Below are 144,179 nucleotides of genomic sequence, written 5' to 3' on the forward strand. Positions count from 1 at the left end.
GGACCTGGAGGGTATTATGCTGAGTGAAATAAGTCAATCAGAAAAGAATAAACATTATATGGTCTCATTCATTTGGGGAATATAAAAAGTAGTGAAAGGGAATAAAGGGAAAGGAGAGAAAATGAGTGAAAATATCAGTGATGGTGACAAAACGTGAGAGACACCTAACGCTGAGAAATGAACAAGGGGTAGTGGAAGGGGAGGTGGACGGGGGGTTGGGGTGACTGGGTCATGGGCACTGAGGGGGGCACTTGGCGGGAAGAGCACTGGGTGTATGCTATATGTTGGCAAATTGAACTCCAATAAGAAAAATAAACAAAAAACCCAAGTCTAGCAGAAGGAAGGAAATAATAAAAATTAGAGCAGAAAAAAAATGATACAGAAACTAAAGACACACACACAACAACAACAACAACAACAACAACAGAACAGATCAATGAAATCAGAAGCTGGTTTTTTAAAAAAAAATCAATACAATTGATAAACCTCTAACCAGACTCTTAAAAAAAAAATAGGCAGGTCTAAAACAAAATCACAAATGAAAGAAGAAAAAAATAACACCACCACAGAAATACAAACTATTCTAAGAGAATATTATGAAAAATTATATGGCAACAAATTTGGACAACCTAAAAGGAATAAATTCCTAGAAACATATAACATACCAAAAGTGAAACAGGAAGAAATAAAAAATTTGTGCAGACAGATAACCAGCAGTGAAATTGATCAGTTCAAAACTCCCAATAAACAAAAGTCCAGGACCTTCAAAGATAAATTTTATCAAACATTTAAAGAAGAGTTAATATCTGTTCTTCTAAAACTATTTGAAAAAATAGAAAAGGAAAGAAAACTTCAAATTCATTCTAGGAGGTCATCATTAACCTGATACCAAAACCAGATCAAACCACCACAAAAAAGAGTACTACAGGCTAATATTTTTGTTGAACACAGATGCAAAAATCCTCAACAAATACTAGCAAACCAAATCCAGGAATACATTAAAAAAATCATTCACCAATCAAGTGGGATTTATTCCTGAGCTGCAAGGGAGGATCAATATTTGCAAATCAATCAATGTGATACACTACAGTAATATAAGAAAGGATAAGAACCACACAACCATTTCAATGGATGCATAAAAGAATTGGACAAAGTACAGCATCCATTCATGATAAAAACCCTCAACAAAGTAGATTTAGAGGGGACATACAACATAATAAAGGCCATATATGAAAAACCCACAGCTAATATCATCCTCAATGGGAAAAACTGAAAGTTTTTCCTGTAGGGTCAGGAACAAGACGGGGCTATCTACTCTCACCACTTTTATTCAACATAGTACTGGAAGTCCTTTCCAGGAATTCCTAGCAATCAGACAACAAAAAAGAAATAAAGGGCATCCAAATGGTAAGGAAGAAGTAAAATTTTCATGATTTGCAGATGACATGATATTATATGTACAACACCTAAAGACTCCAGCTAAAAAACTACTAGAACCGATAAAAGATTTCAATAAAGTTGTAGGATACAAAATCAATGTACTGAAATCTTTAGATTCCTACACACTAATAATGAAGCAGCAGAAATAGAAACTAAGAAATATGATTGATTGTTAATCATATTTACAATGCACCAAATGCACCAAAACCAATTAAGATACCTAGAAATAAACTTAACCAAAGAGATGACAGACCTATACTGTGAAAACTAGAAAACTACGAAGAAAGAAATGGAAACATATTCCATGCTCATGGACTGGAAGAACAAATATTGTTAAAATGTCTATACTATCTAAAGCAAGCTACAGATTTAATTTAACCCTTACCAAAATACCAAGGGCATTTTTCATAGAACTAGAACAATCCTAAAATTTGTATGCAACCACAAAAGACCCCAAATAGCAAAAACAATCTTGAAAAAGAAAAATAAAACTCGAGGTATCACAATTCCAGACATTAAGTTACAAAGCTGTAGCAATCAAGCATTATGGTCCCAGCACAAAAATAGACACATAAATCAACAGAACATAATAGAAAACACAGAAATTAACCCACAACTATATGATGAATTAATCTTCAACAATGGAGGCAAGAATATGCAATGGGAAAAAGTCTCTTCAACAAATGGTGTTGGGAAAACTGGACAGCTACATGCAAAAGAATGAAACGGGACCACTTCCTTGTACTATACATAAGAATAGGCTCAAAATGGATTAAAGACCTAAATGTGAAACCTGAAACCAAAAAACTATAGAATAGATCACAGGCAGTAAGTTCTCTGACACTGGCTGTGTGTAGCAACCTTTTCCTAGATAGGTCTTCTAAGGCAAGGGAAACAAAAGCAAAAATAAACTATTGGAACTACATCAAATAAAAAGCTTCTGCATAGCAAAGAACACATAGAATGACTAAAAGACAACCTACTGAATGGGAGAAAATATTTACAAACGACATATTCAATAAAAGGTTAGTATCTAAAATATATAAAAAACTTCTAAAACTTAACACCCAAAAAAACAATCCAGTTTAAAAAGGGGCACAAGACATGAAGAGACATTTCTCCAAAGATATACAGGTGGCCAACAGACACATGAAAGGATGTTATTCATCATCACTTACCATCAGGGAAATGCTAATCAAAACTACAATATCACCTCACACCTATCAGGATGGCTAAAATCAACAACACAAGAAACAACAGGTGTTGGCAAGGATGTGGAGAAAAAGGAAACCTCATGCACTGTTGGTGGGAATGCAAACTGGTGCAGCCACTGTGCAAAACAGTACTATTAAAAGTTTAAAAATAAAAATGTTTATTTTTATTAAAAATAGAACCACCCTTTGATCCAGCAATTGCACTACTATGTATTTACCCAAAGAAAATTTAAAAAAAAAAAACACTAAATCAAAGGGATACATGCACCCCTATATTTACAGCAGCATTATTTACAATAGCCAGATTATGGAAGCACCCCAAGTGTCCATCAATAGACAAGTGGATAAAGAGGTGGTGTATATATATGTGTGTACATATACATATACATATATACATACATATATACACACACACATACACACAGTGGAATATCATTCAGCCATAAAAGAGTGAAATCTTGCCATTTGCAATGACATGGATGGAGCCAGAAAGGATAATGTTAAGTGATATAAAAATTGGAGAAAGACAAAAACCATATGGTTTCATTCATATGTGGAATTTAAGAAACAAAAACAAGGAAAGAAGAGAGACAAACCAAGAAACCGACTCAATTATAGAGAACTAATGGTTGCCAGAAGGGAAGTGGGGCAGGGATGGGTGAAATAGTTGATGAGGATTTAAAGTACACTTATCATGATGAGCACTGAGTAATGTTTAGAATTGCTGAATCACTATATTCTACACATGAAACTAACACTATGTTAACTACACTGGAATTAAAATTTAAAAATTAATTAAAAATCCTGTAACAAGAGACAAGAAAGAGTATTACATAATGATCAAGGGATCAATGAAATAAGAGGATATAACACTGGTACATATCCATACATCTAACATAGGAGTACCTAAATATAGAAAGCAAATATTAGCAGACATAAAGCTAGACACTGCCAGTAATGCAATCAAAATAGTACACTTCAACAGCCCATTTAAATCAATTCATAGGTCATCTGGACACCAAATCAATAAGGAAAGAGTGGTTTTCAATGACATATTAGATCAGGTTTACTTAACAGATATATACAGAACATTCTATCCTAAAACAGCAAAATACACATCCTTTTCTAATGCGCATTTAACATTCTCCAGCAAAAATCACACATTAGGACACAAAACTCAGTAAATTTAAGAAGACTGAAATCATATCAAGCATGTTTTCTGACCACAACAATATAAAACTAGAAATTGATTATAACAAAAAACTGTAAAAAAAACACAAACACAGGGAGGCTAACATGCTAATGCTACTAAATAACCAATGGGTCACTGAAGAAATCAGAGCAAGTCAAAAAATACATGGAGGAAATTAAAATAAAACACAACGGTCCAAAAATACTTGAGACACAATAAAAGCAATTCTAATAGGGAAGTTAATAGCAATAAAGGTCAACAAAAAAAAGGAAAACCTCAAATAAAAAACCTAACCTTATACCTTAAGGTGTAGAACAATACCTTTAGAAAAAGACCTGCAAAGGCCAAATTTAGAAGTAACGAAATAATAAAGTTCACAGGAAAAAGAAATGAAATAAGAGACTAAACAACAATAGAAAAGATCAGTGGAACCAAGAGCCGGTTCTTTGAACAAAACTGATAAACCTTTAGCCAGGCTCATCAAGACAGAGCTTTCAAGTCAGTAAAATAAAAAATAACAGAGAAGTACCAACTGACACCACAGAAAAACACACAATTATAAGAGAGTACTACAAAAAATTATATGCCAACGAATTAGACAACCTAAAAGAAATGGATAAATTCCTGGAAACACAATCTTCAAAGACTTAACCAGGAAGAAACAGAAAATATGAACAGGTCAATTACTAATTTGAAAACTGAATCAGTAATCAAATCTTCCCAAAGAACAAAAGTCAGGACCAGGTGGTTTCATAGGTGAATTCTACCAAACATTTAAGAAGAGTTAAAACTCTTTCTCCCCAAAATTACTTCAAAAAATAGGAGGGGAAGGAAAGTTTCCAAATTTATCCTATAAGACCAGCATCACTCTGATACCAAAGCCAGAGAGATAGTACAAAAAAATAAAATTACAAGCCAAGGGATCCCTGGGTGGCGCAGCGGTTTAGCGCCTGCCTTTGGCCCAGGGCGCGATCCTGGAGACCCAGGATCGAATCCCACATCAGGCTCCCGGTGCATGGAGCCTGCTTCTCCCTCTGCCTATGTCTCTGCCTCTCTCTCTCTGACTATCATAAATAAATAAAAAATTTAAAAAAAAAAAAATTACAAGCCAATATGCCTAATGAACACAGATGCAAAAATCCTCAACAAAATATCAGCAAACTGAATTCAACAATACATTAAAAGGATTAGTCAACACAATCGAGTGGAATTTATTCCAGGAATGCAAGTATAGTACAATTTTCTCAAATCAATTAACATGTTACATCACAGTAACCAAATAAAGGGTAAAAACCATATGATCATCTCAGCATTTGACAAAATTCTACATCTATTAATGATAAACACTGAACAAAATGAGTAAAGAGGACATCTACCTCAACATAATAAACACCATATATGACACACAACTAACATCATACTCAACATTGAAAACTGAAAACTTTCCATCTAATATCAGAAGCAAGGGGTACCTGGGTGGCTCAGTTGATTAAGTGTCTGCCTTCAGCTCAGGTCATGATCCCAGAGTCCTAGGACTTGAGTTCCCGCATCATCGGGCTCCCTTCTCAGTGGGAAGCCTGCTTCTTCCTCTCCTCCCTGCTCATGCTCTCTCTTGCTACCTCTGTCACTATCTCTCTCTCTCTCAAATAAATAAAATCTTTAAAAAATAAAATCAGAAACAAGACAATAATGTCCATTCTCACCAGTTTTACTAACATAGTAGTGGAAATCCTAGCAATAGCAATCAGAAAAAAAATGAAAAGCATCCAAATTGGTAAGGAAGAAGTTAAACAGTCACTATTTGCAGATGACATGATACTACATACAGAAAACCCTAAAGACTCCACTAAAAGGCTATTAGAACAAATGAATTCAGTAAAGTTGATCAACACAAAATATACAGAAATCTGCTCCATTTCTACATACTAATAATGAAATAGCAGAAAGAGAATTAAGAAAACAAGCCCATTTACAATAGTACCAAGAAGAATAAAATACCTAGGAATAAATTTAACCAAGGAGGTGAAAGACCAGTACTCTGAGAACTATAAAACACTGATTTAAAAAAATTGAAAATAAAACAAATGGAAAGATTTACATGTTCATGGATGAGAAGAATATTGTTAAAATGTCCATACTACTCAACATAATCCTCAGATTCAATACACTTCCTATCAAAACATCATTAGTATTTTTCACAGAACTAGAAAAATTAATGGTGAAATTTGTATGGAACCACAAAAGATGCCTAGCCAAAGCAATCTTGAGAAAGAACAACAAAGTTGGAGGTATACAATGCCAGATTTCAAGACTACAAATCTAAAATTATTACAACATTATGGTACTGTTACAAACTACACATATAGATCAATGGAACAGGACAGAGAGCCCAGAAATAAACCCACACTTATAGGGCCAATTAATCTACAACAAACGATAATATGTAATGGTGGAAAAGACAGTATATCCAATAAATGGCACTGGAAAAACTGGACAGCTACGTGTAAAAGAGTAAAATTAGACTTCTTACAGCATACACAAAAATAAAGCCAAAATGGATTAAAGATCTGAATGTGAAACCTGAAACCATAAAACTCCCAAAAGAAAACAAAGGCAATAATCACCTGAACATCACCTCTAGCAACATTTTTCTAGACAGTTCTCAAGCAAGGGAAACAAAAGCAAAACTAAACTATTAGGATTACACCAAAAAGAAAGATTTTGCACAACAACAAAAAAAAAAATCAACAAAACAAAAAAGGATACCTACTGAAGATATTTGTAAATGATACATCTGAAAAGGGATTAATATCCAAAATACATAATTTTATTCAAGTCATCACGAAAAATCCCCAAACAATCCAATTTAAAAATGGGCAGAGGACCTGAATAGACATTTTCCCAAAGAAGACATATAGACAGGCCAACAGACATACAAAGATGCTCTGTATCAGGGAAATGCAATCAAAACCACAACGAAATATCATTTACACCTGTTAGAATGGCTAGTATAAAGACAAGAAATAACAAATGTTTGTAAAGATATAGAAAAAAGGAAACACTCTTACACCACTGGTGGGAAATAAATTGGTGCAACTACTGTGGAAAACGGTATGAAGGTTCCTCAAAACAATAAAAATAGAAATGTCAGGGTGCCTGAGTGGCTCAGTCGATTAAGTGTCTGCCTTCAGCTTGGGTCATGATCCCAGAGTCCTGGGATCCCAGCAGTCCTGGAGAGCCTGCTTCTCCCTCTGCCTCTCCCTCTGCTCATGCTTTCTCTCTCAAATAAAATCTTTTTAAAAAAATAAAATAAAAATAGAAATATCATATGATCCAATAATTCCATTACTGAGTATTTATCCATAGAAAATGAGAACACTAATTCCAAAAGACATATGCCTCTATGTTTACACAGCACTATTACAATATTCAAGGTATGAAAGCAACCTATGTGTCCATCAATAAATGAATGGATAAAAAAAGATGTAATACACACACACACACACACACACACAAACAGAATATTACTAAGCCGTAAGAATGAGATCTTGCCATCTGCAACAACATTGATGGACCTAAAGGATATTTTGTGAGAGACATCAAACAGAGAAGACAAAAACCATGTGATTTCACCTGTATGTGGAATGTAAAAAACAAATGAACAAAGAAAACCGAGACAGAATCCTAAGTACAAAGAACAAACTCATGTTTGCCAGAGGGGAGGGGTTTGGGGAGATGTGTGAAATAGGTGAAGAGAATTAAGAATTACAAACTTCCAGTCATAAAATTGGTAAGTCACAGGAATGAAAAGTATAATATGGGGAATATAGTCAATAATACTGTAAAAACATTGTATGGTGACAGATGGAGATGGTAACTACAGTTTATCATGGTGAATATCGTGTAATGCACAGAACTGTCGAATCACTGTTGTACACCTGAAACTAACACATTGTACATCAAATATAATTCAAAAACACAGAAAGAAAATATGGTATGCATGTACAATGGAATGTAATTCAGCCATAAAAAAAGATGAAATCTTGCCATTTGGAATTCCATGGATGGACCGTGAGGGCATTATGCTAAGTGAAGTATGTCAGAAGAAGACAAAAACCCAAAAACCATATAATCTCATTAATATGTAGAATCCGGGGAGGGACAGGGAAACAAACTCAGAGAATAGATTGGTAGGTGTCAGAGGTAGAGGTAGGCAGTGGGCAAAATGGGTGAAGGGGGTCAAAAGGTACAAACTTTCAGTTTTAAAATAAATAAGCTATTGGATATAATGTACAACATGGTGACCACAGTTAATAAAATTATATTGCATATTTGAGCGTTGCTAAGATAGATCTTAAAAAATTCTCACAAGAAAAAAATTATAACTATGTGGTGATGTTAACTAGATCATTTTGGAATTTATACAATTCAAGTGATTATACTGTACACTTGAAACTATTAACATTATGACAATTATACCTCAATAAAGAAAAAAGAAATGGGTAGAAGTAGCCAAAGACCACTAAAAATATTTGCAAAAGACACATTCAATAAGGATTTTAATCCTCACCAAAAAATAGGTGAAATATCTGACACCTCACCAAAGATACACATTTAGCACATGAACATAAGAAGCTCCACATCACATGCCACTAAGAAATGGCAAATGAGGACAACAAAGGTGTACCACTACATAACTATTAAAATGGCCAAACTCTAGAACAGTAAGTGACACCACCAAATGCTGGTGAGAATGTGAAACAGCGAAAACTCTTTCATTCCTAGTAGGAATGTATATAGCCTCTTTGAAAGACAGTTTAATGGTTTCTTACTGTTGGTGGGAATGCAAGCTGGTGCAGCTGGAAAATGGTATGTAGGCTCCTCAAGAAACTAAAAATAGAGCTACCCTATGACCCAGCAATTGCACTACTGGGTATTTTCCCCAAAGATACAAATGAAGTGATCCAAAGGGGTACCTCCACCACAATGTTCATAGCAGCAATGTCCACAATAGCAAAACTGTGGAAAGAACCAAGATGTCCTCTGACAGATGAATGAATAAAGATGTGCTATGATGTGTGTGTGTGTATCCACATATATACAGTGGAATATTACTCAGCCATCAAAATGAGTGAATATTTACCATTTACATCAACATGGATGGAACTGGAGGGTATTACACTGAGTGAAATAAGTCAATCAGAGAAGATGATTATCATATGGTTTCACTCATATGTGGAATATAAGAACACAGAGGATCATAGGAGAAGGGAGGGAAAACTGAATGGGAGTCATTAGAAAGGGAGAAAAACCATGAGAGACTTTTTTTTTTGAGAGACTCTTTTTTTAAGATTATATTTATTTGGGGATCCCTGGGTGGCTCACGGTTTAGCACCTGCCTTCGGTCCAGGGCGTGATCCTGGAGACCTGGGATCGAGTCCCACATCAGGCTCCCTGCATGGAGCCCCCTTCTCCATCTGCCTGTGTCTCTGCTTCTCCCTCTCTCTGTTTCTCATGAATAAATAAAATCTTAAAAAAAAGATTATATTTATTTATTTGAGAGACAGAGAGAGTGAGAGAGCTCACACAAGCAGGAAAAGGCAGAGGGAAGAGAAGCAGACTCCACACTGAGCAGGGAGCCTAATGTGGGGCTTGATCTCAGGACCCCGGGATCATGACCTGAGGCAAAGGCAGATGCTTAACCAACTGAGCCACCAAGGCACCAAAGAGACTCTTAACTCTACGAAACAAACTGAGGGTTGCTGGAGGGGAGATGGGTGAAGGGATGGGATAATTTAGTGATGGGCATAAAGGAGGGCACATGATTTGATGAGCACTGAGTATTATATACAACTGATAAATTATTGAAAACTATATCTGAAACTATGTACTATATGTTGGCTAACTGAATTTAAATTTTAAAAAGATCATATCATTAACAAAAAAAAACCCCATATATGTTTCTACCATACAATCTAGCAATCACATTCCTTGATATGTACCTAAAGATGAAAACTTATGTTCATGCAAAAACCTGCACACAGATATTCATAGGAACTTTATTCATAATTGCCAAAACTTTGGAAGCAACCAAGATGTCCTTCAGTAAGTGAATGGGCTAATAAACTGTGGTACATCTAGATACACAATATTATTCACTGCTAAAAGGAAATGGGCTATCAAGCCATGAAAAAGACATGGAGGAATCTTAAATGCTTATTACTAAGCAAAAGAGAATCTGAAAAGACTACATGCTGTGTGATTCCAAATATATGACTTTCTCGAAAAGGCAAAACTATGGAAACAATAAAAAAGATCACTTAGGGGTTGCAGGCAGGGGGTACTGAGCATAAAGGATATTTAGGGTAGCAGAAATACTTTATAGGATACTATAATGATGGACCTATATATAGTTATAAATTTTTCAAACCCATGGAATTTATATCAATAATGAACTCTAAGGTAAACTATGAGGTTTGGGTGACTATGATCTATCAATGTAGATTCATCAATTGCAACCAAAGTACCACTGTGGTGGGAGATGTTGAAAATGTGAGAGGCTATTTAAGTGTGGAAGCAGTGAGTATATAAGAAATCTCTGTATCTTTCAAGTTTGCTGTGAACCTACAACTGCTCTAAAAAAAATTAAGTCTTTAAAAAAAAAACACATGATAGAAGAAAATATTAGCAAATCATATAATTGGATAAGGGTCTAATATGTAGACTATATAAAGAGCTCTTAAAATTCAACAACAAAATGACAACCCAGGAGCACCTGGGTGGTTCAATCAGTTAAGCATCTGACTCTTGATTTTGGCTCAGGTGATCTCAGGGTTGTGAAATCAAGCTCCACATCAAGCTCCACATACAGAGTCTGCTTAAGATTTTCTCTCTCCCTCTTCCTCTGCCCCTCCCACTCTGCTCACATTCTCTCAAAAAGAAAAGACAATCCAATTAACAAATGGACAAAGGACTTAAATAAGCATTTTCCAATGAAGATTTAAATACCTCCAACAAGCACATGAAAAGGTGTTCAACAGAATTATTAGAGAAATGCAAAACAAAACCACAAAGAGGTACCACTTTACACCCACTAGGCTGGCCACAATTTAAAAAAAAAAAAACAGAAACAAGTATTGGCAAAGATGTAGGGAAAATGGAACCATGTATATTGTTTCTGGGACTGTAAAATGGTACGCCACTGTGGAAAGTTTGACCCTTTGTTAAAAAGTTAGACACAGAATTACCATATCACCCAGCAATTCCACTCCTAGGTAAATGACTTAAGAAACTAAAAACAGGAGTTCTAAAATGATCTAAAATGACTAATAATGCACTCATCTATAATTACAGTAAATACTATTGAATTTTAATTTTTAAAGATGTATTTATTTTAGAGACAGAGAGCCACCCAGGCACCCCTGAATTGTTTAATTGTATGATTTATATAATATCTGATTATAATATATATTATTATATATTATCTGAAAATAGCTGCTATACACACACACATTCACACACAGATATGGAATGAAGTACTGACATATGCTACAACATGAATGAACCTCGAAATCATTTTGTTCATTCAGTTAAAGAAGCCAGTCACAAAAGACCACATGTTATATGATTCAATTTATAAAACTGTCCTTAACAGTCCAATATACAGAGACAAAATATACACTATTGGTTATCCAGGGCATGATGGAATGGGGAATTGGGGTGGTTAGAGCTAAAAATTACAGGGTTTCTTTGTGATGTGATGAAAATATTTTAAAATTGATGATGGTGATAGTTCCATAATTCTGTGAATATACTAAAAACAATGAATTATATACTTTAAATATGAATTATAGGACATCTGGGTGGTTCAAGTGGCTTAAGCATCTGCCTTCAGCTCAGGTCATGATCCCAGTGTCCTGAGATGGAGTCCTGCATTGTGCTCCCTGCTCAGCAGGGAGTCTGCTTCCCCCTCTGCCCTTCCCGCCTGGCTCATATTCTCTCTCTCTCTCAAAAATAAAAAAATAAAATATTTTTTAAAAATGTGAATTATATCACAATTGTTTTTTGTAAAAGAAAAAAAAGAACTGAAACAGAGTACTAGGAGACAAGGGGATTAGAACTTGGGTTGAGATAACAAGTTAAAGGTACCAACTATGGAAGCTCTTTCACACATGGAACCCTTGTGCAACAGGATTTACCTCATCTAGGTAACTAAACGACAGGGGTAGATACCCAGCTCACACAGTTCAGATCCAGGACTATGTGATATACATAGACAGCATAGGATTTTACCAGTTGAATATGCAGGATCTGTGTTTTCCATAGTTTAGTGTGTACTTAGATGAAGAATGGCAACGATCTATAGTTCAAACCCACCTTTGCCACACTAGCTTGGCTACTGCCAGGTTTCCTCATAGAAACTCTGGTAGCCTTTTTTTTTTTTTTTTGTTCCCTGGTAGCCTTTTATTTCCACTGGTCATTGACAATTTGCTAAGGATAATGACAGTGCTTCTTTGCTTCTATTTCTCTGCTTCTGTGAAGATGGAGATTCTTCCCCAGGAAAGAATTGGTATTTTGGTGGACATGCAAAACACCCTCAGTCTTGATATAACATTTAACAGGCAATGAACCAGCCTTCTTCAGAGCTAAAGACTAGCCCCAGAATTACCCTATCAGTGATGTGCAATAGTTTTAGCTACAAGAGGCATAAAGAAATGAGGAACAACAGCAGTACTATCAAATGGGACACAGCTATAGCAAAGCAAAAGAGAAAATGACTACCTAGATTTTCCCAATTCTTTTCCAGTTGTGTATTCTGAAAAGAAAATAAATTATTTTGTACTTTATTCTGTAGGAAATGAGGATGACTCATCTTTCACAAGTTTTCACTTCAACTTAACATTTCTCACATCATTTTCCTCTCTAATTTAAGGCAGGCAATACACATCTTTGAACAGTACCATACTTGTATTCCCAAGTACTATACTTTTATTTCTAACACTTCATTAATCTTTCTGCATTGGTTCCAGACCTTGGCTTCCTATCTAATCCCCTCCCTTCACCCAAGTACATGCAAATAAGTTCCTATATTGTATCACTCAAATTTTGAGTAAAATCATTCAATATCAGAGCACTTCTTTCTATAGAGAGATGATGAAGGCAAGCAATAGAGTTAGTCTTGTTTTACTTTTGAATAGAGGATATTTTCTGACTTTACTGTAGAAAGTCATTCTGAGTTGTCAAGATATATTTACTCTGTACTCACCTGTTATTCTCAAAGTATATTTGGCACCAATCTGCTATTCCCTCTATCTCTAGATTTTTTTTTCTTGGAGCAGCTATGAGGATTCCAATCATAGCCATGGAAGGTAGCACAGAATGAACTGGGAATGGCAATGTGAAATAGTCAATCTCTATTGAAAGATTATAGATACTGCTTTGAATTATGGGCCCCAAGTGGCCAATCATAAACAAAGGTTCTAAACTCTAAGACTCAGATACAGCAATCTCCTTGAGGGAATACCCAGCTTTGGACTGAATTGGAAGTTAATTTCTTATAATAACAGCCAAGAGACTAAAGAAGGCACAGTGAAACCAACTACCTCAAATTTAAGAAGTCCCCTTATTCAAATTCATAGATGACTATAGAGCTATTAGTTTTTATCTCTCTCCTGAATACCAATAAGCTGATACTTAGTACTATCTTGACTGGGATGCTTACACACATGTTCTTTAAGAAGATGACATTAATACAAATATTTAGGAGATATGTAGGAACATAACCAAATGTTGAACATTTTGAGTATTTACACCATACATATCAAGGGTGATGGCATTCTAGGGAATAAATAGCAGTGTTCAAAAGACAGCAGATTAGGGAGGTATTATAGCACTCCTTGTATTACTCTAGGTGGAGTTTGAAGTTATTTGAATGACAGTCTAGTGAAGAAAATTATAAGTATGTAAAAAATAAAAAAAGAAAAGGGGTAAAAATCATGGGAGGAGGTTCATAGGTATAAAAAATGTGGCAATCTTATAGGGGGTGCTGACACTCACGGGCAAGATTTTAGATATCCACAGTGAAACAGGAGGACTGTTTAGGAGAAGAATCACATGATCAAAAGGAAGACAATTTCTTCTCAAAGGAATCACTTTAAAGAGCTCCCCGAACAAGGGGACAAAATTTGCTAGGCAGATAATAAAAAATTTTAATTCTATTAACAAAAAGAGATTTGGGAGGCACATGGGTGGCTCAGTCATTTAAGAATCTGCCTTCAGCTCAGGTCATGATCCCAGGGTCCTGGGATCAAGCCCCACATCAGTCTCCCTCCTCTGTGGGGAGTCTGCTTCTCCCTCTCTCACTGCCCCTCCCCCTGCTCATGCTCTCTGTCAAATAAATAAAATCTCTAAAAAAGAGATTTGGTGTTCAGTTCACTTTAATATTTCATATTTGAACACATTTTTTGTGGTCTTGAGGAAAATATTGATAAAGACTCAAGAGTGGACTGAACCTAAATATGAATCTGGGGAAGAGACAGCTACTTAAAGCCAAAGGTCCCTAGAACTGTCACCTGCTTATAAACCCCACGTGCTTCTCCAGTATGAGGCAGTGATACCACTTACAGCTTCTCTCTTGATCATCTGAAAGGAGAACGTGTACTGGATCACATCAAAAGTATACCTAGGGAAGGAAATACAAGAGGGAAGCTGAACAACATAGGCATCAAACAAAAAAGGTGAGGGTTCACAGTTGTTCATGACATTTAGTAGCTAGTTCAGATGAGTAAAGAAATGAGACTAGTAATAAAAGTTAACATATGAAGGCTTACTGTGTCCCAGGCATGGCAAAGCATATCCTCTGTATTATTTAATCATCATCCCAACAACCACATGAGGTTATTATATCTGTACTACATATGAGGAAACTGAGATTCACAGACACACAACTATAAAGTGTCAGAGTTGGCATTTAAACCGAACGTTTCCGACTCTTCATTTATGCTCTTGAATTGCCTCCGAATGTATAGTAAACTATCATTCAGGAGAAAATTGGATTATGATCCTTCCAGTTTTTTCATTATCTTTGGTATTGTTAACTACCTCCTATACACACATACCTTCCAAATGAGTTTCTACTGGCTACTACAACCTATTAGACCTTTAATATTCTGGAAGACATTTTGATTTACTAAAAGGAACCACAGTTCTTTGGAGAAATGACTGATTCTCCAATGGCTGAGGCAGGGAATATACAAAATAGGCATCCCATAGCATAAGAAAGTAAGAAAGTGCTCAAAAAAACACAACAATGAGGGCATGCCAAAGGGACATGGGGACCAACGTGGAAAAGCTGAAATAAGATGAGAAACAAAATAATTCTTTCTACAGAAGAATGTGAAGCAATTTTTTTTAATTTTATTTATTTATTCATGACAGATACACAGAGAGAGAGGCAGAGACCCAGGCAGAGGGAGAAGCTGACTCCATGGAGGAAGCCCGACATGGGACTCGATCCAGGGTCTCCAGGATCACACCCCAGGCTGAAGGTGGCGCTAAACCACTGGGCCACTGGAGCTGCTCGAATGTGAAGTAATTTATGTAGTTTCTCATCCTCCAGGAAGTAAAACTTAATCTTCCCCCAAGCCTTCTTAACTGTGGTATATAAGTGGAAAAAGTTTACAGAACAGAAACCTGGCAAACACTACTTTGGCCAGCTGATCAAGGCCTTGACATGACATAAGAATGATCTTTCTCCCAAATACCCATAACCCAGCCTAATCAAGAGAAAAGCCATCAGACAAATTCTGAGGCACAGTCTACAAAATACCTGAGTGGGGGAGTTGAGGCAAGATAGCAGAAGAATAGGGGTCCTCAATTCATCTGGTCCCACAAACTTACCTAGATAACTTTCAAAACATCCTGAAAACTTATGAATTTGAACTGAGATATAAAGAGAGAACAGCTGGAATGCTACAGAGAGAAAAGTTTTTGCTTATAACAAGGTAGGAAGGCAAAGAAAGAAAGAAAGTAAGTAAGTAAGTAAGTTAGGGGGGGAACCAAGACAAGTCAGGAGAAGCAGAGCCACAAAAGCCTCCAAGGCACAAAAGCCCAGCCCTAGGCAAATGGGAACTTTAAAAATCTTCCCCTGAGTTTTCCCTGACAGAAAAGTGCTTAGCAGAGTAATGGGGCAGAAACGCAGGAGGGGCAGTGAAGCATCAAGATTTCCAGAGTCACTAAAAGAGGAGGGGCGCCCGGGAGAAAGCTCACCACAAACCACGGTCCAATCTTGGTAAAGGGCTGAAGCGCTGCAACCCTGCACAGCATTTGGAAGAAGCCAGGTGGTTACACAGGCTAGCTTCAGAGCTCCCTTTACCCTAGAGCCTGGCAATGGATGGAGGAAGCTGTCCTCCATTCCCTTCAGGAGAGGTGTTCCCGGGGAGTGCGGGTCAGCAGCACAGGGCCCTGGATCCGAGTACACCAAAGCAGAGAAAGCTGGCTATCCTCCGTTCTCCCTGGGACAGGCGGAAGCGGGGAGGGCAGAGGAAAGCAAGAACTCTCTGCCACTGGGCACCCCTCAAGCTGTTCAAATCACTGCACCCATGACTCCCCCAGGAGCATCTAGGCCAATGTGGACTGGGACACTGCGGTTAGTGACACAGGGAGCTCGACTCCAGAGCAGGAAACCTGGCCACTGCCATTTTTTTTCTCTTCTTTTTACCTTGCACCTGGGAGAGGTGAGGCCTCTAGGGAACAAAGGATTCACAGGATAAACAGCTCATATTAAGCCCAGCACCTGGCAAGGGACAAAGCATTTCCACCCAGGCACAGACACCTGAGAATCAGAGCAGCAGACCCTACTCTCAGGAGAACTACTGGAAGAACAAGAGAAAAGCAAGTTTACTGAACAAGCAGCATTGGAAAGCTCCAGGACAGAGGGAAAATAGAATATAGAACTAGAGGGTCTGTTTTTTTCATTTCTTCATTTTTAAAATTACAACTCAATTTTATATCAGGTTAAAAATTTCTAATATGTTTCCTCTTTTCCCACCTTAACTATAATATTTTACCAACCTGTTTTTAAGATTTTTCGTTTTTGACTTTCATATTTCTACAATTACAAGTCTTATATGTTTTTTCACTTCTGGATTCCCTTCAACGTATTCAATTTAATTTTGGTAGATATATGAAATATGGGCTTTTGTTTTTTGTTTTCTGTCTCGTTTTGCTTTACAGTGGTGGAAGTACCTTCTAACACAAGAAAAAAATACACCCAGAATGAAGTGGAATGTTGTGTTGGTTCATTCTGTGAGATTATATTCTCTATTCCTTCCCATTCTGCACCCATCTTTTACTTTAAGTTTTTCTGGTTGATGTTGGGTCTATATATAAGTATTACTGGTTTATATAAATTCCGGATTGAGCATCTTCTGGCATACAAAACAAAATACACTCAGAACCAAGAGAATCACCCTCTAGGTCCCCTCAGAGAGACTATATTCTCTCTCCACCACCTCTTACTCACCAACACCATCACCCCTTTGTCTTTCTTTTTCTTCTTCTTGGTTTATGGCTTTTCATTTTTACTATTTTGTTTTTCACTTTAGCGGTCCTTTTGTTTTATTTTGTTCTGTTCTGCTTTTCCATTTGTTTTCTGGTTTCTGACTTCTTTGGAATCATCTAGGGTGTATTTTACTTAGATCATGGTTGATATTTTTAACACAGCTCGCTGATACAGCCACTCTGCACTGGAAAAAAATGACTAGAAGAAAGAATTCACCACAAAAGAAAGAACCAGAAGCAATACTCTGCCACAGAATTACTGAAAGTGGATTTAAATACAATATCAGAAATTCAACTCAAAAGTACAATGAGGGGCAGCCCCAGTGGCTCAGCAGTTTAATACCGCCTTCGGCCCAGGGCATGATCCTGGTAGACCCGGGATTGAGTCCCACATCAGGCTCCCTGCATGGAGCCTGCTTCTCTCTCTGCCTGTGTCCCTGCCTCTCTCGCTCTGTCTCATGAATAAATAAATACTTAAAAAAAAGTACAATGATAAATTTACTAGTGGCTCTAGAAAAAAAAAAAGGTAAAGGACTCTAGAGACTTCATTACTGCAAAAATGAAATCTAATCAGGCTGAAATTAAAAATACTTTAACTGAGATGCAGTCCAAACTGGATGCTCTAACTGCTAGGATTAATGACATAGAAGACTGAGTGACAAGGAAGACAAGTTAATGGAAAGGAAGGAAGCTGAGGAACAAAGAGAAAAACAATTAAGAGCCCATGAAAAAGGATTAGAGAAATAAATGATAGCTTGAGAAGGAAGAGTATACATCTAATTGGGATTCCAGAAGAGGCTGAGAGACAGAGAGCGCCACGGAGTATATTTCAACAAATCATAGCTGAGAACTTCCTTAATTTGGGGAAGGAAATGGGCATTCAGATCCAAGAGATAGAGAGGACACCACCCAAAAATCAATATAAACCGTTCAACACCTCGACATTTAATAGTGAAACTTGCAAATTTCAAAGATAAAGGGAAAACTCTTAAAGCAGCGCAATACAAGAGATTCTTAACTTATGGGGGGAGAAATATCAGATTAACAGTAGACCTCTCCACAGAGACCTGGCAGGACAGAAAGGGCCGGCATGATATATACAGGATACTAAATGAGAAGAACATGCAGCCAATAATACTTTATCTAGCTAAGCTGTCATTCAGAAAGAAGGAGAGATAAGGAACTTCCAGGATAGTCAAAAACTGAAAGAATACGTGACCACCAAACAAGCCCTGCAAGAAATATTAAGGGGGACCCTGTAAAAGAGAGAGGGAACCCAAAGAAACAATCTACAAAAACAGGGATTGAATAGGTAATATGATGACACTAAATTCATATCTTCCAATAGTTACTCTGAACATGAATGGCCTAAACGATCCCATCAAAAGACACAGGGTATTGGACTGCATAAGCAAGACCCATCTATACGCTGTCTACAAGAGACTCATTTTAGACCTAAGGACACCACCCAGTCTGAAAATGAAGGGGTGGAGAACCACTGGCCATTCAAGTGATCCTGAAAACAAAGCTGGGGTAGCAATCCTCATATCAGATAAATTACAGTTTATACCAAAGTCTGTAGTAAGAGATGAAGAGGGACACTACATCATACTTAAAGGGTCTATCCAACAAGAGGACCTGACAATTATAAATATTTATGTCCCTTATGTGGGAGCCTCCAAGTATATCAATCAATTAATTACCAAACAGATACTTAGATAATAATACACTAATAGTAGGAGACTTCAACGCAGCACTCTCAGTAAGTGACAGGTATTCTAAACAGAACATCACCAAAGAAACAAGGGCCTTAAATGATACACAGGACCAAATAGATTTCACAGAAATAAACAGAACTTTCTACCTGAATGCAACTGAATACACATTCTTCTGATGTGCACGTGGATCTTTCTCCAGTCACAAATCAGGTAACAACCGATACCAAAAGATTGGGATGGCGCCCTGCATATTTTCATACCACAATGCTTTGAAACTAAAACTCAATCACAAGAAGATATTTGGAAGAAACTCAAAAACGTGGAGGTTAAAGAGCATCCCACTAAAGATGAATGGGTCAACCAGAAAACCGGAGAAGATTTTAAAAAGATTCATGGAACCTAATGAAAATGAAAAATTCCATTCAAAAAATGAATGAAAAAAAAACATTCAAAATCTTTGGGATATCATATCAGCAAGAGAAAAAACAAAAACCATAGGATCCTCTCAATAGATGCAGAGAAAGCATTTGACAAAATACAGCATCCATTCCTGATCAAAACTCTTCAGAGTGTAGGGATAGAGGGAACATTCCTCAACATCCTAAAAGCCATCTATGAAAAGCCCACAGCAAATATCATTCTCAATGGGGAAACACTGGGAGCCTTTCCCCTAAGATCAGGAACAAGACAGGCATGTCCATTCTCACCACTGGTATTCAACATAGTACTAGAAGTCCTAGCCTCAGAAATCAGGCAACAAAAAGAAATAAAAGGCATTCAAATTGGCAAAGAAGTAGTCAAACTCTCCCTCTTCGCCGATGACATGATACTCTACATAGAAAACCCAAAAGAATCCACCCCAAGATTGCTAGAACTCATACAGCAATTTGGCAGTGTGGCAGGATACAAAGTCAATGCCCAGAAATCAGTGGCATTTCTATACACTAACAATGAGACTAAAGAAAGAGAAATTCAGGAGTCAATCCCATTTACAATTGTACCCAAAAGCATAAGATACCTAGGAATAAACATAACCAAAGAGGTCAAGGATCTATACCCTAAAAAAATACAGAACACTTCTGAAAGAAATTGAGGAAGACACAAAGAGATGGAAAAATACTCAATGCTCATGGATTGGCAGAATTAATATTGTGAAAATGTCAATGTTACCCAGGGCAATTTACACGTTTAATGCAATCCCTATCAAAATACCATGGACTTTCTTCAGAGAGTTGGAACAAATTATTTTAAAATTTGTGTGGAATCAGAAAAGACCCCGAATAGCCAGGGGAATTTTAAAAAAGAAAACCATAGCCGGGGGCATCACAATGCCAGATTTCAGGTTGTACTACAAAGCTGTGGTCATCAAGACATTGTGGTACTGGCACAAAAACAGACACATAGATCAATGGAACAGAAGAGAGAATCCAGAAGTGGACCCTCAACTTTATGGGCAACTAATATTCGACAAAGGAGGAAAGACTATCCACTGGAAAAAAAAAGACAGTCTCTTCAATAAATGGTGCTGGGAAAATTGGACATCCACATGCAGAAGAATGAAACTAGACCACTCTCTTGCACCATACACAAAGATAAACTCAAAATGGATGAAAGATCTAAATGTGAGACAAGATCCCATCAAAATCCTAGAGGAGAACACAGGCAACACCCTTTTTGAACTCAGCCACAGTAACTTCTTCAAATATACATCCATGAAGGCAAGAGAAACAAAAGCAAAAGTGAATTATTGGGACTTCATCAAGATAAGAACCTTTTGCACAGCAAAAGATACAGTCAACAAAACTAAAAGACAACCTACAGAATGGGAGAAGATATTTGCAAATGACCTATCAGATAAAGGGCTAGTATCCAAGATCTATAAAGAACTTATTAAACTCAACAGCCAAGAAACAAACAATCCAATCATGAAATGGGCAAAAGACATGAAGAGAAATCTCACAGAGGAAGACATAGACATGGCCAACAAGCACATGAGAAAATGCTCTGCACCACTTGCCGTCAGGGAAATACAAATCAAAACCACAATGAGATACCACCTCACACCAGTGAGAATGGGGAAAATTAACAAGGCAGGAAACAACAAATTTTGGAGAGGATGTGGAGAAAGGGGAACCCTCCTGCACTATTGGTGGGAATGCGAACTGGTGCAGCCACTCTGGAAAACTGTGTGGAGGTTCCTCAAAGAGTTAAAAATAGATCTGCCCTATGACCCAGCAATTGCACTGCTGGGGATTTACCCCAAAGATTCAGATGCAATGAAATGCCGGGACACCTGCACCCCGATGTTTATAGCAGCCATGTCCACAATAGCTAAACTGTGGAAGGAGCCTCAGTGTCCATCAAAAGATGAATAGATATAGAAGATGTGGTTTATGTATACAATGGAATATTACTCAGCCATTAGAAACTACAAATACAAAAAAAAGAAAAGAAAAAAGAAAAGAAACGAAATGAAACTACAAATACCCACCATTTGCTTTGATGTGGATGGACCTGGAGGGTATTATGCTGAGTGAAATAAGTCAATCAGAGAAGGACAAACATTATATGGTCTCATTCACTTGGAGAATATAAACAATAGTGACAGGGAGTAAAGGGGAAAGGATAAAAAAAATGAGTGGGAAATATCAGAAAGGGAGACAGAACATGAGAGACTCCTAACACTGGGAAACAAACTAGGGGTAGGGGAAGGGGAGGTGGGCTGGGGGTGGGGCTGACTGGGTGATGGGCACTGAGGGGGGCACTTGATGGGATGAGCACTGGGTGTTATTCTATATGTTGGCAAATTGAGCACAAATAAAAAAATAAATCTACAAAAAATAAAAATAATAATAAAACGTAAAAAAAAAAAAAAATCTTTGGGATGTAGCAAAAGTGGTCCTAAGAGGGAAATACATCACCTCCCTCAAAAAACAGGAAAAACCTCAAACACGCAAGCTAACCTCGCACATAAGGAATTGGAGAAAGAACAGTAAATAAAGCCTAAACCAAGAAGGAGAGAGATAATAATGATTACAGCAGAATTCAATGAAATAGAGTCCAGAAGAACTATAGAACAGATCAACAAAACCAGGAGCTGGTTCTGTGAAAGAATTAATAAGATAGATAAACCCCCAGCCACCCTTATTAAAAAGAAAAAAGATTCAAATTAATAAAATCACGAATAAAAAAGCAGAGATCACAACCAATACCAAGGAAATACAAACGATTTCAAAACTGTATTATAAACAACTATATGGTGATCCCTGGGTGGCGCAGCGGTTTGGCGCCTGCCTTTGGCCCAGGGCGCGATCCTGGAGACCCGGGATCGAATCCCACATCGGGCTCCCGGTGCATGGAGCCTGCTTCTCCCTCTGCCTGTGTCTCTGCCTCTCTCTCTCTCTCTCACTGTGTGCCTATCATAAATAAATAAAATTTAAAAAAAAAAACTATATGCTAACTATTTAGACAATCTAGAAGAAATGGATGCCTTTCTGGAAAACCACAAATTACCAAAACTGGAACAGGAAGAAATAGAAAGGCCGAAGAGGCCAATAACCAGAAGGAAATTGAAGCTGTCATCAAAAACCTCCCAAGACACAAAAGTCCAGGGCCAGATGGCTTAGCAGGGGAATTCTATCAAACGTTTAAAGAAGAAATAATACCTATTCTACTAAAAGCTAGCTTGAAGGATAGAAAGGGATGGAATACTTCCAAACTTGTTCTATGAGGCCAGCATCACCTTAATTCCAAAATCAGATAAAGACCCCATCAAAAAGAAGAACTATAAACCAATATCCCTGATGAACACAGATACAAACATTTTCAACAAGATACTAGCCAATAGGATCCAAGAGTACATTAAGATTATTCACCAGGACCAAGTGGGATTTATCTCCAGGATGCAAGGCTGGTTCAACACTCATAAAACAATCAACCTGATAGATCACATCAACAAGAGAAAAAACAAGAACCATATGATCCTCTCAATAGATGCAGAGAAAGTATTTGACAAAATACAGCATCCATTCCTGATCAAAACTCTTCAGAGTGTAGGGACTGAGGGAATATTCCTCAATATCTTAAAAGCCATATCTGAGGAGCCCACAGCGAATATCATTCTCAATAGGAAAACACTGGGAGCCTTTCCCCTAAGATCAGGAACAAGACAGGGATGTCCACTCTCACCACTGCTATTCAACATAGTACTAGAAGTCCTAGCCTCAGCAATCAGACAACAAAAAGAACTAAAAGGCATTCGAACTGGCAAAGAAGAACTCAAACACTCCCTCTTCACAGACTACATGATACTGTATAGAGAAAACCCAAAACACTCAACCCCAAGATTGCTAGAACTCATACAGCAATTCTGCAATGTGGTAAGATACAAAATCAATGCCCAGAAATCAGTGGCATTCCTATACACTAACAATGAGACTGAAGAAAGAGAAATTAAGGAGCCAGTCCCTTTTACAATTGCACCCAAAAGCAGAAGATACCTAGGAATAAACCTAACCAAAGTAGTAAAGGATATATACTCTAAAAACTACAGAACACTTCTGAAAGAAATTGAGGAAGACACAAAGAGATGGAAAAAAACATTCTGTGCTCATGGATTGGAAGAATAAACATTGTGAAAATGTCTATGCTAACCAAGGCTATTTACACGGTTCAATGCAATCCCTATCAAAATACCATGGACTTTCTTCACAGAGTTGGAGCAAGTAATCTTAAGATTTGTATGGAATCAGAAAAGACCCCTAATACCCAGGAGAATATTAAAAAAGAAAACCAATGCCGGGGGCATCACAATGCCGGATTTCAAGCTATATTACAAAGCTGTGATCATCAAGGCAGTATGGTACTGGCACAAAAACAGACACATAGATCAATGGAACAGAACAGAGAACCCAGAAATGGGCCCTCAACTCTATGTTCAACTAATATTCGGCAAAGCAGGAAGGAGTATCCACTGGAAAAAGGGCACTCTCTTCAATAAAGGGCATTGGAAAAATTGGACAGCCACGTGTAGAAGAATGCACCTAGACCATTCTCTTACACCATACACAAAGATAAACTCACAGTGGTTGAAAGATCTAAATGTGAGATAAGCATCCATCAAAATCCTAAAGGTGAACACAGGCAACACGCTTTTTGAACTTGGCCACAGTAACTTCTTGCAAGATACATCTATGAAGGCAAAGGAAATAAAAGCAGAAATAAGCTATTGGGACTTAGGATAAAAAGCTGATTTAAAAAAAAAGCTTCAAATGACATATCAGATAAAGGGCTTGTATCCAATATCTATAAAGTACTTATTAAACTCAATACCCAAGAAACAAAAAAATCCAGTCAATAAATGAGCAGAAGACATGAACAGAAATTTCACCAAAGAAGACATACACATGGCAAACAAGCTCATGAGAAAATGCTCCGCATAACTTGCCATCAGGGAAATACAAATCAAAACCACAATGAGATACCACCTCACACCAGTGAGAATGGGGAAAATTAACAAGACAGGAAACAACAAATGTTGGAGTGGATGTGCAGAAGGGGGAAAACTCTTGCACTGTTGGTGGGAATGCAAACTGGTGCAGCCACTCTGGAAAACAGTGTGGAGGTTCCTCAAAGAGTTAAAAATAAAGCTACCGTACGACCCAGCAATTGCACTGCTGGGATTTACCCCAAAGGTACAGATGTAGTGAAACACCAGAACAACTGCACTCCAATGTTCATAGCAGCAATGTCCACAATAGCCAAACTGTGGAAGGAGACACAGTGCCCTTCGACAGATGAATAGAGAAAGATGATGTGATATATATATATACACAATGGTATATTACTCAGCCATCAGAAACCACGAATACCCATCATTTGCTTCAATGTGGATGGAACTGGAGGGTATTATGCTTAGTGAAATATGTGAATCGGAGAAAGACAATCATCATATGGTTTCATCCATATGTGGAATATAAGAAACAGTGAAAGGGATTATAAGGGAAAACGACGGGAACTGAGTGGGAAAAATTAGAGGAGACAAACCATGAGTCTCCTAACTCTGGGAAACAAAGGGTTGTAGAAGGGGAAGTGAGTCGGTTTGGGGTAACTGGGTGATGGGCACTGAGGAGGGCACTTGATGGGATGAGTACAGAGTGTTATACTATATGTTGGCAAATTGAATTTAAATTAAAAAAATAAAGATCTACCAAAAAAATACCTGAGGGGTATTCCTCAACACTGTCATGGTCATCAAAACAAAGAAATTCTGTGAAACTGCCACATTCAACAGAAGCTAAAGAAGTCATGCCAACAATGTAATGTGGTATCCTAGATTGGGTCCTAGAATAGAAAAAAAAATAGGTTAAAAGTAAGGAAATCTGAATAAAGTATGGACTTCAGTTAACAATAATGTATCCACCATACTGGTTCATTAATTGTAACAAATATACCATACTAATCTAACACGTTGATAAAAGGGACAACTGTGTAGGGCACTGGGTAGGTAGATATGGAAACTCTCTGTACTATGCAACTTTCTCATAAACCTAAAATTATTCCAAAATATAAGTTTATTTTTTAAAAAAATCACAAAACCTGGAGAAAGAAAATCACAAATCCCAGCCTTTATCCTTATTAACTGCACAACCTTGTACAAGTCACTATCCGAGCTTTGGTATCCCTGTTTATAAAAAAAAAAAAAGATAATCTTTTTTAGGGACTTCTGCAAATTAGCAGCCTAGGAAGCTCTGTCTAGGCCCTCCATCTCCCACCCACACTGACTTTTTTTAAAGACTAGAGAAGACAGGGAAGATGACAGAGTAGGATGACAGAGTGAGCTCACCTCCTCCCACAGACACACAAGGGCAATGACTTCATGTAGTGTTCAACAGACTCTGAAAACTACCTGACCACTGGCAGAACAGATCCTCCCATACCCAATGACAAAGAAAAAAGGCCATACTGAGAAGAGTAGAAGGGGCAGAAGCACAGCCAGGAACCAACTGCCTGGCATGGTGACCCATAAGCAGAAGGTATATCACAGGCATGGAGGTCCTCTTCTTTGAGGAGGGGATCAAGACCCACACTGGGCACCCCCAGCCCTGGGGAACTACACCAAAAGGAAGTGCCTCCATTATGTCTTGTCTTTGAAAATCAGCAGGACTCAAAACTGGAATATTTGAAAATCAGCAGGGTTTGACTCCAGGAGAGCCACAGGGCTACAGGAAACTGAGACTTCGCTCTGAAAGGGCCAGTACACTATATCACTCAGTCTAAGACTCAGCACAGAAGCAGCAGTTTGAAAAACACCTATGTTATACATGGAGATTCACTTATTTTAGGTATGTGCTAGAGACACAGGGGTCTACTGGATCTTTCTCCAGGATTAGAAGTGCTGGTAGGCACTATTTTTCTTGCCCTCTTTCAGTCATCCTGGCTCAACACTGGTGGATACCAGTTCTGATACTCTCCATCTACCCTGCTAGCACTACTTGCCCTGTCTCACAGAGTGCCCCTGCCAACCCACCCGAGCAGGAGCCCCTCCAAAGCAGCTACTGTTTCACCATGCTTGGCAGGCAGCCCCGCCTGGGATAGGTACCCCTACAAAGTGACTCCTGCCCTGGGAAAGGAGGTAGCCAGCCCCATCGACCACCATTCTCACAGCCATTGTGGCCATCCCATTCAGCCAGATATACCAAGATATGGCTACATCAATAGCATGCCACCAGCCTCTCAGCCAGCTACAGTAGGAACTAATTCTACTTATCAGCGGACCAGCAGCAGGTGTAGATGGCACTCTCAACCAGCTGTGTTAGAAGCTACCCCACCCACCAGAAAGCCAGCAACAGCTATAGTTAAACCACTCAGCAAGTTGCAACAGGGTCCACCCCTGCCCTCCAGTATGTTCACAGCAATAACACTGGTTATTGCTGACAAAAGGGCTGATGGCCAGCCATACCCACAAGTGTACCAGCAGCAGTCATGGCCAAATCACAACAGGAGGACATAGGAACTCACAAAGGGAACACTCCCATAGTGGCTGGTTCTGTTGACCAGGGGAACTACACTACTGGGCACCACAAGATGCCTTCTTCATAAGGCCACTACTTTCAAGAGCAGAAAACATAGGTGACCTACCTAATTCAAAGAAACAAACATGGAGACTCAGACAAAATGAGGAGACAGAAGAATAAGTTCTAAACAAAATAACAAAAAACTTGAGAAAAAGAACTAAATAAAATGGAGGTCAGCAATCTATTTGATAAGGACTTCAAAGTAATGGTCATAAAGAAATTCACCAGACTTGAGAAAATGAACTAAGTGAAAGCATCAATAAAGATATGGAAAAGTATGAAAAAGAACTAATTAGACCTGAAGAATAAAATAAATGAAGCAAAAATATGCTAGAGAGAATCAAGAGCAGATTAAGAATGCAGAAAACAAGCAATCTGGAAGACAGGGTAGTGGAAAGCACTCAAGCTGAAGAGCAAAAAGGAAAAAAGATTTTTTAAAACTAAGGATAGGTTAAGCCACCTCTGACAAAATATCAAGCATAATAACATTAACATTAGAGAGGTCCCAGAAGGAGATTACAGAGAGAAGGGGGCAGAAAACTTATTTGAAAAAAAAAATACCTGAAACTTCCCTAACCTGAGGAAGGAAAAGGACATCCAGGTCCAGCAAGCTCAGAGATTCCCAAACAAGATGAACCCAAGGAGGTCCACACAAAGATACATCATAATTGAAATGTCAAAAAATTAAAAATAAAAGGAGAATCTTTAGGGGCGCCTGGGTGGCTCATTTGGTTGGGCATCCGACTCTTGATTTCAGCTCAGATCTTGATCTCAGGATTGTGAAACTGAGCCCTGTGTCAGGCTCTACACTCAGTGTGGAGTCTGCTCAGGATTCTCCCTCTCCTCTCTCTCTCAAAAAAATAAATAAAGAGAATCTTTTAAAAACATGAAAAAAAATACTTACGTACAAATGAAACCCCATAACACTATCAGCTGATTTATTAGCAGAAAATCTGTAGGCCGGAAAGGAGTGGCATGTTATATTCACAGCAATGAAAGGAAAATACCTGCCACCAAGAATACTCTACCCAGCAAGTTATCGTTCAGAAGTGAAGGAGAGAGTGTTTCCCAGAAACAAAAGATAGAAATGCATTACTACTAAAACTGCCTTACAAGAAATGTCAAAGGGAATTTTTGAAGGGGAAAAGAGAAAGCCATAACTAGAAGAAAATCATCAAAGGAAAAAAATTTCACTGGTAAAAGGAAAAAAATTTCACTGATAAAAGCAAACCAAGTAAAGGTAGTAAATCAACCACTTAAAATCTAATATGAAGGTTAAAAGACAAAAGTAGTAAAAACAATTTCATGTACAAAAGTTAGCTAAGGGATGTACAAAAGTTAGCTAAGGGATGCACAAAATAAAAATATGACAATGAATACATACAATGTGGAGTGGAGGGCATAAAACTGTAGTGTCTTAAGAGTGTGTTTGAACTTAAGGGACCATCAACTCAAGACAAATTATTGCCATATACATAGGATGTCACCTATGAACCTCATGATAACCACAAACAAAAACCTAAATAGATACAAAAAAAATAAAGAGAATGGAATCAAAGGATAACACTAAAGAAAGTCACCAAATTACAAGTGAACAAAACACAAGAAGATGAAAGGAAAAGTATAAACACAACCAGAAAACAATTAACAAAAATAGCAATATGTACACCTGTCAATAATTACTTTGAATGTTAATCACCTAAATGCTCCAATCAAAAGACACAAGGTGAACAAATAGATAAAAAAATAAAACCCATCTATATGCTGCTCACTTCAAACCTAAAGATACATATAGACTGAAAGTGAAGGAATAGAAAAAGATATTCCACATAAAGGAAGGCCAAAAAAAAAGCTAGGGTAGCAATACTGGTATCAGACAAAAGAGACTTCAAAGACCATAACAAGAGACAAAAAAGAGTATCACATGATAAAGGGACCGATACAACAAGAAGATATAACAATTATAAATAGAGATGTACCCAACAGAGGAACACCTAAGCGTATAAAGCAAATATTAACAGATCTAAAGGGAAGCATTAATAGTAATTCAATAAGAGTAGGGAACAGCCCACACACAGCAATGGATCACCCAGAGAGAAAATCAATAAGAAAATCATGGCTTTGAACACACTAGAGCAACTGGATTTAATATATATATATTTCATCCAAAAATAGCAAAATACACATTCAAGTGCACATGAACATTCCCAAGCATAAATCACGTCATAGGCAACAAAACAAGTCTCAATAAATTTATGACAACTGAAATCATATCAAGTATCTTTTCACACTACAATAGTATGAAATCAGAAAAAAATTACCAAGAAAAAAATGGGAAAAACACAAACACATGGAGGCTAAACAACATGCTACTAAACAACCAGTGGTCAACTACAAAATCAAAGAAGAAATTAAACATTCATGGAGACAAATGAAAACGGAAACACAACTGTTCAAAATCTTTGGTACACAGCCCAGTTTCAAGAGGGAAGTTTACAGAAATATAGGACTACCTCAATATGAAAAATCTCCAACAATCTAACCTTACACCTAATAGAACTAGAAAAGGAACAAAAAAAGCCCAAAGTTAGAAGAAAGAAAAAATAAAGATCAGAGCAAAAATAGAGTTGATCTGTCAACAACATGGGTTTAGAACTGTGCAGGGCTACCGACATATTTTATTTTTATAAAGTACAGGGCTGTAAACATATTTTCTCTTCCTTATAACTTTTTTTTTCTTATAACTTTCTTAATAACATTTTCCCTTCTTTAGCTTACCTTTAAGACTAGAACACATACATACAAAACGTGTTATTCAGTTTGGGAAGGGGCGGGGCAAGAGGGTGGAGAAGTACGGTCCCCAAGTCACCTGTCCCCAACAACTTACCTAGATAACTTTCAAATCATCTTGAAAACCTACAAATTCGGTCTGAGATTTAAAGAGAGAACAGCTGGAATGCTACAGTGAGAAGAGTTCACGCTTCTATTAAGGTAGGAAGACGGGAAAAAAATAATAAATAAAAAAGCATCCAAAGGGGAGCCCCCCCCCCCCGCCCCCGCCAGGAGCCGGGCTAAGGCCGGGAGGCCAGTGCGACCAGGACAGGAAAGCCCACCCCGGAGAAGCAGGAGCTTTACCTATCTTCCCCAAGGGAAAAATGCTCAGAGGGAGTCTGAGCAGGATCCCAGGAGGGACAGGGATGCCCTCAGACTCCCAGGGGCACTAACAGAGGACCTGCGCCCTGGGAGAGAGCACGCAATACACCACGCTGCCGAGCTCCCTAAAGGGCTAGAGCGCACGCTCCGCGCCCCGGGAGCAACTCCACCAGCGGCTCGGCCAGCTCCGTGCGGAGGGGGCTGCAGGGCTGGAGAGCGTGATTCCCATGGCGCAGGCCCCAGAGCCCAGGGCGCCAGGGGACACAGCCGAAGATCCTGCATTCTCCCCAGAACAGGCAGAGGCGGGGAGTGCCCAGAACAGCAAGGACGCTCCTGCTGCCGGGTGCCCTGAGCTGTGCAGATCGGTGCCCCACCCCTGGAGCATCCAGGCCCCTGCGAACTGAGAGCTGCAGTAGTTACTGTGGAAGCTAACTCCAGAGCTGGACAGCTGGCCGCCGCCACTATTGTTGTTCCTCCTGGTGTCACCTTGTACCTGGGACTGAGCAGGGGACTCACAGGATAAACAGCTCCCACTGAACCGTGCACCTGGCAGGGGGCTGGGCAGCTCCCCCAGGTGCACACACCTGAGAATCAGCACAGTAGGCCCCTCCCCCAGGGAAGGAGGAGGCCCTCTTCCAGACCAGCTGGAAGGACAGGGGGAAAGCAAGTTATTGACCAAGCAGCACTGGAAAGTTCCAGGGAAAGTCGAGGGATTTACAGTATATAGAATCAGAGGATACTCCCCCTTGTTTTTTGATTTCTGTTTGTTTCCCCCTCCCCCTTTTCTTTTTTTTCTTTTTCTCGTTTTTCCAGTACAACTTGTTTTTGGCCACTCTGCACTGAACAAAATGACTGGAAGGAAAAACTCACCTCAAAAGAAAGAATCAGAAACAGTCCTCTCTCCCACAGAGTTATAAATTTTGGATTACAATTCAATGTCAGAAAGCCAATTCAGAAGCACAGTTATAAAGCTACTGGTGGCTCTGGAAAAAAGCATAAAGGACTCAAGAGACTTCATGACTGCAGAATTTAGATCTAATCAGGCAGAAATTAAAAATCAATTAAATGAGATGCAATCCAAACTAGAGGTCCTAACGATGAGGGCTAACGAGGTAGAAGAATGAGTGACATAGAAGACGAGTTGATGGCAAGGAGGGAAACTGAGGAAAAAAGAGAAAAACAATTAAAAGAGCATGAGGATAGGTTAAGGGAAATAAATGACAGCCTCAGAAGGAAAAATCTATGTTTAATTGGGGTTCCCAAGGGCGCCTAAAGGGACAGAGGTCCAGAATATGGATTTGAACAAATCATAGCTGAGAACTTTCCTAACTTGGGAAGGGAAACAGGCATTCAGATCCAGGAGACAGAGATCCCCGCCCCCCCCCCAAAATCAATAAAAACCACTCAACACCTCAACATTTAATAGTGAAACTTGCAAATTCCAAAGATAAAGAGAAGATCCTTAAAGCAGCAAGAGACAAGAAATCCCTAACTTTTATGGGGAGAAGCATTAGGATAACAGCAGACCTCTCCACAGAGACCTGGCAGGCCAGAAAGGGCTGGCAGGATATATTCAGGGTCCTAAACGACAAGAACATGCAGCCAAGAATTTAACAAAAATACATTTGACAGGGGATCCCTGAGTGGCGCAGTGGTTTGGCGCCTGCCTTTGGCCCAGGGCACGATCCTGGAGACCTGGGATCGAATCCGACGTCAGGCTCCCGGTGCATGGAGCCTGCTTCTCCCTCTGCCTGTGTCTCTGCCTCTCTCTCTCTCTCTGTGTGACTATCATAAATAAATAAAAAAAATTAAAAAAAAATACATTTGACAAAATACAGCACCCATTCCTGATCAAAACTCTTCAGAGTGTAGGGATAGAGGGAACATTCCTCAGCATCTTAAAAGCCATCTATGAAAAGCCCACAGCAAATATCATTCTCAGTGGGGAAACACTGGGAGCCTTTCCCCTAAGATCAGGAACAAGACAGGGATGTCCACTCTCACCACTGCTATTCAACATAGTACTAGAAGGCCTAGCCTCAGCAATCAGGCAACAAAAAGAAATAAAAGTCATTCAAATTAGCAAAGAAGAAGTCAAACTCTCCCCCTTCACAGATAACATGATACTGTACGTAGAAAACCCAAAAGACTCCACCCCAAGATTGCTAGAACTCATACAGCAATTCGGCAGTGTGGCAGGATACAAAGTCAATGCCCAGAAATCAGTGGCATTTCTATACATAACAATGAAACTGAAGAAAGAGAAATTCAGGAGTCAATCCCATTTACAATTGTACCCAAAAGCATAAGATACCTAGGAATAAACATAACCAAAGAGGTCAAGGATCTATACCCTAAAAACTACAGAACACTTCTGAAAGAAATTGAGGAAGACACAAAGAGATGGAAAAATATTCCATGCTCATGGATTGGCAGAATTAATATTGTGAAAATGTCAACGTTACCCAGGGCAATTTAAACGTTTAATGCAATCCCTATCAAAATACCATGGACTTTCTTCAGAGAGTTGGAACAAATAATCTTAAGATTTGTGTGGAAGCAGAAAAGACCCCAAATAGCCAGGGGAATATTGAAAAAGAAAACCATAGCCGGGGGCATCACAATGCCAGATTTCAGGTTGTACTACAAAGCTGTGGTCATCAAGACAGTATGGTACTGGCACAAAAACAGACACATAGATCAATGGAACAGAAGAGAGAATCCAGAAGTGGACCCTCAACTTTATGGTCAACTAATATTCGACAAAGCAGGAAAGACTATCCACTGGAAAAAAAGACAGTCTCTTCAATAAATGTTGCTGGGAAAATTGGACATCCACATGCAGAAGAATGAAACTAGACCACTCTCTTGCACCCTACAGAAAGATAAACTCAAAATGGATGAAAGATCTAAATGTGAGACAGGATTCCATCAAAATCCTAGAGGAGAACACAGGCAACACCCTTTTTGAACTTGGCCACAGTAACTTCTTACAAGATACATCTATAAAGGCAAGGGAAACCAAAGGAAAAAATGAATTATTGGGACTTAAGATAAAAAGCTTCTGCCCAGCAAAAGAAACAGTTAACAAAACTAAAAGACAACCTACAGAATGGGAGAAGATATTTGCAAATGACCTATCAGATAAAGGGCTAGTATGCAAGATCTATAAAGAACTTATTAAACTCAAGCCAAGAAACAAACAATCCAATCATGAAATGGGCAAATTTCACCAAAGCAGACATAGACATGGCCAACAAGCATATGAAAAAATTCTCTGCACCACTTGCCGTCAGGGAAATACAAATCAAAACCACAATGAGATACCACCTCACACCAGTAAGAATGGTGAAAATTAACAAGACAGGAAACCACAAATATTGGAGAGGATGTGGAGAAAGGGGAACCCTCCTGCACTGTTGGTGGGAATGTGAACTGGTGCAGCCACTCTGGAATACTGTGTGGAGGTTCCTCAAAGAGTTAAAAATAGATCTGCCCTACCACCCAGCAATTGCACTGCTGGGGATTTACCCCAAAGATACAGATGCAGTGAAACGCCAGGACACCTGCACCCCAATGTTTATAGCAGCAATGTCCACAATAGACAAACTGTGGAAGGAGCCTCGGTGTTCATCGAAACATGAATGGGTAAAGAAGATGTAGTATATGTATACAATGGAATATTACTCAGCCATTAGAAACAACAAATACCCACCATTTGCCCAACCTAGATGGAACTGGATGGTATTATGCTTAGTGAAATAAGTCAATCAGAAAAGGACCAACATTATATGGTCTCATTCATTTGGGGAATATAAAAATAGTGAAAGGGAATAAAGAGGAAAGGAGAGAAAAGGAGTGGGAAATATCAGTGAGGGTGACAGAACATGAGAGACTCATAACTCTGGGAAATGAACAGGGGTAGAAGGGGAGGTGGGCGGATGTTGGGGTGACTGGGTGATGGGCACTGAGGGGGGCACTTGATAGGATGAGCACTGGATGTTATGCTATATGTTGGCAAATCAAACTCCAATAAAAAATATTTTTTGTTTATATATATAAAAATATATATTTTTTGTTTAAAAAAAGAAAACAATGTGAAAAAGAAATCAGTTGTTAGTACCTCAGTAAAGGCTTCCAGTTAACAGTAGGCTATTAGTAGTTAAGTCATGCAGAAGTCAAAGTTGTCTGCAGATTTTTGACACAGAGGTTGGGGCCCCTAGCCCCTACACTGTTGAAGGTTCAACTGTAAACCAAATATAGGTCAAAAGTCAATTGACATTATAAGGAAACTTACTGCTGGTTCCTTGAAAAGATAAATACAGTTGATAAACCTTTAACCAGACTCATCAAGAAAAAGACAAAGAAAACTCAAATGATATCAGAAATGAAAGAGAAGTTACAACCCACACCAGAGAAATACAAATGATTATGAGATTACTATAAAAATTATGTCAACAAACTGGACAACCCACAAGAAATAGATAAATTCCTAGAAATATATACTCTTCCAAAACTGAATCAGAAAGAAATAGAAAATCTGAACAAAACAATTACTTATAACAATATTGAATTAGTAATAAAAAAAAAATCCCAGCGAACAAGTCTATGACCAGAGGCTTCACAGGTGAATTCTACCAAACACTTACAGAAGAGTTAATAACTATCCTTTTCAGGAGCACCTGGGTGGCTCAGTCAGTTTAAGTGCCTGCCTTTGGCTTGGGTCATGATCCCAGGGTCCTGGGATTGAGTTCCCCCATCAGGCTCCCGGGAGAGTGCCGCCTTCTCCCTCTGCCTATGTCTCTGCCTCTTTCTGCATCTCTCATGAATAAATAAATAAAATCTTTTAAAAAATAACTATCCTTTCCAAACTATTCCAAAAAATATAAGAGGAAGGAGTATATTCAAATTCATTGTACAAGGCCAGCATTGCCCTAATACCAAAACCAGACAAAGACACTACAAAAAAAATTTACAGATCAGTATCTCTGATGGACAAAGATGCAAGAATCCTGAAAAAAGTATTAGCAAATAAAATTCAACAATATATTAAATGGTTCATGCACCATGTACAAAAGGGATTTATCCTAGGGATGCAAGAATGGTTCAATACCTGCAAACCAATCAATGTGACACTCCGTATTAACAAAATAAAGGATAAAAATCATGTGATCATCTCAATAGATGCAGAAAAAGCATCTGATAAAATTCAATATCCATTCAGAATAAAAACTCTTGGGCAGCCCACATGGCTCAGCAGTTTAGTGCTGCCTTCAGCTCAGTGTGTGACCCTGGAGAACCAGGATCGAGTCCCACATCAGGCTCCCTGCGTGCAGCCTACTTCTCCCTCTGCCTGTGTCTCTGCCTCTCTTTCTCTGTGTACTCACTCTCATGAATAAATAAATAAAATCTTAAAAAAAGATATAAACACTCTATAAAAGAGGGTTAGGGGGAATACACCTCAACATAATAATGACATTATGTGACAATCCCACAGATAGCAACGTAATCAATCATAAAAAGCTTTTCCACTAATATCAGGAACAGGAAAAGGATTTCCACTTTCACCCTTTTTACTCAACATAGTACTGAAGTCCTAGACACAGCAATCATACAAAAGAAAGGGATAAAAGGCATCCAAATTGGTAAGGAAGGGATCCCTGGGTGGCGCAGTGGTTTGGCGCCTGCCTTTGGCCCAGGGCGCGATCCTGGAGACCCGGGATCGAATCCCACGTCGGGCTCCCAGTGCATGGAGCCTGCTTCTCCCTCTGCCTGTGTCTCTGCCTCTCTCTCTCTCTATCATAAATAAATAAAAATTAAAAAAAAGACTCATGGGGATTATATTCCCAGATTTCTAAAAAAAAAAAAAAAAAAACAAATTGGTAAGGAAGAAGTAAAACCATCACTATTTGCAGATTGCCTGATACTATATATAGAAAAACCCTAAAGATTCCAGCAAAAAAACTATTATGTAATAAAGGAATTCAATAAAGTTGTAGGATACAAAAGTATAAGTAAATATGTTATTTCTATATACTACTAATTGAGTAGCAGAAAGAAAAATTGAGAAAACATTCCAATTTAAAATTGTATCAATAGGGCAGCCCGGGTGGCTCAGCAGCTTAGCGCCGCCTTCAGCCCAGGGCGTGATCCTGGGGTCCCGGGATCGAGTCCCACATCGGGCTCCCTACATGGAGACTGCTTTTCTCTCTCTCTCTCTCTCTGTGCTTCTCATTAATAAATAAATAAAATCTTTTAAAAAATAAAATGAAATTGTATCAATAAGAATAAAATATCTATGAATAAACTTAACCAAGGAAGACCTATACTCAGAAAACTATAAAATGCTGATGAAAGAAACTGAAGACTACACAAAGAAACAGAAAGACATCTGATGCTCATGGATTGGGAGAAATAATATTGTTAAAATGCTCAAATTACCCAAAGCAATCTACAGATTTAACACAATTCTTGCCGGGATGCCTGGGTGGCTCAGTAGTTGAAGAGCTGAGTGTCTGCCTTCAGCTCAGGATGTGATCCTCATTCCAGGGATCCAGTCCCACATCATGCTCCCTGAGGGGAGCCTACTTCTCCCTCTGCCTATGTCTTTGCCTCTCTCTCTATGTCTCTCATGAATGAAAAAAATAAAATCTTTATAAAATAATTATTTAATTAAAATAATGCAATTCTTGTCAAAATACCAACATTTTTCACATAACTAGAACAAATTATACTAAAATTTGTATGGGAATGTAAAAGACCCCAAAAAGCAAAAACGATCTTCAAAAAGAAGAAAAAAGCTGGAGATAAAACAATCGCAGATTTTAAGATATACTACAAAGCTGTAATAATCAAAACAGCATGATACTGGCACAAAATATATATAGATCAATGGAACAGAATAAACCCAGAAATAAACCCATGCTTATATGGTCAAATTAACCTAGGACAAAGGAGACAAGGATATACCATTTGTCTCTTCAACAAATGGTGTTGGGAAAACTAGACAGCTATGTGCAAAGGAATGAAACTGGGCCACTTTTTAATGCCATTCTCACACACACACACACACACACACACACTCAAAATGGATTAAACACCTAAATGTGAGACTTGAAACCATAAAACTCCTAGAGGAAAATATAGGTAGTAATTTCTTTGACATCAGTTGTAGCAACATTTTTCAAGATATGCTTCCTCCAGCAAGGGAATCAAAAGCAAAATTAAACTACTGGGACTACAAAAAAATAAAAAACTTTTGTACAGTGAAGGAAACCATCAAAAAGCTTCTACACAACAAAAGAAACAAACAGCAAAACGAAAAGGCCACCTACTGAATGGGAGAAAATACTTGCAAATGACATATCTAATAAGTAGTTAATATTCAAAATATATAAAGAACTTATATAATTCAACACCACAAAAAAGAATCCAATTAAAAAATGGGCAGAAGCCATGAAGAGTTTTCTAAAGAAGACATATAAATGGACAAAAGAGACATGAAAAGATGTTCAATATCCATTATCATCAGAGAAATGCAAATCAAAACCACAATGAGATACCACCTCATACCTATCAGAATGGCTAAAATAAAAATAAAAAAATAACAAGTTTTAGCAAGAATGTGGGAAAAAAGGAACTCTTATGCATTACTGGTGGTAATGGAAACTGGTGAAACCACTGTGGAAAGCAGTATGAAGGTTCCTCAAAAATTAAAAACAGAATTACCATGTATCCAGTAATTCTACTACTGGGTATTTACCCAAACAAAAGAAAAACTCTAAATTGAAAAGATATATGCACCCCTATGTTTACTGTAGCATTATTTACAATAGCTAAGATATGGATGCAATCCAAGTGTTCATTCATAGTTGAGTGAAGAACATATGGTATATATACAAACACATAAACATATACATATACATACACACACATACACACACTCTCTCTGAAATATTACTCATCCATAAAAAAGAATGAGATTTTTGCCATTTGCAACATGGATAAACCTACAGAGTATAAAGCTAAATTTAAAAAGTCCATCAGAAAGACAAATACCATACGATTTCACTCATATGTGGAATTTAAGACATAAAACAAAGGAACAAAAAAGACAATAAAAAAGATTCTTAAATACAGAAAAACTGGTCGTTGCTTGAAATAAAGGAGATCAAGAGTACACTTATCTTGATGACCAGAGTAACATACAGAATTATTGGGATCCCTGGGTGGCGCAGCGGTTTGGCGCCTGCCTTTGGCCCAGGGCGCGATCCTGGAGACCCGGGATCGAATCCCACATCGGGCTCCCAGTGCATGGAGCCTGCTTCTCCCTCTGCCTGTGTCTCTGCCTCTCTCTCTCTCTGTGTGTGACTATCATAAATAAAAAAAAAATTAAAAAAATTAACATACAGAATTATTCATTATATTCCTGAAACTCATATATATAACACTGAATGTTAATTTTACTTAAACACAGACATTTTTAAGAAGAGTAAATTTAATAAAGGAGGTGCCTTTAGTGCTAAAAACTAAAAAAGGTTGCTGAAAGAAATTAAGGAATACACAAATAAATGGAAAGATGGCATCCCATGTTCATGAGTTGGAAGATTCAATATTGGTACAATGTTAATGCCACTGAAAGCAATCTACAAATTCAAAGCAATCCCTATTAAAATCCCAAGGACAGTTTTCAGAAATACAAAAATCCAACCTAAAATCCATATGAAATCTCAAGGGATTCTGAATAGTCAGAATAATCTTGAAAAAAAAAAAGTTGGAGGTCTCACACTTCCATATTTCAAAACTTACTAAAAGCTACAATAATCAAAATGGCATGGTACTGGCATAAAGACAGACATGTAGATCAATGAAATAGCCCAGAAATAAACCCTCACATTTATGTTCAAATGATTTTTCAACAAGAGTGCCAAGACCATTCCCGGGGGGGGGGGGGGACAACAAATGGTGCTGGGACAACTGGATATCCACATGCAAAAGGATGAAGTTGGACCCTTACCTGAACCATATATAAAATTGTCACAAATTATCAAAGACCTATATGTAAGAGCTAAACCTATGAAACTCTCAGAAGAAAACATAGGAGAGAAGTTTCATTACACTAGATTTGACCAAGATTTCTTGGATATAACACCAAATACACAGGCAACAAATAAAATATACATAAGTTCGATTCTATCAAAGTTAAAACCTTTTGTGCATCAAAGGACACTGTCAACAGTGAAAAGGCTACACATAGAGTGGGAAAAAGTATTTGCAAATTATGTATCTGATGAGGGATTAGTATCCAGGATTCAAAAAAAAAAAAAAGATTTCTACAACAACAAAAAACAATCCCATTAAAAAATAGAAAAGGGGGCAGCCCAGGTGGCTCAGCGGTTTAGCACCACCTTCAGCCCAGGGTGTGATCCTGGAGACCTGGGATTGAGTCCCATGTCAGGCTTCCTGCATGGAGCCTGCTTCTCCCTCTGCCTGTGTCTCTGCCTCACTCTCTCTCTCTGTTTCTCTCATGAATAAATAAATAAAATATTTAAAAAAAATAGAAAAGGACTTAAATAGACATTACTCCAGAAAAGATATACAAGTGGCCAACGGCAGATGAAAACATGTTCAACCTCACTCATCATAGAAAATACATATATGGGTCTCTGCACCTGGCTCTCCATTTAGAACTCCTAAAACCCTTATAATTTCTAAGTGATAAGAGCATTAGTTGTGTCTCTTATTCTAATATTTGGTACTTGACCCTGTCCCTGATACAGGGCTCCTAAATCCCTTGTAAATTCGTAAGTGATAACAGCATTAGGAGTATTGTTTGCCCTAACGAGGCAACTCTGGGTGGATTCCTAGATGGGGGCTGGTCACCAAATAACTAAGCCATAGTAAGATGTTGGAATTTTCAGCCCCACCCTTCATCTGCCAGAGAGGGAAGTAAGGTTGGAAATGAAGTTAACGACTGATCTTGCCAAAGTGATGAAGCCTCCATAAAAATCCCAAAAGTAGGTAGGGAGACTCACAGAGCCTCCAGGTAGGTGAACACATCCGTGTACCAGGGTGACACATCCCAACGCCATAAGGACAGAAGCTCTTGCACTCAGGACCGTCAGAGCTCACCTTATGTATCTCTTCATTTGGCTATTCACCTGTATCCTTTATCATATCCTTTAAGAAACTGGTAAATATTAGTACCTCTTTTCCTGAGGTCTGTGAGCTACAGTAGCAAATTAACTGAACCAAAGGTTATAACCAATCAGTGAGAAGCACAGGTGAAAACCTAAACTTGCAATTGGCATCTGACGTGAGGTGGGGGCAGTCTTGTAGGATCTGTGGGATCTGACACTCTCTCCAGGTGTCAGAATTGAGTTAAATTATAGGACACCCATTTGGTATTGCAGAAAATTGCTTGTTGTGGGGGAAAAAACCCACATATTTGGTCACCAGAAATGTCAAAAGTAAAGTGTGCCATGTGAAAGCAAAGGAAACACACAGGAGAGAACAGTAGGTTTCCCAATATAGTAGTGAAACGCAAATCAAAACCACAATGGAATACCACTTCACACCTATTAGGGTGGCTATCATTCCAAAAACAAAAAAGTAAATAACAAATGTTGGTAAGGATGAAATGGGAACCCCTGTGCACTGCTGATGGAAATGTAAAATGATGTAGCCACTGTGGAAAATGGTACAGTGGTTCCTCAAAAAATTATACAAAAAAATTACCATATGATCTAACAATTACACTTCTGGATATATATGCAAAAGAATTCAAAGCAGAAAAAAAAAGAATTCAAAGCAGGAACTCAAACAGGTATTTGTACTTCCATATTCATAGCAATATTATTCACAATAGCCAAAAGGTGGAAGCAGCATAAGTGTCCATAACAGATGAGTGCATAAACAAATTTTGGTGTGTACATACAATGGAATATTCAGTCTTAAAAAGGAAGGAAATTCTAACACATACTACAACATAGATGAACCTTAGAAGACACTATGCTAAGTGAAATAAACCAGTCACAAAAGTAAACATAGAGTGAAGATTCCACTTACATGAGGTACCTAAAGTAGTCAAATTCATAGACACAGAAAGTAACACAGTGGTTGCCAGGGGCTGGTGGGAGGGGATGATGGAAGATTAAAGTTTAATGGGTATGGAGTTTCCATTTGGAAAAATAAAGAAGTTCTAGAAATAGGATAGTGATGATGGCTGCACAATATGAATATACTTAATGGCACTGAATTGTACATTAAAAATTGTTAAAATGGCAAATCTTATTATGCATACTTTGCTATAATAAAAAAATACTCAGCACACTAAAATAATCTGCCAGGTTTTGTGAGACTGAAGATCTATGTAGAAAAGCTTGGTAATTTGTACAGTCCTTCACAAATACTAGCTCTTTTTAATCATTATCACCCTGTTTACCCCAACCTGATACCATTATCCACATATTCTGTCCAGTCATGTTCACTCAGCAGTACACTGTTGCTGTTTAAATGTGGTACAGTGATATCCACCTTCGTTTTGCTAAACCCTGGATTCCACGTGTCACTCCAACAGGCTCCCAGAGTTCTGGTTCTGAAACAGAACAAGCCCCCCAAAAGACAAGTTTTAGACAAGCCTCATTAGACTCTAAGAGAAAAAACTTAGAAACTTCCTCCTCTTGCCCAGTTTTCCCCCAATGCTTGGTTTGGAAGCAGTCCTCATTCAGCAGCAAGAGGTCACCATGCCATTGCCAAGAACAGGGAAAATCTTCCTCCAATTCAGCTGACCACCTAACTCCCTGGCCTGCTACCAAGCAATATATCTTGTAATGCAGCCCTGGAGCAGGCGAACAATTGGGAATCTTCTGGATTCTAGAAAACAAATATAGGAAATGTATTCATTGAGCATGAATTGAGAATAAAAGTAATTAGATAAGAAAAAAATGAAAATACTAAAATCAAAAGACCAGAATGAAGAGCTTGGATGAACTGACAATTCTCTATATTGTAGCCTCAAAGCTGAACCCTCAAATACTCACAGAAAGAATACTGCTGCAGAACAAATGTGATAATGCAGTAGTGCAAAATTTAGGAATGATGTTTCTTTCTGAAAAGCAGGCTAATTGGGACCTACAACCAGATATTTACCAGGATCTGCGTAAGCATTCAGGTGCTACTCATTGAGAATTTCTCCTAACATGAGTAATGCCACAGTGCCACCTGCAATCATTTTCATGCAATGATATATATCCAGGAGTTGCTGCCTTTGCAGATATTCCCAGGAGGACCTATGAAAGATTTTATTACATGGCTCTTTGGGGAACTTTAAATGTAGATCAAACATGAAGTGGTACTTACCCCCAGCCTTGGAAGTTTGACTTTCTATGACCAAGTCTCTGTGCCCTCACAATGCTAAATGCCTTCGTTTCACTTACGACTTAACCAAGATTCTTATCATCAACAAGACTAAATAAGAATTCGGGATTTTCCCGCAAAACTTTCTGCCAATGCCCCACAAATCTTTGTGGCTTCCCAAATTCTTTGATTCTCCTCCAGGCATCCTTTCTCTTCTGCACAAGCTCCCAAATAACACTTATTCTAAATATAGTCCCATTTGTGTAGAAATGCACCTTTCCTAGTTTTTCCCCTTACCTCTTCATACTACACTTATACTCTTGTGTAACTGAAGTTCAGTCATAACACCTACAACAACATCAGACACCCTATCTTCTGTCTTCATTTTCTTATAATCTATAGGCTAAAGGTATGTGTCACTCCAAGAGTGTTGCAGTGAAGGAAAACGACTCTGAGGGACAACAGGCACTAAGGCAGGAGTCACTAGCACACAGCCTGTAAATGAAACCCAAATATACAAAAGCAAAAGGTTAGGAAACATCCCTTGCACACTCCTCCTTTTTTAACCAGTAAAGTAGGGTTGGTTGATGAAGTGAGAGAACCAACAGTCCATTCTCTACAAATGATTGATGGCAGCACAACAAGCCCCTGGTTATAGATGCCTCAACCTGTACTAGCAAAGTTCATTGTTATGAGCCACTGTCCCACAATCACCAAGTCATACGGTCTAAATCGTTTTCCAAAAATGGTAATATGTCGAGTCATTCATATTCCCTCGGTTATACTGGGAGGCAATAGCTACAGCAGCTAAGCATTCAGTCTCTGAGCCAAAGCAACTTGAGTTCAAATCATGCTTTAGCTGCTTGTTGAGTACCAGCAGTCAAAGACCTTTTCTAGATACCCCTTTGCCTCCGCCTTCCGCCACCTTGCTCCCTCACCACCACGGAGCACAAGGAACCCAGGGGCTACAATGAGCAGACAGGGATCTGTTCTCCCTTTACCTCCCCATCTCCTCAGCTACGGTGACGCCTTGAATCTGAGCGATCCTCATTCTCTCATTCCCTAGACCGCCACTACTGTTTCCTCACGTTGCTTGGTACACTCCAGCCTTTACAAAATAACAGGCAAGCTGCGGGGGTGGGACCAAGCACTTCTCCCTGAAAGGACGGAACTAAAACCAAAGCGCTAAGGTTATTAGCAAATGACTTCCCTGTTACCATGGTAAAGCGGCAGCCGCCATCTTTATTGTGGTCGATGATTCCTCGTGTTGGTCTCAGAAAAAAAGGAATAATAAGAAATTTTACAGATTAAAATCCTGGAAGCTAGCCTGGGGCCGCTCAAACCTAGTTCGGGAAAGAGTTATCCTCTGGCCGCAACTCAGCTCGGAGGGGTTAATGCTCTTGCGGACGGAAAACGCGCCGGCTGCAGACCGAATGACGCCAGAGGAGGGGCCATGCTGTTCGGCCCGCCCAGGTGCTTCCGGCTTACGCGCCGTACAGAAGCGTGTTTAGCGCAGAGCTCATGCGCCGTACCGAAGTGTGCTCCGGCGCACCGGAAGCTTCCGGAAGAGAGCGATGGCGGGTTTGACTGTGAGAGACCCTGCGGTGGATCGTTCTCTGCGTTCGGTGTTCGGTGAGAGGAATTCGTGAAGCCAAGCATCGGGGAGGGACAGAAAGAGACAGGGTGCGGCGAGGAATGCCCCCTGCACCTCAAGAATCGCCGGAGAAGCTGGTGATGGGTCGAGCTTGCAGCTCTACCTGCCCATCCTGTGGGGCGGCCAACCTAGTGGACTCGCGGCAAAGTGATGCCTCCCCCTGAGGTCTTACTGCCTTTCCATGATGTGGCAGAGGAAGTTAAACTAGCATTCAGCTTCTGTGCATTTCTTCTTTCATGAGCTTCACTTATTGTCTGGAATCGAGGGCACATGGCAACTGTCCCTTACTACTTTTCACCCCCTACCCTAAAATACAGATTATATGCTGAGTGTCTATACGCTCCTTGTGTCCACTTCCCGCCCTTTTATAAGGATGTTTATCCTCTGTTGTTTACTGTGACATTTTAGTTCGATATTGATTGTGGCCACCTTACGTCTTAAGGTGGATTGTAAATGAATGAATGAACGAATGATTAAGACCTTGTCGAAGAAATTTTAAAGAGGATCATAATATTTTGTTTAAGTAACTGTAGTGATTTTTAAAGCTTCTTTTGGAAAGGACATGACAAAATATTTTAGAATAGTTTTTAACTATTTAGAATAGTTTAGAATAATTTTTAAACATCCTTCACTACATTCATGGTTATTCTTTGTGTGTGTGCGTGTAGAAATATGGACATAATGAGCCAGTTTTTAAAATTCCAATTGCATTGGTATTTTTAGTAGTTATTGATAAGATTTGCAGATCTTCAGGTAAGTACCAATGCCAAACTATTTTCACTGAAGTTAAGGAAAATCATCACACTTGTCAGATGAGCCTGAGAACTGATATTTAGAAGTGCCTATACCTTTAGTCTTAGCAGTTTATATGTTTTGTAATTAAAGTCAGCAGACAAGATTGAAATCATGCCGAAATACCATGGAACTGCAATTGTAGGAACACTATTTTGAGGTATTTGTTACATTTTCAGTAGGTGGACACTGTTTACTTACAAGGGAAATAGATCACAAACTCAGAATTTTAATGTCTGTTTTCTCCATAGTGGGGAACATTCCGTATGAGGCTACTGAAGAACAATTAAAGGACATCTTTTCTGAGGTTGGACCTGTTGTTAGTTTCAGGTGAGATTCTCCTTTGACTACTTGGGGTTTTCTTTAAAATCACAAATTTAGGGACACCTGGGTAGCTCAGCAGTTAAGCGTCTGCCTTTGGCCCAGGGCGTGATCCTGGAGTCCCAGGATCGAGTCCCACATCAGGCTCCCTGCATGGAGCCTGCTTCTCTCTCTGCCTGTGTCTCTGCCTCTGTCTCTGTGTCTCTCATGAATAAATAAATAAAATCTTTAAAATGAAATAAAATCACATATTTGGCCCTTAGCAATAATGGCAAGGTTTTTACTGGTGACTTTTCACATGCATCTTTCTGTTTGTAACAGCCTTATTCAGATATAATTCACATACCATATAATTCACAATTACTTTTACTAAATGGTACTTTTTTTCATTTAAAAATGTTTTAAAAATATTTCAACAAAGCAATCAGAGTAATAAAGTTATTTGTCTTACAGTGAACCAAATTAGAACATGGCCGTGTTAGCAGGAACCCTGTATGTGTGTAGCATTTGTGCCTGATACTTGGTTCTACCCTTCCAGGTTGGTATATGATAGGGAGACAGGAAAGCCAAAGGGTTATGGCTTCTGTGAATACCAAGACCAGGAGACGGCACTTAGTGCCATGCGAAACTTGAATGGACGTGAATTCAGTGGGAGAGCCCTTCGAGTGGACAATGCTGCCAGTGAAAAGAACAAAGAAGAGTTGAAGAGTAAGTATAAACCTGATTTATATGCAACGTGAGTTAGTAAAGATGTAACAAGATTTTTCCATTTATGATGTTTTTAGCACCTGCTGAAATGGTTAGCCACATAGCTTCTTGACCCACTTGAGGCACCTGCATTAGGGAATTGTATATCTTTGAGAAATAAAGTAAAGTTGACTTTAGGAGTTGTTCAGGTGTGAAGGAGTTAATTTACAGTTGAAGATGAATTCAGGTTCATCAAACCATTAGTTTGCACTAACTATGTCATTAGTTTACCACTGCTGTAACTATTTGCCAGATATGTAATTCGTGGGATTACTAAGGCATTCTGGGTCTTTTCATGTGGTAACAGACCAGGAATTCCATTTTGAAATTAGCATCTTTTTCTATTATTTTGCTTCTAAAAATTAGCATCTTTATTGTTTTGCTTCTGGAGTGACTTGTTAGAGGAAATTAATATGCCTCATCCCTAATTTAGGTTAACATTTTCCATCTGTGTGATCCTAGTCCTAGCTTTCTTATAAGAGTGGAAAATATACTCTGTCACTTTCCGCTACAGAAATTAGAGACTTGCAACTCACTTATTTCTCAGTTCCAGAAAATGTAAAGTTACAATGAGTCCTAGAAAGGAAGTGGCCCTAGAAGGTACTTAAAATGATTTAGCTCATAATTTTGCCTCCTTAACTTTTTGTACTTTCTTCCCGATCAGGCCTTGGCACTGGTGCCCCTGTCATTGAGTCACCTTATGGAGAGACCATCAGTCCTGAGGATGCCCCTGAGTCCATTAGCAAAGCAGTTGCCAGTCTTCCACCAGAGCAGATGTTTGAGTTGATGAAACAAATGAAGGTGGGAGGAGGCATTAGGTTAAGAACAAATCAAATCACATCAAAATTTCAAGGAGTTAATTGATAAAAGTTAATGGAAATAATTCCCTGAGCTCAAATATAAGGTGTGCCTGTTGACCACCATTTCCTGCACCTTTGATATGCCATATGTGCATAGCATATTTTACATTTCATGAAAAAAGCTTTCCATTTTTGTACACTAATATAGCTATACAATCTGGCTTTTTGTGGCTCATGGATATCAGATATAGATATTCAAATGTTAACTTTTCTCCTAAATGGTGGTTTTATGGTATTTGAAATGCCTCTTCCTTCTCTTGCCTGTCATGACCAAAATTTTGTGTGCTGCACAAAAACTGATGATAGCTTAAAAAGCCTCTTGAGTATTATATTTCTCAGATGAAAATAGTTCTAAATCACTGTTACTTTCTAAGTAATTACTGAACCTGGTGATGAATCCATTTATCTTCTCAGCTCTGTGTCCAGAATAGTCCCCAGGAAGCACGGAACATGTTACTTCAGAACCCTCAGTTGGCTTATGCTTTGCTACAAGCACAGGTAGTGATGAGAATTGTGGATCCAGAGATTGCCCTGGTGAGTGCTTCTTATTCTTCTATGGAAAACCATGGTAAACCTTGAGTGGGGTAGGAACTGCCTGTTTGCATTGTTAAACAGACAGATCATAGATTTGTCTTTTCATTTTTTAGAAAATTCTGCATCGCCAGACAAATATCCCAACGCTGATTGCAGGCAACCCTCAGCCAGTCCACAGTGCTGGGCCTGGCTCAGGATCCACTGTGTCAATGAACCAGCAGAATCCTCAGGCCCCTCAGGCCCAGTCTTTGGTAGGGCTTTATCTCTTAACATTTCATTTTACCTGTTTGAGAACGCCATTTTCATTTTAGTTCTTTAGACTAAAAGAACAGTCAGGAGCTGATGATAATTTCAGTTCCTGGACATAAAAGCAATTTTCAGTTTGCAGAGTACATGACATCTGAATGAATATAGATTTGATGCCAAGTTTGTGAAACAAAGAGATCCTTCCTGTGTGTCCTTTTATATAGGCTAATTTGGTGTTTATGTGCATGTGTAATACTACGGTTGGCACTTTGTTATTCTGCATACATTATTTCTTTTTTTTTTTAATTTTTATTTATTTATGATAGGCACACAGTGAGAGAGAGAGAGGCAGAGACACAGGCAGAGGGAGAAGCAGGCTCCATGCACCGGGAGCCCGATGTGGGATTCGATCCTGGGTCTCCAGAATCGCGCCCCGGGCCAAAGGCAGGCGCCAAACCACTGCGCCACCCAGGGATCCCTGCATACATTATTTCTTTTAGTATTTACAGCAATTGTATGAGGTTGGCACTCTTATTATCTCCTTACCAATGAAAAGAAGTAGAGCTTGCTTTCCAAGCATGACACAAAACTAAAGCCATAAGAAATAAATTTGGGACGCCTGGATGGCTCCGTAGTTAGGCGTGGTACCTTTGGCTCAGGGCATGATCCTGGGGTCCCAGGATCGAGTCCCACATGGGGCTCCCTGCGTGGAGCCTGCTTCTCCCTCTGCCTGTGTCTCTGCCCCTCTCTCTCTGTCTCTCATGAATAAATAAATTAAATCTTTAAAAAAAATTCGTTTGAAAACTGAAAAATTTCTGTATGGAGAAAAAGAAGTAACACAAAGACAAATGATAAATTGGGAAAAAGTATTTGCCACACACATGATGGACAACAGGCTGATTAACAGTCCTTAATCATGGGCAGCCCGGCTGGCTCAGCAGTTTAGCACCTGCCTTCAGCCCAGGGCGTGATCCTGGAGGCCCCGGGACCAAGTCCCACGTCAGGCTCCCTGCGTGGAGCCTGCTTCTCCCTCTGCCTGTGTCTGTGTCTCTCTCTGTCTCTCTGTGTCTCTCATGAATAAATAAACAAAATCTTTTTTTAAAAAAAGAGTCCTTAGTCATGTTCAAGAATGTTTATTGCCACATTATAATAGTAAAAAGTTGAAATATCCTTAATATACATCAGTGGAAGAATGGGAAAAATATTGCATATTTATTCGGTGGAACACTTAAAATGGTTAAATAAAGGACACGTGTCACCATGAATGACTTTCAACAAACATAATTCCATATAGCAGTAAAGATAAACTAGGATATATGGTATCAACACAGATAAAAGTGAAAAAAGTGAATGTGAGAGCTTTCCCAAAATATGGGATATATGTGTTTTCATATATCCCAAAAACCTGTTGAATGAGTTGCAACTATGTTTAGTATGTAATGATTTACATACAATTTCAAAACATCTGTAAAAATTCTTAAGTGGAAAAAAATTCTTTTTTTTTAAAGATTTTATTTATTCATTTATTTATTTATAGAGACAGAGAGAGAGAGGGGCAGAGACACAGGCAGAGGAAGAAGCAGGCATCATACAGAGAGCCTGACGTGGGACTCGATCCAGGGTCTCCAGGATCACGCCCTGGGCTGCAGGCGGCGCTAAACCGCTGCGACACCGGGGCTGCCCCGGAAAAAAAAATTCTTAAGTGGTTGTCTTAAGAAAGGATGCACTTGGGGAAGACCATACGGGAGATTTCAAATAAATATATTTATTTCCTAAACTGTACGTTTATTTTCTCTACAATTTATATATCTGGAATGTTTCATAATTAAAGTGTTCAACCTCAAAATACAGTAAACATAAACAGAACAGTAATTACCATTTTTACCATTCAGAGTGGGGGAGGTAAACAACTTGAAGTCAACCATAGGTGCTCCATATGGCCTCACAACTGATCAGATTTGTCAGTCTCTTTTTAGATTATGGTCCATCTTAATTGTGTTCTATTAACCAGGCTCATCATGTGTATTGTCCAGAGGTGTGTACATACTCTATTTTTTCTTTTGGTCAGGGTGGAATGCATGTCAATGGTGCACCCCCTCTGATGCAAGCTTCTATGCAATCTGGAGTTCCAACACCAGGGCAAATACCAGCAGCTGTAACAGGACCTGGTCCTGGTTCCTTAGCTCCTGCAGGTATGTTTCATTTGCAGTCTTCACCGTTTTGGTATTTTGCTAAAGTTTTGTTGTAGCAAATGTTATAATGTAGCCAAATTATTACATGGTAATGAGATCTTGATACAAGATTAATATACAGGGGTGCCTGAGTGGCTCAGGCAGTTCAGCATCTGTCTTCAGCTCACGTCATCATTCCAGGGTCCTAGGATTGAGCCCCATGTTGGGTACCCTGCTCAGCAGGAATCCTGCCTCTCCCTCTCCTTCTGCCATTCCCCCACTTGTGCTGAGTCTCTCTGTCAAATAAATAAATAAAATATTTTTTAAAATAAAAAAAAAATTACATAAAATTAACATACAGCTAGGAAATGTATATCGTAGGTGGAGGAAATAGTTGATCTCTTATACACAGAAAGCAGGGAAAAGGACCACAAAATGAAAAAGTATGGTAAAACTTCCAAATTAACAAGGGGGAAATAGAATGAATGGAAACTAGATTAAGCCAGCAAATAGAAGGAAAAGAAAACAACATTGTGAAGTAAGTAATAATGTAGAGTAAGGAGGAAGAAATAAATTTTCATATAGTTGTTATTCTGCTGAATGTGAATGGACGGAATTTTCCCACTAAAAGCCACAGACTTATATAGGTTAAAAGGGACATTTAAAAAACAGACACAAAATAGTCACATTTGTTATTATTTAACAGATGTGAAATTGCATTTTATTAAATATAATCAGACCAAACAACAGAATTTTTAGAACTGTATTTTCATTGAAAGTAAAACTCTATATTTTCTTTGAAAGAAATTAATGGAGTATTGCTATTATGCTTGTAGCTTTTTGTCATTCAGCAATCATAACTACAGGCACTGAGTGGGGCACATGACGGGATGAGCACTGGGTGTTATGCTATATGTTGGCAAATAGAACTCCCAATAAAAAAATTTAAAAATTAATTAAATAAAAAATAAAAAGCATTGAATGAAATAGCGATTCCCTATATGAAACTCTTGTATGAACACATGACATATATCAATATTTAAAGTTTTTTATGCAACAGATTTGCCTCTTGTTAATTATCTAATCTGGGTTAGATTGACTACAACATACTCATAGAGGATAATTGAATCTAAATTGTTCTGTTCTGGGGCATCTGGATGGCTCAGTAGTTGAGCTTCTGCCTTTGGCTCAGGTCATGATCCCAGGGTCCTGAGATCGAGTCTCACATCAGGCTCCCAGCAGGGAGCCTGCTTCTCCTCTGCCTATGTCTGCCTTCTCTCTGTGTCTCATGAATAAATAAAATCTTAAAAAAAAAACTTGAAATATCTTTCAATGAGGGGCACCTGGATGGCTCAGTTGGTTAAGTGTCTGCCTTCAGCTCAGGTCATGATCCCAGGTCCTGGAATTGAGCCTCACATTGGGCTCCCTGCTTGGTGGGGAGTCTGCTTCTCCCTCTCACTCCTCTTCACCCCCTCAAATAAATAAAATCTTTAAAATATTTTTTTTTCAATGAAAGAAGTGGATTCTGTATTTTATATATTTTTAAGTTATGGGTGCCTAACTTTATAATATCTTAAGTGGTCCTACTATACATGGCAAGTATGCAACCCATGACATGTGTAGCTCATAATGTGAGTTGAAAAACACTCAAAGTGGTCTATATCTTTTTCAGTGAGACAAGTGCATTGATCATGCACTTGGATGTCACAGGAGTGTCAAACTGTTGTAAAAGTTTCTAGGTGTCTGCTCTCCATTTCTGCACTTATATTGTCATAAATTGTTAACATGCAGTGTGTGGATCAACATTGTCTGTGGACCACACTTTGAGTACTTTTGTACCGATAGACAAAAAATAAAACACTGAGGGGAAAAAGTACTGGAACCAATAAGCATGATTTATATTGGGAGATTTATATCTTCAAAGAATACACTTTCGCCCCCAAATGACCTTGGAATAGTAAAAAAAAAAAAAAAAAAGAATGAACATGTACTTGGCCATAAAATAAAAACAAATTTAAAAAGTAGAGATTTTACATTCCATGTTCTCTTGTTATAAGCCAATAAGATTAGAAATAATTAAAAGATGACTGAAAATAACCTTTACTTGGAAAATTCAGGAACATATACTAGGTAATCCTTGAATTAAAGAGAAAATAAAAGGAAATTTTTAAATCATCCAAAAGATGACAAAAAGTAGTGTACTTTTTTTTATTTTTTTTACTTTTATTTTTATTTTTTTTAATTTTTATTATGATAGTCACACAGAGAGAGAGAGAGGCAGAGACATAGGCAGAGGGAGAAGCAGGCTCCATGCACTGGGAGCCCGACGTGGGATTCGATCTGGGGTCTCCAGAATCGCGCCCTGGGCCAAAGGCAGGCGCCAAACCGCTGCGCCACCCAGGGATCCCAAAAGTAGTGTACTTTATACAAAAAAGTATGACAAATAGTGATGGCAGTACTTGAGATGAATATCTTCAAATGCCTGTGTTGTTAAAGAATAAAGGAACTCTACTAGTTTTAAAGAATTAGGAAAATAAATTTTTTAAAGAAACAAGATACCAAGAAAGAATTAGGAAATATAGAAGCTGATGGGGTGCCTGGGTGGCATTGTCGGTTAAGAGTCTGCCTTCAGCTTAGGTTGTGATCCCAGGGTCTTGGGATCAAACCCCGCGTTAGGCTTCCTGCTCAATTGAGAGTCTGCTTCTGTCTCTGCTTCTCCCTCTGCCTCTCCCCTGCTCATGCTCGCTCACTTCCTCTCAAATAAATAAATAAAATCTTAAAAAATATAAATACAAAAGTTGAAAATAAGTGTGAAAGGAACTTAAATTACTGAATTTTCAGGTGGTATTTTTTGTGAGCTTGTAGCATTTCTGTTTCTTAAGTTACTAAAACATCACTAAGATTCTTGAAATACCCTGTACAAAACTCTGTGACAGTTGATGAGGAGGAACAGCCTAGTAGAAAAAGTAGGCAAAGAAAATGAGTAGGCACTTCATGGAAGAGCAAATCGAAATGGCAACAAAATCAAGCTCATTTGTAGTCATGGATTGCAAATGAGATAACAAGATTTCACTCAAACCCATCAGACTAGCAAAAGTTTCAAAGAGAGATGATACTATTGGTGGAAAAGTGGTATCATAAATTGCTAGTGGAACTGTGAAAGTGTTCAGCCTTTTAAGAAAATAGTCTATTGAAAATAATCATGTACTCTTTGACCCACCAATTCCACTTCTGGGAAGCTAGCCCATACAAATAAAAGCGCCATCTTGTGATGGAGTATAATATGAGAAATTATGCCCATAAGTCCTGCCACTGCTTTCCTCAGACCCTAAATCTTTGTATTGTTTTAGCGAATGGTCTGAATAAATCATAGAATGGTTTGTGGTTAGAAGAGACCTTTGAAATTATTTAGACCTGTGGTTCTCAAACTTAATGTACATTAGAATCACTTGATTAGCTTATTAAAGTACAGATACTGGTCCCCATCACCAGACGTCTAAATCAGCAGGTCTGAGGTCGGGCCCTGGAATTTGCAGTTCGTGGTTTTTTTGTGTTTTTTGTTTGTTTTGTTTTTAAGATTTTATTTATTTGAGAGAGGGAGACAGCAGAGCAGGTGGGAGGGGTAGAGGGAGAAACAGACTCCCCCCAGGGAGCAGGGAGCAGAATATGGAGCTCGATCCCAAGACCCTAAGATCATGACCTGAGCTGAAGGCAGATGCTTTACTGACTGAGCAACCCAGGCACCTCTGGAATTTGCAGTTCTAACAATTCTTTAGTGATATTGATGCTTCTGGTCTGAGCACCACATCCTGAGGACAACCGGTTTAGACCAACTCATTTACTTTACAGATGAGTAAGCGTGGGCATATGTTAACTTTATTAAATCACTTGTTCAGAATCACAGTTACTTAGTAGGAGTAGGGCTAGGACAGGTTCAGGTTCTTAATCCATGCTTTTGGTGCCTGGCATGTTAAATGGAACAAGAGAATATGATGTGTACTTGATATTTTAGTTAAGCATTAATGAAGTGCAACTAGTTCAGCTTGTCTTTTCTCCCTACTCACAGCATATATATTTCCTTTGAGGAAAAGAAAATTGCTATGTAGAAAGGACAAGACAAGGGCTTGTGGCACATAATTATTCTTTGTATAGCAGTCCTTATATCCCACCTGGTTAGTGTAGGGTAGAGCAGTGGTTCTCAACTCTACTAGACCCTGTGGCGTCTTTTCACAACAGATATTTTGCAGTGACTTTTTACTATCCTGAAATGAAATGCACCAGATGTAATCTACTTAATGTGATTTCCAAAAAAATATAATACTAAACTATAATAGAAAGAAGTAAAAGGAAATTAACGTATAATAGAAAATATTTTTAATATTCAAGTGTTCAGGCACAACTACATAAGAAACCAAAAGTAGCAGTCAGGTACTTGCACTTATACCATCAATGTAAAAGCTACAGATGTAGACAAATACATTGGTATGTAGGTATCTTGTTTGGCAACGCAAATGCCAAAAGGACTGTTGACATTAGTGTTGTGATTGTCTCAAATGATGAAAACTCTTGGTAAAGTTCTTAACAAAATAAAATGCAATGCCTGTAATTGACTCAGTAATTGTATTTCTGAAAAATTCAGTATGTATGTGTACATATGTAAATAGAGAAAAGAATTTTTTTTTTACAACTACAACAAGCTTAGGTTCTAAGTTCAGATGACTGTAAACAGGTTTTCATTTGTGTTAATGTTCACCAAGACATTTGAAAATTTTGCAAGACAAGATAATTCTGGATTTGGGAGGACTGTCTCAGACATTGCAGGGCACCTAGTATCCCCATTGGTTTCTCATTAAATGCCAGCCATGCCCCATAAATCTTTTCACAACTAAAACCCACACATTTACAAAATACTCTAGGAATAGTATTGTCTTGTGTGAGAGGAATTATGTGGGTGAGTTCCATTGTTCCTCTATATAACAGAACTTCTCCCAAGGTTTTGGAAGCCAGTGAGATTAAGTATTCTCCTTTAACTCACTTTGCTGTCACTGAAGCATAGAGTTTACTAACAAACTTTACCTTCTGTACAACTGCATTGTTTAGTGGTAGCTGTGATCTTTGTAGTTTTCTGCCTATGAGGCAGAAAAAGGAAATTTGTTAACTCAGCCACTGTCCTTTTTCTCCACTGTCCTAATTTGTGTTTTTCTTTCCTTCCCTTCATCTCCTAGGAGGAATGCAAGCCCAGGTTGGAATGCCAGGAAGTGGACCAGTGTCCATTGAGCGGGGACAAGGTAAATAAATATCAATAACTGAGTAATGTGGACTGGACTCAGAAATGTTGCATATCTGCACTATCTTAATATGGCAGCCACTAGCCACACATGGCTATTTGAATATTTAATTAAATTTAAATCAAAATTAGGTGGAACTTAAAATTCATTTCCTCATTCACTCTAGCCACATTCTTTTTTTTTTTCCTAGCCACATTTTAAGTGCTCAGTGGCCAACTGAGGCTAGTGGATACCATTACTAGATATTGCAGATATGGAATATTTCCCTCATTACAGGATATTATTGAACACCTCTAGTCTAGACTTTCCATCTAGTGACTCAGAGCCAGCTCTACAAGAATTGTTAAAGCAAATGGATCCTTTGTTTCTATTTAATTTATGTCACCTTTTCCTAATCTAGTAATTCTGCTGACATGTTCTGTCCCACTCTGTGGATATCTATTGACCAAGTAAGCCATTTTAATAATGAGCATATAACATGTGGCTGGGCATGTAGAAGCTTAAATTTAAACCTCAGAGAAAACTGGGAAGGGAATCAAAGGCCTGTAAAGCCCACTCGATAAGAGTATGTTGTACTGTGGCAGTAACACTGGGTACCACAGCAACAGCCACTCCAAAATCTCCATATTATTTTCCTCAGTTGCTGGAGTTTGAAGAAGCAGAAAATGCAGTGGTTTGATTGACAACATTAAGAGGGGAGAGAATAAGAAAACAGAAAGAACTACCAATAAAACTGAGTGCATACTAGGCCAGGCACTTCAATGTTCATAAACAACTGTGAGTTAGGTGGCAGCACTTCAGTATTCAGGTAGAGATGGAAGCTCAGTTTTTTTTTTTTAATAATAAATTTATTTTTTATTGGTGTTCAATTTACCAACATACAGAATAACACCCAGTGCTCATCCCGTCAAGTGCCCCCCTCAGTGCCCGTCACCCATTCACCCCCACCCCCTACCCTCCTCCCCTTCCATCACCCCTAGTTCATTTTCCACAGTTAGGAGTCTTTATGTTCTGTTCTGGAAGCTCTGGAAGCTCAGTTTTAAGTTACTTATTCAAGGGGACGTGGTAAGTAAATCCTGCCGTCTGAGTAGGGTGGACGGGACTTGGGGCACTCACCTCCTCCAGCTAGTAAGTGGCAGAGCAAGATTCTGAGGTCTCTGATTAAAATCTTCCTCTTTCTGAAAATCCACACCGCCTCGATTAACTTCCAGAAATACTCTTCAGTGTCTTCTATTCTTCGTCATCTTGTCATTGTGATGAGAAAGAACTGCTTTGGACAGCATAGAGAAGTTTAAGTTCCTTCTTCTTAGCATATGGCCTATAAGTGAAACCCATTTTTTAAAAGCAAAATATTTAGAGGCCTGTGTACTATATTCCTTGTCTACGGTTAGTTCATTAGGGTTGATTGCTGAAGTGACAGAACTAAGAATCTCGTCAGATGTTTGACAGTGGGACAAGCTCTTAACCAAATGCCTCATTTAAGCAGCCTCTGCTTTTGTGCTGTCATGGCCCATGCCCTTGGCCTCTCTGAGTGTGTGTAACCAGAGTATTTCTGCATGAGGGAGAAGGAATTGGGGTTTCAGGCATATTTTTCTTCTTCCCAATCCATCAATCATTCAAACTCTAGGTGTTTAATACATACTTCCACAAAGACATCTTCTTTCCTGCTATAGTTTTCTTCACCTCTCTGGTCAAAAGCTAGCAGAGGGAAATGACTTGATTTTTGAAGGTATATCAGGTGTGTCTTCTTGAAGAGAGAAAATGAGATGAGTTTCCCTTTATAGTTTCTCTTCAGTACCCAGCAGAGGAAGCAAGAATCTTTCCACTTGTACCCAGTTTTCTTTCTTTTCCTGGAATCTATGCTTCTTATATGCTCCTTTTTTTTTATATGCTCCTTTGTAATAGTGAAAGGAGATAGTGAGATGCTTAAGAAGATACTTCTTGCCTTTTGCCACCTTTGTATAGTGTTGACACCCTTGTCATCTCATTAGTCTTTGTTTGCTGTTGTCATGGTGTTTGGTTATTACCAGAGACCTATAGTGGCAGAGTGTTTTTTGAGGAGTGGTAGTCTCTTTGTCTAAAGTTCATTTGCTGCATTTCTTGCAGAAATTTTTGTGCTTTAAATTATGGCAGAAATAGTACGGTCCATCTCTGTTATGGGCCTCTTCAGAATAAATCTTGCCTTCTAGATTCAGTACAATTTCTTTCACGTTTTGTTTATGAAAATATGTTCTTTGCCTAGCTAGAGATTCAGAACCATACTTTTTATATTTTGCTTCTTTTCTTACAATGGCATAAGGAGATTTAGGTGGATTCATAGTAGCAGAGGTCAAACTTGAAAGGGGCCTAATAAAATCAGTGGCCCACATATTTCACCTTAGGAGACAATCTCATTACAGCAGAACAGTTTCAGATCCCAAAGAAGCTACTATAGTTTAGGAAGATGTTGTAGTCTGAGGCGGTTCCTGAACTCTTGGCTTTTTGATTTACCTGTGTAGATCTCCAGTGCCTGTATGTGTATGATTCTCTGTCTGTGTGCGTGTAAGCTATTTTAAGTGTCTGCTCTTTTTCCTTTTGAACTTACTGCTCACCTAGGAACCCTACAGCACTCGCCCGTGGGACCCGCCGGGCCTGCATCAATTGAGCGAGTTCAAGGTACCCATTGTATCTACGGGTTTCCTTTTACTTATGGTGTTCAGGGTGGGACGTTGAGAGGACAAGGGCTGCTTGGCAGTCATCCTCACGTTCAAAACCCAAAAGGGTAGTGTTTTGGGCTTTTGTTTTTAAATTTTTTCCTGTTGGGGCCACAAGCCTAAGATTGACCTCTTCACACAGGGCAGAGAACATGGATGATATGGGCATCTGTCCGAGGCTGTACTCCCTCCCTACTGGTGTCAGGAGGCTTGGATGGAATAGCAGTCTGTAAGGAGACAGCAGGTTCTTGCAGAGCCATGGCAGTGTTCACAAATGCCAAGACCCTACCTCTCTTTTGTGACTCTGGTCCTTGAACTAAGGTTGATTATATAAGGAAAACCAGGAGCATAAGTTTCTACAGGTTGAAGTGCTAGTCCTTGGCAGGTTGCCCCCCACTTTGCTCTTTATATAATTCCATCCATACCTCTGACATGGCACAGATTCTGCCTACACCCTGCTTCTGTTCTTGAGCTGCAAGAGGAGTCTGCTGTGGTGAGGTTTCACCCACTCTCAAGTGTCTGAATTATGTTGTCAGTGGTATATAGAGTCATTTCTTGTTTCCTCATGTGTCCTTCACAACAGTAACTCCCTGTTTGTTTCCCTGTCAGTGCCGATGCAGGACCCCAGAGCAGCTATGCAGCGTGGGCCCTTGCCTGCCAACGTCCCAACCCCTCGAGGTTTACTAGGAGATGCTCCAAATGACCCACGTGGAGGCACTTTACTCTCTGTAACTGGAGAGGTAGAGCCTAGGTAAGCACTAACATAGAAAGAAAAGATTGGGGGAATCTTTCTCGGTTTGAGAACACAGTCTTTCTGTACCTATTTGCCTACTTCAAAAGGTAAGTAAATATTCACCGCCACTGTCCAAGACTAAGGGCTTCTCCTTGGACAGAACTATGTAGTTGATTATGTCATGTTGAATGAACCATGGCTACTCCATCTTTAGAAATTGGAAATTCTCAGGTGCCTGGGTGGCTTAGTCAAGTGTCTGCCTTCGGCTCAGGTCATGATCCCAGGATCCTGGGATTGAGTGCCACATCGAGCTCCCTGCTCCATGTGGAGCCTGCTTCTCCCTCTCCCTCTGCCTGCCACTCTGCCTGCTTATGCTCTCTCTTATGAGGATTATGCCTCTGACTACTGTGAGTACTTAGATCATCTCATTAAATCCACAAAACAACCCTATAAGATTGACAGTAATAGCAATCCTATTTCACAGATAAACTGAGGCATAGAGAAGTCAAATAAATGTGCTCAAGATCACACAGCTAATAAGTGATAAAGCTTAGATTTGAACCCATACAGTAACCCGTGTTCTTAAGCACTGTACTCCATATTCATTCTGTAAAATGGATATCCATTACCTCCTTCTTAATTATGAGTGCCCTGACCAAATATAAAATTACAGGATATACAGGTTTATTTATCCATAGCTGTTGTTTTGTTTTGTTTTGTTTTTTACCTATTTGGTGTTAATCCTCTTAGCATTTGTAACTAATGTTAGCATCAGTTCTTTGATTTTTTTTTTCTTACTGATCTCCTGGTTGACACTTTTTTTGTTGTTCTGTTTTAAAATATAACTTTTTTCTCCATCTCTAGAGGTTACCTGGGACCGCCTCATCAGGGTCCACCCATGCACCATGTCCCTGGCCATGACAACCGTGGCCCACCCCCACATGAGATGAGGGGAGGACCATTAACTGAGCCCAGACCTCTAATGGCCGAGCCAAGAGGACCCATGCTAGATCAGAGGGGTCCACCCTTGGATGGCAGAGGTAAGGGGAGACCACATACAAGGCTGACTGCTGGTTGTGGGCTGTTAATAAACTCAGCTATCTTGGGTTCTAATCTTGGATAAAAGAAGGCTAGGGCAATGGGGTTGACAAACATTTTTAAGATTTATCTGTAAAACTGAGACAGAGAAAGCAGCCCCTGAACAACACATTTGAACTACGCAGGTCAATTTATACATATTTTTTTTATAAATACAGTACAGTACTATAAAGGTATTTTCTCTTTTTTACAATTTTCTTAATAACATTCTCTTTCCTCTAGCTTACTTTGTTGTAAGAATGCAGAACATAATATACAAAACACGTATCAATCAACTGTTTATGTTTTTGGTAAGGCTTACCATCAGCAGTAGGTTGTTAATAGTTAAGTTTTGGGGGAGTACTCCAATCCTTGCCTTGTAAAAGGGTCATCTGTAGTTGGGGGGAGATGTGACTGGAGAAATAAATTTCTATCTTTGACTATTGGTTCTTTTTGCCATAAAGATGAGTAGTTACACAGTGGTTTTCTTACAACTTTCTTTATAGGCGGAAGAGATCCCCGAGGCATAGATGCACGAGGGATGGAGGCACGAGCCATGGAGGCTAGAGGATTAGATGCCAGAGGATTGGAGGCCCGAGCAATGGAAGCCCGTGCGATGGAGGCCCGTGCGATGGAGGCCCGTGCAATGGAGGCCCGTGCAATGGAAGTCAGAGGGATAGAGGCCAGAAGTATGGATGCAAGGGGCCCAGTCCCTGGCCCTAGAGGCCCTATGCCTAGTGGAATCCAGGGTCCCAGTCCAATTAACATGGGGGCAGTTGGCCCCCAGGGATCCAGACAGGTATGTGCAATACTTCTTGCTTCTATATGAAATCTTGATCTATTCAGGAATTAACTATTGAAGCTGACTGTTATTGCTTTCCGACTTGGACTATTTCTCAGCTTGTTAAAACAGGAAGATTAGAAACTCCCTTCCTCTAGTTTCACTGTCCCTTAAGATGGTTATTTTCTGGCCACCATTGTAGCAGCTTTGTCCTACCATTTAAGGATCCCTTCCATTCAGAGCAGAGCACCCACAGATTTAGGAGGCAGCGTGTGTATCACTAGAATCTAGGCATGGATATTTGAAAAAACCTCCCCCAGGTGATTCTAATGTACAACCGTAAGAGCTGCATTAGAGCATGTGAAGAGCTGTTAGTAGTCATTTCGGTAATCTTAGGTTTGCAGAAACCTATTTTAATTTGCTTTCATTACACAGCCTAAGTGGACAGTGGAATATGAAAGGCAGTTTTTACTAATGTTCACCTTAAAACCTGTGGAACTGAATTCTTATCTCTTCTTTCTCCTTATCTGGCTCTCTCTAGCTATGTGTATGTATATGGTGATCTCTGATTATCTGTGTGTTGTTATCTCCTCCCTCTTCACACACAATTGGTTGTGGGGAGATGGTATGTGAGTGTCTTCCCTGAATTTTTACGTGCTGGCGCCTTCAGCTCCCTCTTGCCCCCCCCCACCTTCCTTTTTCTGTATGTCTTCCTCCTTCCTCTACCATATGTTATGTGTCTTGGTCCTGTGTGTGTGTGTGTGTGTGTGTGTGTGTGTGTAAGGGAGTGTGTCACTGGAATGGAATATGTCAGTCATCCAGTTCTCTCATTTCATAGGTTTGGAAACTGAGATCCAAGAATTCAGCTGACTTATCCAAATTCACACAACTAAAAAGTGACAGAGCAAGGACTAGAACCCGCTATTTTTTTTCACTGTACCACTCTGTCCTGTTAGCTGCACATTATGTATGTGTATGTGTGTGTCTACCTCCCCCTCTTTAATAGAAGAAAATATGAATATGTTGTTTCCTGGTATGTGTAAAAGAAAACTGTTTTCTATTTTTTTTCCAAGTTGTGTTTTTAAACATGTGTTTGTGGGCCTTGATGTTTATTCTGCCCTCTATGATCAGTAGCTTTGTAATAAGAATGGGTTTTATGCATTTATTCAGTCCTTCAACACTTATTTATTGAGCATTTACTGTGTACCAGAGAGAGCTCTAGATAACTGAGGATATAGCAGTGTGAACAAAACGAAGTCCCTGCCCCTTGGAGCTTGCATTCTAGTGGGGGAGACTGACAACAAATAAGTACATGATGTCCTTATATAATTCTGTCAGTTGTTTTGTGGAGAAACACATTGAAAATAATGGTTGGAAGACCATTTCTGGATTAATGTCTTGCTGTTTTATCTCTGCTAGTGCTTGAACTCATTCTGTAATATTGGATTCATACAGTTTTCATTAGTAGATTGTATAAAGCCTATTAGATCTGAATAGAAAAAATAAAAATTTTATCTTCATTTTTATATTGTTTAAATAAATATGTTCACTCACATATAAAAGATATACAGTGAGAACCTTGCTTCCTGCCCTGTATCCATCTCCCCTGTGATCCCAGTCCTAGAGAGAATTGCTTTTATTCAATTTTTGATGTATCTTTCTAACAAAGAAGAATATATTATTAGGAAAAATGCATATATTTTTCCTTTCACTGTTCAGTGCCTTGTTTTTTCACCTAATGGTATATCCCTAATTCATAATTTCAAATCAGATTTTATTTTATTTTTTTTTTATTCATGAGAGACACAGAGAGAGGCAAAAACAGAGAGAAGCAGGCTCCCTGTGGAAAGCCCAGTGTGGGACTTGATCCCAGGACCCCAGGACTATGCCCTGAGTCGAAGGCAGACGCTCAACCACTGAGCCACTCAGGCGCCTCTTAAACCAGATTTTAAAATTAATTCCAGTTCACCTAGTTGGGAACTTGTCAGTAAAAGGCTTATTATTACTAGGGTGATTATATGACTTAGCCAAACAGGGACATGTTTGAGAGTGAGAGTATTTATTAAGTAGTTACTCTGGGGCAAAAGCATAAGCTAGGACTATCTTAGGTAAACCTGGATGTGTGGTCACCTATGTTGTGACTTGTCTGCCTAGAACAGGCACTCCTGGAAACTTTAAATGACCATTATTGAATGGTTAGATCACGATATAATACCTCAAATTAGTATTAACTGAAGCTTCAAAAATGTTATTCTCATGGATGTGTCAGGTCTGTAACATAACATTAAGATCCGGACCAGTCTCTGGATTCAGTATTGATAAAGAACAGAAAGTGATAATACAGTGTATTATGTTTCCTTCCCTTCTTAAACAAGATATGAAAAATGATTTAACCATTTCTGATTACTCAAGATTATCATTAAATGTACCTATTATTGTATATGCTATAATAGAAAATATAGTCACCTCCTGTTTGGTTTCTGGTCTCCTTCACCATCAGGCTGTCGCCTGGCTCTTCACATTGTTGTCACGGTATCTGCTCCTAACAGTTTATCCACGTTTCTTTTTGTGCTTTGCTGCTTCTAATCTGCTGGGGAAGCAGGTAACAAGTTTGTTAACAGTTTGTGTTTCTTAAGAGTACCTAAACTGAGTGAATGCCTGAGTGTGAACATAACAACATAGGGCCTTTAACAGTTATTCTAGGTGCTCTGAGAAGTCTCTTTTCTTTCCTAAGATCGAACTCACCAAAGATCTTAAATAAGATCTTAAATAAGTGTGATACAACTGCATTTTGTTCTTTTAACCTGGGTCCATCATGTTTCTTGGTCTGTATTTAGCAGAAAGCATCTGTTGCATATTCTCTCCAGAAAGTACTAAAAAGCAAATGTTGGGCTAATAGCAGTCTTTTCCACAGAGGCCTTCCAATCTCCTTCCTGCCTCTGCCATTATGATCATCTCTGCCTTACTTGTAGGATAGGGCCCTTTGGGACGAACTGCCTATGTCTGATTGAACTAGAGGTAGGCAGTATCTCTGTAAATGTAGCTTCCCCAGTGGACCAACATACAGTATCTCTAGAATCTGCTGGCTTTCATTTCTCTTTCCACTGAGCACTAGTTTCTAGGATGCTGTCAGTTTTCTCTGTGCTTATGCAGCTGGATTTTGCTTGATTTGGTGGTATCTGATTGTGCTGTGTGATATTTGTTGATGCTGGAGCTGTTGTAAGCAAATGTGTCTATAACTCGCTAGTTGATCTCTTGCTAAACCCTGCCTTCTGCCATTGCTAACAGTAGGAAATGATCTTGAGTCATTAATTTGCTTTTTTTTAATTTATATCTATAATCAGATCATATTTTTCACGTTGCTCTTACTGGATTCTGAATACCTCTGTGAGAAGTTCTGAAAAACCTCTCCTCGTCTCTCTTTGTGCCCATAGGTTCCAGTCATGCAGGGAGCAGGCATGCAAGGAGCAAGCATTCAGGGTGGAGGTCAGCCTGGGGGCTTTAGTCCTGGCCAGAACCAAGTTACCCCACAGGACCATGAGAAGGTAAGCAATACTATCTATCTCCAAAGGCACACATCTGTTGGATTCCTCTTTTCAGTTATGATGTTCCTTTGGAGTTCCTTTAGAAGTCATGTTTACTTTTACTTTTTATGAACCTGATATCTGAAAAATGTGTAGGCCTGATCTTAAATGAAATTAAAATTCTTAAATCGATGTATGTACATGGGAGCTTATCTTATATTTCAGTCATCAGCCAATAACTCTTTTTCTGCAGGCCAGAGTGACCTGAAAATCCAAGTACCCCCCCACCCCCCATTTTGCCTTATCCCTAAAAACAAGAGCAGATTCCTCATGAGGATGTCTGTTCCTATATTTGACCATTGTGGGGAGCTCGTGTCTGATGAAAAGACTTAAACTTGTGAAAAAGAGACTTTTAAAAATGGGATTAAAGGGGCACCTGAATGGCTCAGTCATTTAAGCATCTGCCTGAATTCAGCTCAGGTCATGATCTCAGGGTCCTGGGATTGAGCAGCATCAGGCTCCTTGCTCAGCGGGGAGCCTGCTTCTCCTTCTCTGCCCCTCCCCTCCCCACCACCCCACCACCACTCATGCTCATTCTCTCTGTCTCTCAAATAAATAAATAAAATTTAAAAATCTTTAAAATGAGATTAAGGGCACCTGGATGGCTCAGTGGTTGAGTGTCTGCCTTTAGTCCAGGTCATGATTCTGAGGTCCTGCAATCAAGTCCCACATCAGACTCCCCACAGGGAACCTACTTATCCCTCTGCCTCTCTCTGTGTGTCCCTCATGAATAAATAAATAAAATCTTAAAAAAAAATAAGATTAAAAACTGAAGACTTCCCAAGGTTCATAGATACCATGTTAGTCTACAGGAACTTTGGGTTCATGCAGTGTCTTTCTGATTTGAGTCACATAATCTTAGGTCTTACCGTACTTGAGCTTTTCGTTGGTCCTTTTCTCATCAGCCCATTTTGGTTTGATTTGATTTGGGGATTTTGGGGGGGGGATGTTGTTTTTGCCTGCAGTATTCCATGTGTGAAGTATCTTTCCTTTTTGGATGGGAGCTGGTGGTGTTTTTTTTTTTAGCTGCTGTCATTAAAACTCATTCCCTTTTTTTCTCTTCACAGGCTGCTTTGATCATGCAGGTTCTTCAGCTGACTGCAGACCAGATCGCCATGCTGCCTCCTGAGCAGAGGCAGAGTATCCTAATCTTAAAGGAACAAATACAGAAATCCACTGGAGCACCTTGAAAGGTGAGCAGACTTAAACCTGCATAAGTTGGACAAGCTGCTTGTGCCTTTGGGGTATTAGATACTTTCAGCCTTAACCAGCAGCACTGTCCTAATCTAAACACTGTCTGAGGACTACACTCCTGTTGGCTAGATTCTTCACCCTTCATTAAGTAAGTTCCTGTCAGGATAGGGGAAGGCAATAGATCTGTTCAGTTGTCAAGTTGGTTGTAGTCTTGTTTAATCTTCCTTCCCTAATGGCAAAAGTAACGTGATCACTTTTACAAAATTAATCATACAGAAATGTAGAAAGGGCAGGATGGGAAGCTCTGCTTCCTGAATCTCATTCCCCAGACAACCTATAAATATAGCTTGGGGTGTCTCCTTCCAGAATCAGTTGTTATTTTATTCCAACTGTCCCATCAAAATGGAGAAACTACAAAGCATTTCAATAAAATGTATAAATATTTTGGTTTCCAGTATTATTTATATTGACTATTTTGATGTTAAACTGTTAGAGTGCATATTTCAGGGTAGTAACTATACACCACCACCATCAATGTCCCTTTACATTTTAGAGGTTGCTGTCACTGCTGCCCTTTATTTTTCTTGCTTATCTGTTAGGTAAAAGGGATCACGATCATGGAATCCCCTAACATCTTATATTTCATAAATAGTTGGGTTTTTTTTCTTTAAGACTCTTCTTTTTTCTTATTAAAGATTTTTCTTATTTTTAAGTAACCTTTGTACCCAAGTTGGGGCTCAAACATAACCCTGAGATCAAGAGTCATATATGCTCTACCAACTGAGCCAGCCAGGTTCCCCAATAATTCTGTTTTCTAAAAACAGCTTAAAAAATAAAATGAAATAAAAACAGCTTAAAATTTTCATTGTCCCAGTATCAGCTGGAATATCACATTTTGAATTTCTACTTTTTACCCCTCTGTATTATAATTCCCATCCATATATTATATAATAGTGAACTCATTTACGCTAATTACCAATCTTTACTAAATATATTGTATTTTAATCCATATTTGCAATATCATTAAAACATCCAAACTGGAAACATGCATCTTATTTGTAGACTTAATTTTTTTTTAAGATTTTATTTATTTATTCATGAGAGAGGTACAGAGAGAGAGAGACGGAGACACAGGCAGAGGGAGAAGCAGGCTCCTCATAGGGAGCCCGATCACTCCCTGAGCCGAAGGCAGATGCTCAACCACTGAGCCACCCAGGCATCCCTGTATTTAGACTTTAAATAACTAAACTATAATAGGAAGCTATCATAGATGCATAGCTAGCTAGACTTTTGATATGACCAGTACTTTAACTTTTTGGTCCAGATACCTGAGGCATTTTCTTTAGTAAAATTATAGGCTATTTTATTGAGACGAATACATTAAAAACCATTTCCCTCTTTAACTTTTTCTAATTTATTTATGTCATGTCATTCTTACAATATGAGGAAATTACTGTTTTTGGATAGTGGAGATAGAAATGTTTTTGAAAGTTCTTCCATTACATATTCTAGCTTATAAAATATTTCAGAACCCTTGCACATAAACCACAGGGCAAGGGTTTTTGTTTTACATTTTATTTTGGAATAATTATAAATTCACAGAAGGTTGAAAAAATAGTACAGAGAGCCTTATGTACCCTTCCCCAGTGATAACCTCTTCAGAACCCATTGTGCAATACCTTTTTGGTTTGTAGTACAAAACCTAAAAACTGACATTGGTATATTATTGTTAAGTAGACTACAGACCTTATTCAGTTTTAACCATTTTTAAAACCTACATTAATGGGGGGAGGTGGTGCTATGTGCATGTAGTACTATACAGTTTTACATGGGGGAAGTTTGCTTGTGCATACTGCAGCCAAAATGTTGGTTCTCCATCCATCCTGCACCTTAGTAGTTGTGATCCATTTCTGCTATCACTTGACAGGCTTCTATACCATTACCATTAGATTAATAGTTCTCAACCAGAGGCAGTTTTGCTCCCTATAGGACATTTGGGAATGTCTGGAGACATTTTTCATTGTCACAACTTTAGGGGGCATGGTATACTACTGGCATGCAGTGGAGAGCAACCAGAGATGCCTTTGAAAATCCTATAGGATATCCACCCCTCACACCCCCCACCACCCTCCACATAACAAAGAGTTATCTATCTCCAAATGTCCACAGTGCTTAGGTCGAGAAACCGTGCTGTAAGAGATGATTACTGTGGGGATCCTGGAGGCAGACACCTTAGCAATCTCTCCCTGGTAATTTGCTCTTTTGGCATAGCCTCCCTCCCCCACTTTAAATTTTTTTTTCCTGATGTTTGGGGAAGAGAACTTTGTCTCCATCTCTAATGGCTTTCTCCCAACTTTTCCTTACAGGTTTTCAAAAATAACCTGGCAACAAATCGGGACACTAATTCCATAACTTTGTTGAAACGTTGCAAAAAGATGACTTCTGCATCCTAACCTTGAATGACTCAAATTGGTGCCAGGTGGAGGATTCACATCACCTTCTCTCAGAACAAAATCAGTTCATTCTATTGTCTTAGTTTGTATATTTTCTGTGACTTGAAATAAACTTTGAACACAATTTTAGTATACTGCAAATTGATATACACGACCTTTTTGCTTTTAAAAAGCTGAACACCAGGGGTGAAACCTTAGATGTGTTTTCAACCCTTACCGCAGTACTGTGCTTTAATGTTATATTGCCATAATTCTGTTTTTCCTTTAAGTTAACCACTTATTCGTCTTGGTGATATTTGAGAATTTCTTAGAAGCAATGTTTTCTAGAACTTAGTTTTTTGCTTTGTTTGCTTCCAGCAGGAATAATAAGATTTTCCCTTTGAGAACTTGCTAGAGCTTCTGAGTTTACTGGGAGAAAATAGTCCATGCTTAGAGCTATAAAATTGTCAGAAGGCCCACAAAGCAAAGAGCCTAGTAGAGCAGTGTATGTACTTAGTTTAGAAAAATCCAATGATCAGAATGCACTTTTTTCAATCAATAGCAGGTTTATTCACATGCACCATTCAGAGTTAAGACAAAAATGTATTGGCACTGGTTCAGGTGTATCGGCAACACAAGAGACTGTTGACATTTACCTGTCTTAAAACTCTTCAGTCTCAGTAGTCAACCATAAAAGTTTAAAAAGCCACCAATTTTTCACATGTTCAAAATGAAATAAAAACAAAATAGAAATCAAGTGAACAAAATACATTTAATTCTGCCTTCTAGATAATCACTAACCTACAGCCTTCCCCCTATAACCAAATTTATTCTGGGAAATTAAAACATAGAAAACCCTAAAACTTTTACATTCTTCTCACTTATTTTAAGAGGACCAGATGTAGAGCGTAAGAGGTCAGATTGCCCATTAGGCCTGCCCCTGCCTGCTGCCTCGCAGATAGATGTGACAATAATTAGTGCCACTTGCTCTAACCTATGGCTCCTCCTGCCTAGTATTCTCTCATAGTGGTGTTAAGGAGGAACATGATTTCTCTCCATCAGGCCAACCTCAAGAGGTTAAGAGATGCCTTAATAATTAGTAAAGTTCCACTGGAACTATTCTTTGAGCCTATTTGTATTCTCAGAATCCTACCCCCTTCTGGGTTAGGATTATGGTCAAGTGAATTAAAAGCCTGCCATAGGCTTAGAGAATGTAATAGCATATTGCTTACATGTCAAGCAAAAGAATGCAAAGATAATCAACTTTATGAGAGACATTGAAATTGTGAGGGATTTTTCTACTCTGATGTAAACATTTACTACCAACAAAGGTTTGCTGAATAAGCTACTTCATATTACAACCTAGGAAGAAAAACTTGCTCAAAACAACTGAGGAGATTTCTGGGTATCCTGCTCATCCCTAATTCTGGCTTGGATGTTGATTATACATAGGATTTATTATTATCATTACCTTTTCTGCCTACTTCCATGAATATTCTAGGCCTTAATATGTTGATTTTAGCAGCAGTCATATCTTGAAGTATTGATATATTTAGACATTGAAACCAAGAGCAAAGCCCTTCTCATCAGGAATTCATAAGTTTCAAGGAACCCTAAGATTCCAAATCGGAGTCAATGAAGATCAAATTTTATGGTCAGCGATTGTCTAAGGAATCATCCAGATTCAATTGTGCATTTTCCTAAAGCCTTATTCAATTTAATTTAGGTAGTTGAAATCCAGGAAATCAGCAACAGCAGGGATATTCTAATCTATTCCTATGTAAGTACCCAGTACTATTTTTTCCTGATGTCCAATTAACAAATGGAACATGATTAGCCACTGTGAGTTCATGACACCTTTGTTTTGTTCAGACTAGTTACTGAAAATGGATCTTACTAATCCTTCAAGTCATACAAGTTTCTGGATAATTCAAAACAACAATTTATTCATTTTTGGTCACTTAATTGTAGAAGAAATAGGTTACTAAGTTAGAATACTAAATACTAAGTCAGTAGAAACATTCTTACAAATTTAATGAGTGGACTTGTCTGGGCACAACAAAGTAAGGGTTTTTGGGGGGGTTTTCTCCCCTCTCTTTTAAGGGCCCCAGTCTTTGCTTCTACTGACTCACTGTGACTACTAACATCCCTGAGCCAGGTGGATGGGGAAATAAAAAGCATTTTGATAGGAGAAAAGACATGTTGCTTATGTCATTAGGTGAATGATTCTTTAATAAAGAGGGAAGAGCCCCAAAAAATGGTATCAAAATTGTAAATTACCTTTTTAAAAAACTAAACATTAATAAACCCCCCTTAAAAAAAATGGCGATAAAGAGCCCCTGTTGACCAAGTCATCTTAAGATGGAGTTCAAGTTTTTGCAATGATTTTCAACAGAACAATGTAAGCTAATGACAATATATCTTTCAGTTATAATTTCCATTATAATTAGCATAGCTCCCAAGATTTTCTTTCCCAAATGGGAGAACCTAGATTAAGTAATCAAAGATTCATTCATTAAGCAAAGGAAAAGCAAGGATAAGTAAGGCATAAATTGCTATTCACACTGGATAAGAACGTGTTTAAAATAACAGTAAGAATGTACATAGTGTTATATAGGGATGGAGTTCTTGGTGATTTTATGTTCATTGTTTTATTATTTATGCTTATTATGTTTTGTCATTAATTCTTCAATAAATATTTTATTTTAAAAAATCACCCTATTTAGAAATCTTCTTTGAAGGTGAGAGGGAGGGGAAAATATGACCAAAGGCTGGGAGATACTAACTCTTGGAATCAACGATATCCCCCAGGGCCAAGTTGTGTAACTGTCAACCACCTCTGCTATCAGGCCTTGTTAAAGTCATGGCATTCCAGAAGGATTTATAGTTCTTTTCCTAAGAAAGGATCCATGACCTTTGCAATTATCATGACTTCATGAAAATCAGTGATGTCCAAGTTGAATCCAGTCAAAAACAGGGTGCCAGGGAGTCAGAGCTTAAATGGCTGTCCTAACCCGATCAAACCAAGTAAGTTGCTAGAGATTCAGAGGAGAGACTAAATGCAGATGATCATCCTTGTTCCTGTAATTCAGAAATTTTCTTTGTTGAAGTAGAATTGAACCTTTCTGGGATCCAGGCTGGAATATTGGCGACAGCATTTGCTCAGGCTCTTTGCCAAAGTCTGAGGACCGCATAGGAAGACTCCCACCACAGACCTGCGGGAATAGAACAATTGTAAGGGCTAGAATACAGCAAAAGCTTCTATGCTAGTGTGGATGGAGAACCTGCCTCTGCTAGGCCTCTACTGTTCCCAGCGACCTTGCATATTCAGCTGTTGACTCGCTCACATTCTTCATGGTAGTTTCCTTACCTATTCTGCTCTTAGGCCTTGTCCTCAGCTGCAAGCCTTGCCTATTCCATCAAGAACAGATACTCAGAAGATACGGTGCAATGTCGAGGTTTAAGTGCTAGACCCTTGAGCCCCACTATCTGGGTTGAAATAACCATCCCTGACACTTATCCCAGCGGTGTGACTTCAGGCAAGTTTCTTTTAACCTCAGATTTATTCCATGTAAGATGAGGATAAAAATAGTACCCACCTCACAGGGTTGTTTTGAGGTTTATTTTTTTAAGGTTTTATTTATTTGTTCATGAGAGACAGAGACATAGGCAGAGGCAGAAGCAGGCTCCCTGCAGGGAGCCTAATGCAGGACTCGATCCCAGGATCGAGGGGATCATGACCTGAGCCAAAGGCATCTAGATACTCAGCCATTGAGCCGCCCAGGTGACCATGCTTTGGGGTTTAAATGAAAAGCATATGTAAAGCAATTAGAAAAACGCCTGGCACATAGCAAGTGAATATGTGCTAGCCATCCATTGTGCATCTTTCCCCACTTCAAAATTCTCACACTGAGGAGGTGATGAGCCTTCTTGCCAAGAATAAGCTTTCTAACTGCACTCTCACCCTCACCTTCCCTCTCTCATACCTTCCTCTCCCCTTTTTGACTTGAGAAAGAATTCATGTGTCACAACATTCATCTTTTTAAAGTGTGCACTTAGTGCTTTTTTTAGAGAGAGTGCAGGCAGGGAGGGATGGAGGGAGGGAAAGAGAATCTTAAGCAGGCTCCATGCTCAGTGTGGAGCCTGACTTGGGGCTCAATCTCTGGACCCTGAGATCATGACCTGAGCCGAAATCAAGAGTCAGGCCCTAAACCTGCTGAGCCACCTGGGCACTGCTACAGTTAATAGCCACAAAGTTGTGCACCCATCACCCCTACCTAATCTGAGGACATTTTCATCATCCCCAAAAGAAACCCCATACACATTAGCAATCACTCCCCATGTCCTCCCAACCACCTCCTCCCAGCCCTAAACAATCAAATCTCCTTTTTCTCTCTAGATTTGCCTATTGTGAACATTTCATATAAATGGAATCATGTAATGTGTGGCCCTTTGCATCTGGTTCTTGTACTTAACGTGCTACTTTCAAGGTTTATCCATAGCACGTGTCAGTACTTCATTCCTTTTTTTTAAAGATTTATTTATTTATTCATGAGAGAGAGAGAGAGAGAGAGAGAGAGAGAGAGAGACAGGAGGAGGGAGAAGCAGGCTCCATGCCGGGAGCCCGACGCGGGACTCGATCCCGGGACTCCAGGATCACGCAGTGAGCTAAAGGCAGGCGCTAAACCACTGAGCCACCCAGGGATCCCCCTCATTACTTTTTAATAACAGGATAATATCCCACTGTATGGATATACTATATGTTGTTTATCCCTTCATTTGCTGATGGATGCTTATTTCTACTTTTTGGCTATTCTATATGCATTCATGTTCAAGGTTTTGGGTAGATAGCAAAGGCTGTTTTCAACCCCCCTGGGTACATACTTAGGAATGAAATTGCTGGGTCACATGGTAACTCCATGTTTATCATTTTGAGGAAATGTCAGAGTTCTTCCAAAATGCTGCACCATTTCACATTCTCACAAGCAATGTGGAGGAACTCTCCTACAATTTCTCCCCTTCCTTACCAACTCTTATTGCCACTCCTTCACTATGGTCAGCTCAACACAATAATTAGCATAATCTCTTTTGTTCAAATGCTGCTTTACTGTTTTTTTAAGATTTTATTTATTTATTTATTCATGAAAGAAAGATAGAGAGAGGCAGAGACATAGGCAGAGGGAGAGGCAGGCTCCCTGATGCAGGACTCATTCCCAGGACTCTGGGATCATGACCTGAGCCAAAGGCAAATGCTCAAACACTGAGCCATCCAGGTGTCCCCTGCTTTACTGTTTCCAGAGCATTTTTCATATATGTATTGCTTAACTGTTTATAACCATTTTTCAAGTGAGGAGAGAAGGCATTTACTAATATAATTCCCATTTTATAGATAAGAACTCAGAAAATCAGAGGACTTTCTAGCTCATGGTCTCAGAAATGGAGTGTCAGAACTAGCATTAGCACCCAGAATCATCTGAATCTAAGTGACTGAGTGTTCTCACCACTGCCTTCATGAACCTGCCCTGATCACCCCATGTGGACAAAGACTTTCCTTCCCTCCATGTCTATGTATCTGTTTCATGGAGTGCATCATTCTGTTTTGAATTGATTGTATGCATCACTTACTAAAATGTGTGCTCCTTGAGGGCAAGAACCATATCCTATTTCTCTTTCAACCTCCAAACCTTCTAGAATAGTGAATGCTGAGCTTATAGAAGGTAACCAATGTTTGTGGAATTGAATTGATCTTCAGCTGCCAACTTGTCCCAGGAACTTATCTAATGATCACCTTAATCTCCTTCCCATTGGAATGGCTGGTTTCGTGGCACCAGGTTTTCCTATACGCTCAAGCATGTCTCAAAGCTCTTCTGAAAGACTGAGTTCAGGTCATCAGTTAACTAGACAATATACTCCAAACCTTTCTTACTTGCAGTAGGAATTACTGAAGCCAGAAATGATACATTTGAATTTTTCCAATTTTCCATTTTATTTGGTAATGCTAATGGGAACTGAGTCTCCTTGCCTCACTGTTTGAATGGGGACTTGTAGAGACAGGAAACAACTCATCCATTACAAGGTCACCACCCTTATTTGGCTTAAATCTCAGATGAATTTTTTTTCAGCTGTACGCAAGAATCCGAGAATGGTGCAAATAGTTTCTGCCCCAGAGATCTTTTTCCCAGGATGCTGCGATATCTTTCCTAAACCTTAACTCTGAAAACTCAACTAACTAGAAGAGAATACACTTACCTGGGGTGGGCATTAGCTATTGTAGAAAATTCATTGTCCCACATGGGTCTCCCAAAGGAAGTTTTCTGTTTCAGACCTGTCAGGATGTCAGTGGCCTTGTCAAAGTTTAATGTGGCATGACTGGCCTGAAGTCAAAGAAATAAAAGTTAGAGAAAGCAGGTCCTGACAGCTACTCTTCCTTCAGCCACTTTTAAACTTGGGATAAGGATGAGGGCACTGGAAATAACTATTTCCAATCAGCATGCATGACCTTGTCTGACATTCATCTCACATCTAACATCAGAATTAATGTGTTGTTTGAACTTACAATATTGCTGTCCCATCCGGTGAGGAAGAGACGGTAGTTTAGAAAATCCACTTTGCCTAATTCCTCCATCTCACGTTCCAGAGAAGCCAGCAGGTCATTGAACCAGGCAAAGGCACCTGTCTCCCTGCAGATCCAGTAGAAATAGATCTGGAATCAGCAAGAGAGAACATAGCCTTATTAAGTGTCTTTAAGCTGTATGTTGTGGTGACATAATTATTATATATACTTTATATTTGTTGGTCAAGTCTACAGGTGACCTGAAAAATCAGATGTACAGAGTGGCATGAATGTCCAGAGTTCTTACAACCTCCCTTAAGGAAAAAGACTTCCAACATCCTTTGGTTCAAGGTAATTTTAAACTCCAAATTGAAAATGAAGGCCCCATTCTTATGATGAATCTGTAGAAATGGATGCCTTGGCAGAGAGTAGTGATCACTCACTCTCATAGCTCCAGGGATGGTTACTCTTTTATCAGTTGTAAAGAGCTTAAAGTCACAAAAGCAATGGATCTTTCAGGCCCAGACCAGATTAAAAGTAGCATAAGGGACTTACCGTTTGTGTTTTAAGGTTGTGATCTGCATGCCTAAATTTGTACCAGATAGATTTTAAGATGGAAGCAAAGGGGGTGACCCCAATTCCTGCTCCGACCAACACAACCACTTCATACTGGAAAACATCTTCACTGACAGTGCCAAAGGGACCATCCACCTCAATCCTGGCAACAGACAGAAGACAATAGGCAAGTGAAGTCTCACCTCCACCCCCAACCTCAAACATTCTCCCAGGACATAGCTGTTCCCATGGCTCCTTTAGTGCCTGTTTATTTTAATCATATTCTATTGCACCAGACATAAGGTTCAACAATGAATCACCTCTTGCAGAAGCCTCTGGGTCTCTGCTGCTCTCAGGGACCTACCTGGGAATTGGTGAACACTGCTGCTCAAAAGCCCTTATGAGCTTTTCTGTCCAGTCCCCCACTGCCCTGATATGAATGGAGAAGAAATCTTCCTCTGGAGCCGAGGTCAGAGTAAAGGGATGCCACTCCAAGTAAGAGACTGAGGGGCAATTAACAAAAATATACTGTCCCACTTCCATGCTGAAGCCACGCTTGTTCATCTGCAATTCCAAAACTTTGGATGGGTGCATAACAACCTATGAACGAAGCACAGAGGCCAAAGGAGGCAAATTCAAGTGGCAGGGGTGGGGGGTTGCTGGCGATGGTGGTGAACTGTGAGCAGAAGTCCTTTCTAAAGGGGGCAGAAGCTGTTAGCAACCAATTCAACTCTCTGAACCATCAGTGTGGGGGCCAACCAAAGCATGTCTGTGGGCTCACCCAGGCCACCTGTTTACAGCCTCTGACAAAGAACCATGCTGATGATTTCTGCCAAACTCTCTCCCCCCAAAGTTCTTTCCAGCACTGGAGGAACTAAAGTATGTTGCCCCTGATTCTTTTTTGTTCCCTTCAGGGCGACAACATGGCAATCTAGTCCTATAAGCAGGAAGAAAAGAACTCTTATCACAGCTAGATGAAACTGTATGTTCTCTTTTTTTAAACTTTTTTAAAAAGATTTATTTATTTATTTTAGCCAGGGGTGGGGGTGGAGCAGAGAGTCCCAAGCAGACTCTGTACTGAGCATGGAGCCTGACTTAGGGCTCCATCCCAAAACCCTGAGATAAGGACCTCAGCCAAAACCAGGAGTTGGACAATTAACTGACTGTACCACTCAGGTGCCCCAAGTACATATTCTTTTTTAAAGTTTTTTTTTAAGGGATGCTTGGGTGGCTCAATCAAGTGAGTGTCATCTTCAGCTTGGGTAATGATCTTGGAGTCCTGGCACTGAGCTCCACGTTGGGCTGCCTGCTCAGCAGGGAGCTTGATTCTCCCTCTCCCTCTGCTCCCCAGCTCCTGCTCTCTCGCTTGCTCTATCTCAAATGAATAAATAAAACCTTTTTTAAAAAAATAAAGTTTTTAAAAGTAATTCCTACACCCCTTTTGAGACTTGAACTCATGACCCCAAGATCAAGAGTCACACGCTCCTCCCACTGAGCCAGCCAGGCACCCCAGAAAGAGCATATTCTTTACCTTGGTAATCACAACCTTCTGCTGCGAGCGGTAAAATCGGAGAATCCTTTCAAGAATACAAAGAACGCCTGGTGCAAGGATCCACTTCCAAGACTGCAAAGAAAGAATAAAGTATGTTCTCATTCATTTGGGGAATATGAATAATAGTGAAGGGGAATATAAGGGAAGGGAGAAGAAATGTGTGGGAAATATCAGAAAGGGAGACAGAACATAAAGACTCCTAACTCTGGGAAATGAACTAGGGGTGGTGGAAGGGGAGGAGGGCGGGGGGTGGGGGTGAATGGGTGATGGGCACGGAGGGGGACACTTGACGGGATGAGCACTGGGTGTTATTCTGTATGTTGGTAAATTGAACACCAATAAAAATTAATTTATTAAAAAAAAGAATGAGGTTACATGTTAATCTCTTATTGAGGATTCATATGTGTTGCAGTTCGTTTCTTCATTCAATAATATTTATCGAGGGCAGCCCGAGGGGCTCAGCAGTTTAGCGCTGCCTTCAGCCCAGGGTGTGATCCTGGAGACCCCAGATCAAGTCCCATGTTGGGCTCCCTGCATGGAGCTTGCTTCTCCCTCTGCCTGTGTCTCTGCCTCTGTGTGTGTGTGTGTGTGTGTGTGTGATGAATAAAAATAAAATCTTTTTTAAAATACTAATATTAATACTACTAATAATAATCAAGTTCTCTGATATGTATCATCATTAAGCCACTAATTTCACCAAATCTTGAGGATGGAAATGGAAAGGAATAAATTACAATGGTTTTGTTTGCTAATCTGTTACTCATAAAGCAGATCATTTCCTGAAGTTTTACAAGTCTTACCAGGAAGCAAAAGTACAGAAATAAAATATGTGGTAATTATACATATAATGCATATTATTCTTAATTCTTTTTTTTATTTATGATAGAGAGAGAGAGAGAGAGAGGCAGAGACAGAAGCAGGCTCCATGCACCGGGAGCCTGACGTGGGATTCGATCCCGGGTCTCCAGGATCGCGCCCTGAGCCAAAGGCAGGCGCTAAACCACTGCACCACCCAGGGATCCCATATTATTCTTAATTCTTAAATTATATATACATTTCAATTTTAAGACTCCAAGACAGTCTTCCAGGACAATTTGTCCAATCTGAAAAACCAACAGAGAAGATAGACATGACATAGAAGCAGATGATTAAAAACAAAACAAACTAACAAAGAAGGGAAAGTGTGAGTGGCTGATACTATTGGTAACAATCTATAAGACTTGGCATTTATTTATACATCACTTCTTTTCTCAGGTGCTCAAAACACCTAACATAGTAATACACTTTTTATCTTTTCTACATTTTTTAAAGCAGCATTTCTATCCTGAGATCCTCTCAAAGGTAGCAGATTGCTTCCATATGCACAGGAGCTACTAAAAATGTATTTCCTAGCAATGCTAAGTCATGTCCTTTTTTGCACAATTGCTTCAGTGTGACACATCGGAGCTGTATAGAATGAGGTCTTCAATGCCATTTCAGGCAAACAACTTCTTGGGTATCTCCAGGGAGGAAAGGGGCAGAGATGGGGCAGGTGAACTTGACAGTGAGAATTATACAATTTGATGCTACTCCTTATTTGGGAAAAATTCCCCATGTCTTCAGATAAAAACATACATATATATATATATATATGTTTTTAATGATATATGATATATATATTTAATGATATATACACACACATACACATATGAATGGCCAATAACAATGTGGTAAAAACTTTTGACCTCAGAAGTAATAAGAGAAACTAATATTAAACCAAAATAGCATTTTAACCTCTCAGATTAGAAAACAACATTAAACAATAATGCCCACCATTAACTGGGATGCAGAGAGATGGGCACACTCATATGTGCAGCCAATAGAGGGACAAATTAGTAGCATCTTCCCAGAGAGCAATTTGACAATACATCCCAACAGCCTTGAAAGCATTCCTTCTGTTTGACCCAGAAATTTCACTTCTAGTAAATAGACCATGAAGATATAATTAAGGCATGCCCAAAGTATACAATATAGGAATGGCCATATCATTTACTAAGAAAAAATGACAAAAATGATAAACTACACAGATTTTTTTTGCCAATACCCAACTGTCTTTTTTAATTTTTATTTTTATTTATTTTTCTGTATTGAGATATAATTGACATATATCATTATATTAGTTTCAGGTGCACACCATAATGATTCAACATTTGTATATGTTGCAAAATGATCACAATAAGTATAGCTAATATCTGTCACCATACATCATTGCAAAAATTTTTTTCTTGTGCTGAGAACTTTTAATATCTACTCTCAGCAAATTTCAAATATACAATATAGTATTATTAACTATAGTAACCATGCTATACACAACATACCCATGACTTATTTATCTTATAACTGGAAGTTTGTACCTTTTGACCACCTTCACCCATTTTGCCCACTCTCCCACCCCCTGCCTCTGGAAACCACCAATCGGTTTTCTGTTGCTATGAGCTACATTCATTAAAGTAAGATTCCACATATAGTGCAATCATACAGTATTTGTCTTTTTCGGTCTGACTTATTTCACTTTGCATAAAGCCATCAAGGTCATTAAAAATGATCATGTAAAAAAATTGACAAAAATGGTATACCATAGAGCTTTTTAAAAAACAAATGTCTCGGGGCAGCCTGGGTGGCTCAGCGGTTTAGCACCGCCTTTGGCTCAGGGCGTGATCCTGGAGACCTGGGAACTGAGTCCCACATCGGGCTCCTTGCATGGGGTTTGCTTCTCTTTACACCTGTCTCTCTCTCTCCCTCTCTCTCTCTCTCTCTCTCTTGAATAAATAAATAAATAAATAATCTTTTTTTGGTATTTTTATTGGAGTTTGATTTGCCAACATATAGGCATATCACCCAGTGCTCATCCCATCAAGTGCCCCCCTTAGTGCCCATCACCCAGTCACCCCGTCACCCTGCCCACCTCCCCTTCCACTACCCCTTGTTCATTTCCCAGAGTTAGGAGTCTCTCTCATGTTCTGTCTCCCTTTCTGATATTTCCCACTCATTTTCTCTCCTTTCCCCTTTATTCCCTTTCACTATTTTTTATATTCCCCTAATGAATGAGACCATATAATGTTTGTCCTTCTCCGATTGACTTACTTCACTCAGCATAATACCCTCCACTTCCATCCATGTTGAAGCAAATGGTGGGTATTTGTCATTTCTAATGGCTGAGTAATATTCCATTGTATACATAGACCACATCTTTTTTTTAAGATTTTATTTATTTATTAATGAGAGAGAGAGGCAAAGACAAAGGCAGAGGGAGAAGCAGGCTCCATGCAGGAAGCCTGACATGGGACTTGATCCCAGGTCTCCAGGATCAGGCCCTGGGCCAAAGGTGGCGCTCACCCCCTGAGCCACCCGGGCCCATCTTCTTTGTCCATTCATCTTTCGATGGACACTGGGGCTCCTTCCACAGTTTGGCTATTGTGGACATGGCTGCTATAAACATCGGGGTGCAGGTGCCCTGCCATTTCACTGCATTGGTATCTTTGGGGTAAATCCCCAGCAGGGCAATTGCTGGGTTGTAGGGCAGATCTATTTTTAACTCTTTGAGGAACCTCCACACAGTTTCCAGAGGGGCTGCACCAGTTCACATTCCCACCAACAGTGCAGGAGGGTTCCCCTTTCTCCACATCCTCTCCAACATTTGTGGTTTCCTGCCTTGTTAATTTTCCCCATTCTCACTGGTGTGAGGTGGTATCTCATGGTGGTTTTGATTTGTATTTCCCTGATGGCAAGTGATGCAAAACATTTTCAAATGTGCTTGTTGGCCATGTCTATGTCTTCCTCTGTGAAATTTCTGTTCATGTCTTCTGCCCATTTCATGATTGGATTGTTTTTCTTTGCTATTGAATTTAATAAGTTCTTTATAGATCTTGGATGCTAGCCCTTTATCTGATAGGTCATTTGCAAATATCTTCTCCCATTCTGTAGGTTGCCTTTTAGTTTTGTTGACTGTCTCTTTTGCTGTGCAGAAGCTTTTTATCTTGTTTAAGTCCCAATAGCTCATTTTTGCTTTTGTTTCCCTTGCCTTCATAGATGTATCTTGCAAGAAGTTGCTGTGGCCAAGTTCAAAAAAGGTGCTGCCTGTGTTCTCCTCTAGGATTTTGATGGATTCTTGTCTCACATTTAGATCTTTCATCCATATCAGGCTCCCTGCATGGGGCTCACTTCTTTCTCTGCCTGTGTCTCTGCCTCTCTTTTTCTCTCTCTCTGTGTCTCTCATGAATAAATAAATAAATAATCTTTTAAAATGTTTCAATGAAGCAGCAGAAAGATAATAAAGAAACATCAGGGATGCCTGTGTGGCTCAGCTGCTAAGCTTCTGCCTTTGGCTCAAGGTGTGATTCTGGAGTCCCAGGATCGAGTCCCACATCGGGCTCCTTGCATGGAGCCTGCTTCTCCCTCTGCCTGTGTCTCTGCCTCTCTCTCTCTCTCTCTCTCTCTCTCTCTCTCTCTCTCTCTCTGGGCCTCTCATGAATAAATAAAGTCTTTATAAAAAAGAAAGAAACATCACTTACTATTACACCAAAAATAATAAAATACTTAAGAATAAAGTTAACCAAAGAAGTGAATGACCTGTACTCTGAAAACCATAAAGCACTGATGAAAGAAATTGAAGACAACACAAAGAAATGGAAAGACATTCCATGCTCATGGATTGGAAGACAAATACTGTTAAAATGTGCATATTCCCCATAGAAATCTACAGATTTAATGCCCTAATCAAAATACCAACAGCATTTTTCACAGAACTTGAACAAACAATCCTAAAATTTACATGGAACCAGAGAAGATCCTGAATACCCAAAGCAATTTTGATAAAGAAAAACAAAATTGGAGGTATCACAATTCCAGACTTCAAGTTGTATTACAAAGCTGTAGTAATCAAAACAGTATGGTACTGGCAGAAAAATAGACACGTAGATCAATGGAACAGAATTTTAAAACCCAGAAATAAACCCACAACTGTATCATCAATTAATTTTCAACCAGGGAATAAAGAATATCCAATGGAAAAAGTATCTTCAACAAATGGTGTTGGGAAAAACTGGACAATAACATGGAAAAGAATGAATCTAGACCACTTTCTTATACTGTCCACAGAAATAAACTAAAAAAATGGATTAAAGACCTAAAAGGAACCATACAAATCCTAGAATAGAGCACAGGCAGTAATTTCTCTGACATCAGCTATAGCAACATTTCTCTCGGTATGTCTTCTGAGGTAAGGGAAATAAAAGTAAAAATAAACTAATGGGACTACATCAAAATAAAACACTTCTGCACAGCAAAGGAAACAATCATCAAAACTAAAAGGCAACCTTCAGAATGGGAAAAGATATTTGCAAATGACATATCTGATGAAGGGTTAGTATCCAAAGTATATTAATAACTCACCAAACTCAACACCCAAAAACCAAACAATCCAGTCAAAAAATGGGCAGAAGACATGAATAGATATTTTTCTAAAGAAGACACACAGATGTCTAACAGACACATGAAAAGATGCTCAACATCACTCCTCATCAGGGAACTGCAAATCAAAACTACAATGAGGAGAGGTCGGAAGCAGCCAGCTTCCGCCAGCTTCTGGCTGTGTCGTGTGGCCATGGTAAGGGGAACCGCATGGCCTAAGGTGGGGACCAGGACCCAGGGTGATGTCTGCAGCACCTATCTCTCACTTCTCTGGAGCTGTTAGTGAGGTTTAGAAACAGAATTCGGAGATGATGGTGGCAGCTACAGGAAGAGCTGTGGCCTCAGACTGCCAGGTATAGCCAGTATATGTGGAATGCGAGTGCATTCAGAATATCCTCACCACGCAGCACAGAAGCCAACAGCTATTCCAGTGCATGAAATATCCAGAATTCCAGACCTTTCATGAGCAAAATTATTCTACTTGTTATAAGAATGAGAAAAGATTGAGAAGAATCTAAAGGAGAGTCGAAGAAAATGTGGAAGTGGAAGCTGAATAAACAGAAATCATAGTGAATTGGCAAGAGCTGTGAAGTGTTGGACTAAATCCATCAACAAGGGTCAATGCAACATTATATGAGGGACTAGAAGGGAGAGACAGTGGACTGGAGAAAGTGGTGACAATGGACATTGATGATAACATGATCCAATAGAAATCTGAGAAAAGAAGAATAAACAGCCAAATAGAAACCATTGGGAAAGTCCGATTCAATACTGAAACTGATCCTGAAACAAGCCATGGACAGAGTTTTACTAAGGAGGGTGGAGACAGATCTACAGTGATCTGGAAATTTACTAAATACAGAAGATCCTGAATATTCCAAGTCAGGAAAAAAAACCCTACAATGAGATATCCCCTTAGACCAGTTAAAATGGCTAAAATTAACAATACAAGAAATAACAGGTGTTGGCATGGATGCAGAGGAAGGGGAGCCCGCTTACACTGTTGGTGGGGATGCAAACTGGTACAGCCACTCTGGAAAGCAGTATGGAGGGTCCTCAAAAAGTCAAAAATAGAACTACCCTATGATCCAGCAATTACACTATTAGGTATTTATTCAAAGGATACAGAAATACTAATTCAAAGGAATACATGCATCCCAATGTTTATAGCAGCATTATCCACAATAGCCAAATTAAGGAAAAAGCCCAAATGTCCATCGACTGTTGAATGGATAAAGAAGAGGTAGTATAATGGAATATTACTCAGCCATAAAAAAGAATGAAATCTTGCCTTTTGCAAGACGTGGATGGAGCAAGGGAGCATTACACTGAGGGAAATAAGTCAGTCTGAAAAACACAAATACCATATGTTTTTATTCATATGTAAAATTTAAAAAACAAAACAAATGAGCATAGGGAAAAGAGAGAGAGGCAAAAACCAAGAAACAGACTTAACTACAGAGAACAAACTGATGGTTATCAGAGGGGAGCTGGGTGAGGAGGATGAGTGACATAGGTGATAGGGATTAAGGAGTGCACTTGTGATGAGCACCGAGTGTTGTATGGAAGCATTGAATCACTAAATTGCACACCTGAAGCTAGTATTACACTGTATGTTAACTAACTGAAATGTAAATAAAAACTAAAAATTTATATATAATAAATTTTAATATATATTTATTCAAATTTATTTTACTTTCTTTTCTGGCTTTAAGGTCTTTTTAAATCTTATTAAGGAAATATTTTTGTTACTCCTCCAATATTAGAAAAAAATTTCTCATGTGGTGTTATGAGGCTTTTATGATTTTTTTCCTTTCTTTAACACTTAAATCCTTGATCCATGCAATCTAGATTCATATTTTAGTGTAAAGTGTGGAATCAAGATTCAGCTTTTCTTCCTGGGTGTATAACCTATTATCCTAAAAAAAATATTTAATGATATATATTTTTTTCCCAACTGATTTGAAATGCCAACTTTAGGGGATTTTTAAAGATATTGTTCTCATTTTAGATGAGGATCAAGCTATAGCTCTTAATTCTGCAACTGATTTAAGACTAATCACCCTCAGAGCACTTTGAGACACCACAAGTCAACCTTCCCTTTCCATTTATACCTCCAACCTAACATATTTTACGAGCACGCAAAGGTAAATCATGATATCCATAATAATCATCCCAAGGCACACCTTAAGTTCCCTGGAACCCAGTTTCTTGACTGTCCACTATTTAATAATAATTTCCAAGCATGTTCTTATAACACCAAAGAAAGCTGATTTCGAGAATGCTTTAAAAAAAAAAAAGTCGAACTGGGATCCCTGGGTGGCTCAGCAGTTTGGCGCCTGCCTTTGGCCCAGGGCGCGATCCTGGAGTCCCGGGATCGAGTCCCTGTCGGGCTCCCAGCAAGGAGCCTGCTTCTCCCTCCTCCTGTGTCTCTGCCCCTCTCTCTCTCTCTCTCTCTCTCTCTCTGTCTATCATAAATAAATAAATAAATAAATAAATAAATAAATAAATAAATAAATCTTAAAAAAAAAAAGTTGAACTCATATAGAAACAGACTAGAAAGGTGGGTAACCAGAGCCTAAGACTGGAGGTGGGGGAGTGATGGAAAAATGCTGGTCAAAATGTATGTGCCTTCAGTCATAAGATGAATAAGCTCTGAAGATCTAATGTAAAGCATGGTGACTGCAGATGATAATACTATAGCATACCTGAAATTTGCTAAAAGAGTAGATCTTAAGTATTCTCACCACACATGCAAAATGGTAACCATGTGAGGTGATGGATGTGTTAATTAATCTCATGGTGATCATTTCACAAGGCATGCATGTGTCACTCACCACATTGTACACTTAAAATATATACAATTTTGTCAATTGTACTTCAATAAAGCTGGGGGGGAGAATGCTTTTTTTTAAAAAAGATTTTATTTATTTATTCATGAGACACACACACACACACAGAGGCAGTGCACAGGCAGAGGGAGAAGCAGGCTCCATGCAGGGAACCCGACATGGGACTCGATCTCAGGTCCCCAGGATCAGGCAGGCCCTGGGCTGACAGCGGCGCCAAACCACTGAGCCACTCGGACTGCTCAAAAGAATGCTTTTCTTCCCCTCAAGAAAAGTGACTGGATTTCAGAGCTAAGCTTTGGTACAGTAGTACAGTAGTCAAGAGCACAGTCTTTGGAATCTGCAAAGCCTGAGCTTGATTTTCAGTTCCACTAGTTACTTACTGTGACAGCTTGACAATTTAATCGCTTTGAATCTTAGTCCTATTGTCTCACAATGGAGACAAAAAAAAAACCTACCTCTTAGATTATTGCTACGTATAAATGAGATAATCCATATTACACAGAAAACCTGTCCCATGGTAGACACTATAATAATGGGAGATATCATTATCACCTTTGAAGAGGGTCTCACAACATGCAATAACCATCAGTCCTTCCTCTACAGGATCTCCTGCTAATGGTAATTCCCTAGTCAGTGACACTGGAGTTCCTTGATGGTAGGAGACTTGTAGCAATATCCTCCACAGGACTCAGCACAGTAACAATAATAAGAGTAATAATAACAACAATAACAACTTCTAACAAAAGTTTATCCTTGTCTGTGGGGTTCTTACCTCAGCGGGGAGCCCTTCAAATCGGGGATGCTTGCAATGGGAGTCATGATCATCCCACTGCTTGAAAGATTCTGCACACCTGTGAGGGTGACTCTCATTCAGGCTCTCTTCGGTCTGACCCCGGACAATTCCACTGAAACAAACAAAGAAGGACAGTTTGGACAAAGAATTATGCAAGGTCAGGGCTGCAGCATGAGAATGAGTGTTTGAGGACCTTACCCAATGCCGTGAATCCCTAAGCCAATGAAGTAGATGATAAAAATATGGTGTGTATACCAGAAGACCTCAAAATAACTCCTCCGGATAAACTCCATAGCTGAAGTCACCATGAGAACCAAAGCTATCGTGATGATCACTCCAGTGAGACCAGCAATGCTGGTAAATGTCACGTACTCCACTGTCTATGAAATGAGAAATTTCAGCCTGACACAATGTGTGCCAATCATATCATGCCCTTCCTACTCATGGCCAGATCCCAGATGCTTCGCCATTGAGTCAACTCACCATGTTGGGGGACTGCATAGGATTTAGCCAAGAATCTTCCTCTTTCCCTTGATGAGACAGGGTGGAGAGAATGGAAGCAAGGGATCCATCTGTGGCCTGTCGGCTTCTGCTATACTGTTCAAAGTTAAACAGGTGTGCAATGATGTGAATAGCTAAATGGAAAGATGAAGAGGAATTGAAAGGTGTCTCAGAAGCATCATTGTAGCATGTCCCCAGTAGCAAAGGAGAATTCTATGTATAATGCCTAGCAGAATTCTGAGTCCACCGAAGGTGCCCGATAAATCTTGATTACAGTGAGAACCAAGATCTTTCCTATTCTCATTCTGTTCCCCCAAATAATCAAATGTAAGTTCTACGAAAATAGGCCTACAATAGTGCCTGACAAATAGTGCCAGGTGTTCAATACATACTGTTTGAATGTCTAAATGCAGAGATGAATGAAACTACACTCTGAATGCCCACAAGCTTGCGGTTTTGTGGTTTGCCTCAGTCACCTGTGTGTAGGCAGATCATATATGCTACCAGTTTGTGGAAGGTGAGGTTGTGATCCAGTTGCTTTCTCAGGGTGCGCCTGCAAAACTACAAATGGAAAGTGATCAAGGTCACGTGTCTCTGGGCAGATTATAAAATTCAGTAACATGTCCTAAACAAAGCATACCAATACCCACCCACGCTTGCCTACCCCCTTGGCTACCAAAGGAGACCCCTGACTTCCATTCCTAAGGGTTTGAAAGTATCGGGTTATCCTACTGTGGAGGAGTTCAGGGTCTCTTGTCTTTAATGTGAAAGTTGACCTAGGAGTAGTTGGGACTCACAGAGCAGGTACCCCTCAGGAAGGACAGTAGATTTCGACACACAGGAAGCAGTATCAGCATGCTGTTAAAATTCAGGCAGCGAGCAGAGGCTCGGGCCCAGGCCAATGTTGACTAGAAGAGATGAGAGAAGAGACCATCAGGCTGCTTCATCTCATCATCTAGTAGGTGAGCACAGCCCAGTCCACTTGTCTGAGACCTGGAGATGGGCAGGGTGGCATCTTCCTCACCCTTTTTTCAGTAGCCAGCACACTTGGTCCAGGCTCTCTGCTTTGCAAAATGACAAAAGATTTGCTGAACTTAATAGCAAATTGAGAAATTCTCATGACAAGTGGCTTGGAAATATTTGACTATACATCTAACAATACGAAAAAGAACAGGATTTAATAATTTCACGTTAACAAATACATCCCATGATGGATACTTTGCAACAAGTATCTTTGCTTAATACACTCAATTGTTGGAGCACCTGAATGGCTCAGTTGGTCAAGCATCTGCCTTCGGCTCAGGTCATGATCCCAGGATCTTGGGATCAAGCCCCGAGTCGGGCTCCCTGCTCATTGAGGAGTCAGTTTCTCCCTCTCCTTCTGCCCCTTCCCCCTGCTCATGTTCTCTCTCTTGCTGTGTCCCTCTCAAATAAATAAAATCCTTAAAAAATACACCCATTTATTATTTTATTGTTTGTCATTTGTAAAACAATCTTGAAGATTATATATGTTCTTATTTGCATTTTAAATAAAGCTTAGATATTTAGAGGTATAATTACAGATGGTGACTATTCCCTCTTCTGTATTTTCTAATGTTGCAATTATAGGCATGTCATAATCATCCAAATGAACAATAAAAAATTTAACCATTTATATTTGAGATGTCTTTAATAGGGACACCTGGGTGGCTCAGTGGTTGAGCATGTCTTTGGCTCAGGGCATGATCCTAGGATACTGGGATCGAGTCCAGCATCAGGCTCCCCACAGGGACCCTGCTTCTCTGCCTATGTCTCTGCCTGTCTCTCCATGTCTCTTGTGAATAAATAAATAAATAAAATATTTTTAAAATGTCTTTAATAAATGAATACAGCTTAGGCAAGACTAATGAACCCCTCAGAGCAAACATTTTAAACTTAGGTAAAGATCTGAGAAAAGAGAACTTCTGAGAACAGAATTTCAAACTGGTTTCCTTGGGTGGCCAGACAGCATACATCAAGATCAATCTGACCCAGCAGTAGAAGCTGCCAGAAAAGGACACAAAGAATGAGTGCTTCAAAGAAGTATCTAGTGCCAAAACAGGCTTGATTAGGTATAGGCTGGACAGAACAATGCTCAATCCCATGGTAGTCAAATCCAGCTTCTCTACTTGTGCAACTGGTCTCTGAGTCAGCTCCATGTACTTGGGACTGCAAGTTACAGAGGGCAACAATCTCACATCAGCAGCAGAAGTGGTGGCAGCAGTCAGACAATTTGTGTCTCACTTTAGCTGATTGGCCAGACTTACCTGTGTGCCAATCAGCAACTCGAAGAAAGGAAGAACATGGGTTAGAGTTCACAATCTCTCCTTCCCCCCACCCCCAACTCTCCTTTTCTTCTTCTTTTCCTCCCTGTTTCTAAAAATCTCTCCAGCACGAAAATTATTTTTCCATATGACACCTAAACCCAGGGCAATGTGACATCAAGCCAAGTCGAAATCTGCCTAACATCCCTAATGGCTCACAGTGTTAAGCAGTGTAGCGAACAGAAGCTGCCCTACTGTTTTCCATTTCTGGCTCTTCCATATGACCTGTATTTTCTCCCTCTGCTGAGTCACGCTCCGACTGTTTTTGAAAGAGACATTCTGTTCCATTTCTGAGTAAATTTTCTCTGCTCATCTCAAAAATCCTGCATTTCCACACTGGTGTGCACAGCGTGCTGACTTGAGACACAGAGGTTTCTTAAAGCTAAAATCGGCAAGTGAATGGAAGAGATAGGACTACAATTTCACAGTTCCATATTCTGTAGGGGCTATCTCTATGGGGATAAATTCTTTTTAGAAGACATCTTTTTTCCCCATTGCAGCACATTGAAATATCCCAATTTATGTGCACTTTTCAATATCAACCCTACCTGATGTTCAAATTCAACTGCTGCTGTCATTAATGTCTCGCTGACTATGAATTTAAATTGCTTCTTCTATTATTTATTTGCTCTGCTTCATGGTGAATCAAATAACTCTCTGTATTTTCCTAGAGGAAGCACAAATTTAAGAAATAACTACAAATGATTAAACAAATTATGGCCCATCAATGCCATGGACTGTTAGGTGCTTAAAAGGATGAAAGCTATATATGCAGTGGAGTAGGAGTGGTAAATGTTTAACAACCAGCTTTCAGGGAAGAGGGGAAGTCTTGATTTCCAGCATTTGTCAATTTACATGATGTAAAGACTCCCACCTCGGCAGATTTCAAGATACCAATTGGATGTCATTGAACACCATTAAATATAGGGGTGGGAAGAGATGCACATAATTGGCTATTGCAAGCTGGCAATAGTTCCAGCATATCACTAGTTACATAGTCACATGGAAAGATATCTGAAATATAAGAAGCAACTTCCAGCCAATATCTATGATGTGATTCCTTTTTCAATTAAAACAAAAAACTCTTTGCTACTGTATGTGTCTATCCAAACTCATAGAATGATACACCAAAAAAAAGAGCAAATTTTACTGCATACAGGAAATATAAAAGTGAATAAAAATAGTACCTACCTCAAAACAAAACCTGTATGTCTGATACATTTGTGAGCTTATGCCAGAGCATCTAAAGAGACACACACCCCAGAATTATTTTTTTAAGATTTATTTATTTATTTATTTATTTATTTATTTATTTATTTATGAGAGACACACAGAGAGAGGCAGAGACATAGGCAGAGGGACAAGCAGGCTCCCTGTGGGGATCCTGATATGGGACTCAATCCCAGGACCCTGGGATCACAATCTGAGCCAAAGGCAGATGCTCAACCACTGAGCCACCCAGGTGCCCCCCTGCCAAAATTATTAACAGTGGTTATCTCTGGGGAATGGGATGGGAGGGCAATTTTCACATTTTAGTTATACACTTCTGTATCATTTGATGTCACTGAAAGCATTATTTATAATTAATTTTTTAATAGAGAGGATTTTTTTTTAAAAAATGAAATGAACAAGATGTCCACAGGATATCAGCATGATTCATTTTTCTGCTGCTGACTTTTTTGGTCATAAATAAATTAAGCTCTTAATAACTAGTCACATTTATTGCATCATTCTCTTACTAAAAAGCTTTTTAAAAATAAATTAACACTTCCTTTGGAGTTATAGTTTCCAAAGAGGGATCAAGGACCAACATTTAAAATGGAAAACAGCAGGGTGAAATAAGCCATGAACAGAACATTCAAATTAGTTGTGATCTCAACATGGATCTTTTGATTTGATTTTATTTTTTTGGATCTTTTGATTTTAGAGAGAAAAGGATTTTTTTAAAAGGACAAGCTGTCTTTAAACATGTACACTGGATGGGTCTTTGTGGAAATCCAATGATCTAGTCAAGGTGAAAGTGATTTAACCAAATCCCTTACCTGTTACTGAAAAACTCACTAGAGTTAACAGTCAGTTTTGCTTTTCTAGTTGGATAGTGTCCAGATTGATGAGCCTGTGAGATGATCATTTTCACCTCCATGCTTCTTCCTGGTCATCACCAATGTCCCCTATCCACCTCCCCCCACCCTCCCTCTTCTGTTCTTTATCTATCTCTTCTACAGCCTTTTCCATCCTGTTATCTTCACCTGACCCCTGCTTTTCTTCAGCCCTTGAGTTCTGCAGTGCCACTCACCCCACAGACCCCCTAAATCTCCCTCTTGTTTGATAGAGAGGTATTATTCTGTGAGAGCAGTCTACAGCAGTGGTTTTCAAGTTGTTTACTTGCTTTAAACCAAACCCTTTCTGGAAATCATAAGCAAGAGTCCATAAGACAGGTAAAGGCTGCTTTGGTTGAAGTAGGGGCAGGGGCACTGTTAGCTTAACTGCAAAGTTAGCTTTCCCCTCACACTCTATAGGAGTACTTGGGTCATTTGAAAATGACTGCTTAGGGGTGCCTGGATGGCTCAGTCAGTTGGGTGTCTGCCTTCAGCTCAGAACGTGGACCCATGGTCCTGGGATCAAGCTCCACATAGGGCTCCCTGCTCAGCATGGGGAGCCTGCTTCTCCCTCTCCCACTCCCCCTGCTCATTCTCTCTCTGGCAAATAAAATCTTTTTTAAAAAAAGAAAAGAAAATGACTGCTTAATAATTTTCTTTATTGTGTGTTTTTATTATTGGGTCTGGGGAGTACACCCTAGATAGGGCTGTCAGATTCAGTGAACAAAAATACTGGATGTCCAGATAAATTTGAACTTCAGATTTTAAAAATCAAATAATTTTTTAGCATATCTATGTCCCGTGCAATATTGAAAATATACCAAAAAATGATTTATTTTTCTGGAAATAAAATTTAACTGGGGGGGGACGGGTGCCTGGGTGTCTCAGTCTGCCTTCAGCTCAGGTCATGATCCTAGAGTCCCGGGATTGAGCCCCACGTCAGGCTCCCTACTTTGTGGGGAGTCTACTTCTCTCTCTCCCTCTGTTCCTCTCTGCACCCCCCTCCCCACTCATGCTCTCTCTCTTTCACTCACTCACTCACTCTCTCAAATAAAGTCTTTAAAAAAATTTAACTGGGCATCCTGTATTTTCTTTTTCTGGGAACCCCAGCCCTAGAGGAAATCAGGGCATTGGGTCTCAAAGGAGCCAAGGTTGCAAATAACAAACAAAAACAAAAACAACAGAGGTTCTCCATATCACCACAACTGTGATACTCACCCCCAGGATTTCTCTGGTATAGTAGTACTTATCAGCTTTCTCATATGACAGGAAGGCATGTACAAACAGGAAAACATTCAGCCCCAACCAAGTAGCCTAGAGGAAGAAAAAAACAAGCAAAGAATCAAGAAGAATTTGGGTATGGAAATGAATAGGTAAGGGATAGGAAATAGTGTCACCATTTTGGCTATTTTGTATCTATCTGTTTTCATTTTAAATGAATACAATCCATCTAGCATCTAACTTATTTTCAGAAAGAGTTAACACTTAAGAAATGCATTAGACCCTAGCAATCACAGTCAGCAAATCAAGGCCTGTGGGCCAAATCCAGCTCACCACTTGCTTTATACAGCCTACAAATTAGGAATGGTTTTCATTTTTTTGTTTTCACATGTTTAAATGGTTGGAAAAATCAAAAGAAGAATAATATTTCATGACATGAAAATTACATAAAATCCTAATTTCAGAATCCATAAATACAGTGGTATTGGAACTTAACCATACCTTCTTATTTTTATATTGTTTATGGCTGCCTTCGTAATTCAATGGAAGCATTGAGTAGCTGTGACAGAAACTATATGGCCTCCAAAGCCTAAAATATGTACTACCTAGCCCTTTACAGAAAAGATTTGCCAACTCTGGTCTGGGAGCATTTGAACTATTGTGGCTAAAAGATAGCAATAAGTGAATAAATGGATTTCTAAAGAAACAAGGAATAAATTTAACATCTGTAACAATACCCATCTGAAAAGGACTAAACCGTTCCAGATGGGCCTGCCTCTTTAATTACGCCCTGACACACATTTTCTTGTTTTTAGATTGTGAGTCTCCTTTCAAATTAACCTATCATTGCTCTGGACTCAGTTGAGCTCTTAAGTCTGCTTTTGTCTATCCCAAGCTCTGTCTCTGCATTGGCAAAGGGGGAATTTGGAACCTACTGCCCCATTGCCTTGGAGACCAACTAATGTGGCTCTAGCTCAAGCTTTGAGGCTCCAGTTTGTTGTTGTTTTAAGAGTCTATTTGTTTATTAGAAAGAGAGAGTGTCTGTGAGCACAAGCAGGGGGAGCAGCAGGCAGAGGGAGAGGGAGAAGCAGACTCCCTGAAGAGCAGGGAGCCCCAACTCAGGCTGGATCCCAGGCCCTGAGATCATGACCTGAGCCAATGGCAGACTAAACCACCCAGGTGCCACGAGGTGCTAGTGTGTAACTGAGCAGGACTGTAGGTCACTAGGATGCCCCTAATATATATTGTTGGCCCCAGGATGGATCAGAACCATCTTAACCCCACAAGTAGAGGGCCTTTAGCCTAGGACAGGGCCCATTCAGATTCCCTAGATCTGGACCACTCACACACCTCCAGTAGCATAGCATAATGATTTAAAGTGATACTGGAGTCAAACTCCTTGGGCTAAAGTTCTAGCTTCACTGCTTTCTAGCTCTGTAATCTCAGACAGACATGTGATTTAATTTCTCTGAGCCTTAGTTTCTTCTATACAGTGAGGATAATAACGATATCTAACTCATAGCAATGCTGTGGGCTTATGTGAAATGATGCATGTGGAGTGATTAACCATGGTTGGTGCATACTGGGAGCTCAATAAATTCTAATTATAGACTTGTGTCATTACCAGGTTGGCTTTACTAACCAATTTCTTCCTGCATTCTTTGCTCAGACACTATTTCCAGAGTTGAGTGTCTTTCAGAGATCCTTTGATCCTAATAGGAGAGGTGAAAGCCACAGACACCTCAAGAGTTCAGAAGACTGAGTTTTTTTAGAGAAAGCCGAAATATTTCAGGCTCCGAGAGTTCTTTGCCCCCATGGCAGACCATCACCAACTGTAGGCAAGGTGAATACAGTGACATCTGGAAGTAAGGAATTGCATTTCCCACCCTCACTCTCATTTCCTTCCATCACGGGTGGAAAGTGAAGTGGAAGCCCAGGCAAAAGGAGGAGTTGGAATGTTTTTTGGAATAATCTCTCTTTGCTTTTAAAAAATAGTGCATAGGGGGAGCCCGGGTGGCGGTTAAGTGCCCAACTCTTGGTTTTGGCTCAGGTCATGATCTCGGAGTGGTAAGATCTGGTAAGATCAAGCCATGAGAGGGGCTTCCCGCTCAGCGGGGAGTCTGCTAGAGTTTCTCTCTCCCTCTCCCTCTGCCCTGACACCCTGCGCACTCTCCAGCACACATGCTTTCTCTCTCAAATAAATAAATAAATAAATAAATAAATAAATAAATAAATACATCCTTTAAAAAAATAGTGTGGGGTGCCTAGGTGGCTCTATCAGTTAAGCATTTGCTTTTGGCTCGGGTCGTGATCCCGGGATGCTGGGATGGAGCCCCGCATGAGGAGTCTGCTCCTCCTTCTTCCTTTGTCCCTCCTCCTGCTCATGCTCTCTCTCACTCACCCTCTCTCAAATAAATAAATAAAATCTTTTTAAAAGAGTGCATAGGGGGCAGCCTGGGTGGCTCAGTGGTTTAGCGTTGCCTTCAGCCCAGGGCGTGATCCTGGAGACCTGGATTCAAGTCCCACGTCGGGCTCCCTGCGTGGAGCCTGCTTCTCCCTCTGCCTGTGTCTCTGCCTCTCTCTCTCTCTCTCTCTCTCTCTCTGTTTCTCATGAATAAATAAAATATTTTAAAAAATAAAGCGTGCATAGGAGTATATGTCAGAGATAGTAAGAAGTCTGAGCCTGCCAGCAAGATTGGTAGGGGGTGGAAATTCAAAGCTACAGAGTTAAATGTGAGTCGCCATAATGGGTGATGAACTCTATGAGAAAAACCAAGAGAAGGGTACAAAATGCAGAGGATTTTATAACTAGACACAGGCTTATACTTGTATCTAGTCTAGTTATTTAATTTACCTCCTCCCCCCAACACACATACGCGTAGGTGATGTGAAGTGTAGAGAACATAAATAATTTGATCAAGATCACTCAATTAACAGCTGAAGTGAAACTAATCCGTTCCCTGTCTCCTAAACTAGTGCAAAAGGAATTAAATACACAACATTGAGCATTGAAAATATAAAGCATAGGGTAACATACCAAAATAAGTACTTGGCCTTTTGTTAAATGCAAAACAAACAACCCTCCAGGGGAATATGATTGCTCTTTACACTTTTCTCCCTTGAATACCTGGGCAGTCCTTGGGGACTCAAAGGAAACAACTGAAGAAAAGAGATAACCCCAGAAGGTGTGATGACATGAAGATCTAGGAAAGTGAGAAAGAACACAGGGTGTTCCAAGTTCAGGGATGGCTCAGACATGGATGAACGAGAGTGGGGATAGGTGTGTGTGTGTGTGTGTGTGTGTGTGTGTGTGTGTGTGTGTGTAGAAGGGGATTGTGCATATATGGTATGGTAAAGAACACTGGGAACCTGGATTTGAGTGATGGCTCTGCAATCAATTCACTATGTAACATATGGGTCTTATTTTCCCTTGTAAAAAATAAAGGAACTGGTTTGTATCTGCACTATGCAATGCCATAGCCACTACCCACATGTGATCACTTGAAATGTGGCTAGTCCTAATTTAGATATGCTGTAAGTATAAAATATATAGAGGGTTTCAAAAACTTAGTAAAAAAATACATTAAACGATCTCATTATTATTTCCTTTTTTAAAAATATTTTTTGACTGGAAAGTTTATTGGAAAATCTATGTGAAGCATAATTTAAAAGCATTTAAAACAAATTAAAAACCTCTATAAAGGAATGCCTGGGTGGCTCAGCGGCTAAGCATCTGCCTTCGCTCAGCACATGATCCTGGAGTCCCCGGGGTCGAGTCCCACATAGGGCTCCCTGCATGGAGCGTGCTTCTCCCTCTGCCTGTGTCTCTGCCTCTGTGTGTGTGTGTGTCTCTCATTAATAAGTGAATAAAATCTTTTAAAAATAAATAAATAAATAAATACCTCTATAAAAGGTCAGGACATTCAGCATTTTAAGATAAAACTTATTAGGAAAATTGTACTATCATGGTTAAGAAAATAATTATGGGAAGCTATATGTTTGTAAATTATAGAAAACATTAAAAATTAAATATCTAACAAAATATGTCTTGCTATTGCTTTGGGAGAGAATATGGGGACACATTTTTTATTTTATTTACATATACTTATTAAAAGATTTCCCATACGACACTGCAAATAGTTCCATTTCCCTTGTATTTTGCTATAATACATGAATTCCCACAAAGGGTATGGAATACATAAAATTACAAATATGGCAGAAAAGTAAACCATATCACACCCAAATACACAGTGAATTACTGCAAAGTGCATACCTGAACATATAAGGCACATTAGTTTTAGAAAAAGAGCACTGCCCACCCCCAACATGTTAATATTTCTTAGATGTATTTATTTATTTATTTGACAGAGAGAGAGAGAGAGAGAGAGGGAGAGAGAGAGCACTAGTAGGTGGAGTGGCGGGCAGAGGGAGAGGGAGAAGCAGACTCCCCGCTGAGGAGAAAGCCCAATGCAGGGCTTGATCCTAGCACCCTGGGATCAGGACCTGAGCCAAAGGCAGACGCTTAACTGATTGAGCCCTCATTAATATGTTTGATATTGATTATCTGTTAAAAGGATAACATTGTTGATATATTGGGTTAAACCAAATATATTACTAGACATTAATATAATCTAATGTAGGTACTAGAAAAATTTATATTTACATATGTAGCTCACATCACATTTCTATAATGGACAGCACTGGGCCATGATCTCCAAGGTTAGTTCTATCTCAAACATTCAATGACTTTATGAAATCTCAATAAAGATGAGAGAAGTACAGTGGTAGTACAGAAAGGATGAAGAGAAATGAATGTGCATGGCAGTAGTTAGAAGTGAGATGGAAGAGAAAAAAGACAGAAAATGAAAACATTGAAATTCCAAATACTTGCGGTTTATATAATTTGTTTCTTTACCAACCAATTTCTCGAGTTGGATTTTTTCCCTTTTCTAAAATGGTGACATATATCATACACAGAAGATTTTAGAAAACATACATGTGTAATCTTAGAGCTGGGCTTTTTAACTGATAAAACTGGCCTTAATGGGCCCAATACTGGCATAGAATATTTCCTTTTCGAATAACTTTAGAAATATTAACAAAAATAATCTCTCCTTACTCTATTAAGGGTGATTAATAGATAGTGAAACATTGGGCATGTAGGTGGCTCAGTGGGTGAGCATCTGCCTTCGGCTTGTGTTGTGATCCCAGGGTCCTGGGATAGAGTCCCGCATCGGACTCCCTGCATGGAGCCTGCTTCTCCTTCTGCCCTTGTCTCTGCCTCTTTCTGTGTGTCTTTCATGAATAAATAAATAAAATCTTTAGAAAAGATAGATAATGAAACAAAAAAATAGTGAAACATTACTTACCAGAAACAAAACTGAGAACCAGTGGTTAACTACCCAGTTGCCCATGGTCTGGAGGTGGTTTAGAGTCTCTCTAGGCAGCAGGAAGATTCAGCAACCTGGATTCTAGAGAGGTTCTTCAAGGTTAGCACCTCTGTCTAGCTCAGAGTATGTGAGTCTTTAAGATAGGAAAGATGCACAATTACCCAGAAATCTTCAAGGAATGAAATAAGTGCATTCTGCCTTCCTCCTCTGGACGGAACATGTTATCGGCTTCAGTAGACCAGCCCTACTTATGAGAACCACAGGGGTTTTCCCTAGTGGGGTTTTATCCCTTCAGGAAATAGCAGTCTTCTTGAGTGAGAATATTCTCTCTCATCATCTTATCAACATGACCTAGTATGAGGCATTGCTTTCCTGATAAGACAGTTGCTAAAGCTTGTCACTAAAGGCTGGGGCTACAAACAGATGACCTCAGGAGAAGCAGAGCAGGAAGCAAGCCTGTTAAGCTTTAAGAAAAGCTGCCACATCTGCACACTGGATTTGGACCTCAGACCAGCTAGCTCAGAAACGTCACCATATGTGTTCCCCTGGAGGATAATCTGGCTCTGCAGAGAGCTAGACTGGCTGGCAGGACAAGTGAAAAAAATGGCTAAATAAATAAGAGAAAATTTAGGAGCTAAATTTGGTTCAAAACAACAAAGACAGAGGGACGCCTGGATGGCTCAGTCGCTTAAGCGTCCGACTCTTGATTTCGGCTCAGGTCGCGATCTCAGGGTCCCGGGATTGAGCCCACGCCAGGCTCTGAGCTCATCAGGGAGTCTGCTTGAGGATTCTCTCTCCCTCTCCCTCTCCCTCTGCCCCTACCCCACAAAAAAATAAATAAATCTTCAAAAAAAAAAAACCCAGAGGCATAATACTCTGACAGGTGATTAGTTTTCTAATATGGATTAACTAGAGTTGCGTGTTCAGTTCTGGGCACTGATCTTTTTTTTCCTTTTCTAAAATGGTGAAATATGTCACACACAAGAGCATGCATAAAACATATATATGTACTTTAAAGAATAATTTTAAGGAATGAATATTTATGTACACACTACCCAGGTTTAAAAAATAGAATATTTATTTCTAGCATCTTAAAACCCTCTGTGTGTCCCTCTTTTATTACAATTCCCATATTCCTCTCTCCCTCCACCATCAGACGTGACTACTATCTTGAAATTTGAGGTAATTATTGCCTTGTTTTTCTTCATAGGTTTACTGAGTGCTTCCCTAAACAACATACCATATTGTTAGATTTTTCCTGTTTTTGAGCTTTTTAAGAAATGAGACCTAGTTGGTTGTATGTATAAATGTTCTTGTGATTTGCTTCTTTCACTCAATATTGTGTTGGATGATGATAGAACAATGTTGATAAAATGATGTATATATGCTACAGTTACTCTAGAGTATATATATCCTGGAGTGAAATTCCTGGGTCCTGGGATTTGCACACATTCAACTTTACTGCGTAATGTCAACTTTCTCTAGGTGCTTACCAACACTTGATATTTTTTATTTTTATGATTCCAGTGGTAATAAAATATTACTTTGTTGTGACTTTAATTTTCATTCCCTGATTACTAATGAGGTTGAACATCTTTTTTTAAAGATTTTATTCATTTATTTGATAGTGAGAGAGAGCGCACGCACGCAAGTAGGGGGAGGGGCAGGCAAAAAGAGAAGCAGGCTCCTGGCTGAGCAGGGAGCCCCATGCAAGACTTGATCTCAGGACCCTGGGATCATGACCTGAGCTGAAGGCAGATACAACTCACTGAGCCACCCAGGCACCCCAGGTTGGGCATCTTTTAACTCAACTATTGACCCTTTGAATTTTGTCTTTTGAGAAGTGACCATTTTAGTTTTTGGCCTATATTTATATTGTTTCATTTTTCTATGTTTATAGATTTGAGTTCCCTTTATAATCTGATATTAATCCTTGATCGGTTACATTTATGGCTTGTCTTATCTTCTCAGTAGTGTTTCTTGATAAATAGAAGTTCCTAATTTTAATGTACTCTGATTTATCAGTTGTTTCTTTTGTAATTTATACTTTTTGTGTCTACTTTTAGAAATCCTTTAATACCCAGAAATCATTAAGATGAGAGACTCCTAACTCTGGGAAATGAACAAGGGGTACTGGAAGGGGTACTGGAAGGGGAGGTGGGCAGGGGAATGGGGTGACTGGGTGACGGGCACTGAGGGGGGCACTTGACAGGATGAGCACTGGGTGTTATACTATATGTTGGCAAATCGAACTCCAATAAAAATATACATATTAAAAGAAAGACATTTTTTTACAGGGACACCTGGGTGGCTCAGCGGTTGAGCATCTGACTTTGGCTCATCCCAAATTGAGTCCCAAATGGGGCTCCCTGCATGGAGCCTGCTTCTCCCTCTGCTTATGTCTCTGCCTCTCTCTCTCTCTCTCTCTCTCTCTCTCATGAATAAACTCTTTTAAAAAATTATTTTGCATTTTCTTCTAAAAGTTTTATATTTTTGCCTCTCACATTTGTTTTGACTCCATCTGGAGTTGATGTTTTTATGTATGGTATGAGGTAGGGGCCCAATTTACTATTTTTCCATATGGAAAACAAATTGTGCCAGCACTATTTTTGAAAAGTACACTTTCTTCACTGATCTAAATGTCAGTTCTATATACAGGTGGGTTTATTCTTGAATTCTATTCAGTTTACCCCATGCCATGGCCTTAATTCCTATGGTTTTATAATAAATCTTGACATTTAATAGGACAGGTCTCCCCACCTTGTTCTTTAAGAATGTTTGGCTATTCTTGACCTTTTGCACTTTTATGTAAATTTTGGATTCAACTTCCCCTTGCACCTCCTTTGTTACATTTGTTGCTCAGTACTTTATATTTTTATAGGATTATAAATCACACCTTTTTAACTTTCAATTATAGCTATTACATAAAAGGGCAACTTATTTTTACATATTGATTCTTATATCTAGCAATGTCGCTGAACTTATTAATTCTAATATCTTTGTATTTGATGTTTTGGATTTTTATAAACTAAGTCTTATTTTTGGTATAATGACAATTTCATTTCTACCTTCTTGATTCTTTTATCTTTTATTTCTTCTTCTTCTTCTCCTTCTTCTTCTTCCTTTTTGGCTTGCTGCACTCACTAGAACTTCCAATACAATGTTGAGCAAAGATAGTAACAGTGATCTTGTCCAATTCCCAGCCTCAAAGGGGATTCTTTCCACATTTCACCCTTAAGTATGATGTTTGGCATAACTTTTTGTCAATACCTGGCTGTATGTTCTTATTTTACTTTAGGCACAAAAGTGAATATTTAAAATAAGAAATCATAGCACATTTTTGACAGCTTTATTGATGTATAATTTATATACCATAAAATTTCCTCATTGTAAATATACAGTTCAATGAATAGCACATTTCATATTTTACAAAGCTGAAAAATCTCTTCAATAGCACAAAACTCACAAAAAACACTTTTAGGGACGTCTGGGTGGCTCAGCAGTTAAGCATCTGCCTTCAGCCCAGGGCGTGATCCTGGAGCCCTGGGATCGAGTCCCACCCACATCAGGCTTCCTGCATGGAGCCTGCTTCTCCCTCTGCCTGTGTCTCTGCCTCTCTCTCTCTGTGTCTCTCATGAATAAATAAATACAATCTTAAAACAAACAAACAAACAAACAAAAACACTTTTATTAGCTTTCTAACACACATGCAACTTAGTGTCACAGTGCTATGTGAAATCAGCACAGTAGGTGGTGAAGTCATTCCTGTATTAAGACAGCTAGCAATCAATTAACTATGAAAGTATCAGTGCCCCACATAATATATATTCTTCAAAATCCAAACTAAATATACCACCAACACAACTTCCCTTTAGTTCTATCCAGAAATGCTTATGGCCACTCCAGTGTGGCTTGACATGAGGGGAAGTATGACAGAGGGGAAGGAGGAGCAGAAAGAGACCATCATCTTAACCAAGTGTGATAAAAGTATCTTACTTCTGCAAATTTTACAGAAGCACTTGAACATGCTCAAGACCACACCTTAAAAGAGAAACTAAAGCTTGTCCTTGGGAGGGTAACCAGAATGATGTAATGATTTGAAACCATTTTATATTAGGAAGTGTTAAAAGATTTAGGGAATTTGGCCTCGAAAAGAGGTTTGTGGAGAACATGAACTTATCTACATTTGGGTTTTGTTGTTGTTGTTGTTGCTGTTGTTTAAGGTTTAGTTTGTTTTGTATGTGGTTCCAAGAGGTCAACCCAAGATTGAAGACTCTAAAGCAGCAACACATTTTTTTTATAGATTTTATTTATTTATTCAAGAGAGACACACACACACACACAGAGGCAGAGACAGGCAGAGGGAGAAGCAGGTTCCATGCAGGGAGCCCGATGCAGGACTCAATCCCGGGTCTCCAGGATCACACCCTGGGCTGAAGGCGGCGCTAAACCACTGAGCCATCCGGGCTGCCCCAGCAACACATTTTTGTTCAATAAAAGCAAAATTTTCTCACACAGGTGTTTAGAGAAGTGAAGAGGTAATGAGTTTTCTGTTAATTTGAGATGCTGAAGGAAAAATGAATGCCTTCTCCCCAGCTATTTTATAGGGGGAATTTCAGCACCAGATGGATGGTTAATTAAATGTCTTTGAAGTATCTTCCAATGTTGAGATCCTGTGATTCATGAGAGAATGATTTATAATCTAGATGACAATTTATGTATTATCTGAACAATTATACATGCCACACTGAATGAAGCCTTGTGTCTGGAGGGAGGGGCCCCTATTCCTAATATCAGAGTATTAGAAAGTCAATTGATAAATTGATGAATATAGAATCTGGCAAAGACGGTCTGATGATTGGGGCACCTGGGTGGCTCTGTGGCTGAGTGTCTGCCTTTGGCTCAGGTTGTGATCCTGGGGTCCTAAGATCGAATCCTGCATCAGGCTCCCTCCGAGGAGCCTGCTTCTCCCTCTGCCTATGTCTCTGCCTCTTCTGTGTCTCTCATGAAGAAATAAGTAAAATCTTAAAAAAAAGAGATAGTCTGATGGTCTTAATGGAATATTATTAAATTGCAGCAGCAGGATCATTTGTGCCCTTTCAAAATAAGATTATATTAATCCAAATAAAATACTCATGCCCCAAATCTGAGGCTTCTTTTTCTTGGGCAATCGTGAATACACTAAAAATTTCTTACTGGTAATCTCCCTTTTTTGGTAAATTCTCCAAGAATTGTTTTCCTTCTTTTGGCTGTAGACTTTATAATACCGCCCTTCCCTTATGTTTTACCAGACTGTCTCAATGTTTGCATTTCCCAGGTTTATAGATTGACAAGTTTGAGGTTGACCTCTAGGGAGTACTTAAATGTCATCAGTAACTTATCTACAGTTATACTATAGGCTATAGTCTTTTGGAAAGATTTCCTGTAGACAGTTGATCCCACCCACCTCAGGTGGATATTTGCAAATTGCAAACATAGAGCCCCTCCCTCCCTGACTTGCCTGCCTGTCCTCTTCCTGATCACTTGCTTCTGTCACTGTCCCAAAATTACCTTTACTACTGTGACTTTTATACATCTTTTCCAGGAATTAACATGTAACAGTAATAGTACTGAATTACTTAACAGTCAAACATGTGCTTAGGACACCCAGGAAAATGCTTTTAAGAATTCTTTTAAGACTGTGTTGGAAAGTACCCGGCTGGCTCAGTCAGTAGAGCATATGACTCTTGATCTTGGGGCTGTGAGTTCAAGCCCCATGTTGGGTGTAGAGATGACTTAAAAAATAAAAATCTTTGGGGTACCTCAGTGGCTCAGTTGGTTAAGCATCTATCTGCCTTTGGCTCAGGTCATGGTCCTGGGGTCCTGGGACCTAACCCTGCATTGAGCTTCCTGGTCCGTGAGGAGCCTGCTTCTCCCTCTCCCGTGCCCCTGCCCATGCTCTCTCTCATAAATAAAATCTTAAAAAATAAAAGTCTTTAAAAAGAAAAAAGATTAATTGTTGGTTTTCAAAAAGAAAAATTTAAGCAGCCACGATGAAAAAAACTGGCATTTGTGTTTATTTTTCCATTTCTAATTGTAATTATTATTGATTGTTTTTAATTTGAATCTGTAGAGGCTGGTGTGGGAAAGACACCTTTCTCTTTTTTAGAACTTAGAGCTTCTAAAGGTATTAATCTGGCCTTGATCACAGTGTCTAAAAACAAAACATCCCATAATGATAATGTGATATTGTTTGAAACAGATTCTTTTATTATTTATTATTCTTTTAATTCTTTTCACTATGTTGGATCAGAACCAGATCTCACAAAGTGGCCTTTATTAAAGACATGATGTGATGAAGCTAGATTTAAATCCCAGCTCCCACTCACTACCAATGTTGCCTTGGAAAAGTCTCACATATCGCAGCCTCAGTTTCTTCATATGTAACTTAATATGTTGGTTCCTCATGGTAAAAATGTCTAAGCAGTAGTCTACATTAATAGGCAGAAAGTGAACTGGTGTTAGGGAAGAGGCAGTGATCCAGTGTGGTATAGAAACAGATTTCAAAAAAAAAAAAAGAAAGAAAGAAACACAGATTTCAGAGCCAGTCTATGCAGGTTTGAAGTCTGCCTCATTTTACTCATCCATAAAATGGGCTGTTGTAAGAATTTAAATGAGTTAAAATATGTAAAGCAATTATAACAATGCACTCCATAGTTGCCTATTGCTATGATGATGATGATCCCTAAGAAACTGTAAGCAGAGGGCCTGAACCCAATGGTACTTTCTTTTACCTTTGAAAAAGAAAGCAGAAATTATTAATTAGAAGCCAACATTATATCAACTTTGTAAGATTATGGAACATTTGCCACTCCCTTATGTCTATTTGCTTTATCCCCTGTTTCTCCAGAGTAGTCAGCAGATAAACCTTAAAATTAAATGAGCCTGTATGCTTGGCTTCAATGGCAGCAAGTAAGTGGGGGAGGTAGAGAGACTGTGTCTCATTCTGCATTTAGGCTTAGAGAGACAGCTACCAAAAGGAGAGAAAACAGGGGTGTCCCTGTGGCTGCTAGGAAAAAGGAACATAGGGATCAGAACTGGACCTGGAAAGGGGCCTGGGGACTTAATGATGGCAAGGTTCATGTGGTTCCCTGCCCTCCCTACATTCCATCATGGGGCTGTGGTGAGCACCAAAGAGCTTATGACAGTGCTTTTTAAGCTGATAAGTGTTATAGTGACATCACATTAAATAGCAGGGAGTACTTTCACTTTACAACTATTACTTTGGAAAGCTGCACTCAAAACTGTGTATTGCTAAGAGATAAACTGAGGCATATTAAAAATACTGGCAGTTTATGTGAACAAAGATCAATTCTAACTGGGGCAACACCAAACCGGAAGTGGTTAGGAGCAATCCCCTGGCTGGAGCTAGGGGAAGAACTCTCCTAGAAAAGGTACAGAAGCAAAGAAAGGAAATTATTTGATTGACTATAGCTTAAAGCCAAGGAGGGCACTTGATGGGATGAGCAATGGGTGTTATACCATATGTTGGCAGATTGAATTTAAATAAATAAATAAACAAACAAACAAAGCAAGCCTAGTTGGCTGTTTTTGATTGGTTTTCCTTAGGTTTCTTTTCTTAACCTTGAAGCATTTACAGGCAGAGGTTTTAGTTTGTTTACTTACATAGGCCACCAAAGCATGATAGCCACCTCAGTCTAATGGCTTCCTTGTTTAAACAGTACGTAAGACTTGTTCAACACACTGAACTCAACATTTTGATATCATTGGAACAATATTCAAACTTTCTTTGAGACTGAGCAAGTTCTGCCTCTTCCAGGAAGCCTTCTCTTAACTCATCAATCACACCACACCCTCTTCTAATTTTCATAGGAGTTCCTCTTTTCTTCTTACCGCTCCTGCAGCCTGTGAACCTTCTATGGTTATTTACCTTTCTCTGAATAAGTCCTATCTCATCCAGATGGCTCCCTAAGGGAGAGCAGAAAGCTTTCTATTCATATAGTAGTTATTCAAAAACTATTTGTCAAGTGATGGCATGGTAGGCAGTATAATGGGCCTCCCTCAAAGATGTCCACATCCTGATCCCTGGAACCTGTGAATATGTCACTTTATATAGTAAAGGGGAACTAAGGGTGCCAGTGGAATTAAGGGTGATAATCAGCTGACTTCAAAACAGGGATACTGGATTATGCAGATCAGTCTGATGTAATCACAAGGACCCTTAAAAATGGAAGGAGGCAGAAAGATAGGTCAGAGTGATATAATGTGAGAACATGATCCTCTTGCTGGCTTTGAAGATGGTGGAAAGAAGCCAAGAGCCAAGGAATATAGGCAGGCTCTAGAAACTGGAAAAGGCAAGGAAATGGGTTCTCCCCCAGAACCTACCAAAAGGAATGTAACCCTGGCAATACCTTGATTTTAGCATAGTGAGACCCACTGCAGATTTCTAACATCCACAAGGGTAAGCCACCAAGTTTGTAGTAATTTGTTACAGCAGTAGTAGGAAACTAATACAGATGGCAGGAAATGAGTTTTCTATGACTGTATTCACTGGCTCTGAACTTCCTACTCAGCCCAAGAAAGAAGATAAAGCCTCAAGTTTGTTTTTTTTCTAAAGATTTTGTTTATTTATTCATGAGAGCCACAGAGAGAAAGACAGAGACATAAGCAGAGGGAGAGGCAGGCTCCCTGCAGGGAGCCTGATACAGACTTGATCCTAGGACCCTGTGATCACAACCAGAGCCAAAGGCAGACATTCAACCACTGAACCACCCAGGCTTCCCAAGCCTCAAGTTTTCAAAGCTAAAGGTCGAGAGTCTATAGTTCCTATTATTAACATAACATGTGCTATGGCGAAAATGAGTTACAACTATTTTGGTTGCAAGTAAAGCAGGATATAAATGATTGGTCATTTTAATAAGGAAAGGTAACTGTTTAGGGATTCCTGGGTGGCGCAGTGGTTTGGCGCCTGCCTTTGGCCCAGGGCGCGATCCTGGAGACCCAGGATAGAATCCCACATCCAGCTCCCGGTGCATGGAGCCTGCTTCCCCCTCTGCCTGTGTCTCTGCCTCTCTCTCTCTGTGACTATCATAAATAAATAAAGAGTATATTTTTTAAAAAAAAGGAAAGGTAACTGTTTAAAAAAAACATTTTCCTCTATTCTATTAGAAACATTTAGCTCATTCTAGGGGTAAGGGAATACTCCCAAAAAAGGATGCAAATATTTGCACTCCCTTCCAGAGAGCACGGGATGAGATTATCTAAATTTTGAAAACTGAGCTTTTCTTACTGTCAGGAAAAGGGTTTTTGATTGTTAAAAGTTAGGAGTCTGGTTTCAGGCTCTTCACCATGGGTTAACAAAGTCTCTTGGTGAAGAAAATAGAACTGGGTTTTGGATAGAGAGGAGGTATCTTGAAACCCAGGGTGGATTTGCAACATGGGTTGGGGGCGGGGATAAGTGGAGACAAGGAAGAGAATTGCTGGATATGTTAGGGCAAGTGGCCCAGGGGCTCTGGAGCTCAATCCTAGAAAGCCTTCCTCACACCTATAGCTAATCAAGTGCACTAAGAGAATAGCCACACCAAAAGGTAAAACCTGAACCCAAAACTGTGCCCATTGGTCTTCCATGGTCTGCACATGAGCAGGAACATGATACCTTTCTGCCCAATGCTTTACCAGCCGACCATCCTGTGGGAGGGAGCCAATGCCTGGACCTCAGATTTTTTTTTAATTGCAGTAAAATACTCATAACAAAAAATTCACCATTTAAAATGTACAACTTAGTGGCATTTAGTACATTCACAACATTGTACAACCATTACCAGCATCTACCATCATTTCACAATATATACAAGTATCAAATCATTATGTGTATACCTGAAACTAATATATGTCAATTATACCTCAATTTTTTAAAAAAAGGTTTTTTCCCTGTCACCAACCACCTGTTCCATGCAGATATCTCCCCACAGTACTCACAAACACCACTTGTTGGTGCTACTCTTCCAAGAATCTCTTCCACTCCTACAAATCTTGCTGGATATGCCAAAGATGGAAGGTTCCAACCTGCTCTTTCCACAAGGCATGTCTCAGAGTTACTTATATTTGCAGCCGTGAGAGAGGAGGTAATACTTACCCAGAGACAAAAAGTAGGCTTTCTTCTGCTTGCTATAAATCAGTGAATCCATCAAGCTGAGTGTTCCTTGGCCACAAAGCAAGCCTATTCCATGCACAGCATCTGCCTGGTCTGACCCTAGCCTGTCTACACCTCCCTGTGGGACTTGAGAGGAATGGGGAACCCACACAAAACAACATGAAGCTCATGCTACTTGCTGTGCCATAAGTAATAAAGTCCAATGTCTCTGACCCAGTAGTCTCGGGTCTTTGCCAGCATCCATGACACATATGGTCTCACTTATTAGCCTGTAAGTAAGGTAAAATCCTGGAGCCTTCAGTTCTTTTTTTTTAAAGATTTATTTATTTGAGAGAGTTTACATGAGTGAGCACAAGTTGGGGGCAGAGGCAGAGGGAGAAGCAGACTCCCCACTGAGCAGGGAGCCAGATGTGGGGCTCAATCCCAGGACCCCGAGATCATGACCTGAGCCAAAGGCAGACACTTAACCAACTGAGCCACCCAAGTGCTCCATGGATCCTTCAGTTCTTGACACCTATAAGCCTTAGATATCTATATTAGGGTAGTGAAGGTGAGCTTACACATCTGTTCTGGGAGGGAATGTGAACTGAGCAAACTTAAACCCTAGGGCTGGGATACAGCATTTTGGTATTTTTAAATGGCTCTCTACAAAGTATTACTACTTAATCATAGAAGTCTTGCATATTTTTCTCTATATTTATTCCTAATAATTTATATTTATTATTGCCTGACAATTTGGATGATAATTTAGATATCACTTTTATCTATTGTTTCATCTATATACGATTCAACTGATATATTTATTTTGTATCCAAGAACCTAGCTCAATTTTTAAAAATTCTAGTATCTAATCTGGACATTATTTGGATGTTATGACTTGAAAGTTAATGAAGTTTGTGGCCACCTTATAAAAAATCTTTATTGGGGCGCCTGAGTGGTTCAGCTGATTAAGCCTCTGACTCTTAATTTCAGTTCAGGTCATGATCTTAGGGTCATGAGATCAAGCCCAGTGTTGGGGCTCTGGGCTCAGCAGGGAGTCTGCTTGAGATTCTCTCATTCCCTCTCCCTCTGTCCCTTCCCTCTGTGTGCGTGTATTCACTCTCTTTCTGTCTCCAAAATAAACAAATAAGTCTTTTTTAAAAATCATTATTATTTAATTCAAGTTAGACAATATTTTTCAAACTATAAAGTCTATAGAAAGAAATATAAGGTAAGAAGTCCTAGGTGATGAAAAGATTGGGATCAACTAAACTATGCTACTGATCTTGGGGACTTTCATTCATCATAGAAAATGGAATTTTATATTTGATATTTATTGAACACTTGTTATATACAAGGTGTGAGAAAGTCAGAGATGAATGAGACATAGTCCTTTCCTTCAAGGAGATCACAGTGTAGTGGAAGGGATAGAAGGAGTGGCTTTAATGTTCTATTTATGTGGAAACCACTGACTTCATAGCCTCCTATTCATTTATCCCTCTAAGCTCCAGTTTTTTTTCCTTCATTACTGCTTATTTCCTTACCTTTGTGATTCAAAGAACAGAAACCGACTCAAAGTACCGTAAAAAATAAAGAGGGCCTATTTTCAGGTGTATTTTCTCTGTTATTTCTATGGATTACTTTCCCTCTCATCTCTATACAGTCTCTGTTCTCTCACCAATGTACCTGAGAATAGAATTTGATTGCCTGAGCCTTTCTTATGCTACATGCCAGATGTGTGTGGTCGCTGGCTGTTCTATTGGATGGGATTGCCTATCCTTGGGTTATGTTACCATCCAATCAGTTAATGTGACTATTAGTGCAGGAGCTGGCCACTGAAGCAGGAGAAGGACATGAAAAGACTAAAGTACAGGTATGGCATAAGTAGAGCAGACAATCATTTACATCTCTAGTATGTGAATTTCTCTCTCAAGGGGCCCATTTTTGTTCCTAGAAATGAGCATTAGAATAAGCCATATAAAATATTTTGTGCTGTGCGTTGAAGGACTAACTAACTAGTTTTAACTAGTTTCAATTCTACCAAAATGAAGATAGCAAAGATTGAAATACTGGTCAAACAGTACCAGGATTCTTTTTCTTCCCCCTCACTGTTGACCAAAACACTTTGTTAGATTTTCATGTATGATATAAAGTCCGTAATTGCTTGAAAATCTCACCTGACTCTTCTAAAGAGTTCTATCTACACTTTCAAGTCTTCAGTCATCAGAAAGGATATCTAGTTCTTCACCTGTCCACTGGGAAGGATCTGGGTATGGAAGGTGACCCAGAGCAGCATCTAAGTCATGCCAAAAATACCAGGGAATCCAGAACCACATGGTTGCAGTGAAGAACTCAGCCAGGGTCACCTGGGACCTGGTCAACTGGGGAAACTGTGTATACCACGGCTCAATATGCACACCACCACCAGCATGACTGACTCTATCGCCTCCAGCTGCCAGGGAGCTACCTCTGAAGAAATGGCCTCCAATGTGAATGAAAGATGCCAGCACCGTCAGAGCAGACATGTCAGCCCACATCCCCACTACAGTCCCCACGCCACCAATATCAGGATTCCTTTTTTTTTTTTAGGATTCCTTTTTTCAAAGATTTTATTTATTTATTCATGAGAGACAGAGACATAGGCAGAGAGAGAAGCAGGCTTCCTGCAGAGAGCTTGATGCAGGACCCAATCCCAGGAGCCTGGGATCATGACCTGAGCCAAAGGCAGATGCTCAACCACTGAGCAACCCAGGCATCCTCAATATCAGAATTCTTTAAGCTTTAGTAAATACCAAGCAATGTACTCTCATGTGCAGGGAAACCTTCACCTAGATCTCTGTTGCTTATCTTGCTTTGGAATCGCAACTCTTTGGACATAAATGTGAAATAGCTGGTCATTTGACAGTTTCATGGTTCCACTTCTAAAATAAGACAATATGGTTTTTAATGAGACCAGAGCAGATGAAAGGTAGAGCAGAAAGTATAAGTAGGTCAGGTAGGCAGTCTCCTTTGGTGTATAATTGTTGGAGAAATTAAAAATTATACTGCTCCACCCACCCCGCTAAAAAAAAAAATCATTTCAATTAGTCTGTGATAGGGCAGGAAACTCTCATCATTGGTTAAACTCCATTGTTACCTTGTGCTGGTAGAGGAGTGGATGAGGTTGGTCTTTTGCTCCAGAGAGAGAGAGAAAAAAGTAACAAATCAATTCACTATCACCTGCTATTCGTTATAATTTCACAGAGGTCAGGATCCAGAGAGAGAGGGAGCTAAGACAGGTAAATTTGAAGGCAAGGTAAAAACAGAAGGATCTGTAACTGTGGCTTCTGGCAAGAAGGGGTAGTTAAAATGGGGTACTGTAGCGGAGAACTTTAGATGACGAGTGCCTTGGGTGTTTGGAGATGGGTTGAAGCATAAGTGTGTGCCTAACAGGGGAAGCTTGAAGACCCACTTTATAATGCCCTCTCCAGACCTACTGAATCAGAATTTTCGTTTTAACGGAATCACCAGGTGATTCGTGTGCACATTAAATTTGAGAAGTACTGCTTTAAGGGGTCTACAATACACAAGGGCTCAAACAACCGCTGACTTAAGCAGGTTTGGAAAAAAATTAAATGGAAAAAAGCTAGGAATTGATCTCGCAAAATGGTTTAATTAAATTCCTTCTCCCTTTATTTAACGAAATTTGTCTTTTAAGACATAGTTTAGAAACTAAACCTCCTTCCCCTCTTGGCTTGAGTATTCCCAGGTCACAAACTGCAAACAACCTCCCTTTTTTACTACAGGAAAAGTATAAGTTTAGGTGAATAAACATCAAAGATTCCGGTTAGAGTCCTCTTTTGACTGTTAAGGAAATATGAAAACAAACAATAGTCAAAAACCCCCAAGAGACTTTGTTTGAGTCTCACTTTATCCTAGCACCTGTCATAGGTCATATAGCCCAGATCTGGGAGGCAGGTGGGAGGTCACTGGCTTCACCTTTCGCAGGTAGGAACTCAAAATGTACAATTCTTTTTAAAAAGCTTTGAGGAACAAAATCTAGCCATTGCTTTGACTTAAGACTCTTACATTTAGGTATCTCAATTAAAAGTCAGCTTAGGGGCACCTGGGTGGCTCAGTCGGTTAAGCATCTGCCTTCAGCTCAGTTCATGATCATAGATTCTTGGGATTGAGTCCAGCATTGGGTTCCCTGCTGAGCAGGGAGTCTGTTTATCCCTCTCTAGGTGCCCTGCTAGTGCTCACAGACTTTTCTGAGCAAGTTGATCCAATGAAACAGATCCCCAGCCATGCCCATAAATGTGTGCCTAGTGGACCTGAAAAGAACTAGCCAGGCTGGAGAGAGAGCAAGAAGTGGACAATCTTTGAGGAAAGACTGGAAATGATCTCTGCCTTGGAACTGACCTTTCTCCACTCTGAATTTTTGCTGCCCTCAGGTTGTTTCCTGGTAGTACAAGCAGAGGAAAAACAAGGAACTCTGAGAGGAGTAATATTGTTTTATTGTTTTATAATTGATCTCTTACAAAAAAATAGTTCATTTCAAAGTGGGAGTAGTGTGTGAATATCTTGGGAATTATTTTGGGATAAGTTCCATTTTCTTAGGGAAAACTTGATTCTATCAGGCTTTCCAGAGACTAAATCAGAGAATCTCAAAGTGAGAAAAGTGGGGAAGGCTCATTCAATGTTCCTTCAATGAACATTTATTAAATACTCTCGAACCAGATACTGTTAGGTGTTGATGACATAGCAGTAAATAAGATGAATAAGTTCCTTGTCCTCATGGAATTTATATTCTGGTGGGAGGGACAGATTTAAAAAAAAGTAAAAATAAATATATTTCATGTAGTGATGGGTGGGTGCTAAGACAAAAATTGAAACAGGTAAGAGAATAGGGAATAATGTGTGTGTGTTGTGGAGGGGCTATTTTAGAGTTATCAGGGATCACTCTTTTTGAAGGGATGACGTATGAGATGACACTTATATGCTGAGAAGGGAACAGTCATGCTTCTTTGGGGTTCTAGACAGAAGGACTAATATGGGGACACCTGGGTGGCTTAGTCGATTAAGCGTCTGCCTTCGGCTCAGGTTGAGATCCCAGGGTCCTGGGACCAAGTCCAGAATCAGGCTCCCTGCTCCATGGGAAGTCTGCTTTTCCCTCTCCCTCTGCCCCTCACCCCTGCTCATTCTTCATTCTCTCTCTCTCTCTCTCTCTCTCTCTCTCTCTCTCTCTCAAATAAATAAATAAATAAATATCTTTAAAAGAAGGACTAATATGTATAAAGTACCCAAAGTGGAAATGAGCTTGATATGCTAGACAAACAGAAAGAAAGCCAACATTATGAGTTGAATTGTGTCTCGAAAATTCATAGATTGGGGTGCCTGGGTGGCTCAGTGCTTAAGCGTCTGCCTTTGGCTCAGGGCGTGATCCCGGAGTTCCAGGATGGAGTCCCACCTCGGTCTCCCTGCAGGGAGCCTGCTTCTCCCTCTGTCTATGTCTCTGCCTCTCTCTGTCTCTCATGAATAAATAAATAAAGGGTAAGGAGGGAAACTGAGTGGGGAAAAATTAGAGAGGAAGACAAATCATGAGAGACTCCTAACTCTGGGAAATAAACAAAGGGTTGTGGAAGGCGGGGGTATGGGGTGACTGGGTGATGGGCACTAAGGAGGGCACTTGATGGAACGAGCACTGGGTGTTTTACTATATGTTGGCAAATTGGATTTAAATAAAAATTTAAAAATAGAAAATAAATGAATAAAATCTTTAAAAATTTTTCATATGTTGACAGCATAACCCTCAGCACCCCAGAATGTGACCTTAATGTAGTAAAGATGACATCCTACTGGAGTAGAGTGGGCTTTTAATCCACTGTGACGGTCATCCTTTATAAAGAGGGGGAAATTTAAACACAGACATGCACACACAGGGAACACTATATACAGATGAAGGCAAAGATCAGGGCAATGCATCTATAAGCCAAGGAATACCCAAGATTGCACCCCCTCCAAAACCACCAGAGGCTAGGGCGACAGCATGGAACAGATTTTTTTTCCCACAGCTCTCAGAAGGAACAAACTGCCAACATCTTGACCTCAAACTTGTGGCCTATAGAAGTGCAAGATAACAAATTTCTGTTGGCTAAGCCACTCATTGCACTTGGTCATGGCAGCCCTAGCAAACTAATACAGCAGCCAGTGGTACTGAGAAAAAATGGGAATAGGCAATAGGAGTTGAGGTCAGAGAGGTAAATAAAAGTCAAATTATCTAGGGCCAATCAGGCTTTTGCAAATGTCTTGCAAATGGACCTAAACCTATGGTTTCAGGTAGATTTAGGTAGCCCCAGAAGATTTGAGGTAGGTGAGGGCTATAGATCACCTCTCCTACAACCTCCTTACTACAGTATAATATTACAATGAAGGTCATATTAAATTCTATGACACATACAGTTGTTAGCAATTAGAGACCAAAACAGCCAGTACTTGCTCTCTGACCTTTAGGAACCTCAGCACTTCCATGAAAGATTTACCTGAAACAGGTAGCCTAAGAAAATGGTAGGTAAGGATCTGCCTATCTTCTGGGTGAAGCAAGAAAATCTTTTTTTAAAAATAAATTTTGGGATCCCTGGGTGGCTCAGCAGTTTAGCACCTGCCTTCGGCCCAGGGTGTGATGCTGGAGACCCAGGATCAAGTCCCACATCAGGCTCCCTGCATGGAGCCTGCTTCTCCCTCTGCCTGTCTCTCTCTCTCTCTCTCTCTCTCTCTCTCTCTCTCATAAATAAATAAAATCTTTTTTAAAAATAAAAATAAATTTTATTTATTTATTCATGAGAGACACAGAGAGGCAGAGGGAGAAGCAGGCTCCCTGCAGGGAGCCCGATGTAGGACTTGATCCCAGGACCCTAGGATCATGCCCTGAGCCAAAAGCAGACGCTCAACCACTGAGCCACCCAGGTGCCCCTGCAGGAAAATCTTCTATTGAAAGGTATATATTAGTTACCTATTGCTGTGTTACAAATTACCCACAATACTTAGTGCCTTAAATCAACAAACATTTATTATCCCACATGGTTTCTATGTTCATGGATCTGGAAGCATCTTGGTTGGGTGATTATGACTGAGAGTTTCTCATGAGGTTTGCTGTCAGGATGATGTCTAGGGGCACCTGGGTGGCTCAGTGGTTGAGTGTCTGCCTTTGGCCCAGGTCCTGGGATCGAGTCCCACATTGGGCTCCCAACGGGGAGCCTGCTTATCCCTCTACCTGTCTCTGCCTCTGTGTGTGTGTGTGTTTCTCATGAATAAATAAAATCTTGGGATGCCTGGGTAGCTCAGTGGTTGAGCGTCTGCCTTCAGCCCAGGGCATGATCCTGGAGTCCCAGGATCGAGTCCCACATTGGGCTACCTGCATGGAGCCTGCTTCTCCCTCTGCCTGTGTCTCTGCCTCTGTGGTGTGGTGTGTGTGTGTGTGTGTCTCATGAATAAATAAATAAAATCTTTAAATAAATAAAATCTTTAAAAAAAAGATGATGTCTCGGGCTGAAGTCATCTGAAGGCTTGAATGGGTTGGGGTATCTGCATCCAAGGTGATTCACTCACATGCCTAACAAGTTAGTGTTAGGTGTTGACAGGAGACCTCAGTTCCTTACCACATGTTATAAGAATATGCATGCTCAGAGCAATGATCCAATGTAGAGCAAGACAGAAGCTGCAATGTCTTTTCTGACCTAGCCTTGAAAGTCACACTCTGGCATTTCCATAATATTCTAGTGGTTCCACAGTTGTCCCTATTCAATGTGTGAAGGAACTACACAAGGAAGGAGTCACAAGGGGACCATCTGGCAGGCTGGCTATGACATAGCAGAGTAGAGGACTCCACAGAGTCTGATGTGTTGAATGCCATTCTGAAGAGTGTGGAGTTGTTGGCCAGATTTTTAGACTTTTCATGCAAGGGCGGCAGGACCTATACAATATCCTAGCTACTCCATGTATTTGGAATACAATTCATTTCACAAATGAAATATTTTTTACATCTCTTATGCTGTTAATGGAGTCTGTGGTACAAGGTTTCCGTTGGTCCTGTGGGTAGAATTCAGGACGACTGTGGACTTTGATGGGAAAAATTATGCCTTTATTTTTATCAATTTCTAACTGAATATAGTCAACAAACCACTCTTATTAGCAGTATCTGGGACTTTATCATCAATACATATCAAAAATATTTTCACATCACATTACAGCGGTTGCCTATATCTCAGAAAGTTCATTTATGTTCATCACAATTTCAAAATTATGGTAATTATGAGACCTGCTGCTGGCTCTTGTTATTTGCTGGGCTAATAAAGAAGCACACATATTAATATGTCAAAACGATATCTTTAATATTTTGACAATTGCTTTACAACACAATTGGTTTTAATTATAATTATATGTGTTTTATCTTGTGCATTAAAAACACATTTCTGGGGATGCCTGGGTGGCTCAGTGGTTGAATGTCTGCCTTTGGCTCAGGTCATGATCCCGGGGTCCTGGGATCGAGTCCTGCATCAGGCTCCCCACAGGAAGCCTGCTTCTCCCTCTGCCTGTGTCTCTGCCTCTCTCTCTCTGTGTCTCTCATGAATAAATAAATAAAATCTTTTTAAAAACCCAACACATCTCTGGGGGCATCTGGGTGGCTAGTCAGCTAAGCATCTGCCTTCGGCTCAGGTCATGATCTCAGGATCCTGGAATCAAGCCCTACATCAGGCTCCCTGCTTGGCCAGGAGCCTTCTTTTCCCTCTTCCTCTGCCTGCTGCTCCCCCTGCTTGTGCATGAGTACTCTCTCTCTCTCTCCCTCCCTCCCTCTCCCTGTCAAATAAATAAATTATTATTTATTTATTTACAAATAAATATTTATTTATAAAAACACATCTCAGAAAGCATTTGACAAAATACAGCATCCATTCCGATCAAAACTCTTCAGAGTGTAGGGATAGAGGGAACATTCCTCAACATCTTAAAAGCCATCTATGAAAAGCCCACAGCAAATATCATTCTCAATGGGGAAACACTGGGAGCCTTTCCCCTAAGATCAGGAACAAGACAGGGATGTCCACTCTCACCACTGCAATTCAACATAGTACTGGAAGTCCTAGCCTCAGCAATCAGACAACAAAAAGATATTAAAGGCATTCAAATTGGCAAAGAAGAAGTCAAACTCTCCCTCTTCGCCGATGACATGATACTCTTCATACAAAACCCAAAAGAATCCACCCCAAAATTGCTAGAACTCATACAGCAATTTGGCAGTGTGGCAGGATACAAAGTCAATGCCCAGAAATCAGTGGCATTTCTATATACTAACAATGAGACTGAAGAAAGAGAAATTCAGGAGTCAATCCCATTTACAATTGCACCCAAAAGCAGAAGATACCTAGGAATAAACCTAACCAAAGAGGTCAAGGATCTATACCCTAAAAACTATAGAACACTTCTGAAAGAAAATGAGGAAGACACAAAGAGATGGAAAAATATTCCATGCTCATGGATTGGCAGAATTAATATTGTGAAAATGTCAATGTTACCCAGGGCAATTTACACGTTTAATGCAATTCCTATCAAAATACCATGGACTTTCTTCAGAGAGTTAGAACAAATTATTTTAAGATTTGTGTGGAATCAGAAAAGACCCCGAATAGCCAGGGGAATTTTAAAAAAGAAAACCATATCTGGGGGCATCACAATGCTAGATTTCAGGTTGTACTACAAAGCTGTGGTCATCAAGACAGTGTGGTACTGGCACAAAAACAGACACATAGATCAATGGAACAGAATAGAGAACCCAGAAGTGGTCCCTCAACTTTATGGTCAACTAATATTCGATAAAGGAGGAAAGACTATCCACTGGAAGAAAGACAGTCTCTTCAACAAATGGTGCTGGGAAAATTGGACATCCACATGCAGAAGAATGAAACTAGACCACTCTCTTTCACCATACTCAAAGATAAACTCAAAGTGGATGAAAGATCTTAATGTGAGACAAGATTCCATCAAAATCCTAGAGGAGAACACAGGCAACACCCTTTTTGAACTTGGCCACAGTAACTTCTTGCAAGATACATCCACGAAAGCAAAAGAAACAAAAGCAAAAATGAACTATTGGGACTTCATCAAGATAAGAAGCTTTTGCACAGCAAAGGATACAGTCAACAAAACTCAAAGACAACCTACAGAATGGGAGAAGATATTTGCAAATAACATATCAGATAAAGGGCTAGTTTCCAAAATCTATAAAGAACTTATTAAACTCAACAGCAAAGAAACAAACAATCCAATCATGAAATGGGCAAAAGACATGAAGAGAAATCTCACAGAGGAAGACATAGACATGGCCAACATGCACATGAGAAAATGCTCTGCATCACTTGCCATCAGGGAAATACAAATCAAAACCACAATGAGATACCACCTCACACCAGTGAGAATGGGGAAAATTAACAAGGCAGGAAACCACAAATGTTGGAGAGGATGTGGAGAAAGGGGAACACTCTTACACTGTTGGTGGGAATGTGAACTGGTGCAGCCACTCTGGAAAACTGTGTGGAGGTTCCTCAAAGAGTTAAAAATAGATCTGCCCTATGACCCAGCAATTGCACTGTTAGGGATTTACCCCAAAGATTCAGATGCAATGAAACGCCGGGACACCTGCACCCCGATGTTTCTAGCAGCCATGTCCACAATAGCCAAACTGTGGAAGGAGCCTCGGTGTCCATCGAAAGATGAATGGATAAAGAAGATGTGGTTTATGTATATACAATGGAATATTACTCAGCCATTAGAAACGACAAATACCCACCATTTGCTTCAACGTGGATGGAACTGGAGGGTATTATGCTGAGTGAAGTAAGTCAATCGGAGAAGGACAGTGTATGTTCTCATTCATTTGGGGAATATGAATAATAGTGAAAGGGAATATAAGGGAAGGGAGAAGAAATGTGTAGGAAATATCAGAAAGGGAGACAGAACATAAAGACTCCTAACTCTGGGAAACGAACTAGGGGTGGTGGAAGGGGAGGAGGGCAGAGGGTGGGGGTGAATGGGTGACGGGCACTGAGGGGGGCACTTGACGGGATGAGCACTGGGTGTTATTCTGTATGTTGGCAAATTGAACACCAATAAAAAATAAATTTAGTATTTAAAAAAAAAACACATCTCTGTAAAGGGTTCACCAATGGCCAAAGGGTCCCATGCACAAAGAAAGTTTAAGTACTCCTGCTTTAGCCCAGGTTTAGAGAGGAAAATGTGAACATCTGGGTGTAGCTACCTTTCTTTCGGTTAAGGACACCTGAGTAGGATATTTTAGGTGCTAACTAACCACTCCTGAGTGTATATCCCTGAATAGGATAATTTAAATGTTAATTAATCAAAAAAATAAATAAAATAAATGTTAATTAATCACCCCCAGAGTGTGAATTAAAACTAATCCACAGGGGCACCTGGATGGTTCAATCAGTTAAGCATCTGCCTTTGGCTCAGGTCATGATCCCATAGTCCTGGGATTGAGCCCCACATCAGGGGTGATTAAAAGTTTGAAAATGCATCTTAGAATAAATAAGGTATATTGTGCAGCTAATACTGAAGCGTTCTGAAGTAAGTCATAGACAACATAAAACACTGCATATGTACAATATAACATGTCCAGGAGTTTGAATTTTAAATGTGATAGGCAATTTTGAGCAGGGAAGAGATGGGATCTGTTTTCCATTTTTTATAAGTATTGTACTGATGCAAATAACAAATCATGAGGGAGAGGGCTGTGCCAGAGTGGCTTGGTTTAGAGTCAGGGCAGTCAAGGTAGGAAGAAAGGGTAGATTCAGGATAGATTTTGAACAGAAGGAACCAGCAATGTTTTTCACATTGATAAATTCTACAATTCACTAAGCAAAATAAAACATTGCTACAGTATCTGAATAATTCCCAGAGTTATTAATGGTTGTTTTGCCCTTTTGAAAAAGATTTTATTAGAGAGAAAGAGAGAGAGAGGGAGAGGCAGGGGCAGACTTCCCGCTGAGCAGGGAGCCCAACCCAGGGCTCATCCCAAAACCCTGGGATCATGACCTGAGCTGAAGACAGACTGAGTCACCCAGGTGCCTCTCTTTTGGCATTTATTAACTCAGTACCGTGGAGCATCTGTGATTTCCAGAAGCTCTGCCAATCCCCAATTAGCTGCAGCTGGTTCCACCTCCAGGTGCCAGTATTTCACTTCACTTCATTGTATGGAAAGCAGCATATTAAACTAAGTAATACTAGGACATGAATGTCTGACAACAACCCCTTGTGTTAGCTTTCCCCATGGACATTGACATTTTGACTTGGGTGTTTTATTTTTTCAGCTTTTATTTAAATTCCACTTAGGGAACATACGGTGTAACATTAGTTTGAGGCGTACAATATAGTGATTCAGCAGTTCCCTACATCACCCAGTGTTCATCACAACTGCCTTCCTTAATCTGACATGGGTGCTTTAATTTTTTTTTAAGATTTTATTTATTTGATGGTGGGAGGGGGGGCCCAGGAGGAGAGAGAGGGAAAGTGAGCACAAGCAGGGGAAGCAGGAGGGGGAGAAGCAGGCTCCCCACTGAGCAAGGAGCCTGATGCGGGGCTTGATTCTGGGATCCTAGGATCCTGGGATCACGGTGAGCCAAACGAAGCAGATGCTTAACCACTTAGCCGACTGAGCCACCCAGGCGCCCCCTGACATAGGTGCTTTAAAATACAAAGTAAGTTTGTGTATCAGTCTGCATGTGCTGCCTTATAAAATGGCACAGCCTGGGTAGCTTAAATAACAGAAATTTCTTTTCTCACAGTTCTGGAGGTTAGAAGTCCAAGTCCCTTGGCCCTCAGGATTGGTTTCTGGCCAAGAGCTCTTTTCCTGGCTTGCAGAAAGCTGCCTTCTCGCTGTAGCATCCTCACAGGGTCTTTCCTTTTTGTGCACAGAAACAGAGTGTGAAAGAGAGCTAGAGGAGACAGGGAGACAGAACTATAGTAAAGTCTCTTCCTCTTCTTATAAGAACACCAGCCCTACTGGATTCTTAGAAGCCCTATCTCAAATGCAGTTGCATTGGGGGAGGGGTCAGGACTTCAACATGAATTTTGGGGCACATGATTCAGTTTAGAACAATATCAATCTTCAGAATATATGCTTGGGAAGTAATCTGAAGCACAGAAAAAAATTTATGAATAGAGATGTTCATTGTTCATTGAAGCATTTGCCATAGTGCCCCCCCATCAAAAGGACACAGTCTAAATGCTCAATAGCAGAAAATAGATCAATTATAGTAAATCAACACAGTGGAACACTACAGAGCTATTTAAAAGAATGTAACAGGAAAATGCATATGCTCTGAAGTTAATGGAGAAAAAAATAAACCAAGATACAATATAATCACAATTATGTAAAATTTGGAATGTAAAACACCTGAAAGGAAATACAGCAACGGATTAAGTGTGACTATTGATAAGTGAGTTTCTTGGTGATTTTTTTTAAATTTTTACTTTTCTGAATTTTCTGAAATTTTATAATGAGCATGCATTACTTTTATATTTTATTTTTATCAGAGTTATAAATTATCATCATCTACAGAGTCAAATCATTTTGTAAGTTTTCTTATGAAAACAGTGTTCTCTTTCTCCTTCCCCATAATTTCCCACTCTTCAGAGGGGCAAGAGCTTTCAACTCTTTTTTTTTAAAGATTTTATTTATTCATGAGAGACACAGAGACACAGGCAGAGAGAGAAGCAGGCTCCCTGTGGGGAGCCAGATATGGGACTCGATCCCGGATCCCGGGATCATGCCCTGAGCCAAAGGCAGAAGCTCAACCACCCAGGCATCCCGAGCTTTCAATTCTTTTAGCTGATTCTTTCGATACTTATCTTGGTTCTCTAAGTAACATTATTTTATTGCTACTTCCTTACTTTTAAGTTTTTGACCTTGTCTTTTGACCTACCTACCCACACCCTACTCCCCACCTCACCCAAAGACATTTCCTATCCCTATATTCTTACAATATAGGCATAATTTTGATTGGACCACCATTCAGTGTTTACAGTTGGCCAAGTAAACATTATTCACAGCTAAGCCATGAAGTATCACAAATAACATTTCCTTACTGACACAACTTAGTGGTTTTTTTCTGGAGCTAATATTTGTTTTGTTTTGTTTTTCTTTAAATAGTTTTCTATTTACTTAGCAGAAATTCAGTGTTAAACTCTTCATCAGTTACTTCCATTGCCTCTCATTGTGTTCAGGTATATCAGGTAGCTTGAAGATAGCTCTTTTGATACTTTCTGACCTGTAGAGCTGGTTGCCCTCTATTTCTTCCTTTAAAAAAAATTATTTCAAAAAGAGCACATGAGTGAGGGGAGGGGCAGAGGGAGAAGGAGAAGCCCACTCCCTGCTGAGCAGGAAGCCCAATGCAGGGCTCAACCTCAGGACCCTGGGATCATGACCTGAGCTGAAGGCAGACGCTTAACCAACTAAGCCACCCAGAAGCCCCCCATCTATTTCTTCTTGATGTGCAGCTGTCATCCTGGAACCTCCTTTCACCATCATTCTGGAGCTTCCCTTTTACCTCTTTCTTATGCTGGACCTTTCCCCAGTAAACCAAACCTTTCTTTCTTGGTTTTGGAATCTTGTTTTAAACAAGAGATGCTTGGGATCCCTGGGTAGCTCAGCGGTTTAGCACCTGCCTTTGGCCCAGAGCGTGATCCTGGAGTCCCGGGATCAAATCCTGCATCGGGCTCCCGGCATGGAGCCTGCTTCTCCCTCTGCCTGTGTCTCTGCCTCTCTCTCCCTGTCTATCATGAATGAATAAATAAAATCTTTAAAAGAAAAATAAAAATAAACAAGAGATGCATGAAGGTTAAATTTTTGAGACTTTGCTTGTCTGAAAAGGTCTTTATTCTATCCTCACACCTGATTGACAGCTTGGCTGATATGGAACTCAAGGTTGAAAATAATTTTCTTCAAGATTTTGAAGGCATTTCAAATAATCTCCTAGCTTACATTGTTAATATTCAGAAATCCAAAGCCATTCTGATTCTTGATCCATTATATGTGATCTGTTTTTACTTTTGGGAGCTTATAGGATCTTCTTTTTAACCCAATGTGGACAAATTTTATGAAGACATATCTTGGTGTGGGTCCATTTTCATTGCTCATGGGATCTTTCAATCTGGAAACTCATGATCTTCCGTTTTGAGGAAGTTTCTTGAATTTATTTTTTTTAGTTTTTTGAATTAATATATTGAAGACTTCGTTCTCTTCATTTTCTCTTCTCTGTGACTAGAGCATTTATTATTTAGATATTGGGCTTTTTCCTATATGATTTAAAATACATATGCATAAAACAATAATTATAAATCTATGTTGAGGAAAATACAATGTATAGAGATATAACTTGTGACAAAAACAACATAAAGAGGAGATGGTGAACCTGTATATGAGCAGAGTTTTTATACTATTGAAACTAACTTAGTATTAAATCAAACTTGTTTTTTATAAATATGATAATTGTAATCCCCAGGATAACTACTAAGAAAAAAAACGTAAAAAACAAAATACAGAAAAAGAAGTGAGAAGAGAATCAGATTGGTATACTAAAAAATATCCAACACAATATCCATAAAATAAATGGAATACACTCACCAATGAAGAGGTAGGGTTTGACAGAGTGGATAAGAAAACATGATCCAACTATATATTGTTTACAAAAGACTCAATTTTTTTTCCAAGTAGGCTCCACACTCAGCACAGAGCCCAACATGGGGTTTGAACTCATGATTCTGAGATCAAGACCTGAGCGGAGATCAAGAGTTGGACACTCAACCAACTGAGCCACCCAGGTGCCCCACAAGTGACTCACTTTATTTTTTAACCATTTTTAAAAAATATTTTATTTATTTATTCATGAGAATACACAGAGAGGAGAGTGAGGCAGAGACACATGCAAAGGGAGAAGCAGGCCCCATGCAGGGAGCCGGACATGGGACTCAATCCAGGGTCCAGGATCACACCCTGGGTTGCAGGCGGCGCTAAACCGCTGAGCCACCAGGGCTGCCGGCGACTCACTTTAAATTGGAAGACACAAATAGTATGAAATAAAAAGGATGGAAAAAGATATTTCACCCTAGTAATTACAAAATGAGAGCTGGCAAAGCTATACTGATATTAGACAAGAGACTTTAAGACTAACAATTGCTACAAGACACAAAGAACAATATATATTAACAAAGTGATTGACACATATAGAAGCTATAAAAATTATAAACATTTATGCACTAATAATAAAGCCCTAAAAATATATGAAGCAAAAACTACCATAATGGAAGGGGAAAAGAGACAGTTCTACAATAATAGTTGGAGACTTCAATACCCTGAGTTTAATAATGGCTTGACTGGAGATAAAGAAACAGAGGATTTGAACAACATTATAAACCACCAAAACCTATGAGAAATATGTAGAACATCCACTCAACAACAGCAGAATACACACTCTTCTCAAGTACACATTTTTCAGAACAGACCATATATTAGGCCACAAAACAAGTCACAATAAATTTTAAACAATTGAAATTATACAAGGTATCTTATCTAACCAGATATGTAATGAAACTAGAAGTTATTAAAAAAGCAAAACTGGAAAATTCACAAATATTTGGAAATTAAACAACATGCTCTTAAGCAACAAATGAGTCAAAGAAAAATTATAAGTGAAATTAGAAAATACTCTGAGACAAATGAAAATATAATCTACCCAAACTTATGGAATGCAGCAAATACAATGCAAAGCAGAAATATTATAGCTGTGATAACATTTTTAAAAAGAAGATTCTAAATCAATAACCTAACTTTACACCTTAAGAAACTAGAAAAAGAAGAGCAAGCTAAACTCAGTAGAAGGAAGGAAATAATAAAGGTCAGAGTGAAAACAAGCAAAATAGAGAACAGAAAAACAATGAAGGGGATTGACAAGATCAAAAGTTGGTTCTTTTAAAACAACAAAATTGCCAAGCCTTTAGGTTAGACTGACAAAACTAAGGAAGAAGATTCAAATCACTAAAATCACAAATTAAAGCAGGAACATCACAACCAACTATACAGAAAATTGAAAGAATTATAAGAGAATTCAATGAGCAATTGCATGCAACAGATTAGATAACATACGTGAAATGAACAAATTCCTAGAAACACACAAACTACCAAAACTGACTCAAGATGCTATAGGAAGTATGAACATACCTATAAAAAGTAAAGATATTGAATCAGTCAGCAAAATCTTCCCAAAAAAGAAAAGTCCGGAACCGAACTGTCATATAACCGAGAAGGCTAAAGAGATGTGATAGTTAAATGTAATGTGGTGGGGTCCCTAGGTTGCTCAGTCAGTTAAGGGTCTGCCATGGGCTGGGGTCATGATCCCAGGGTCCTGGGATAGAGCCCCACATCAGGCTCCCTGCTCGGCAGGGAATCTGTTTCTCTCTCTCTCCCTCTGCCTGCTCCTCCCACTGCTTGTTCTCTCTCTCTCTCTCTCTCTCTGTCAGATAAAAAAATAAAATCTTAAAAAATAAATAAATAAGGTATCCTGGGTGGGATCCTGGGACAGAAAGGGGGCATTAGGAAAAAGCTACTGAAATCTGAATAAACTATGGAGTTTAATTAATAACAATGTACCAATATTGGTTTCTTAGTTGTGACAAATGTATTAACAGCAATGTAAGATAAGACGTTAACAATAGAGGAAAATGAGTGAGGGGTATATGAGAACTCTGTATTATCTTTGCAATTTTCTGTAAATCTAAAATTGGTCTAAAATTAAAACTTTTTAAAAAGATGACTGAATTGGGACACCTGGGTGGCTCAGCGGTTGAGCGTCTGCCTTTGGCCCAGGGCGTGATCCTGGGGTCTTGGGATCGAGTCCCGCATCAGGCTTCCTGCAGGGAGCCTGCTTCTCCTTCTGCCTATGTCTCTCTCTCGCTGTGTCTCTCATGGATAAATAAATAAAATCTTTAAAAAAAAAAAGATGACTGGGATCCCTGGGTGGCGCAGCGGTTTGGCGCCTGCCTTTGGCCCAGGGCGCGATCCTGGAGACCCAGGATCGAATCCCATGTCGGGCTCCCGGTGCATGGAGCCTGCTTCTCCCTCTGCCTGTGTCTCTGCCTCTCTCCCTCTCTCTCTGTATGACTATTGTAAATAAATAAAAAAAAAATTAAAAAAAAAAAGATGACTGAATTGGATTGAAGCATAACAAACATATAAAATATATGAATTCATAATGATGCTAAAGGCAAAAAACCTTTATCGATCACTATGGAGATTGGTAAGGCATCAACTTATTACTCAGAAAGCTGATGAAGAGAAAAAAATGCAGCATTTATCCTGCCTTTCCCGTACAAATTGTGTCTCAGAGTAAGCAATAGCTGATGAGCGGAAATTCTTATTTATAGAAGAATTCCAGCTAATAAATGTAGAAGAAATGTTAGCATTAGAATAAACCACCATTTTGCAACTCCATAATGAAAGGAACAGATCTAGGTGATGATTATTAGGTAAAAGGCCGATGGAAATCCTTAGAATGGGGAGATATGCTGGCATCACCTGAACCCTACTGACCAATTTTAGTATCAATCAAAATGAGATATGCAGACATAATGCACTTCATGTGATGTAGTAGGAAGTAAACAGCACCATCCATTAGGTATCCTTGTCTAAGACATTGAATCTACTCAAACCTCTAAATCTATTGGTTCATAGGAAATACAGGGAACAGAGGAGCAAGTTAAACAATACCATAAGGAAGCAATTGGCCAAATCCAGAGTGCAGGACAGTCTACAGAAAAAGTGACCCAGTTTCTTCCATAAATCAGTGACATTAAAAAAGGGAAGATAGACTATTGTTGTGCCCAAGATCTCGAATCCGAGAAACCGCCAAGGAGCCGACACCGATGCAATCACACGAGGGTTTATTTACAAGCTCGAACCTGGGCCCAAGTATACCCGACCCAGCGGAGCAGGGACTTGGACCCCAAGACTAAGAGGCTTAGCAACTTTATAGGGGCCAGTGGCCAATGGGATACGCAGAAAGTTGCACAGTCATGCTGGTCTACTGAGCCGGATTTCCGGTTAGGGTGTGTCCTGGTCTTTGACTAGGGCGGGGCAGTGCCCTAAGTAATAAGCAGGTCAGCACAAGGCGGGTGCAGCCCAAAATAGAGTCAGTCCTGCTCTGCTTGTCCAGGGGTAGGGGATTTTGTTCAATTTCCTGGGTCCCACAACTATTATAAAAGAGACCTAAGAAATCTATTTTTATTTTTTTAATTTTTTTTTATGATAGTCACACACACACACACACAGAGAGAGAGAGAGAGAGAGAGCAGAGGGAGAAGCAGGCTCCATGCACCGGGAGCCCGACGTGGGATTCGATCCCGGGTCTCCAGGATCGCGCCCTGGGCCAAAGGCAGGCGCTAAACCGCTGCGCCACCCAGGGATCCCAGAAATCTGTTTTTAAAAAGTGCAGTGGGTGGGTCTTGTTCAGATCCTGATCTGAGTATGTCAACTATAGAAAGACATCTTGAAAACAATTAAGAAAATTTGGGCAGCCCGGGTGGCTCAGCGGTTTAGCGCCACCTTCAGGGCATGATCCTGGAGACCCAGGATCAAGTCCCATGTCAGGTTCCCTGCATGGAGCCTGCTTCTCCCTCTGCCTGTGTCTCTGCCTCTCTCTTTCTCTCTGTCTCTCTCATGAATAAATAAATAAAATCTTTTTTAAAAAAGAACAATTGAGAAAATTTGAATATGAACTAAGAATTAAGGAATCAATGTCAATGGTGTTGAATATGATGTTGGTATATGATTATGTGTATTTCTTGATATCCTTCTCAGTTACAGATTATATACCAAAGTAACTACTGTAAAATTTTCATTAAAATCTTCCAGCCACTGTGAAAAACAGTATGGAGGTTCCTCAAAAACTTAAAAATAGAATTACAATATGATCAGGTAATCCCACTACTGGGTATTTACCCGAAGAAAACAAAAACCCTAATCCAAAAAGATATATGCATTCCGATTTTTTTTGCAACATTATTCACAATAGTCAAGATGTGGAAGTAACCCAAGTAACTGTCCATCCATAGATGAATGAATTATACACACACACACACACACATATATACATACAATGGGATATTACTCAGTTATACAAGATGACACCTTGCCATTTGGAACAACATGGATGGATCTAGAGGGTAGAATGCTAAATAAAATAAGTTAGAGAAAGACAAATACTATATGGTTTCACTCATATGTGGAATTTAAGAAAACAAAACAAATGAACAAAGGGAAAAAAAGAAAAATAAAACACTCTTAGATGCAGAGAACAACCTAGTGGTTGCCAGAAGGGAGATGGGTGAGGAAAGGGGTGAAACAGATAGAGGTGACTAAGAGCTGTAATGTATAAACATTTTAAATCATTATATTGTACATAAACAGAAGACTATATATTAATTATTCTTCAATAAAAATAATAATTAAAAAAATAAAATCCTCCAGCCAGTTGGAAAAAGATTGGAGGCTAGATGAAATAAGAATGGCAAAATGATAATTGGTGAAGCTGTGTGATGGTATATGGAAATATATTATTTTCTCTGATTAATGCTTGAACACTTTCATAATAGAAAGGGTTTTTGTTGTTGTTGTTGTTTAATCTGGACCAGGAGGGGTATGAGCCCAGGCTTCCATTCTGATTTTCCCTTAATTAGCTGTGTGATTCTGGCCAAGTCACTTCATTACAGTACCTCAACTCTCTCCTCATAATTCAGAGATAATAACTGATTAAAATTTATCATGTTTGCCACATACCTAGAATTATACCGAGTAGTACAAAGGAACAAAAAAACTACATATCCTACCTATTCTCAAGGCATCAGGGTGGGGGGAGGGGCGCAGGAGGAAAGGAAACAGGGCTTTTGGAAATGTAGAATATATAAAGAAGAAAATGTATCACCTCTACTTCCACCATGCAGACATAACAAATTGAGGCTTTTAGCGTATATTCTACACCTTCTAGACATTTTTCTATGAAAATATATGCATGTCTTTAAAAAGAGACATGTGAACAATACTGTATGTGCTCTTTCATGGCTTGTTCTTGTTTGTTTTTGTGTGTGTGTACTATTATATCCTTTGGGTGATCATATCAAAGTACATCAAAACATTATAGATATAAAACATGACCTATTTAGTGCCATTTTCTTCCCACAGCTGTTTCATTAACTACAATCAGCCTTTTAATGAATATGTACTACATGTGCCAAAGGAATGGTCATCTCTGGTTTGAACTCTTACAGCTGGTCTCCTGGCTTCTAGTTTTACCCTACTCTAATCCATCCTTCACACAAACACCAAAGTGATCTTCCTGAAATACCCTTATGTCACTGCTCTGCTCAAAAGCATTCAAGAGGTTATGTACTGTATGATTCCATTTATATGACATTCTCAAAAAGACAAAACTATAGAGACAGGGAACAGATTAGTGGTTGTCAAGGGTTAGAGGTGTTGGGACGGTGTGACTCCAGAGGGGTAGTATGAGGTAATTCTTTGGGGGTATTGGAATTGTTGTGTACTGACTGTAGTGGTGGTTACATACATCTCTACATGTGTTAAAATTCACAAAGCTGTATATTACCCCCAAGATGTCAATTTTTCCATATGATAATTTTTGGAAAGTCTTCAATGGTTCTCCATTGCATAGATTCAAATTCAGCACTTAGCTAACATAAGGTCTCCATGGCTCTCCAGGCTACCTTCCACCCTCATCTCTTACTGAGCCTCACCCCCAATGCTCACTATATTCCAGGCACACTACGACTGCTTGCTGTTTGGTGAACATATATGCTATATGTGAACCTTGATACCTGTGTGTCTTTACTTGCAATGTCCCCTCTGCTAAAATGTATGTCCACCAATGGCGACCCTACTTATCCTTCAAGGCTTAGTTCAAATCTCACATCCTCTATGGACCTTTCCTCAATGCTCCCACAGCACTTTTGCTTAGATCTCATTTCCTGACACCACCAAGTGTTATAAAGTAAAGCCCAGGCAGAAGTGTGCTCCAATGATTAGGCAATAAAACCCCCAACCTTGCTCAGAAGTATTCACTTAGCATCAAGCATTTGCATTCCTTCTTTCCTCTCCTCGGTACCCAATGACCCACTGGTTTCCAGGCCAGGTTACACCTGTAGACTTTATTTTTTAAAAAGATTTTATTTGTTCATGAGAGACACAGAGAGAGGCGGAGGGAGAAGCAGACTCTATTTAGAGAGCCTGACACGGGACTCGATCCCAGGACTCTAGGATCATGACCCGAGCCAAAGGCAGACGCTCAACCACTGAGCTACCCAGGCATCCCCACCTGTAGACTTTAGACCTTCCCTGTTATTTACCTCCCCATCCTTCAAACCCAAGCTTAAACTTCATTGTCAAATACATTCCTGCTTTTCTGCTCTGGCGCTGAATTCCTGGCTTGGCCCTTGAGCACATGATTCTTCCGTGCCACTCCCAGGGATGGTCTAGCTTTCTGACCTATGCCTACTCAATCCTACTCTCCTGGCTGGAAGACAAGGGAGCTTGCCTAGCAGGTGTGGGTACCTGGAGCTGAGGCTGGTGGGAGGAATGTCTCATTGCATTGGTAAGTGAGCCAATCCAACGCAAAAGAGCAAATTGGAGAGTCAAGTGAGGCAAGCAGAGGTTGGTAAACCAGAGAAGCAGAGCCAAATTACGTCAAGAGAGTAAGGAGGGACTGGAACCTAAAGCCAAGAAAGTGAGCACATGTGGATGGTTGGGAACCATGTTAGAGCAGGCTAAGCCATAGGCTAGTTGGGTAGATATTAGAGATATGGGACCTTTGCCTATTCCCTTCTGTGTTAAATGTGAATGCACTTGCCCCATTTAAAGAGCCAAAGATAAAAAAAAAAAATAAAGAGCCAAAGATGAGTATAAAATACCCGCCTTCTTCAGTCCTACCCAGTCTAGATTATGGAGCCCAACATCTATGAGAGGCAGTGTGGTAGACTGAAGACTATGAGCTTTGGAATCAGACCAGAGTTTAGGGTCACTTGGGTGGTTCAGTGGTTGAGTGTCTGCCTTCAGCTCAGGTCGTGATCCCACGGTCATGGGATCAAGTCCTGCACAGGGCTCCCCACAAGGAGCCTGCTTCTCCCTCTGCCTATGTCTCTGCCTCTCTCTGTGTCTCATGAATAAATAAATAAAATCTTAAAAAAAAGCCCAGAGTTTAAGTTCTGGCTCTTCCCCCTTATTACTTGTGTGACCTTGTGTAGTCACTCAGCTTCAGCGTCTTCATCTGAAAAATGGAGATAGCATCTACCTCAGAGGATCATTATGATGATGAAATTATGTAAATGAGCCAACGTGGACTTTGGTATCTAATAAGCATTCAACAGATGACAGCCCACTTCTTTCAAGAACACCTATCATAATTTGCCATCATATTTCTGGTTAGTCATATGCAATACAGGTCTCTCTATGCAGATCTTAAACTTGAAAGCACTGTGAATTATTTTTTACATGTATTTACTTTTTATTTTTTTAAGATTTTTAAATTTTATTTATTCATGAGAGACACACACACACACACAGAGAGGCAGAGACACGGGCAGAGGGAGAAGCAAGCTACCCTCGGGGAGCCCGACACAGGACTCAATCCCGGGACTCCAGGATCAGGCCCTGAGCTGAAGGCGGCGCTAAACCGCTGAGCCACCCGGGCTGCCCCATGTATTTACTTTTTAAAGTAATATCTTTTACTCATTGCAAATACCATGTAAAGTTATACAAAATTTAAATTTTACAAACTATTTAGCACAGAAGACATACCCCCCAGAACCCTCCAACCCAGAACTGCTGTAAAGAATTTGGAACATTTTTAACCAGCTCCCCCAGCTACCATATTCTTTGCTTTGTTTTGTTTTTACAAAAACAGGATCACTGTTAAAGTATGGAGACTCAGAATTTTTTTTAAAGTTTCTTACAAACAGAGAGTGTACATGTGTCAAAGTTTAATTTTAATTCTTAAAGGAGGAAACCAGCAAGACGGCAAAGTTAACTCGAAAGAGGATATGAGAACTAGTATTTTATTTTATTTTTTTAAAGACTTTATTTATTTATTCATGAGAGACACACAGAGAGAGGCGGAGACACAGGAAGAGGGAGGAGCAGGCTCCATGCAGGGAGCCAACGTGGGACTTGATCCTAGGACTCCAGGATCACGCCCTGGGCTGAAGGCAGGCAGGCACTCAACCGCTGAGCCACCCAGGTGTCCCGAGAACTAGTATTTTATAGTCAGTTAAAAAAACAAAGAAATGCTAAAATCATATTGCTAAGGTAGAATTAAAGCTGATTAATGTCCTACGGGGTACTAACAACCAAAATCATGCTGCCTTCTTTAGGTGGATAGAAAATATTGTTGCATTTTGTCAGTTTTACAGATTTGTAAAATGACCGAACCCTTATCACTTGTGCTAAATTACAATTCTCAAAATAAATAAATAAATAAATAAATTACAATTCTCTGGGCCTTGGGCCCGTTAGAAAATGCTCTTAATGTGACAGTAAAGCAGCAAGTAGGGGCACCTGGGTGGCTCAGCGGTTGAGCGTCTGCCTTAGGCTCAGCTCCAGATCCTGGGATAGAGTCCTGCATCAGGCTCCCCACAGGGAGCCTGCTTCTCCCTCTGCCTGTGTCTCTGCCTCTCTCTGTGTGCCTCTAATGAATAAATAAATAAAATCTTTAAAAAAATAATAAAGCAGCAAGTAATCATCTTTTCCTTTTGTATTAGTTTCCTAGTGCTGTTATAATAAATCATCACAAGCTGTTATAGCTTAAACACACACACACACACATACTTCATATCTTCTTACAGCTCTGGACGTCAGAAGTCCACAATCACTTTCACTGGGCTGAAATCAAGGTGTTGGCGGGGACCTGCTCCTTCTGGACACTCTATGAGAGAATGTCTTCTTGTGTTTTATAGCTTCTAGGGGTGCATTTCTGTTTATGGCCTCTTCCTCTATCTTTAAAGCCAACAGCGTCACATCTTCAAAATCTTTGTTTCCGTCTTCACCTCACCTCCTCTCTTATGAGGACCTTTATGATTACATCCAGCACACCCACATAATTCAGGGTAATCTCTCCATTTCCAGGACAGCTGGTTAGCAACCTCAATCCCCCACTTAATTCCCCCTTACCCATAACATAATGTATTCACAAATTCTGAGGATTAGGATGTGGAGATCTTGGAGGGGGCACTATTCTTCCTGTATCTATTCTTCCCTGTTTCCAAGTTTTGAATAATTCTTCATAATCTTGGTCTATACATTGTGTTTTCAACTTGCTTTTTTTCATACTGTATACATCTACCCCATTTTTTTTTAGTAGACAAAAAAGATACATTAGTTTCAGGTATACAACTTAGTGATTTGACAAGTTTACATATTATGCTTTGTTCACAAGAATAGCTACCGTCTAACACCATACCTCATTATTACAATATTACTGATTTATTTCCTATGCTGTGCCTCTTATTTCCACAACTTCTTCATTCCATAACTGGAAGCCTGTGTCTCCCTCTCCCCTTCACCCATTTGGCCCAATCCTCTACTCCCTTCCCTTCTGGCAACCATCAGTTTGTTCTCTGTATTTCTGGGTTTAATTTTGCATTTTGTTTCTGCATTTTTAGGTTCCACTTATGAGTGAAATCATATGGTATTTGTTTTTCTTAGTGTAATTTATTTCACTTAGCATAACACCCTCTAGGCCCATCCATGTTGTCTCAAATGACACAATCTCATCCTTTTTATGGCTGCATATTCCATTTTATACAGACACACACACACACACACACCTATCTTATCCATTCATTTATTGTTGGATACTTAGGTTGCTTCCATATCTTGGCTATTGTAAATAATGCTATAATAAACATAGTGGTGCATACATCTTTTAATGGCTGGACAGTATTCCAATTATAGAATTGACAGAATTTAATCATTTTCTTACAGATGGAAATTTAAGTTGTTACCAATTTTTCACTGTTATAAACAGTGCTGTAATGAACATTCCTGTACATATCTCTTTGCACAAGTGTGGCCAGGTTGCCATAGGAAAAATTCCTAGAGGTTAAAATTTGGAGGCAGAAAGTATGCCTGATTAATTTTAACAAATATTGACAGATTGGCTTCCAAAAATTTGCACCAATATTGTACTCTCATGCCAGTGATGAGAACCAGTGCCTATTTATCTCCAATATCACTTAAATTCAATATCTGGGATTCACATTTGAGCCTTTCAGCATCTATAGAGCACTCTGAAATATCCATTTAGCTTTTCCTTGGCACAAAATGAGTTTAACAACTGTTTTAATAAATTAAAGGTTAGAACAATGCAAATTCACATGTACAACTCAGAGGGCTTGTCCCCAAAATGAATGATACAATGGTAACAGAGCTAATATGTGTCAATGTGCCTTGAATATAATACCGTGCTCTTCAGATGTTATTATCTCCATACATGAAAGTGTATTGTTTTCACATTTAGTTCCCTTAGCTCACACAGGTCAGCCTTGCTACTTCCCAGTTTCACATGGGAAAGTTTCACATGCTTTATTGTCAAGATTCATATCATACTTTCACTGAGCACACCAGAGGTTCTAAAGTCTGTGACTAAAGTGTATGACTAACGGTGCTAACCCTCCAAGAGAAAAGGCATAAGATTATGGACATGTGTATCCCCTTAAGACAGTAATAAAGGCTAATAGCAAAAGTTTCAAAGAATGAGGATTCCCACTCTTGGGTAGGTAAATCTTTTGGAGGGCCCCAAGGCATCTGCTTTTATGCATACGGCTTTTCAGAAACAGAACTCCACAGGTTTTGTGGGTTTTTTTTAAGATTTTATTTTTAAATAATCTCTACACCAAATGTGGGGCTCAAATTTACATCCCTGAGATCAAGAATTGCAACACTCCATGGACTGAGCCAGCCAGGCATCCCAGAACTCCACGGGTTTAGATGGAATGTCCTGGTGGGATGTTCTACCCTTCAGCTGCTCACACCACCTTTACCCTGGAAGTAGCAAGCAACTCTGAAAGCTGATGACCATGACCTTGTGAGGTGTAGGCGGGAGCAGGCTAGCTGAGAGAGCACTGAAATTTGACTTAGGCTCTCAGGACTGTGACAGCTGAGGGAGGGGCATTATTCTTCAACATTCATATCCCCTGGCCTGCTTCAGAACTAGGAGTCAGCTTCTCAGCAGGTATAAGGACAATGTTGCTAAGACGAAGTATAAGAGAGTGGGCTTCAGCACTCCCCTGCTGTGATTGGTTGTTTGAGGTGGTGGAGAGTCCTACAAACCTAAGTACTAATTGCTCCCTCCAGTTTTATTACCACGACAGGGTCTAGAAGGTTTAAGAACACACAGGAAACAAAATCCTGAAATTAGAAAGGAAATGGGTCCATCTACCACTATCCCTCACCCTACTCTCCCACTCCCTGTATGTAACTACATGTGAACATAAATATAAGTACATATAAATACATGTGAACACATACTCAATTTCATTCCAGGCCTTTTAGGACTTGACCTTTTTCCTCTAGGGTAAGTTGAGTGATGCCTCTTGATTACGAGTGTTTGTAAGAATGCTTGAGATGAACCCAACGATAGCCCAGAAAATATTCCTGGAACCGCTAACATATTAAAATAATTCCACAAAGGACCTAAGAGGATTTAGAGGCTTGTGTCATGATTAAGAGTGGAAGCTCTGGAGCCTGAGTGCCTAAAACTGAATCCTGGCTCTGATATGACCTGTGGCTTTGGGCAGGTCACTTCCCTTTTCTAGGCCTTAGAATCTTCATCTGTAAAATGAAGGATTAATAGTACCAACCTCATGAGGGTTGTTTTGAGGACTGAATGAAAGATATAGTGCATATAAAGCACCCATGCCAGACATACAGTAAATGCTTATAAATATTAGATATTATTTAATTCTCCTACAGTGCCTCACAGTTCTATGCCCCATAGCCTTCAAAGTATTTGTGGAACAAATGAAACTGACAACTATTAGTTTATTTAATACATTTCCTTAACAGGTCCATTTGCCCATACTTAGCCTACCGAATTTCCAATAATATGAAAAAAAGCTGTTGCTACATCAGCCTCTCTTTCCCCCAAACTTCATGGTTCTGCCTTCCATTTCCAAGACCCATTTGCTGGCCCCATCTCTGCCTCCTCTCCCACTAAGACTTGCCCCTACACAAGTACCCTGTGTCGCTTTAAGATTTCAAAGTGCAAAAAAGAGAGCAGTTAAAGAGGTGTATGCAGATAGGAGCACTTCCCTTGCCCTACCATCGTATTTTGAAATTTCTCCTTTTCCTGTGTATTTAGAATACTGCTGTGCAACAGGAAGGCCACCACCTAGAGGAGGTTAGAGTTCATTTGCATAAGGTATGGCTAGACTCTCTTCTCCTAGGGAAAGGGCAGCAGGTTTTTCAGGTCCCAAGTTGCTCCATACCCCTCACCCTGAACTCCTTGCATTCCAGAGATATTAAGTCATGGAGGCTGGGGAGGCTATGTGGGGGGAAAAATACACCCGGTCTAGTGCCAAGGCACATGGTTTCTGCCCTGTGTATCTCCACTCTAGCTCTAATTGGCCTGCTTGGCTTGGTATGTGTCACTGTGTTCTCATCACACCTGTACCTTAAGTAAGCTGATTCACATGCCTTTTACGGACTAAATTACAGTTCCACGCTGCTTCTGATTTTAATAGAAGGGCATATTAACCACTAGGGAGAAATTATTGCTTGAATTCCAAGAGACAGTGTGTTCTTCTGGAGGCCTAATAGATTCATTCAAATTCACCTTAAATTACATAGTCAGAAGACAAGAGTATGAGCTTTTTATGACATCAAGCTAAGTCTCATCATCAAAGATAAAATGAGGGAGTTGGACTGGAAAAGAAAATATTCACTGCTCCAAAGCGAGTCATTTTACTCTTCCCCAAATCAATTATCCAATCCTTTTAGCCCCAAACAACGGTTGAAGATGGGAAAACCCACACTAGACATACCAGGAAATAGGACCATTCTGGCTAAGAGCCCCGCTACTTAAAAAGAGGGAATACCTCTACCATAAAGTCGTGACACTGGATAAGAGGAAGGGAAATGGCTAAAATTCTTAATGTGATCTCAAGAGTAATGTGATCTTTAGGTGGGCATCACATGGGGATGAGAAGCTTTAGGTCAGATTGTTCACAATTTCTCAAAACCTTGCGGTAGCAACAGTTGATACATGCTACTAGGAATTCTCAAATACTGAGATACTGGGTCCCAGGTGGCAGTGGCCCTCCTAACCTCAATTCCTTGGTTACCTTGGAGGCATCTAGCTGACATCCCCATCAAAATGCCCAACTGATATGAGATACATGAAAAAAGGAGATATGTATTCATCCACTGGGGGTATGAGAATGAGCAGAAGGTTGATAAACATTCCTTATTGCAAAATAAAATCCTGTAGGCAAAAACCAGTACCAATGATGAGTTAATGTGATCTCGTTTCCCTAGTAGTAGTAGTAGTAGTAGTAGTAGTAGTAGTAGCTGCCATCCAAACCCCAAACAGCATGAAGGTAATATTCCAGCTATTATTACCTTCTCTCTCCCCTAAAAAAAAACCCAGCAAAATACTCAGAATAGTAGGAGATGCAAAGCAATCTTCATTTCTTCCTTACATTAGAAACATTTTCAATTACAGTTCAGCCTCTCTGCAATCTATATCAAGTAGTCAAATGTCAAGAGCACAGAAAAACCAGGTTGGAGGGAATTCCTGATAATGAGGCATTAAGTGAGAGATTTTCCTCAACCACTCCATTCCACAAGCTGGTGCCCATGCAGGTCCCTGAGAAAGAGTCATTCTGGCTTATGCCCTGAAGGAATCCTAGTCAGCACTCCCTCCTCAGAGTGTGCCTATGAAGGGCTGCTTGAAAAGAGAGGTCTTTGATGAAAGATCACTAGTAAAACCCTAATGGAAAGCTAACTTGTTTGGGGAGCAGCTCTTTTAATAGTGGGGGTTTTCTTCTTAAACCAGAGTTTCTCATTGGAATAAAAAAAAAAAACCACAACCAGCCATGCTTACAGTTACAATTCCACATTAACCAGCCAGGTTCCTGGGAGGTACCCATAACTAGCAAGTTGTCATACTCTCTAATCAGTCCAGATATGCTCTGGTGGAATTCTGGGCCTTCATCTCAGCCCTAGGAAAACTCAGTAATGCCTCAAGCAAATGAGCAGAGCTACAAGATCACACCCAGAGAGCTTAAGGTGCTTGGAGGTAAATTATCCCCTCGGGCAGCCACAGCTTCCCTGGGTGGGAGGGGGTGTTCACCATATCTCTGATCCTTCTTGGTATATAGTAGCTACCCCCTTTTCCAAACAGACCAGTCAATCTTAAGGACATAAAACCTATTTGGGAGCTGTTCTTTCTTCTTATAGGCTTACCAGAAAATTCAAGAAAATATCCTAGTGAGTACTCACCTAAGAGCCTCATCCTCTCCTTCAATTTCAAAGTTGCTCTTGGCAAACCCCAACCTATCCCCAAATACCCAGAAGATAGAATCAGACAATGCTTGGCCTTGCTTCAGCATCACAGGATGGTTCTGAGTTCTCAATCCTGCCCCGAGGGTGCTGGTGGCAGCAGACACAATGGAGGTAGTCCACTACGTTGTGGGTAAAGAGTGAGCGCAACGGGTGCAAGTACTGGAAGAAAAGGAGCATGAAGCCAATGGAAATCAGGTAAGCAATGATTAGCTGCAAAGAAATCAAGGAATGACAGTAATTCAATAACACTTTCACTCCACAGAACTTGAAAACCAAAACCATGATCACATTCTCTACCAATCTTAAGCTATAGTGCAGGCCCATATGTCCCCAGTTCTGACCTTTGTCAACAAGGTCCCTGTCTGCCAATTTCAACTGCAAAGCTGACCAGCAAGAGAAGTTGATGCCTGCATAGAGGACAGTAATGGAAATCAGCACCACCAGGGTGCCGACCCGGCTGAAATTTTTCTCAATGTTATTAGGCATCTGGGCACCACTCCTCCAGAACTTAACCCAGGGCTCAAAGAGGATGATCAGGAAGTTGAGCAATAAGAAGGGCACAGCTTTCAATTTCAAGGTGGCTGAGAAGAGCACCAGAATCACTAGGCGGGAAGTGATCTCCAATGTCCGCCAGATGGTGATGCAGAGGACTTCTAACGGCCCAAGGCGAATCTTGTATTCATCATACTTGATCTGGATAGCCAACATATTGCAGAGGGTAGCCCCATAGGTGACAGATATCAGGGAAAAGACCATTAGCACAGCTGTAGAAAAAAAATAACAGAAAAAAACAGATAATCAGACTATGTTAGCAAAGCTTGAACTCTGACCCAGAGGTCCAGAGAGATGATAGGTGAGACCTGCGGTGCCCAGTGAAGAGAAAATTCATGTATGAACACAGCTGTGTTAGCACAGAAAACAGCATGCACAGAAAAAAATGGAATTAGATAAAGTAAAATATATATATATATATATATGTGATAGGGATTATACCGGTTTTTTTAAAGCTTATTTTCTATGTTTCTGTTTTCTAAATTTCCCACAATTAACACACATTGTAACTTTAATAATCATATAAACATCCAAAATGAACCTTTTTTGTATATTTTTTATTGGAGTTCAATTTGCAAACATATAGCCTAACACCCAGTGCTCATCCCGTTAGGTGCCCCCCTCAGTGCCCATCACCCAGTCACCCCAACCCCCCGCCCACCTCCCTTTCCACTACCCCTTGTTCGTTTCCCAGAGTTAGGTGTCTCTCATGTTCTGTCACCCTCACCAATATTTCCCACTCATTTTTCTCTCCTTTCCCCTTTATTCCTTTCCACTATTTTAAGAAGAGTGGATCTCAGAACTAATGTTGAGAGGTCACTAACACAGAAAGAACACATATAAAGGGATAAGGCAGCACCCACTTGATGAAATAGGCTTCTGAGCAAACAATGAAGGAGGCAGAAGGAATTCCGAAAAAAATCCAGTCCTAGGAAATTCATAGGTAACGCCTTTGGTTACAGAAGTCCTTCTTGACAAACATTATATGGTCTCATTCATTTGGGGAATATAAAAAATAGTGAAAGGGAATAAAGGGGAAAGGAGAAAAAAATGAGTGGGAAATATCAGAGAGGGAGATAGAACATGAGAGACTCCTAACTCTGGGAAACGAACAAGGGGTGGTAGAAAGGGAGGTGGGCGGGGGGTGGGGGTGACTGGGTGACGGGCACTGAGGGGGGCACTTGATGGGATGAGCACTGGGTGTTATTCTATATGTTGGCAAATTGAACACCAATAAAATAGATAGATAGATAGATAGATAGATAGATAGATAGATGATGATAGATAGATAAGAAATCCCTTCATTTGGGACACCTGGGTGGCTCAGTGCTTGAGCGTCAGCCTTTGGCCCAGGTCGTGATCCTGGAGTGCTGGGATTGAGTCCCACATCGGGCTTCCTGCAGGGAGCCTGCTTCTCCCTCTGCCTGTGTCTCTACCTCTGTGTGTGTGTGTGTCTTTCATGAATAAATAAATAAAATCTTTAAAAAAAAAAAGTCCCTTCTTTGACATGTATCTTCTTTAAGAAACTAATCTTGTATGTATGTCAGGAATGTGTCAGAATGTATACTGAAAATTCCATGAAGGCAGAAAGGACCATGTCTATTTTGTTCACTGCTGTATCCCAGAGCCAAACACACACTGCCTGGAATATAATAGGTGATCCATAAATGTTTGTGGAATTAATGAGGAATTCTGAGTTTACAGAGGCAGCATAAAATATCTACAATTAGAAGCCCTCGGTTCAGCTCTGTGAAAGCTGTGTGAAAGTCACTGAATATCTGTGTGCTTTAATTCCCCAATTCACTGAGATCTCTAGAATTGCTTGCATTAATCATCAGCAATATCAATTTATCACCCAGCTGCTTTGGTATATTTTAGGAATCTTCAAACTTCTACCAGAGTTGTTTTAAAAAAATGTTTAAGGGTACCTGGGTGGCTCAGTGATTGAACATCTGCCCTTGGCTCAGGTTGTGATCCCAGGGTACTGGGATCGAGTCCCAAATCAGGATCCCTACAGGGAGCCTGCTTCTCCCTTTGCCTATGTCTCTGCCTCTGTGTCTCTCATGAATAAATAAATACAAATAAAGTCTTAAGAAATAATAAAACAAATTAAAATTAATTTACAAAAATTTTAGACCCTACTTCATAGCCCATAACATCCATACCACTGTATAGAGTTTGGTCCCTGAAGGGTCAGGGTGCTCTATAACTTGCTACATTGAGTCTCAACTATAGATCACACAGTGTCCCTTTCCTTTTATTCCTTTGTATCAAAGAATACCAATCACTAAAAAAGTGAGAGAGGCCTAAGGGGTAAATCATCCAAAAAAAAAGCTGGAACTTTGTGTTCCCATAAAAATACTAGCTCCAGGGAACTGGAGCCATAGAGATGTCAACTTAATCTGCAAGGAAAGTGAAGACTTCCCCATGGAAACCCAAAAAGCAGCACAGCTTTGCTTCCAAGATCCTTTTCAGCTCTAAGTAGTCTTGGAATCTCAAAGACTGGAATGAGAGACTCTCTTGAACTGTTTACTCTTAGCCTGATGTTTATTTATTATTTTTCCATGTTTATTGAGATATAATTGATGTATAATGTTGTATTAGCTTAAGGTGTACAACTTAATGATTTGATACACTCTTAGCTTTATAAACCACTGTTAGTCCCATCCTTAAGTGTTGACGCTTGTAGTTGGGAACATCAGAGGGTATATACATCTAGCCACATGTGGTGATGCTTTCCCTTGAATTAGAACTTATTTATTGATAGTAGTGTAATAAAAGAAAGCCTGATGCAATAAATGTAAAAACACCTTCCATCTGTCTCCCTACAAATAGATTCATGTCATAAGAGATCATAATGCTGTTAATGAATTTGCTCATCTAGACTGATCCAGATGGTCTCCAAGAGAAAAGGCGATTAGAAAAGAGGTAGCAAGGAGAAAGAAGAGTGGATGAAAATGAAGAAACCTAACCCAGAAAATCACTTACAAGACTGAGATGGTACTCTCAGGAAGTTTTTAATAGGAGAAATTGCCAAAGAACTAAAAACAAGGCCTTGGAAAAAGTTTCCCTTACATCCTTTGTATGGTGATATAGTTAGAAACATGGGCTCTGCAGGCAGACCTCTTGGATTCCAATCCAATCTTGCCATCTATTACTTCTCAGTGCCTCTATTTCCTCATTTGCTAAAAAGGGGATAATAATTACATCACAGGGTTCTTGTAAAGATTAAGTGAAATAATTACATGCAAGGGACTTAGAGAAATGTTCAGAACATAGCAAATGCTATCTGCTAGCTCCTATCATCATCATCATCATTCACTATTTCCAAAAGTGTAGTACATGCATTTCTCCTACTTAGACACTACCCTGACACTTAGGAAGTCAGGCGATTTAAAAACTAATAGAACAGGGATGCCGGGGTGGCTCAGTGGTTGAGCATCTGCCTTCGGCTCAGGTTGTGATCCTGGGGTCCTGGGATCGAGCCCCACATCAAGTTCCCCACGGGGAGCCTGCCTCTCCCTCTGCCTATGTCTTTGCCCGTGTCTCTCATGAATAAATAAATTATTTAAAAAATAAAATAAAAACTAATACCTAGAAATAAGCCTTACAAAAATGTGCAAGACCTTTAGCAAGAAAACTATACGACTTTACTGAAGTACATTTCATGAAATATTTTTTATGTACTTCAATAAAGTTGTATAGTTTTCTTGTTCCAGGCCTTGCACATTTATGACATAAATTATGGGGATAGTTCATGGATGTAGACTTATCTCCAGACTCATCAAGCTGGATATGTTAAATAGGTATAGGTTTTTGTCAATTATACTTCAATAAAATGCTGTAGAAATATTTAAAGAAACGGAGAGAGATGTCATCTTGTAATATGAAGCTGATTGGTCCTACAAAGATACACATTCCCTCTGAAATAACCTAAGTAATTTAATGCATTACCAATACACAATCTCAGTGGTTTTTTTTCTTTTTTTGTTGTTACCCTTTTGCCTTGTTTTGTATTTTGGCAGGGGAATTGACAAACTGATTGTGGAAATGCATCTATTTGGAAGATGAACCTAAATTGCCCTATCAGATAGGAGCTGTGAAAGGCCTTTGTAAGAAGTTCACAAGATCTAAAAGCAATAAAGAACTTAAGTACATAAAATTTAATACTTCAGAAAGCCAGAAGATAAAATTATCTTGTGTATCTTATATATGGTATGTTCCACATGTGTTCATGCACATTTAAAATGTATACACATACAAAACATACAAATGTATACATACATACTTATCTACAGCAGAGAAAGGATTAATACCAAGAAGAAAATAGCTCTTACAAATTAATAAAAGACAACCCACTACAAATAAGCACTTTAAAGAACAAAATATCTAAACATGAAAAGATGTTCAGCTGTGTTCACAATTAAAAACAAATTATTTAAGTAATCAGTTATAATTATATAACTAAATAATATTTAGCTTAATATACAAAGAAAAAAGATATTCATACCCTTAGGAATATAAATTCATACAACCTTTTGGGAGGGCTATTTGCAGTAGTGATAGAATTCCAAACATGCATATCCTTTCACCCAGCACTTCTATTGCTAAGAATTTAGCTACAAAGTCTCATTCCAGTACACAGATACTTAGAAAGATGTTCACTGGAGCATAGTTTGTAATTAGAAAAAACTTTTTTGAAGGGGAAAATCAGAAACAAACTTTAATCCTACCAATAGAAGATTGGAGAAATAAGAAAGAATGGTCCAGTTCATATAAGAAAAATATATATTATATATTTATAATTTATTATTATGATGTATGCCTATATAAATAACCATTGAATAAAGATATATTGGCATACTTTTGAAAAAGACATGTTGAACACAATGTTTTTTTAAGATTTTATTCATTTATTAATGAGAGACACACACAGAGAGAGGCAGAGACACAGGCAGAGGGAGAAGCAGGCCCCACGCAGGGAGCCCGATGCAGGACTCGATCCCAGGTCCCCAGGATCACACCCTGGGCTGAAGGCAGACGCCAAATTGCTGAGCCACCCGGGCTGCCGGAACACAATGTTTAATACAGCCCTTTCTTACAAAAATACATAATACATAATAAATATATATTGTATGTATGTTTACATAGTCAAAAAAGTCTGGAAGGATATACACTGAATAGTTAATAGAGATTACTTTTGGGGAGTAAAATTACATCTCCTATTTAATATACATTCTGTGTGGTTTTGAATCTTTGCCATAACCATGTCTGATTTTTAAAATTAAAAAAATAATGGCCAAAAATAGAAATACATGATCATAACAAACATTTTAAACCATAGAAAGTTCGAACCATACGGAAGGGTATAAGGTAAAAGGCAAAAGTCTACAGACTTCTCATCTTCACTCCCCAGAGGTAAATAGTTTCTGATATATCTTTCCAGAAATTTTCGATACGAATACAATTCCTCGTAGGCCAAATGGCTTGTGCATGCATTACTTTTGTAAAGTATACATATTTTAATTAGATACTTTGATGACCTTCAAAATTCTCAGGAGGAAAAGCATCATCATTTCCCTTTCTCTTCACATCACTGTCAATTCTAGGTAGGTAAAAAAGCTTTAAGACCAACAGAATGTCATGAACAATTCTTAGCGGAGGAAAAGAGCAAAGGGCACAAATTCCCTCCTTATATTCATT

At 39.5% G+C, this 144,179-nt stretch overlaps 4 protein-coding genes across 5 annotated transcripts in view; 1 reads left to right on the top strand and 3 right to left on the bottom strand.

Moving 5' to 3' along the window:
• Positions 1–44,266: 44,266 nt before the first annotated feature.
• On the top strand, positions 44,267–67,961 carry CSTF2 (cleavage stimulation factor subunit 2). Of its 2 annotated transcripts, XM_055338726.1 has the most exons (15): positions 44,267–44,341; positions 45,407–45,485; positions 46,015–46,184; positions 46,888–47,024; positions 47,498–47,617; positions 47,731–47,868; positions 49,932–50,055; positions 55,260–55,322; positions 57,918–57,977; positions 58,625–58,766; positions 59,613–59,788; positions 60,332–60,624; positions 64,041–64,151; positions 65,258–65,383; positions 67,751–67,961. In XM_055338726.1, exons 1-14 carry the CDS (start codon positions 44,284–44,286, stop codon positions 65,378–65,380), a joined length of 1,794 nt encoding a protein of 597 aa, XP_055194701.1. In that variant the 5' UTR covers positions 44,267–44,283; the 3' UTR covers positions 65,381–65,383; positions 67,751–67,961. The 2 variants fall into 2 exon arrangements, with proteins under 2 accessions (XP_055194701.1, XP_055194702.1); XM_055338727.1 differs by lacking the exon at positions 57,918–57,977.
• A 1,934-nt stretch (positions 67,962–69,895) lies between these two features.
• On the bottom strand, positions 69,896–97,238 carry NOX1 (NADPH oxidase 1). Its single transcript, XM_055338728.1, has 13 exons — positions 97,102–97,238; positions 91,730–91,825; positions 86,868–86,978; positions 86,547–86,631; positions 86,053–86,204; positions 85,768–85,949; positions 85,549–85,681; positions 76,456–76,548; positions 75,289–75,524; positions 74,925–75,087; positions 74,373–74,519; positions 74,066–74,190; positions 69,896–71,031 (listed from the first exon to the last, which is right to left on the bottom strand). The coding sequence occupies exons 1-13, from the start codon at positions 97,144–97,146 to the stop codon at positions 70,905–70,907; spliced, it is 1,695 nt and encodes a 564-aa protein (XP_055194703.1). The 5' UTR covers positions 97,147–97,238; the 3' UTR covers positions 69,896–70,904.
• A 10,895-nt stretch (positions 97,239–108,133) lies between these two features.
• On the bottom strand, positions 108,134–109,779 carry LOC129518682 (NADH dehydrogenase [ubiquinone] 1 beta subcomplex subunit 2, mitochondrial-like). The gene has a single exon (XM_055338882.1). It carries the CDS (start codon positions 109,777–109,779, stop codon positions 109,471–109,473), a length of 309 nt encoding a protein of 102 aa, XP_055194857.1. The 3' UTR covers positions 108,134–109,470.
• Positions 109,780–133,269: 23,490 nt separating this feature from the next.
• Positions 133,270–144,179, bottom strand: part of XKRX (XK related X-linked) — an 18,149-nt gene continuing 7,239 nt past the window's right edge. The window contains exon 3 of the mRNA XM_055337553.1: positions 133,270–138,688. Within this exon, the coding sequence (XP_055193528.1) occupies positions 137,943–138,688 (746 nt within the window). The 3' untranslated portion in view covers positions 133,270–137,942. The remainder of the gene's footprint in view (positions 138,689–144,179) is intronic.

This window comes from Nyctereutes procyonoides, unplaced genomic scaffold (assembly GCF_905146905.1).
Source record: "Nyctereutes procyonoides isolate TBG_1078 unplaced genomic scaffold, NYPRO_anot_genome, whole genome shotgun sequence".
NCBI classification, from domain to species: domain Eukaryota; kingdom Metazoa; phylum Chordata; class Mammalia; order Carnivora; family Canidae; genus Nyctereutes; species Nyctereutes procyonoides.

Coding starts and splice junctions, on each gene's coding strand:
- CSTF2 (XM_055338726.1), top strand. CDS start 44,284: ATGGCGGGTTTGACTGTGAGAGACCCTGCGGTGGATCGTTCTCTGCGT. Junction 47,025..47,497: donor AGTTGATGAAACAAATGAAG/GTGGGAGGAGGC, acceptor TTATCTTCTCAG/CTCTGTGTCCAGAATAGTCC. Junction 64,152..65,257: donor CCCCACAGGACCATGAGAAG/GTAAGCAATACT, acceptor TTCTCTTCACAG/GCTGCTTTGATCATGCAGGT.
- NOX1 (XM_055338728.1), bottom strand. CDS start 97,146: ATGGGCAACTGGGTAGTTAACCACTGGTTCTCAGTTTTGTTTCTG. Junction 91,826..97,101: donor GGTTCTCAGTTTTGTTTCTG/GTAAGTAATGTT, acceptor TTCTTCCTCTAG/GCTACTTGGTTGGGGCTGAA. Junction 75,525..76,455: donor AGAAGGTTGTGATTACCAAG/GTAAAGAATATG, acceptor CTTCGTTCATAG/GTTGTTATGCACCCATCCAA.
- LOC129518682 (XM_055338882.1), bottom strand. CDS start 109,779: ATGTCTGCTCTGACGGTGCTGGCATCTTTCATTCACATTGGAGGCCAT.